The sequence below is a fragment of the Lichenostomus cassidix genome, chromosome 4A, assembly GCF_008360975.1.
Source record: "Lichenostomus cassidix isolate B80296 chromosome 4A, HeHo_3.0, whole genome shotgun sequence".
NCBI lineage: Eukaryota > Metazoa > Chordata > Aves > Passeriformes > Meliphagidae > Lichenostomus > Lichenostomus cassidix.
Window position 1 is genome coordinate 8,769,638 of NC_139485.1, and position 144,179 is coordinate 8,913,816.

Sequence of the window (144,179 nt, forward strand, 5' to 3'; positions counted from 1 at the left end):
GACCCACACAATTGTTTCTAAATGCTGCTCCCTCACAATAAATACAGAAATAGTACAATAAGCACACTGTGAAGTACCCATTTTACTCAGTCTGTCTGGGTTCAGCATTTTGATATAAAACACTATTAATCATTGTGTCAGAGCTGAAGAACCTTGTGCCTCTGCATGTTTCACAGAAGGAAGTTCCCCATGGGTGTCAAGGCTGTCATGTAAATCTTTTGGGACAGAGCATCTCCATCCTCTGCAACGATCCCTGGCTGTGCCAGGGTATTTTCAAACTGCAAGTTGCTCTGTGTTCAAGAGGACCACAACAACACAGGGCTGGTTCCCCTCACACTTGGGTTTGGTATGAGCTAGGAATTGGTCCCAGCCCCAGAAAAGAAGTCAAATCAACAAGCTTTCCAATAATTTCTAGATGCTCTGGTATTCCAGGACTAAGCACATTGAAAGAGAGCCCTGCAGAGATTAGTATAGGCAATGGCTACAGCACCATGCAGGGAGAACTCTGCAAAGCTGTCTTTTCTATCCTAGGACTGCTGAGCACCTGACCCTTTTGTGTCTCATTTTATTAGTATAAACACTGTTTCTTTCCAGTATTTACTTAGGGAGGAAAAGAGAGGCTGAGGAAGATGATTAGCATGTGAAACGTGCACTGCTTAACACTTGTTTCAACGAGCAGAACACAGAAGGGGAAAACCAGGCTCCTGTTTATCTCTTTTGGCTGAAAACCTGGGGTCAGCATTCCTATGAGTGCATCACTTCTGGCCACCTGTGCAGTGAAACTCAGCTCTGCCCCATGTGTGCAGTGAACCCAGATGGCTCTGAACACACATGTAAATCAGTGTTCTTCCAGCAGGGATAACAGATCCAGGACTGTGTCTGTCGCCCTGCCAGAGCCCTTTCCTGGTTTCTGACAGCAGCCCCCATCCCTGCAGCCCATTCATTCAAATTTACTGACAAAATGGTAAGGGAGCTCAGCTCTGCCAGTCTGGTGTTTTGCTTACAGAAATGGTGATACTCTAAATAAAAATAGTTTGAGATCCTGGCAGTGTGGAAATTATTATAAAACAAAGACCCCTGTTTTGCATCAATTATGTTCCTAGAGAAATACACAAAAAAGTGCATCTTGAGCTTTCTTGTGTGAAAATCAGAGAAACCCCCAATGCTGTGCTTCCTGTAGCTCCAATCCCACCTTCTGGGCCAGCTGGCAACCCTGGAATTTGCAGATTGTAGTCGCTTCTTTAATTGTTTTCCAATTATTCATTTTAAGATTTTTAAACAAAATCCCAGGCCATTCAATTAACATCACTTCACAGTGCACACACTCTGCCATCCATCTGCTCAAGTCATCTTTAACTGACACTGCCTTGTATCTGGTATTCATAACTATCAAACAAATCTCCAGCAGAATCCACCTTCTGTTCCCACCTAGAAAACAGATTTTGCCATTTTTTATTCTAACACCTGTGCAGCTATCAACATTTTTCCACTGGAGATTTGTCATCGGTGAATGTACATGTTGGGAACTGAGGTCACTTTAGTACATTCACAGAAAAAGCAAGCAATTGTATATTTTAAGACCAGAAGGGATTATTGTCTGCTCTGGCCTCTTCTGTAACACCACCCATAAAATTTCACTGCTGTATATCCTCATATGGTTCTAATACTAATACGTGACCAAGGTCTGTCTGTTAAAAAAAAAAAAAAAAGTTACTTTCTATTTAACATTTAACTGGAAATAAATACATGTTGTTATCCTGGGTATTAGCTACTCTCACTGATAAAAAATTTGCACCTTATTTCTCACTCCAAAAATATTGAATTTTGACAACAAATGCTTTGTTTTATTTAGAATGAAAAGCTTTCCCATGCTCCTGATGGCTTTTGCGTAAGTTCTTAAAACTTCTGCTTGTTGCATCTAAATCTTCTCTTTGGATAAATAAATATTAACACCTCCATTTTTTTCTTTTTAATTATAACGTCTATGCCTAGCCTTTGATTATTCTTAGAGCTATAAAATCTAAGTAGTCAATCACACTTTTTCCTCAGTTGTGGCTATAGAAAGACAATACACTTGCAAACTATTGGGAATGTAAAATAACATTGCCTCCTTAGTCTGACCCTAATCTCAAGAGAAAAAACAAGTGATCCTTATTGCCTTCTTCACACTGTACTGTGTTTTTATAATCTTGTATTCTGTGCCTGCCAGTAGCTCCCTTCCCAGGAGGAATCTCCTTTGCCCCAGGAACTGCTGCGGTGCTTCCTCTGCAGTAGCTTTCCTGCCCTTCTCTGGCCTTGCTGTAGCTCTTTGAGTTTGCTCCTTGTTTTCAAGACATGGGGCACCTTGGGAACTTTCCAGGTAGGCAGCTCAAAAATAAAATCCAACAAAAAAGAAGCAACTTAGGAGGAAGTAACTTTTCACAAAACTTAAAGGGGTGGAAGTCATTGCTAAGAGATACTGTGGATGCTGAGAGCTTGATGGGTTCAAGAAGTGAACAGACAAAGCTATGGGTAGTGAATTCCAGCAGGCCTAGCAAACACCTGGAAGCTCTGGTTCAGGAGGTCACTCAGCACAGTTCACCTAAAGCAGAGGTGGGAAGGAAAGGATCAGCACTGTGTTTCTGCTCACCTGCCTGGGTCAGTCCTCAGGAGCTGGGAGGTGTCTGTAGGTGCTGCAGTCAATTGCTGGTGTGTGTGGGAACATCCTGCTGCCAAAGGAGGGGTGTAACACCAGCTGCAGAGGTGTGAGGGCTTTGAGTGCTCTTGGCTTCACTTTCATGAGGATTTATTGATCACCCTTCTGTGTTTGAAGTGTTCCTTGCATCAGGCTGCGAAAGGCAGGATAAGATTTCCTATGCTATGGCCTGCAGCACCTTTCCTGGGCCACAGAATGATCCTTTGCTGATCTTTTTCTTTCTCTTTTGTTGTTGCTATACTTAAATATGAGGAGGTGTGAAGGAAAACTATGTTACAATATTTTTTGAGGGACTTTCATTTTTTTTTTATGATACTTGTATTTGTGGAAGCAGCTGGTGCCCCTGATATTTCTGTGTTATCCTGGAAAGGAATTGGGTCTGTTTCTTATGTCTACTAAATGAGTAACTTCTATTTGGGAGACTTGTGTATATAATTATCTGTACACTCTTGTTTTGATAATACTGCTGGTGATTTCCTGTCCCTATGAATTTATGGAATTTCTAAAAGAAAAAACATCATGGTGTTTTTCTGGTTGTGGCATAGATTAAGCTGATGTTTGTAAAGCACTTTGTACAAGGCCTTGGCCTTCTGAAAAATCGTTTTTATTTAATGAATCACTCTTACTCCTCCACAGTTCTACTTTTCTAATGGTGCTAGAAGTGCCAGTATTTAAGATATACCATTGCTGCTTTAGTTAATACTTAAATTTTGCTAAGAAGTGCATTTCATGTATACACAAAGTATTTTCTTACGTTCCTGTCCTTCCCAGTAACGATGTACGGAAAAATTTTATGGAGCATGTGCATGATGAATAGAGATGACTCAAACAGCTTTTGCACATTTTACAGCTGTCATCTATAAAGGAACAGAGAGGCAGAAAAAGGCAAGGCAAAGGAGCAGGTTGGGGGGAAGAGTGGGCTATAAACAGGATATTAGACATGAGTTTCAGATTAGGTGTATTTGTTGAGGTCTCCAGCTGTGTTTGCTGCTGATCCTGGCGCTATGGAAATTCATGGTGAGTTTATGGGGAGCTGATGCTTTCAGGCTCCATCCTCTGCAGTGTGGAACATGCAGTGGTGCCCACTGGAGCCCCACGCTGTGCTTTCAGCCCTGAGCTTGGCACAGAAACACAAGCAGTGTTCCAGACAAAGGGCTGTTATCTTGGCATGTTCATGCTGAGGTATGCTCTGGGTACTAAATGAAATCAAACTACCAAAAGATTTTTCTCTCCCCTGTATTTATAGGTGCAGGTTTTTAACATAACTGCTGTCCATGTGTTCTGTCCTCTGTAATGGAAGTTAGCTCCTAGCACAGCTCCACATTGTTCCTGTGCTTGGGCTGAGCTGTGCTACTCTGCTTGGTCTGTGTGCATCCTTATCCAATAGCATTCCCATTTTTTAATGCTTCAGGACCACAGGGTCTAGTTCTGCAAGCCTTAAGCCACATGAGCAATCCCTTGTCCACTGAAATCAATGGAATCCCTTGTGTGAATAAGGATTATGCTAGTGAATAAAGGGTTTTCGGATCACAGCCCTAACCCTTTTTTAATTAACCTTCTAAGAAAGAATTTATACAGGAAAACTCTGTCTCAGTGGTGAGCAGTCAATAAACCATGTCTTTGTAACTCCTTCCTTCCTTTATGGGTCCTTTGTGTGAGGCTTAAGTGAAATGGATGTCACTCTATATCCCTTTCTTACTTCCCTCCTGCTCAAGCCAATCACTTTATAAATGTCATAATTTCTGTCTATTGTTCCCTTTTTGGGTATATTGCCTCTTGTCTCATTCAGTGACTCCTAGCTTAACTATTTTTTTTTAACATTAGGAAAAAGAAAGGAGACAAAATGGACTGAAATGTCAGGAAGGGAGATTGCATCATATTTTAACCTCTGGGAATCAAAATACTAATTTTTACATTGAGAATCTCATACATCAGTTTTTGCTGTATGGAAGCTTCTACTTGCAATATTTCCCTATCATAGATGATCTGTCCTAAATATAAAGTTCTGGGATTTGGAGGCTTAACTTTCAAGTAATCTCCTGTTATTTTCCATCTTCAGGTTCACCTCAATGCCTTAAAATGTCACAGTTATTGTTTGCCGTTACAGATAACCACAGTGGCCCAAAAGTAAAACCAGCAGATGACAGAAAATAGAATAATACGAAGATGTGCTTGTTTAGCTAAAGTGTTTTCTGATAGCATTGCAGCCTAGAGAATGAAAAGTGTTAGGAAATGGTGGGGATAGAAAAAATGAAGATCTCTGCTGCTCTTCACAGAAAAGTGCAGATTTTACTGCAATCTGCAGGACATAAGGGATTCCTAAGCATTGCAGATAGTATAATGTTGTTTTCTCAGTGCTGAAATGAAGCTGAAAGATATATGAAATGTTCTGCTTTTATGTGAATCAACAGAAGTATTCTGCTCTTTCTGTTATACAATTACCCACAAAGAGTTTTCTAATTTCTGAGAGTATCTGTAGCTCTTTGTAAATTGTAAACACTCTGTCATACGCTTCCTGCTTTGTTTGTGTGTGTCTACCTGGCTGGAACTGCATCCCTTGGTGTGATGGTCTCTCCTGGTTTTTTAATTGGATAATTGTGACTTAACCACAATGTTTCCTAGTGAATGTGTAAATGTTTACCCAAAATTAAGTGGAATTAAGGTTGCAGAAAGATTTATGAGAAGAAAATTTCAATTCATGCAAATATTTGCAGGTGTATGGATTGAACAGAAGGTTTGAGCATCTTGATTCAAGAGAGCACCAGGATAAAATGTTCATTAATTTTCCTGCTGTTGTTCCAAGCCGTAGCAATTTTTTCTCTAGGAAGTTGTTGAATTAGCTGCTAAGGGCATAGCTGATCCATTGAGAAGTAATGTCAGTTGTGTAATGGATGCTCATTTAATCCTGGAGAATAACAGGGATGTCATAATGCTCATACTTGCCTCAGCCCAGTTCTTCCTGAGGGATACCTTGCACTTTATTTGTTTGCCTTTTCTCTGATCTTTCTTTGAACCCATTCCCTCTTTTCTTCTCTCTGCTTAGACATTCATAGTGTGTTCAAAATCATCGATTTGGTTCTGTGAAGATCTATGTCTGTAATGACCAAGTCTTATTTATCTTTTTTGTTTTCTCTTTTTTCTTTCCCCCATTGTGGTTGTTAGCAATAGAGATTTCCTCCTAAATAAATGCAGGCACAAGTATGGAAATGCAGTGGATAGCTTCTGGTGCTTTAGCTTTGAAGGAAGCTGTCTTTGGAGAGGAGCTCAGTGGAGTATTCTTCCTTTCAAAAATTCTCAGGAAATCCAATATTTTTCCTTTTCCTTGGGCATGTTAGGCAAAGACAGTAGATTCATGCCTGCAACTTTTATAGCTTGGGAGTACTCTTTAGAGAACCTTTTAGTTTTGTAATTTTTCTGGATGCACCAATTACTTGCTGGGAAAAAAACTCAATTTCACTATTTCCAACTTTGCAAATGGTCTAAGGGTATTCCCAGCTCTGTCTTTCTGTTAACAATCTGCAAGCAGGGATTTTTTAGGGTAGAAAGGCAGTTTTTCTGGTTTGGCTCCCCCCAAGTCAGACAGCAGCTGTGAGGGCAAAAGTGTTTATTCCAAGTTCATGGCTTTGTGTCCCTGAATGCTGGTATTGCTCTCCCAGCTCTGTGCAGCCTCGAATCCCGGTGTGGGGCATGCTAAACACCACGTTTTTTAAAGTTTATTCTTACTATTCTGGAACAAAAGCTGAGGTGGGGAGGGCTCTTGTTATGAACCTTGATGTAAAGAAATATTTTCTCTGTATTTCTAACTGATCTTGTCATGGTACTTCTCAGTTACTGCCTTCCTCTGTCCTCTAATGCTCCTCTACCAGACCTTCAGTAAGACACTTAATTTCTGCTATCTGAGACAAGCTGCTGCCTAATCTCAAAATTTCCCTCTTCCTTTTAACTTGTGCTTCCTTTCACGAGTTTGTTGCATCATACTGGCAATTCCCTTGCTAATGCTCTCTGTGTCTCCTAGACTTTATCACTTGGTCTCAGAAAGGAATTAATAATCCTTCTGACAACTTTATACATTTAGCCTTTCACCCTAATTTTTTCTCAGATAAATTTTTACAGCCTAAAAATCCTCTGGTATGAAGTTATGAAGCTCTTAATCTCAATTTTGCTTTCAATAACGTATCATCTTGAGTAGAGTCAAATATACAGTTTATTATTTATAGGACTGTTGGTTTACCCAGCTAATACCACAATTTAAACCCAGATTTAACTCTATTCTAAACACCACTCCCCCCCCCCACCAATTTATTTACCAGGAATGACTCCCTTTGGTAATCAAAAAGCCATTAAACCTCATATAAAAAGTTTCTTAAAACTGCAGCTTCTGTTTCCCTCAAAAGAGATGCTTTCAAAGGCTTCCATCAGGATTTTAGATTTTTAAGTATTCCTATGTCTTGGTTTCCAAAACAAGTTGAGCATTAAGATTCTCTGAAGGCAGTAGCCTTGTGGGTTTGTTTGTTTGTTGGTTTAATTCAAATATCTATTAATTTTTGACAAAATCTAAATTCAAAGCTGTTATTATGACTTTATAGAACTTATCATGCTTTGGTTTTTTAAGGGGATGAGTAAAAGTATAATTTTTAAGCAAGCTCATTTGGCAGTAAAGGTTACAGCAAATTTTTTATTAATATTGTTAATCTAAAACAAATCATTATGGGGGACTTGCATGGATGGAAGGAAGACTTTTGTAATTATAAACTTCTTGGTAATTTCTTTCTCAATAAAGGACTTAGTACTTTCTCCAGGCTCATAAGTTCACCTGTCATATTCCCAGTGCAGTTCAGTTCAGAAAGGTCTGATTCTTTGAGGTAGGCACTTCCCATTGCTGATAGTTTGCACCAGTTTGAGACTTTAGTACCCACTTTTCAAGTCATCTTTTGTCCAATATATTATGACTTTTCTGGTACTTGGTGTCTCAAATACAGTACTGTTCAACATAACAGTAAATTTTCCAGAGCAATTACAGACACTGAATGAAACTGAATTAGATTTATAAGGGATCAGTGATTCTTTCAAGCCCAGTTACGCTATTCTTTTTAATACCCCTTTAAATAACTTACAAATTTCTAACAGTTTTAATTTCTTGGTAGAGGGCTCTAGATGATTGCATCTCTCTGTGTCTAGTCATTCTGTTGTTGTTTTTCTTTTTTAATGAAATTCCTAAAAACGAGTTTGGGAATTAGATTGTGTAATTTCTAATTTCCATTTAACACGGACAGATGAGGCTCTGTGGTTGCATGGGATGGCTGCAGGAGTGAGGGGTTACAGGACAGAGAGGAGTTCATGGGGATGAGGGGAAGCAGGGCTGCTTGACAGTGCACCAGACAACTGCTCTGTGTCAGGCTATAGGAACAATGTATTATAACAAATGGTATCAGTAACGAGAAAAAGGTGACACTTTTACAGAGTGTAATGAGGGCTAACGCCTATAACATGCTGTATAGCTTAACAGCTGGTATTAAATCAGCAGACAAAACATTTGCTGAGATTGTGGAAAGTCTGCAAAATTACCTTTCTGGTATCTGCTGAGTGTATCTGCTTTTTATAAAGAGGATCAAAAGAGAAAATGAGACAAATCCTGAATTTGTCAGTTCGGAAGCAGTTTAAATGATGTGTTAAGAGACTGGATGGTGTATTAGATGCAGAAATGAAACAGTCTAAAAATGGTTATTGACTGGAGTAATTGATCCAGAGCAGGACTGGAGAGTGGTGGGGCTGTGGAAGACACTAAAATTCTGTGGGCAACCTGTGTTACCACTAAACAGTGTCCAAAGCAAAGAGCTCAAACACACAAGCAAAGCAGCAGGTCTTTGTCTTTTCATGCAAATGAGTGCTGATCTGAAATAGCTAGGAGAAAATGGGATATGCAGACAAAACGTGCAGGTTGCAAACCTGCTCCCCCTGACAAAGGCAGTGTGAACAGCATTTGGAGCTGTGGTGCTGCAGAGTGCTCTGTTGTGGGCTATTGTAACAGAACTAGTGTCTTTACAGCAGTGTTAGTTAGGGTAACCAAAATGGTAGTGCATTTTGTTAGCACTGGAGGGAATGGAGTGTGAAATGTGCTTTTGACAGGATGCTCAGACACCAGGAAAGAAGCAGCAGTGATCTTGATGTTTTAAATGGACAGAAAAAGGATCTGCATCTTCCAAGTGCTTTAGCAATGAAGGTAACGTGTAATTATAAATTCTGTATTCTTCTGTAGCATGTTGTGAAATTTCCCACAGGTTTTAGGAAGACATTAATATCTTAAAACTGTGTTTTTAGGAGAGACTAAACATACAAGTTTTTAAGCTTCTACAGTAATTAGGAAAGCAAGAGAAAAAGGTCAAATATAAGCCCTTCTCAGAAATCATATGGCAGTGTGAGTGGAGCACTACAACATGTCTCCACCAGCTGTAAGAAAACCAGCTGAGGCTCTGTACATATAAACTGAGCTCAATATTAACTCATAGTGGCAATTTAGTAACTTCTAACTGCAACAGCGAGTAAACTTGTTCCATTAGTTGGTGGTGAGCTCCCAAATCTGCCTAGAGAAATATGACTGCAACTTTGGAGATTGAAGTTGACAGCAAGAAATACCTCTTCAAAGACAGTTGCAATATCACCAGCTAATCCTATCAATGCCGTCAGTACTTGGTTTTTAGCACTGAACAATAAAACTGATGCTTTATGACATTGTTAGCACTCAGTGGTATTGAAAGTTAGTGGTATAGAGCACCTGAAATAGCACTGCTGAGAAATTGTCAAGAATTTGAAGGGAATATGAAAAATCAGATTTTTTTTTTTTACCTTTTTGGCCATTCAACTCTGTTATGGCTGGCAGAGTTTCACCTAAGCCTTATGATTTATCTTGAGGAACCTTAACCTGCAGATGTTCCCCATGTGAGCCCCTCTTTGCAGCCAGTCGGTTATTTCTGCAGGTTTTTGCCTACGGCAGTCAGAGCGTTCGATCTGCAGAATGAACTGTTACAGAATGAATAGAAACACATTGATTCACGTGGCATATTGGGGCTTCTCATGAGTGATGGTGCTCATATTGTGCGAGAAAGTCCTTACACACCTTTGTCTATAAAGCTACCTTATGATGCTTCCCTAACTGGAACAGGAGCAGTAATTTCACATCTGATGGAAGATCAGAGTGAAAGGTTCATTGCCTTTGCCTCTAAATTCCTTACTTTGGCAAAACAGAGCTGCATGGAAATTGAGAAAGGATCTCTGAGCTATCCTTAGCAGTTTAAAAGTTTTCACCACTGTTATATAGGTAATGATTTATGCTGGTTGAAAATCATCCACTCGACTCTCAGCTTTAATCCCAGAAAAAGGAGCTCCAACTATAACTATTGCAAAGCTTTCAGGATGGGAAGATGGCTCAACTGAGGTAGAATTGATTTCAAAACTATCAACAGCTTCATGAATGTTTGTCTGGCAAACTTTCCACTGAAAAATCTCCATTGGGGTGCCTATAGACTCTGCATGGCACCAATTCAAGGTCTCAAAAAATGCATTAAAACACAAAAGTAATCTAAAGATTAAAATTTGTACAGCACAAAATAGGCATGTGTGTATGTACAAATTGTTTCATCAGCAACATAACATCCTTCTTCCTAGAAATGTGTGTCCTGTAACTCTTCCTCTCACCTTTGGAAGAATTTTGTGCTCCTCTGTGACTTTTACAGCTTCATCCTTCCCGTAGTACCTCCAGTCATGTACTGCACCCCTAATAATTTCCATCACCTCTGTTTCTGTTGTGTCCTGTTTCATGGTAAAGGGAAGAAGTGGTTGGAGTGGGTTGTGATTGACAGGTTTTTTTTTATTTTTGTTTTTTGGTTCGGCTCTTTTTTGTGGTGGGGTGGTTACTTGTTTGTTTTGGGGGGTTTTCACTTTTTTATGGTGGGGTAATTGTTGGTTTGGTGTTTTTGTTTTGTTTCTTAAGGAATTAAAATCTTGGCATTTTTTACTGTCAATTTGGTAGAATTTGGTGGGTGGATGTGGAAGTGTTTGGAGGATGGAAACAGTTAAATTAGGGATGTTTAACCTCAGAGATGGCATTCCGCAAAGTACCTGAGAAGTTACACAATAAGCCTTGTAAAATTTGATTGCTCTTGTTATTCTTTCATGACAGAATCATCACCTAGAAACCAGGCTTAAGATAGCTCTTCTTTAGATTTTATTTTATTAAAAAGACTGATGAGTCTCTGTTAAAATCATTAAGGTGTGATTTTTCCAAGTTTTTTCCAATTTCAGGTACAGTAAATACTTGCAGGCCAGGCTGTCTGTCTTGCTGCCCTATCTCAGTGGCGAGGGACCTTTACAGAAATAGAATATACAGCATAATGCTCTAAAGGGTTTTAAAAATGCATCTCATGCCTAAATATTTTCATTTTCACCTGAGGTTTACTAGCAGTGTTTTGTTTAGACTATGCTAGGCCATTTATTAGGTATGTACATCTCTCTATTTGTGGGATCTAATGGTTTTACTTCATTAGATATTCACTAATGCCCAGGATATAGCAGTGCAGGGACTGGAAAGTGTGAGATTCTCATTTCTGAACTTGGATAAATTGCATAAATTTAAAGAGCAGAATGTAATTCTCACCTTGAGGGCCCTAATTGTTTTTTGAAATAAGTAGAATGTCAGAGCAGCTCCTCACCACTCTGACACAGTGCATTGCTGCAATGATTTATTCATACTTTCAGGAAAGGAGTGTCTCACACTCTAGTGTGACCAAAGATAACTTACAGTGAAACATCGGGTTTTTCTGGGGCAGCTGGAATACAGAACAGGCTGTTACAAACCAGATCTTGGCTATGGCACTGAGGATCTGCATTTTGAGCTTTCTCAAGGTTGTTTTTCTTTTTTTTTTTTTAAATCCAAATGGATATAGGGATATTTGGAAGAACCCAAGTAGTTGGGTGGTTCCATGAGTATTTCTTTCTAGTGTAGGAGGAAAATGAAGTAGTGAGATGCATCAGAGATAATTTATGGAGACTTGGGGTGAAAACGTCACAGCTTTATCCTTCATATGGTTAAACAGAAGGGGCACAGAATGTGACACAGACAAGTAGGATGTTTGCTTGGATATTCTGCAGAAGGGATGCTGATTGGAAATAGAGGCAGACAGTGATGTGTGCTGGTGCCAGCGAGCTTTGTGTTTGTTTTCACTGGAAGGTATTCTTGGAGATCTTTTATGCAAAGTAAGAAACAGTATCTGTAACAAATACACCTGAGAGTTCCAGAATATTTGTTTAACACCTGCTGGCCATGCTGAAAGACACATTATGCATCATCACCCACCAGACTGACTGCCTGAGCACTGCTTTACAGGATTTTGATAGTGAAGGCAGGAGCAGTCCTTGGTGCAGAGTTTCTCAGGGTGCTCACCTCACGTGGCAGGAGATGCTGTTAATGAGCACAGAGCAGCTGCTTGGACTCCTGCAGGGTGGCCAGGGTGGCTCCTGCAGCTCCTGGAAGGGCACAGCAGCATCCTGGGGCAGCTTTCCAGCCCTTTGCAGTAGGATGTGCTTGTTTCCATCCAGAGGGAAGGTTATTTCCCCACCCCTCACACTTCCAGAGAAATGTTGATGTAGGGTAATTGTGACATGATCCTGGTATGGAAAATGATTACGGAATATAGTAGAGACTCTCTGTATGTATGTAAAATGCATAATTAGGCTTTTTGTATTACCGAACAGCAAGTCTTGACATGTGGAAGTGGTAATGTGTGGAGGGTGCTAGCAATGCATGGAGTAGTACAAGTGGCCCCAAATTCATTGAGTGGATGTAATCTAAAAGGTGGTCACCAGATAATTCAAATGCTCAGAAATTCTGTACTATTTATGGAGGGGAAAAAAAGTACTTTTTAGATCAGTTTTTCTAGCAATTTGTGCTATTACCATTCTGGCAAAATCTGCTCAGCACTTGCTCAATTGATGTACAAATACTATGCAAAAAGGTCAGCTTGGATCTATGGAAAAAATCCATAACAATAACAATATAACAATTCACCAGTCAGAATTGGATGACATTCTTGAATTGTGATGAAGCCATGAAGACCCTTTGTTTCCTCACTGACAGTCAATACAAGTGTTTATAATCCAACACACTTGATGTAACTTTTTTTTTTGCCACCTTTTTGTTAAATCTTAATTTCATAAGTGGCTGTTGACATTTTGGAGTGAATAATAAGAGGAGAACATCAAGCAAACAGTCTAATCAATCTGAAAATAGACTGAAGTGGGACTGTAACAACACTTTCTCATCCTGCAGCATCATCAGGTTAACCCTGTTCTTATGCTCTGCAGAAAGCTGCCTAAACACTGTACTTTGTTAAAACATATAAGAATACCTTTATTATAGATTTACCATTATTTATTTGCTATCTGGCAAATTAGTTCCTCTTCACTTCTTGAGTAATAATGATATTGAGCTAAATTTCTACTTATTTAACACAACTTTTTAGTATGATGTAGGTCCACAAGATGGCCCTTTTGCCTTGCCAGGCCTTGGGTCATGGGTGAGTGAAGAGCCCAGCACTGTGGCTATTGATCTCTTCTGTCCCCAAATCCTATATTCAGAAACACACACTGATTTCTGTGCTTCATTAACATTTGTTTCTTCTTCACCATAATAAGGAGCTGTTTGTATCTTTCTCAAAAATAGATATAGATTAATGCAGTGTTGACTGCAAAACCACCAAGGAAGAACACTGCTTCACCAGATAATCTACATAGGTCATGTTCCTCCAGCTTCAGTCTGGGATGACTTTCTGTGTAATAAGGCATGGCAAGGATTGTAATTATCATAGAGTAAACCCTGGAGTATTTAAAAGGTACAAAGTATAACTGCCAGTGTTTTGATTTCCTAGAAACAGAACTCTTTGGTAATATTTGGCATCATCCAGTTTCAGAGATGCCTAATTAGTAAGCACATACATGTTTACAGGTGTTTTTGCATATCCAGCCACACAGGAACTCGCAGGCACAAAAAAAAGTTTATTTTTTACTGGAAGATTAAGAAATTAGAACTGGAAAAATGCAAAGCACTTATATGGAGAAGAAGTAAGAATTTCATCTTGCTTGTAGTATCAGTAATAAGAATTTCTGTTCAGTTTCTGAGGGAGGTGTACAGGTATCTTGTGCTTAAGTAAAACATATCAGCACTGATTCTGAGAGGTTTCTGAGCATGCCAGAGGCAAAGGATTAGAGTAACAACCTAACCCAAGTTAGGGAATCTCTCAGCAGCATACCAGTTAAAAATAGACCCTTGAACATCATTGGGACTTTCCACATAGCTGCTGATGGAATGATCTGATCTTTTTTTTTTTCCTTGATATATTCTCTGTACTTATTTCAGAGTCTCAGCAGGGTAGATGTAACTGCATATTGCACAGGTTCATTTTTCTGTGTACAGCAGGTACTAAACTGAACCAGCAGCTTTGCTTTCCAATTCCTGTGGTTTCATCAGGCTGAGACACACGTGCCTTTTGTGTTCTTCCCCATTGCTTCATCAGTTTAATGGGAATTCCCAGAAGAGTAGGATGGTTGGGCATATTCCCTCTCCCTATTCTTTACATCTGTTTCCTTAAAAGTGTGAGTTCAGTGTAAATCTGTAAGATTACTTTCATCAATTGGAGTGGGTAACATGTGTGTGTTCAGCCCTGAGGATCTCTAAAATATAACACCAAAGTACTGTGGCTCTTTTTCGTGTTGTATAGGAAATACTTTTCTTGCAGAAAAAAACTATAAAGATGGGTAATGCAACTGGCAACACTTAATAATGAATTACTTCAATGGTCATCCTATACAACGTTTTTTAATAATTTATTTCTGTCCAGACACAATTTTTCAGTGCCTAGGGGTTTCCACCTCTCTCCTTTGAATTAATTATTTAAAAAAATGTTCCTTAATACCACTGACAAAAATGTTTGTGACACGTCCCTCTGTGAACACAAAAGTTTGTTAGCCACAAAACTTGATTCTGACCTTGACCACTTATAGCCATCAGGGAGGCTTAGAACTGTGCCTGCAATTTAGGTGTAAGCCTTAATGCAACCTCTCCAAGGAAAAACACAAATTGCTGCAGATCTTTACATTGAGATTCCTTGGCACGAACCTGAATTCAGGAGAGACAAAGTGAGGGGAAATGGCACGAGACATAAATCTTGAAACAGAAGTAAGGTGTGTGTATGGCTCTGAGCAACATCTTGGGCTCCCAATTCTCACGGGTTGACCAACTGCCACAGGCTGGAACCTCTCCAGGTCTCACTGTGAAGCCTTGTCCCCTAAAACAGCCGAAGCCCCAACGCCACAAAGGCAAACGGCTGCGTGGGATGCGCTGAGCCAGGCAGGCCGGCGCCGGAGCCTGGTCTGGGAAGCGCATAGCCCAGCGTGGAACTCAGGTGACAGAAACTCTGCAGGAATCACGGTGAGGTGAAGAAACGCATTGGACGCAGTCTCTGGTCTTCTAGGGAGGTTTATTAGGGTCTTCGGGGGGATTTCAGGGGAGGAGAAGGGGGGAGGAAAGTGGGGAAGAGGCGGAGAGGCTGGAAGCCCAGACACCGTGACCCCAAGCTCACACTGGCAGGGGTTTATAAGGGAAGGGAAGAGGGGGGAAGTTAGCTCTAATGAGCCAGCCAAGGAAGATCTGAGGGGAAAAAGGCAGGGGTACACACCAATAGACTTCTGATAAGGCAGGATGCATAATTCAAAAGCACCAATAACATACAGAGAATGAGAACAAAGGAGAAACCTCATGGAGCTCTGCAGAAACACGCTGCAACATCACTGCTCATGTGCCTCTGCAAATGGAGTAGACTCTTATTTAGGGTGTAATATTGACTTCTTTGCATGAGCTTCCTCGTTATTGTGATTAGTCACACAGCCTGCACTGTGTTTTGGAGCACGTTAGTCACGCTGCAGATGTGTCATAACTTGTTATGAAGACAAATGGCTGTTCATGGAAGAAAGGTCACACCTGTGGAGAGGAGATTCCGTGAGACAACTTGTGCATCACCTCAGTCAATGATTCCCAGATTTACACATGTACCAGGGCTCGGAGTGCTGGGGATGTTGGATTTCTGACACTTTGTTTTTTGTTAAGAGGTGTTTTTCTTGAGTGTATGAAGACAAAAGCACACAACATATTTCTTCCTGAAATTACCCTGCTTTCTCTTTAACCCAGGGATCCTTAGGAGTTTTACAATAAAAATAAATTGTCATCCTGCAGTATTTCACTCAGTCATCATGTTTCTGCATGAATCAGATATTTATTTTTCTTAACATTGCAAAACCCATTCTGGTCTATCTACCAGTTGCAGAACGCTTACAATGGCCTTGAAGAATATGAAGTGTTGCTTCAGGCCATCTAGTGAAAATATTGAAGGCCTGAAAGTATAATTTCTCGACATCTTTTTTCTTCAGCTATCATACTTATTGCTCAGTTAACCTCGCAGTATGATCCAGCATGGGACTAATTATCTGCAGTACAATTATTTAGGTACTACTAGTTGCTTTCTGGACAGTTTAAAACAAATGTAGATGTAAAAAAAAGATGCAAATAAATTAGCAAGGCAGCTTAAATTTAGTGCCAGCAAAAGCAACTTGATTCAAATTGCTAGGTTACAAATGTATTGAATCTGTTTTCTACCAAACACAGAATTAATCTATAGAACTCATTGCCACAAAATAGTGAGCTCTTAATGGAATTCATCGACCAGATATTTATATGGCTATTGAGTGTCACAGGCGTGATGGGCACTGTGCAAAAGTAGTTCTGACTATTGCAAATCCTCTCAGAGCCTGCAAATTAGAGAGAAACCTTCCCCAGAAAGTGAGTTATTCCATAATCATCCATTATATGATCTCCTGAGTCTTCAGCTGCCTCTGGTTGCTCTGGGGTTGCACTCTACTGTCTGACACAGCACAGGTGTTGGGGAGCTCAGATCAGTCTTATTGGTGATTTAATGACAACCAAGCTCTTCATCAGTGCTCAGGCAGCTGCTTGTCCTAGAAGGCACTGAAGTCTGAGCAAACCTGTCCTGCTGGCTGAGCTGCTGTCTGAAGCTGAGAGGTGCTGGGCAGCAGTTTATGGAACACCTTAGTGCCATATATAGAAATGCTTTTATTTTACTATGCTCTGTGGGACTCTTTCCCCATCCTGCTCCCTCCATGAGATTCTGCCTTTCCTTGCCAGAGCTGTTGCATATTGCAGCTAACATTGGACAAATCTGATGGTGGTGCAGAAGTCTCCAGCCCACTGTGTTCTGGCAGCAGAAAGACAGGGATCACAGAGGAGCCTTGACAGACCCACAGCCTGCAAGGGCTGAAGCTGGAGATTCCCTGGATGCACTGCTGAGCTTCCTGGGGGCTACTGCCTGTGCAGAGATAGGCTAAATCCAGCAGGCATGTATCCTCGACCTTCAGCTTCTCCATCAAAATTGGAAATATTGGCATCTTATCAATTCAGCCTGGTTTACATGGTGCCCTGTGGCCTGGTTTGCTGAGTTACTTTCAAAAAGGCAAAATTGTTTCAGATTTTAAAGTGCACCTTTTTAAAGCTGATGGAGCTGCATTGGAAGAAATCTGAAATGGAAATGAACTTAAAAGCAATACGAAATACCACTCCTTGCAAGGTGAACTGATGGAAGGTGAACCAATGTTTGTATAAGGATAAATTCAAATATATAAATAAACAGGAGACCTTCCGCTTGTGCCATGTAGCTTCTGAAGATTTAGAATTAAAGGGAGTTTTAGCAAATAGATATAGTTAAATATTCATCTTTAATAAGTAATGCTCTTCAATAATGTGCATTGTTGTACTAATGCATAATAAGCAGTATTAAATGGTAAGGATAGCTGTACTGTCATTTAAAATTCGTCCTGCTGTGGTCAGGGCAACACTCTCAGTAAGAAGCAAGAGACAAAGTTCCATCTTAAACTGACAGTGCTGAATTCCTGGTGAGCCTGCCGTGACATTCCTGTGGCAGTGATTGTGCTAAGCCACTGATGTGAAGAACATTTTAAAGGACCTTGTCCTTTTGCTGTCTGCAGTCCAAGTTAAACTGTTAAAATCAGGAAAAGAGGACTTCTAGCCTTCAGATGCTTATTGTCGTGCTGGTCTTTAAAAGCTGAGGAGTTTATGGTGTAATATTGCAGCTCAGGATATTTGGGGGATTCTCACCCTGACTGTTCTTTCACAGAAGATTTATTCTCTTGTCATTACAATAATTTCTCCAAAGTTAGTTACGTTATGGAGCTGCTGGAAATGAGATTGGTAACTTGAAACAAATGTCCTTAAAGGCTTGTACAAGTACACAGTAAGAGACCTTGGGGAATGGGGGGAAAACTATTTTTAGGTTCTAAATTTGCATTTTTCCCCCCACGATTTGATCTCAGCTGTTGAAGTAAGTTAACCACGTTTCTGGTTTCTTTACACCTTCCTTGTTCTGTAGTGGAACCTCTTATTCACACACGTAGAACTGTTGTTTCTGTACTATTAACGCTCAGATGGAGGTGGATATTGCAACTGCAATTTAATATCCTCTTTTGCTTTGCCATCAGATGGATTGTTGATGTAGAAAGTGAAGCAGTGAAGTGAAATACCCAGGGTGATGTGTAAACGGGTCGACACGTTTTTCAGGCACCTTTGCCAGGAATCATAAAGTGTGTGGAGCATCCATTTAAATTTTTATATTTGGCTGCATCTCATTCAATTAGTCTATCAAATTCCTCATTAAAGTTCTTGAGCATTTAGAACTACATAATTAAAATACCATTACACTTGGTGGACGGGAAAAAAATCTTTAAAGTGCTCTGTATCATTAGGAAAAAAAAATCCCATCAAGGAGTGATATTGCATTAGTATTCATTACTATTAAAACATGTTGGAAGTGGAAAGAATAAAAAGGATTCATTTTATAATGCCAACTCCAGGAATGACCTAAGGCTTCAAGTTTATATTGACTCCTTTAGTTTCTGGTTTCTATGTGATTGCTGTGTTCATACAGAAGAATTGACTGAGGAGAGACATTTCAGCAAGACTCCAACTATTCATTATCTACACATACTTCCCTAAATCACCAGTTTCAGTACTGATTCTTTTTAAGAAGACACTTTTAATGAAGTGAGTATCAATTACAAGACTGATAATGAATGACAGTTTCATGAATAGTGCCTTTTATTACCTCTCAGTGATTGCAGAGTATGGTATGTAAGAAATAAATAAATAGATAAATCAAAAAGCAGACCCCAAACAAAACAAGTGGAAATGCAGGAACCTCTCAATGCAATAGGGAAACTTTCCCAGAACAAGATATGGTGCCTAAGTGGGGATTTAAATAATGCAACTTGATATTTTTTTTCTCAATGTCGTAGACTTTTCACCAGAAATTTGCTTTTATTGGCACAGTGGGCAACTAATGGCCTGTCTTGTTTTTGCACTTTAATACAAAGGGCAAGAACACTAAGCCTGTGGCCCTCATGCAGATGGCAGATGATCAGAGCCTCTGAGCAGGGTGGAGAGGTGTGCATCCCACCTGGCACACCTCGAGCAGAGCCTGGCACAGACTCCGACCAAAGGCAATATGCCACCTTCATGTATAAAACACAGGGCGCACCTGAAAAATACTGATTTTCATATTTTCATGGAGAATAACCTTTGGCAAAATTCAATTTGCTCTTCTCTTCACTTTTTACTGCCTTTTAAAAATAATTGTATCCCTAGGATTTTCAGTAATTGGTTCTATTGCACTTACAGTTAATTATATATTTTTGATTAATGTATTCTATTATGAAATAATTTGCTTAGAATATCTGATAGTGATTTAATTTCCAGGTTATTGTCCTTCTTAGCAACCTGAGGAATTGGCTTCCAGATAGTGATGTGAATGGGTTTTGGTGACAAGCATTATGATCCAAGATAAATCACTGTATTGTAGTTAGTCAGCTTTGTGTTGTCAAACATGTCAAATATTACCTCTTAATGGATTTCATTTCTCATTTTAATTAAATTTGGTATTCATGAAAACCACTGGAAAGAGCTGAGTTTAGAAGTAAAGCTCTTAAAAATCATGAAATTGCATCCAGTAATTCCAAGGACACTTGTTTTATTTCTGTAACAGAGATGCAAAGATGTGGAGCTCAGTATTTGCACTGCCATTTTTCAATTACTTAATTTTAGATGGGCCCTTTGTAAGATAAAAGTTGCTGATTTTTAAGTTTATTTTAATTTTGCATCATTTGAAGCAATCAAGTGGCTTTAACTTTTAGGCAAATGGAGAAAAGTGTACTGTCAAAAGGAAAACGTGAAAAAATAAAAGTTCCCACATTTGTAACTCACAGTAGATGTTTTTCTCAGTAGCTCTGTAATTCTGTGCCTTTATTTTCTAGGGTGATTGAATTAGATGAGCTATTTATACCTAGAGATTAAATGAGATATTTTACCATTTTGTGAGAAACCTGTCTTTGAATTTAAATCTCTCAATACCCAAGCCAAGTGGAAAAGCACTTATATTTGCCTAAAACAAAACAGAAAGGGAAGGGGATTAAATAACTGACTCTAATTTCCCACCTAGAATGTATGGGAATGTGGTACCTAAGAGCTGGTGCATCGTGAGGATTAGACAGTCCTTGGCTTCCTAAACACCAAGTTTCAAAACATGCCAGGAAGGCTCAGGTAATTGAGAAGGTAATTCAAAGAGCACTGCTGTCAGGACAAAACCAGTTTAAATTTAATGACTTTTCCAGAAGTCTGAACTGTTCCCTTGTTTACATGTTTTTACCTCTTTACTTCAAGAGTTCAGTCAACAGTAGTTAAAACCCTGCTGGAAATCCTGTCTTCATGTTGTCCTCACTGAGGGTATTTTCTGAGAAAACCTTTTTCCAGGAGTTTTCCTGTCCATTTTTTCAGGCATTGGCAGCTTGGATACTATTAAAAGTCATTGCCTGTGCCAGCTGATCTCATGACTAAAATTCTCAAAGTTCTGTGAGATGCTGATTGCAGCTCCTCAGTTTCAGCTTCCAACAGTGATAATTTCTGTCTCCTTCTCTCTTCAGATTGCTGTGGTGTTATCTGTGTGGTCATTTGCTGATGATTACTGGTTTGTTTGTGGTTTTACTGTTCAGCTAATTTCCCCCTCTGTGTAGGATTTGCACTTTAGCAAAATATCTTCTTTGGACATTTAGCTGACTTCTAGGAGTGGCATCAAAATTAGCACACACTGAGTTAAAATGTGAGTTTCTAGGTAGAGATTAAAAAAAAAAAAAAACAAACCAAAACAACAAGCCCACACTTTAGAAGAATATGAATTCTTGTCTGTGCTTTCTAAATATCAAAACTTACTTCTGACTGACCCAAGGTGTAATGTATTCTTGAGGTAGTTTGGTATTTTTAATATAATTTTAGTACTCCCAGGCATGATCATTTGATATTTTAAGTTAATTAATGTGGTGCTGCTGTGTGGTTAAAGAATAGACAAGGTCCAAATAATGAAGACCAGTCAAAGAAGATAATTGAAACTGCTGGGGGTTACATTTGCCTTTGCATCAACTTTCCTTTAAAACCCTCCTTCATGTCAATCCAAGTCTTCATCAATAGCTAATCAAACACACTCTGTATTTTTTTAATGGTGAGAAATCACAGCTCCAGCTGTGGTTAATGGAAGCTGTGGTAGCTCACCACTCATTAAAAATGTGTTTTGTGTGATGTTTTTTCAGGAAGAGGCAGAATCTGGCAATCATAGTCCAAAATCCTCTGAGAATAGAGCTGGCCAATACTATTTTTTCAGTCAGAAAATAACCTCCCAAAGCTGTAAACTTTAATTAACAATTTATTAAAAACTCTGATGAAACCTAGTGTTTCCCCCCTCTGGGACAGCAACAAATAAACACTAATAATGACCTTAGTATGAAAAGTTTGACATTAAATGGCTTCTCCTAATCACAATTTAATTTCTTGTATAGATGAGATCAACCACAAAAAATACCAAAACTGCTTTTTCTCTATACACACATAGGTGTTTGTGTTAGCATATAAATATATAAACACATATGGAAGCATGTGCATATATAAACATTTATGCTTATGCACACATTTCATGTGTATATAGAAGTGGGAATAAATGTCCATATACTAAGAATTTGTGGATAATAAATAAAAGTTTCGTATGCTAGCAAGGCTTTCACTTCTCTCTTTAAGTAATGATTGTTTCTCATAGTATCCTGAATGAATATCCCAGCTATCTTCAAGAGGAAAACATTAATTTAATGTGTACAACCAGCAACATTAAATGGATCAGTAAATACAAGGCACTAGTTTTATTTTGTCTGTTTTTTTCTTTGTGTTTTATAATTGAATAAACTCTATAGATAATTAGACTCCTTTATGAATTTTATTAGGTTTTTAAATCGACTGATGGTTTTAGTGTGAGGCATCCAGAAATCTGAAGCTCTTGGACTTTCTTTATTTTTCCTATCCGCAAACACATCTAATTTTAAATTGCAATGCAATGGAAGCACTTTAATTCTTATCACTTCTCCTCCAGCAGCTCCTGGCAGGCAGCTGTTGAAGGGTGTGAGAGGGAGGCAGAGCTGTGAGTGCCCAAAAATGGTCCCCAGCCTGTCCCTCTGTGCTGGGGTGGCTTTGCTGCTCCCCAGAGATTACCAGCAGCTGCCACAATTTGCAGCCTTTGGGTTCTTTTACTTCCATCAAAGAAACACAGTAAAGAGGAGTATTTTGTTATTTCCATGTTTGTTTTATTGCCCCCAAAACCAAACACACAATTTGTATTTTCATGTGCTTTTGGTGTTGGCCAGCTGTTCTGTGGGAAGCAGGGATATTTGCTTATTGATAGGGAAAAGGTGCAGAAAGAACATGCTCTAGGGAGAATGCTCCAGGGGAGAAATTTGGGTCTCAAAGGGGAGATATAGGTTAAAACAAGGTTTAAATATTTAGAAAAATGCAAAGAAGAGTGCTTCTCTGCTTGCTGCGACACAGTGATGGGAGAGACTGACCAAGGTCTCTCAGTAAAGCTCACTAAAAACACAAGTGAATTAGAGCAAGTGAATCGTCTGACCTTTTCTTTAAAGCTAAGAATATTGAGTACTGTAAAGGTGAAAAAAGCACGATAATAGGTCTCTCTGGGACTCAGGATGTGTGGGTTTGCCCTCAGGACCATGAGTGTTTGGGTGGGTGAGGTGATGTGGTGCCCTGGAGGGTCAGGGCTGATGCAGAGCCACCCCACACTCGGGGCAGGGTGGTACCAACCTGTGGTGCCAACCTGGTGCTTCCCCCTCCCAGCACACCTGGCAGCTCCTGCAGCATGGACCATGTGCACCACATCACACTGCATACACGGAGAGCAGAATTTTTCTTGTGTTCTCTGCATCTTGTGGGTTTGTCATGGATGAGAAGGACGACAGAAGGGAAATTCTCAGTCACAGTCAGCTGGGACTTGCCTTTCCTCAGCACAGGCACCACTGACTGATCCCCTCTGTGCTCCTTCTTTGGGCTTGGGAGGTCAAGAGTGCTGAGTTTCTGCTGCTTAGCCCTCTGTCTGACCAGAGCCAGAGCTGACTTTTCCAGTTTGTTGATTGCATAGCTATCTGAACCTTGAAAGTACCAGGATTTTTGGACCACTCCTAATGATTACTGGCTGTGGCCTTCTCTAGTAAAGTCCAAAGTGTTCAAAGTAGCTCTCAAAATATGTTCTTCCTAAAAACAATTTGGTCTAAAGCAAACCTATGAGTAGGAACCCAGCTGTGGTGAAAGGTGTGTTAAAGTTATCTTGGCTTTATGGGTCAGTCTTGTGTATCTCCAGCTAATGGTATTGATGTCTCATATTTTCCATAGCTACTTTTACTTTTCCTGCTGTCTTTATGCACTTGAAAACTTCTTTTTTTTCTCTGAACTGCTTCTCCTACAGTCCCTGATGCTTGCTGAGCAGTAGGGGAGCAGCAGGCTGTGGTCATCAACACCTCTCAGTGCCCTCAGGGCTGTGATGGCTCATTGGATAGAATTTTAGGATTTTGAGATGCTTGCACTAGATATTGAGGTCAGCTTAAAATCTGTATTTTAAAGGCTAGGAGTTAGCTTATTCATGGTTAAAATCCACCAAAAATCAAAAAAACCAAACAATCCTCCAAACAAACAAAAAAACTCCTCTCTGTTCAGCAAATGTTCACAATGAATTTGAGTCCCCCAGTGCTAAAAAAACATTATTGAAAAATGTGCTGTTCTTTATCTGTAATCTGGCAGATGTCATGGCCTTTGGGATTTGTGGGAATCTTCAGCTGGGAATCTTCATTAGCCTCTGCAGGATTTAGAGCCACATTTGTTCTCAAAGAGGAAGATATTTCAACCCACAAAATTTAAACCCCATATATTAAGCCATTACTTATAAATTTCTGAAAGGGTCTTACCCAGACTAGGAGCTACTTATGGTGCCTTTGAATCATAAAAATGTACAAATGCAAAATATTAATGAAATGAGGGGACAGGTATGTGTGTGCACAGATTTCATCACTCAGCACCCCCTCAGGGGCAGATTCCTCATCCAAGATGAGAAGCTCCCCCTGCAGCAGCCACAGTCATAGCTGAAATTAGCAGTTAGCCCTGGGCACATTATCTTGTTCTGGATATGGCAATTTTCTAAGACTTTTTACACCACTGAGCAATCCTCTTGGTTTGTGGATCAGTGCCTCAGTTTGGATGTCAATTTGCTCTCAGTTTAAAATGAGGTTATCAGAGCAAGTGGTTTGATCCAGGATCTTATATAGTGTATAATATAAGTGTCTAATAATTAGTTTTTATAGAGAAAATAAATTGGATTTTATGTTGTGTCAGTAACTTTTACGATGTTAGCACTTTTTACCACAAATTTTTGTTTGGAAACAGATTTTTGCTTGACTTTGGACGATGCAGGAATACAGGCTCTGTAGAGCTAGCATAAAGCTTTCCAAGCTTTCCCATAATTAGCTCAGTGATAACTAAATAGCTAAAAATTGAAAATACAAAATGTTTTAATATATATTCACACGGGATACTGTTCATATTGGTGTGGTCATTAAGAAGCTGTTCCTATCAGTATCTAAAATTGGAGAGCATTTGTTATCATTTATGAAGCTTCAGCAGCACTAAGTGCTTCCTGTGGAGTCCCAGCTCTTCCTGCAGAGTCTCTGTTCTGCTCCCTCACAGCTGCTGCTCCCTGGTAGTTTGTTTGTAATAGAGCTAGAGAAAAACCCCATGTTCATCCTTAAATTTTACAACCAAAGGATATAATTGGTTGCATGGCTGTGGTTGGGAAGGGTGCCTCAGGGATTTCCAGCAGCCGTGTCCATGGAAATTCCATTTGCTCACGTTTGCTGTGGAGTTCTCAGCCTGGCTGCTCCCTTGTGGTGTCTGCTCTGTCCTGTGCTTCAGAGCTCCCCTTCATTGCCTCTCTGTGGTCCCAGTGGGAGTGTTTGAAGCCTTGTTGTGATGTCTTGAAAACTGCTGTGCTTTGGATAGATGTGTTTGCAAAAAAACCCATGAATTTCTGTGCCTTCCGTGTTAGCAGTGCAAACGAACCTTCACCAAATATTTAGTGTCCTCCTGCAAAACTACCTTTGTATACCTCTTTTTATTAGGACCATATTATTCCATTGTAGTATTTTATATTCCTTTCACCTTGTGGTGTTTTTTTTAATAAACAGCACTAGTATCACATTCAGACTTTTTCTGCTCAAACATTCATAGTACAGAAGATGATTTGTAGAACTATAAAGAACCTATAATGTGGCTGGTGAGCAGCCCAAAAGAAGGTAAGTACTCCAGAAATCAGTCCAGTGAACAGATGTCGAAAAACAATGACACTCATTATAAGATGCACTTAAAATCCCACTCTTCATATATTTTCATAACCTGAATATTTTTTGTTTACCCCCTCCATGGAAAATACGCAACTCCGCAGGTACTTTTTCTCACTGTGATGCTGTTATTTAAAAACACTCTTCTTGCATGTCCTCTACGAAACTGCGACAGAGATCCTGGTAACATTTATTGAAGCTTTCAGGGTAATTGAGCTTTGATGGAGCATAGACATAGAAATAAGCTGGACAACTGCCAGGAGCCATATCTTAAGTGCAAAGAGGTATTTGCAGTTTGAGGAAGTAAAACACACAGAACACACATAGTGTAGGAAAAGCTGACAGGATAAATCTTTGCTATAGGTCAACAGCATTATCTTCACATGGGGTTAAAATTGGGATTTTTTATAAAGCAGTTCTAAATTACTATTAAAGAAATTAAAGAATGAAACATTGACTAGTTTCTTTATTATTCCAGAATTTGTGCTTATTATAGAGTTCTCCAGCTATAAATGTAGTGCTACTCTGTTTTTTTCACTTTACTGAGGTCTCCGTTATCTGGTATTTATTTTTTTAGTACTTGCCTATGACCTTCCATTAAAGGGGGACTGATTTGTTATAATACAGGTCTGAAATTGAAGGGAAAATAGTGTTCTCTCCATTTAGCTGCTTCTCAAGCACGTAACAATGAAGTTGGAAGCCCAAGTAATTTCACCAAAACCTGCTGGCCACATTTTTCAGAGCTGACCGTAAATTGTTGCTGCAACACCGCAGAACTGTGGTAGGAAGGCACAAACAGATATGCCTGGAAACAATCCTGCGCCATGTGCTCTGGGACGACCCTGCTGGAGCAGGGAGGGTGGACCAGGCCCTGTGGATCCTTGCAACTTCATCCATTCTGTGACTCTGTGACCATGCAGATGTGGTTCCAGACAGTTTGGAGCAACTGAAAATTAGTTCCAGTGATGCTGGCCCAGCTGTGGCTTAGCCTTGCCCCCATTGGGCTACCTGACTTTCCTGGGTGTACAAAGAATTGAGGGCATTGCAGTCATCTTGTTGTGCCTTCTGGAAAAGTTCAAAGGTGCTTCAAAATGGCTCAAGTAGATGGGAGATAAGGCTGGAGAGAATTCTCACCCTTGTGTGTGTTGGGGGAGGTTTAGGTTGGATATTGTGAAAAGGTTCTTCCCCTGAGGGTGGTTGGGGACTGAGCAGCTCCCCAGGGCAGTGGGCACAGCACCAAGCCTGGCAGAGTGCAAGAAGTGTTTGGACACCACTCTCAGGCACATGGTGTGATTCTTGGGGCTGTGCTGTGCAGGGCCAGGAGGTGGAATTTGATAATCATTGAGGGTCTCTTCTAACTCAGGAAATTTATGGCTTTGTCTTGTGGTGCTTGAAGGACCAGAGTCCAACACAAATGCTGCAGAGGTTTCCATTTGTAGGTCGCTCCTGACTGGCAATTTGTGGCTTCTTAGGGCTCCTTTGAGCCACTTAGGTGGTGCAAAAGGGATGAATCTCAGCAAGAGCACAACTTGTAGTGATATTGATTATTCTCACTAGGCACATTCTCCCCTTTTCCTGGCACACACCCCCAAATCCAGCTCTTATGATGCTTGGTTTGTAGTAGCTGATGGATAATCTTCAGTTTTGCTAATGCATTTTGCCATCTAAATCTGGGTCAGGGGAAATGTGCAGGAACATATGACTTGCACTACCCTGAATTAGTAGAGCTGCTCATCACAAAGTCACTTGGTAAATCCTTCTCCTTTTTCCTTCATGTCTTTTTGCCCCCCTAGAGAAACAGGGCATTTATGATAAAAACCACTGCAATTCTGGTAATTGTCAGCATAATTAAAGATCTCTTAGGTTTCATTCTGACATGTGAGATTTCCAAGAACAGTTATTGCTCTTGATTAAGAATGAACTCCATCTCAGGCATACAAAAAAAGGTTTCTTCTATATTTTTGCCTGTGTGCACTTCAAAACAAGCCTGTCACATTTTTTCCCCTGTTGCTTTGCTCACGTAAGATGAGCTCTTTGTAAACATCTGCAAGCATCCTACTTCACAGCCCCCTTCAAGATCTCCTGTGCAAGAGAGGCTGCAAAAACATGACAAGGAGGCAGTGGGTGATTTAGTATCAGGATTGCCTCCCTGCCGAGAAGAGTGTTCTCAGAGATTTTGGTGCTCCCTTTGTTTTTTCTGTCTCCACGTGCTGTGGTATGACCTCTCCTGAGGAAAGAAGCCTTTTTTGTTCTTGTTGTTGCTGCTGTTATTGGTTTATTCGACACCAGGGACAACCAAATTCTGATCCCATGTCTGTAGCTCCACACATTATTCAAGTACAAATAAATAAGTTCATACAGGGTACGTCCAAGGAGGGAGGATGCAGCTCTCATAAAGCATTCCCAGTCTCTCTTAGATAAACTTGGAGATGTTTTCTGCACAGTTATTGTTAGATGTGAAGGAAACAGATACTTAAATGAATTAATCTAATGAAATTCAATTATTTAAATAGCTTATTTTTTCTTCCCTTTTTTTTGCCTTGATAAGATTTTGAAAGTCTGATGGGAATGTTTTAGTTATTCAGGTCTGAGGTATATAGAGTTCATCAAAGTGAATCTAAATGGAATATATTTCATCATGTGTTTGCTGTGTAACAACACAGAGATTTTGTGTCTGTTGTGTATGTGTTGATATGAAAAAAAGAGAGATTTGTTGGTATCTCAGTAACTGCCACATATCTAGCAAGACAGGAGAAAAAATTCCACGTCTGTTTGCTAAGCACACTTGGCTTCCACACTAATCTCCTTTAATGGTTGATACTTGTTTGCATGAGATGCTATTGCTTAGTCTTTCGTGCAGGCAATTTCAGGCTGCAGACAAAAGGTTTACTTTGGGTCTGCCTCTCAGCTTAGAGATATGCAGCATTTTTCTATGCAACTTGCATAAAAATCAGGCAGATTTCAAAATCGATGTGTGCCTTCTGTAAATCCCCTCCCTATGCATGATTTTCACATATTCCAGAGTCAGGTGAGAAAAGCCCCCAGTATGGTATGATAGAAAAATATCAGGGATGGTATAATCTGTTTGTGCATGAGGCCTGTGGTGTGGCATGCTAGGTTAAGGATGCAGATCAGTTTGTTTTGCAGCAGTTCATAAACCTTCATTTAGTATTAATGTACAATATCTTACAGTATCATGATGGCACAGCTATTTGAGGAAATGGAGACAGCATTTGCATGCTAACAATAAAGAAGGGATAAACACCATTTCACTGAAAGGCAAAATTAGGAACAGAAACAGCAAGTGTAAATTAAATGTTTAGAATCATTACTTCCAAGCCATTTAGGATTTCTCCTCACTGGCAGCCATGGCCAGCCTGCTTTTATGCAGCAGGGAGAAGCATGGGCTTCTCCAGTGCAGCTTGTTATGTTTCCTCCTGCCTCCCGAGGGGTGCCTTCCGGGCATTTTATAAAGCTTGGTTGGGATTCTGAGGTATGAACTAGTGCTTGCTATGTGAGAAAATCACAAAACATCCTGTGGTAGCCAGAGGCAGAGGCGAGGATGAAAAGGTGTCTGAAAGAACACCCAGCACTGTCATTCGTGATACAGAGCAAAGGAGCTGCAGTGCTGTGGTCCTGTGTCTTCTGCTGGGCTGCCTGAGCTCTCTAGTTTTTCTGCTTTTTATCTGTTTTTTTTTTAATATTGATAGAATATATCACTCTCTTAATTTGGGATGGGGTTAACCAGGCCACATAGCTTTATGTAATGACTGAATACAGATTTCCTTTACTTCTACACTGTTGTGAGCTTTATTTTGTGGGGGTTTTTTTAAAATCTTTTAAAGTATCTATGTTTACTGTTTCAGTGCTTTTTGCAAATGTCTTCATTTGCTAAAGGGTTTTAGAAATTATACATAAAAGCCTACCAAAACAGACTAAGTAAAACAGACTTTTTTAAAACATGCATTTACTATCTTAAATTCTCTGGGGATGGTGGTGATTCTGTTAAACTATATGTAGGCATTCAAAATTAATCAAGTACTCTGGAACAGATCACAAAAGTAGTGGCTGCAATAAAAGAAATTTCTTCACAGAAAGAGTTGGAACAGGTTTTACAGGGAAATTTTGGGGTCTCTGGAGGGATTTAAAAGGGGTGCACATGTGGCTTAATGGTGGACTTTGCAGTGCTGGATTATGGTTGGACTTGATGATCTTAAAGATGTTTCTCACCTGAAACAAATCCATGATTCTCAGAAAGAAGGTTACATGTGTCCTCTGGAAAGAGGTGAGAGTCCAGGCAGTTATTCCAGTGCTGTTCTGCCACCTTGACCTCAGAATAACAAATGGGCTCATTAAAGGTGTCATTGGTTAAGAAAGGCCCAGGAATTGTGTGGGCTGGGGTACAATGGGTCAGGGGTGCTTAGACTCAAAAATAAAGTGTGAGAATAAGTCATGTACCCAGAGATGGCATGTTCCTGTTTATTGCTCAGAGGCTCAGATGAGCCCATTACTGTTTGAAACCTTTCCTTGCAGGTCGGAGCTTTAGGTCTGTGCAGGAGATGCTGTGCTTTAAACACAGCTGCCCTTGTATCTGCACAGGAGGCAGGAAGAGCATTTCAAAGAAATCTTGATTCCCCATGCTGTGATGTGCACTTTTCAGTTAGGATAGAGAAGGGTGTGATGAACTATTTATTTTTCTGCACAAAAGAGCACAGTTCTATATCATCTTTGCCCTTTTTCCCAAAGAGGGTGGCCATTGTATAACAGAATGGAAAAGTGGGGCTCAGCTGTAACTAAATTTGGGCAACTTCTGCCACTGTATTTAAGGTCTCTTATTTGTGAACTATTGGAAGTTGCCAATCTAACTTGTGCAGTGCTCACACTGGCAGTGCTGGCCTGAAAAGCACTAATGGATGGCACACGTGACAGATTCCAGACTTATCCACAAATAATACTGATATCTGTGATGATGAAAAGGAGTTGAGTCATCTTGCTAATCAGGATCTTTGCTGTTATTTCCCCAATATTCCTAGTTATGTGATTTCATTGACTTATTCTGCATCTATTGGAGCACTCATAATCTTAATTCTGTTTACAACCAAAAAGCAGTGCTCATCTAAACAAAACCCAAACAAATTAACCTACTTTTAGTTATGCTGAGTTTCTGATAGAGTATTTGGTATATGCTACTGGCAGTCTCCCTCCTGTTGAATCACCTCATTTGATTCTCCTCTACAGATAATAATTCTTTACCCGTGAGAATTTGTTTTCATTTTGTTCTGAAATGAAAACAAGGAGCAGAGGAGCTGATTTGGATTATATTAATTAAAATTTATTTTTCTTCAATAAAGTCAAATAGAGTTTTCTCACAATATTAATTCTATGATGATACTGAGGGTTTCGTGTAGGCGAATCACAAAGGAAAACAGTACAAAAAACAACAATGGTAAATCCTCTGTGCTTAAACAAACTTTTCTGTTCCACTAATTCCTATATATATGGAGGCATATATCTTCTGAGTATCAGTTACTCTATTTCTACAGAAGAAATAACTGGCTAAATCCCTAAATATCTTTTTGGATCTATTTTCAAGAGGGGAAGCTATAAGCACCCCTTGTTTAGAGTAAGGAGCAAATATTTACTTTACAAAATTTAATCAAAGAGAAAGTAAAATTTGCAAAGTTTCTCAGAAAAGTTTTCTATTACTTGGATCTTATATCTGCATTTCCATGTTCAAATTAACAACCAAGGTGAAAAGACAAGAGACATGCAGGTAAATTTTAAATTGACCAGTAGTATAAGAATAAAACACTTGGGACAGAAGAGATATTGAATTAAGTCTTAAGCATAATTTAATTTCACTTTCTTCTATTAATGTTTTATGACCTCCTTTGACATTACTGAATGTAGAAGGTATATTGGTATTTTTGACTGAGTTCTACAAAATCTAAGTTATAAATTCTTATCTTTGCAAAGGTCACTGAACCAGGACTTTCTCACAAGAGCAGCTTAGTACATGGAGAGGAACCTGAAATAAGCACTCTGAATAAAAATAAACTATGTTGTCTCCAAGGCTAAATTAAAATGTGGGTCATCCTACCACCATATGTAGTGTAATATGCCAAAAAGGGGTTGGAAATAGCTCACCATTACTTACACAGCACAGCCCACATGAGTAAAACATCATGTGAGCCTCCTGTACATCCTTTTACAAGTCTTAAATTCTTTAATGGTTTTTGTTTTCCTTCCTAAGACATTGAAATGGCAGATTTTTGTGGCAGCATTAATTAATGTCTGCATGCTGGGACCTGAGGAGCTTCCTGGGCTGTACCACAATCCCATCCCTTGGCTTTACCCAGAGAGTTTAGCACAATTCCACATGAATTTGAGCATTACTATCACACCAGGCAGCTGAGCTGTTACTATTGGCTCCTGGTGGGTGCCTGGATCTGCACTTCACTGTGGTTTTTCAGGATTCAGTTTTGGCATGGGGGCACCAGAATTGACCTTTGCTTTAAGATGAAAATTTGTGTCTTCCTGACTAGTCACTGTCTTCCAACCTTGAATTTTCAGTCTGTTTCCCCTGAAGAAAGAATACCCTTGACAAACTGATGGCGCAGGGAATGGTGTGTGTTAAATATGCCTATTGCCTTTCCAAAAAAGAGTAAAAGAAATAAAATCAAGATTCCAGAGCTAGTCCAGGAGTCTTAGATTTAGAAAGCAATAAATTTCATAAATATTATTTTTGATGATCTTAGCAAAAATGAAATAAAGGTTAATTAATATAAAAAAAGAGAAAGAGCCTGATGCTTTAGGGAAGCACTATAGAGCCACTGGTGGCACCATTGCTGGAAAAGCAATAATGCCTCATGATTAGATACCAGTTTTCTCCAGCTGTGCTGTTTCCACCACACTGCTAGGAGTAGATGCTTTCTTTCCTCTGGGGTGATGCAACTTGATTTAAAAAGGAAGTCATAAACTAGAACACATGACACAGAGAAATAAGGTTATTAAAGAAATTAGCAGACAGTAAGCTGCTGAAGGCTTTCAGGGTCTATAAAATTAGAATGGAAATGGTATTTGTTGACATTTGTTTTATTTTCAATGGCTGATGACAAGAAATTCAAAAAGAATGTAAAATTGTAGGGATGTGCTTCTATCAAGATGTATTTTGGATAAAAATGCAGAAGTGATGATAAGAATGAATAGCATTTCTGGCATGTGTAAACAGTCTGCAGGTAATGAAAACTGAAATTTTAGAAACACTGCCTATTAATCACCTGACAGAAGTTCGCTTTGTGACCATTTTGCAATGCTTCTGGTACTTGGCTGCTGCTGTTTCTGTCTTCAAAGAAGTCTGCTAATATCTTTTGGCTGTGCTTTGGCTGAGCAGATGCACAAGAGGGAAGCTGGCACGCTGTCTGTGAGCCTCCTGGGTTACAGACATTCTCACATCGCCCTGATTTATAGGGAGGGCAATTAAACCCTTGCAGGATTCACAGGTTTTGTGGGTTTTTGGTGGCTTTTTTTCATATGAGGAATATACTTCAATTGGCAGAATGCAAACCGGTATTAAAATAAATAATTCAAAGAAACAACCCAGAAATTTCTTGTGCTTCTGAAATATTTGAAAACGTTATTCTTCTTCTTCACCACACCTGCCTTGGGATTGGTTGTGTCTCATCAGTCCCAGAGCAGCACTGAACAGCTTCAGATCTGCTTCACATTTTGCCCAGCTGTTTGTGGCTCAAAGAGCTCCACTCTCTGCAGCAACACTCCTGCTGTTCTGGCCACATCTGTGCCATCAGGCCAGAGCTCTGCAGAGACAGACACAGAGAGACAAACTGCAAGACCTCTGCAAACCCTGCATGTTGTTTTGTGTGTTATTCTACATGTGTGGGGATATTGGTACTTTTATCTCACTAAAAATGTTGCTATTATCTAAATTGTTAACTTTGGTTTTGGAGTACAAATATGTGTCTGAAAATATATATTTTTTTTAAGAGTGGTTAATTAAGCAGAGTGTTTCCCCTCTGGGGACACATGAAGGGATTAATGTGCTGTATTCTGCATCTCTGTGTAAATCTCTCTGGGAAGTCAAAATTGATTCACTACAATGGTGGTTATGCCCTGAAATTTCACTGAAAAATTGTGTAGCTCCCAATCTTGCTGTCCACATTCATGATTCTAAAAGACTGTAATAGGATCATATCATCTCATTGGGACCAATTTTCTTCTGTCATATTTAAGCACTACAGAGGTTTTAACGATTTAATGGCTATATTTCATGCTTAACAAGAGAAACACCGTAATATTTCTCATCCTGTTATGAGTGCCCCTCTCCTGGTGCTCTGTTATTAAATATAGATTAGCTTTCCGGGAAAGAAAAAAAAGTGTTATCATGTTCTGATATTTTAGATATTTATTATTGTTCTCCTAAATATTTTGCAGAGCTTCCTCTTTTATTCTCACCCACATTATTAAAATTTCTAATCTGAATATTAAAATTTAAACAAAAGTGTTTAAATTACTTTTTGATCAAAGGAGCTACTACTCTTAGCAAAATTCTCTATCCATCTCCCACTGGCTTGTGTCCAAAGGTGATGGGAATTTGGTACTCTGCTCTTTGTCCCTGAGCAAATACATATCCAGAGGAGGAGCCTGGATCATTCTCCTAGAATGGAGTTTGAGGAAACACTAATTCTAACAGTTGGACTGAATTATATTGGTTACACTGAGTAGTAATTTCATTTTAATGATGTACTTTATGTAGAACAGAAAATCAGAGCTGATCATATGGAGCACTATTTTTGGCCCTCAGCCTTTTTACACTTAAGCTCTGTCAGGTAATGAACAGGAACATTCCTTTCAAATATAGACACTATTTAATGAAAATGCATAATAATTTGCCTATTGCAAAAGCAAACTCAGTATATGAGCCAAAAAGCAGGATTTCTTTTCCATCTTTTTTTTTTTCCCCTATTCATGAATACCAATCAGTTTTATCTTTAGACTGGTCAGATGCAATTGCAAAGCAGACTTCTCTGGTGTATCTCTGAAAGTTTTTGTTTGTTTTTTGGGGTTTTTTTTGAGATGAATAGAGAGATCTCTGTGTCAAGAGAAGTTACTGACTAGAAATAGCCTCAAGCTTTTCTTAGTGGGCGCAAATGCTGTGTCCTTGTTAAAAACATCTCTTGGTTCTGAGCAAGTGCGCAGAGAGACCAGCTTTGTGTCCCTCTTCACTTCCAGTTCTTGGTCTATAATGACATCTCGAGCTTTTCTGGTTATGCTGCATTGAAATTATTGTCAGTAAAGCAGCAGGAATTATTGTCAGCACGGAATGGTGATGTTACCATCCTGCAATAAGACTTCCAAAAGTTAAACATCAAGAGGCAGAGAGTCCTTGTTTTTGCCAACAGTAAGGAAGGAAGCACCAGAATATCTGAAACACACATACCATATTTTGGTGAGCAATGACTGAAGCCTATCTAAGATAGTAACACTAACGTCACTATGAATAATATATATTCCTTTTATTTTAGAACTAACCTTTTGTTTCAAACTTTCATGAATTTGGATTTTTTGGGAAGACTTTTATTTTCACTTTGAATATATGTGCTTTTTCTTCCTTTTGTCTGGTAAGGCAGAAAGTGCCTTTTGAAAAACCTTTGTGTTTCTTTTGACCTATACAGGTGTGTAGCTTTGATCTTTAGATAGTCTGGGTGAGCAGCTGACCTTTGTGTTTCAAAGGAATCAGGATTTTTAGAATGGCTCCTTTCCATTTCCTTCCTACCCACCCCCAAAAAAATAACCAACCAAACCCACCTCCATTCTGTTTCAGTGGGAATTGATTATTTCGTGACTCGGTGTCTAACGTTTTCTTGGGAGGTGTGATTAATGCCTAGAAAATGGTACAGTGCCTGGTGCTTGTGTCCACCCTGGCAAGCGTGAGAGTGACAGGTATATTTTATACTCCATTCCAATATCTGCACTTCTCAATAGGCAGTGACTGCCAGCTGTTTCCCAATAGCCTTTTCAGGAACAGGAGGACTTTTACTCTACTGTCCATAAAAATATGCCTCTGCTGTTGCCACTAAACTTTATGTAAGCCATAAAATATCTTTTGGCTCTGACTTGAAACACAAGGAGAATGTTTGCACAATGAACATCAGACATTGTCAATGTTAATGTGTAATGTCTGTTGGCAGAGTTGTCTGTAAAGATTTTTTAGCCAGCCAAATGTTACTTCTATTTCACTCAGAACTCATGTCTGTCATAGGATAGGAAGAATAACAGGTTGTATTAAAATTGGCTACAGGCGGTTTAATTTTTTTCCTGTTGCTAGCCTTTTGAGGAACTCCTGGCAGCAATTATATATATATATAAAACACCTTCTTTTCCAGCCTTCTTTAGCTGACTGTGGGTAGTGGAGTGCTCTATTGAAAATCTTATGGTAATTAAAAAAAAAAAATCTGTATATACATGTACGTGCATCCATGTGAATGTTTGATCTGGATGTCTTAATGGACATCTTCAAAGTAATATACTGAGTCTTTAACAAAAATGCATAAAGAAATGGTTAAGGCTTGCAATTAATTTCAGCAGTTTCTGACTATTATTTATGTCCATAGTGACAATATTTGAATCAATTTAGACTATACTTGGAACAGAGATTTCAAGCTTCATAATTGACAGTGAGCAAAAAACATAATTTTTTAATAGATATCAAAGTTACACACAGCAAAAGAGAAGAAACAATCCAAGAGTCTTTTGTCATCTTGCAAGGTTGTAAAGCTTCAGTACTTGCTCCTGTGAATAGCACAGATGTATCATTGTGCACCTGTGTCTGCACACATCAGCATCACTGCCAATGTTCTGATGAAGAATTTAACTAAATCCCCAGGTTTTTTATACAGAACTCAAAACCAGGCCTGTAGACTGTCCTGAAGTAGTGGCACTAATTCAAGTGTGAGGTTTTCATTTTGTTTTGCGTAACACAATATTTCAAGAACTTTTTTGAGAACTTTCAGTGAAGACATTGAAGTGAAAGGGGAGTTCATTATGTGGATGCCCAGCTATGGATTTATTATACTACATGACACTGTGGTATTGAACAGAGATATTTTGTAATAGGTTTTTCTGCATCTGGTTTCTGTTTCCAAAGGCTTTTTCCAGGCTTGAAGAACATTTGCTTTATACATGGAAGTAATAGACTGGAAGAAATTTACTAGTGAAATTCATCAAGAATCAGTCTGGGGAACAATAAAATATATTTTTTCAATCCTTGTATAAATGCTGTGTGATGAAGTCTGCTGCATGGAAAGATAAGAGGCATTGTCAGTATAAAGGAATATTAGAATATCAGATACAAAATAGAGACCTGTAAGAACTTTGTGAATAAAAGTAAATTACTAATATGGAAACCAGATCCATGCATATGAGAAACCCTAACATTAACTTCTGCAAGGTGAGAACTCATCCAGTGAGAAGGCTTTAGGTGTGCAAGTTGAAATAAGATGGCTTTGGTTCCCTGAGTGATGGAGCCATAAAAAGGCAAACTCAATCTTTCAAAGCACTGCAATATTTTTTCTAATAGAGAGCAAAATATAATTGCACAAAATGTTTTTCAGCTGTCTGCTGGAATATAACCACAGTCTTAGTCACTCATGCTCAATACTAAAACAAAACCAAACAAAACTCTCCAACTGATACTGCTGCCAGGCATGTCAGAAGTGTCCTCATAAGGAAAAGGCAGCTCCCTTAAATTGCCTATCCAAAGCAGAGATCCCTTCATAAATATGTCAGAGACTTAAACAGCATGGAGAGAGGAAGATTAGTTGTAGAAAAGTTGAATATGGGGCAAAGAATATTATGGCTATAAAATTACTCTGAATATACAGAGAATTCAGGCAAAGTTCCTGACCTCTGGGTTGGTCAGGTCTGGAGTAGCCCAAAGGAAGAAAAGTGTCCCTGGTCACTCCTGATGCTCCTAGGGATATCATCCAAAAAGGATGCCAAAACAGTTTAGCGAGTTGTGCAGTAGTCCAGCTGTATGTGGATTTGGAAATATGGTTTGAAACTAAGAACTGAATCCCTGATTTTAAAAACAATGAAAAAGTATAAGCAGCTCACATAGTATCACTTCCTGCTGTACCCTTACACCTGGGAAAGCAATGGGATTTTTCATATAATCACGTGCAGTCTTATTTATTTTGTGTACTTCTGTAAGTGTGTGCATGAGCAGCTAATACAGACAGAGAGGCCAGAGCCAAATCCCCAGATCCAGGCACTCCTGAGCTGTGGAGTGTTCAAAATCCAAATCAGGGCTTTACAGCTTGAGCCCTTCTCTAATATTTATTCAGATTTATGATAAATGTAGTACTTTAGAGCTAATTCTTGCTCATAATGTATCTGTTGTTCAGTCATGACTAAAGTGTATAAATATCATGCATTTATCTTTGAGCCTGTAGACATTTAAGCCTCTCTGTTCTTCGGGGCGTTATTTATTTATTTACGCCTTTGCTTGTTTGATAGATGGCAGCAGATAAATGTTTCCTAACTGGAGATGTCTCATTAGTTTTTGCTTTTAGTATCATCTGTCATACGACAGCAAACAACAGGGAATTTTTGCACATTTGTATGACTGTATTGCGTTTTCACTTATAGCTGCTGCTGTGCTCTCACAGGTGAGGTGATACAGAAATACAACCTTTTCCTTAAAGACTATCTTCAAAGAAAATGCATTTATGCTCTAAGCAGAGCCCTATCGTCCTGTCATGACAGCCCCACTATTTCCAGGCAGGCGAGCTCGTTCTGTGATACAGAAGGTGGAGACTGGGAAGCTGGCTCTGCTAAGCCTTGCCTAATGCAAACTGCTTTAGTATGCACATCACATCATGCCGGCTATACTGCAGGGAGCAGGCAGTTATCGCACAAGCGTGCATCCTCAGAGCCAGGATAAACACTCCGTTACTCTCCCTCTAAACTGCTCTTCTGGGAGGGAGAGAAAATAAATAGGGAGTGAGAGAGGCATTTGAAGTAACCTTTTTAAGAAGGAGGCAGCAGCCAATAGAACCTTTCTTTCTTTTTTTTTTTTTTCCTCCCCACTTCTTGCTAGAGAAATTCGTGTTACCTCAGCAATTAAGGAGAAGAGCCAGCATCTAGGGTTCCAGGCTGTGAGGGGGAGTAGCAACTTGTACCAGGTAGGAAGCCCTTTCAACATCCTTTTAAATCCATGCAGCTCACTTACTACTTGCTATGTTGCTGTACCGTGTCTGACTTGTGGAGACCTTGTGTCTGCCAGTCACCATTCCCCGAGTGAAAGAGACCTTGGGGAGCTTTAATTGCCAATGACCTTCAGGGTATTTCTTGGAAAGACACTGGTACTTAGTGCTGGAAAGTAAAGCAATCTATACTTCCATCTGATGGCTTAAAGTGTGCATTTAGCATCAGGATGCAGCTGGGTGAAACTGCAGCTGTTACCCATCTACAAACCCATGTCACAAATGAGTAAAAATTAGCCATTTTATAATAACTGAAGCAGCTGCTCTGCATTTTTAGCAACACGGCTGCATTACTTTCCAAAACTTATTACCATAAATTCTTTTTGTGCTGGAAAGTCAGCAGATATGCTTTGCTGTATTCAAAGTTATTTTGACAGTTATCTACTATATTTTCATAGTTACTTATGCATATTTTATTAAGACTTTTCTAAACTTTCCTGAGGCAGCCGTGTCTTGTGGCAGGTTAGTATTCCTGCTAACAAATAATTTATGTAATAACTGTAGTGAGTGGTTACGATATTCGCTTTACAGGGCTGCCTGCTGCGAGCCTGTGGGAATGCAGGCATCTCCTGAGATGTCTGAGGGCTGGGGTGGGATGGAGCCTCAGGTCACAAATGCTCATTTTATCTGCCTTAGTTCTATAGGACAGAAGGGCGAGTGAGGAGGAGGCAAAAGCTGTAATTGGGCTTTGTGATCCTGTTGTGCAGTGTTTTCCTCCTTGTGGTTTTATTTGTGTTCGTTCCCAGCAATGCATGGTTAGGTGACATCTGTTCAACCTGTTCTGTGTGTATTGTGACAGGGATGGGACTTAATAAGTTTATTAAAAACAGGAGTAGCATCTCCATAAGTTCCAAGGTTAGGAGTCAATCCTGCAAGGGTCACCATGTTGTCTGTGAGGCTCAGAGTTTCATTGTGTGATCAGTTTAAGTTGTTGTCTTCAGAGTAGCTCAGGGAGTCTGAGGCAAACTTTTGCAAGCTTTAACACTTTCTTCTATACATCAGACCAGAATTCCCCAGACAGGGAATTCCTAAGGGTAAATATCTATATGTATTTTTAAAGTGTAAGCAGTGGTGTGAGCAGGTATACAACATCTAAGGATTTAGTTGCTTGCAAGAATACCTGAAAATAGAGTTAAAAACAATCAGAGCTTAGGTACCACTGCTGTAATAAAAGAATAAATACTGATAATAGCACAGCTCTCTCAGTACCCTCACAACCTTGTTTTGTATGTAATTGCTCTATGCAGAAATAGCTCCATATATTTTGTTTAAAGGTATCTTGTGACTCTTATCTGTAGGAAAAACTATTGAGGATGTCTAAATCTGTAGCCTTTTTTTCCTGATGAGCATAATGAAAAAAACAATTCTTAGAAAATGAGAATTGTATCTGATAGCAATAAAAGCTAAGGAGGTAAAAAAGAAATAGCTTTGAAAATTACAGCTGTGAAATAGAGGTGAGATCGAGGCAGTGACCAGCACTGGTTGGAGGATCTGGCAGTAGGTGAGAAGAGTTTTACCCTCTGTTTAATCTGTTCTAAGAAATTCAATGCTTCAGAAAATTCACACTTGCAAAGTACCAGTTCAATTAGCAACCCAGAAGGGAAGAAAACTAGAATGGGAAAGTGATGTCTTGACTCCTTTAATTTCTCCTGGTATATGAAATTTGAGATGATGAAAATTATACTCACACCCTTCAGGTTGTTTTAACAGGTTGATGTAAAACTGAAGTGAATCATTAGCTTAAAGAGAAAAAGGAGGTAATAAGTTGAGCCCATCAATGCATTTCAGTAGAGGCTCATAAAATTCAAATTTCACAAACATTTAAGGCAAATTACATCTTGGGATATAGGGGTTTTTGTTTGTTTGTTTTTATTTGTTTGTTTTGTTTTTTTCTTTAACCTCCAGTCCAAGTGCTCACCCTAGGGACATGTAGAATTCTAAAACATTATTAAACAAAAAATTAATTGGTTCAGGCCTTAAATTTTGGCTTGAATGAGCTTATTACTTATTAATTCATTGTCACACTTTGTGGGTTTCTCTGAGAGAAAGGGATGACGAGGACTGTGCAGTGGGCTCTATAGGTTTCTTAGCTTGGTATTGCTTGCAGGTCATCACCTTTCTGTGCCTCAGTTTACTCACAAATACAGGTGTTGGCAGCTCCCTATTTGGAAACATATTGCAGATATTAATTTTTCCAGATTATCCTCATTCACACTAGCTGTGCTTTATGTAGATTTGCCTTTTTGTGACTCTGCTTCACCTTGTAGCTTAGGACCTTGGCTTTAATTATTTCTCTGGGTTTATTACCTGTTGTTTACCCTACTAAAAACCTGCTGAACAAACACTGTTTTCTTCATGACTGTATGTCGTATTTTAAACTATAAAACAGATAGCAGAAATCTTTTTGTTTTATCCCTGGAAGAGACTCCCCTCCCTACAGAGAGCTCAGTGGAGACATGGGATGGCCCTGTCTGTGCAGAGAACCTGTTACCTTTAACAAGACCCTTCAGAAGCTCACGAGTCACTGATAGCAAATCTATAATGTCTGTGTCTCTAAAAGTGGATTGTGTTTGCTGTCCCAGAAATGTTATGATTTCTCAGCAGAAACAGTGCAATTGGTTCTGCATAGGCTTTTTTAAACATAAAACCAGACAAATCTGGCTGTCCAGAGCTATCAAACTTAGCTGACAATGCACTGTCACACTGCAATGTGTGGGTATCCCTTCACACTGGTGGCTTTGACCAGATTTCTCTGTCAGTTCCCAGAACTACTCCTTTCAGGTGGAGAACTGGGACTCCTAGTGCCTTTGGAAATCACATGATGAAGCTTCAGATTTGTTGCAAGGGTCTTACCTGTTGATGTGTGAAAGAAAATGTCCCTCTGTAAAACTAATTGATGTTTCTTGGTGCTTTTTGACATTTTACTGTATCAAAAACTTGGCCTGACCAGAGAATCTGATGTTAGTAAAGGGACTATCAAAATGCAATGTATGACACTCTATGTGTTTTTGCAATTCTGTGTTACTGTGGGTCCCCAGAGTGGCCATTATCTTTTGATCTAGGTTTAGTTAATTTTAATAACTTCCTTGTTTTTTTGGAAGCAAAACACTAAACAGACAGTCCCAGTAATGTATGATGACTGCAAATTTATACATGAGGATTTCCAAACAACCTCACAGTTGGCAGTTACACTGAGCAGACATGTCAGAACTCAGGCATGTCTTCTTTCTACTGGGAGCATGAACGAGACTGAGAGACTAAATTTTTCTTTTTCCACTGTCAAGATATTCGGTAACATTTTTCCAAATGAACACTTGAAGACAATCAGGGACTTTTGTACTTTGCTTTGGATGTATGCAAGGGATTAGAATGAACAGTTGGACTCAGGGGATCAGGATTAATGGTGAGGCTGACTGACACTAACCAACCATTGGACTTCATTGCCAACTTTAAGAAAATAGTATGTTACCTAACAGCACACAACTTATAAGATTTATTTAAGCAATAATCCTCAAGAAACCAATCATTACTTGCAATTAACTGTTGGTTTGTGGGTTGCTGGACCATTAATGTTCTAACAAACTGTTAACTACAGTAAAAGCACCAGCACATTCTGAGGTGTGTATTTGCTTTGATTGTGGGTTTTATGTTGTATAACTTCTTTATGCGTCCTACACTTTTTTAGGAGCTAGGGACTCATTAAATAATTTCTTCTCTGTTAGTGCCTTTTGATGCTATGTGGAAAAGGCTGTGATGTTGAAGCTGGATTTATCATACCTATAAAGGCTACACTTCAGACAGAATGTGGGAATTTACGGGTTTTTTGCCTGAAACTCTTTCTGCTTTTTCAAAGACACTTAACACAATACTAATATTTAAATAATAATTTAAAACAAAATATATATCTGACTTTTTTAGCATTTTTTCCCCCCAAAATGAAATTATAACAGCCCTGATCTGATTCAGTCAATCCTAGCAGCAGTGTTTAGCACAAGGAAGTTCTGATAAAGGTCATCTGTAGAATAAGCAGAATTGGAAAAAATAGCCTGAGATGTTTATGCCTTCTCGATATCCTCAACCTCATTCAGAGTTTAAAATGGAAAGCAAAACTGAATGGTGAGGGACATAGAAAATAAACTGGAAGCTGAAAGACTGCTATTTTAGCAAGTTTGTTTAAAGTTCTGGTTTTATTTAATGTTGTATTCTATTTCATTGTTTTACTTTTCAGGGGTCAGAACAATAAAAAGAAAGAAGCAGGCTAGATATGAAATTATATCCTTTATAAAGTAGGACAGCTGTTTTATCTCTGTGGGCTTTGCTTGCTTGATCCAATAGCTTAGGGTGCAAGTGTGCCTGTGTTGACTTTTCCTTAATGGAATTGAGGTGGGCAGCTCTACTAAGGCTGATTAGAACCATCACAAAATCTGCCATGCTACAATGAAATGTAGGGAGATGGATTTAGGTCAGTATTTAATGAGCCCCACATACAATGCTGGCAGGAAAAAAAACCTTAAAAGTTAAATATGTAATCTGAGTAATTTAGAATAAAAAACCCCAACCCAGACACCAGTTTACATGATTCCTTAGCCTGAACCTTACCTAGTACAGAAAATGACACTATTTCTGCAAGTAAACAGGAAATGTCACATGAGGTTCCTGCACATGGATTGAGACAATGCCAAGCACAAACACAGGCTGGGTGGAGAATGGATTGAGAGCAGCCCTGAGGAGAAGGGGCTCTGAGCAACCTGGTCTAGGGGAAGATGTCCCTGTCCATGGCGAGGGGTTGGAACGAGATGATCTTCAAGGTCCCTTCCAACCCAAGCCATTCTGATTCTATGAAAAGTTAGTCACTCTTTGTACAGTTCACAAGCTCTTGTTTTTACATTCATTTTAAGGAACCAGCCAGTGTCAGGGTTGATGGGTGGTAAAATTTGTCAGGATTAAGGTTACTTATTAGAGAGCTGCAAGTGAGGTGGAGAGATGTGAGTGCAATTTTTATTATATTACAGTGGATTGGTTTGGTACAATAAATATATCTTTGAAGTACCTCTTTGGATAAAGCAACTTATTGTGGAAAGTATGGGGAGTGAAGAGAAGGAAGATCATTCTGTTCAGAACCCAGCCTAGCCTGATATGCAGCAATTTGAAGGCACCTGTAAAGATGCAGAAGAAAGCAACACAAACTCTGAGAAAGAAATTACTTTTGTGGAGTGGCCATGCTGTTGGGTGTTGTTTCCTTCTGTGCTTTCTTCTTCCTTCAGTGTCAATCAGTCTGGTACAAATCTCTTGGAGAAGATAGACATCATTAAAGAGAAGGAGTAAAGGAAAAATAGTTGTTCTTACAGACAACTTGTTTATTTTGTGATGTCCTTTCTTAAAATGACAGCTCTTTAATTGAAATAGGTTTTCCTGGTATAAAATGTATCCATCAAGCTGTTGGCATCAGTGCTTTGTTGAACGTGAAGCATACCCCAGTGTTCCCGAAAGGCTGTACCTTTATTTACATTTGCCAACAAAACACCTGCCAGACTTAACATCAAATCACCACACAATATAATGGATCTTTAAGTCTGCAGAAATGAATGACAGGCTTTCTGTGTTTTCTATTGCCAGGAAAAAAGAACACTGGTGTAGGATAATAAAACAGGAAAATGGTTTGCATAGAATAAAATGGACTTTTTCTTATTAATACTTTATCTGTAGACCTAAAAATCAGAGAGAATAGACACTATACAGCATATAGAGGTAAGGAAATTAGAATCCCCCTTTCAAATTAATTGCAGCCTTTCAGTACTCAAATATTTGAAATTAATTGTTTTTTGGTATATTAATATCAATTTACCATCTAGGATCAACATCTTTTAATAACAGAGCATAATTCAGGAAAAATTACCGAGGAATTACATGTTGCGCTGACATGACACCCAAACAGCTCACTGTGATTTACTGCAACAGAAAGCAAAGGTCAACTGCTTGAAGACGAATTATCAGCTGTGTTGGGGTTCTGACCCAGTATTCACCACTGGGAGCCACGGCTGCACTTGAGGCTTTCTCTGTTAACCAGGAAAATTGCCCTCATTTTCAGCTGGATTTCCGAACAAGCTCCTTAAAAGGAAGTCTAAAAATGAGAGATCCCTAACTCTGAGGTCCATGCTCACACCCCATCCCCAGACACAGCACACCAGAGCTGCATTCCATTCCTGCTATGGGCTGCAGTGCCAAACACCCAGGGCTTCCTGGCAGCTACAGCATTTGCCTTGATTCATAAGACTCTGAACTCCAAGATACTTTTAGGGTGTGTAAAAAGTACTTATTTGTACCTTCCCTTCAAGTGGCCCTTGAAATACACTTTGTGTTTTGAGTTTGTAGACTTAAAGGAGGGATTGCCATTTTTCCCAGGTTCTGTACAGAGACCAGTGGGAGGTAATCACAGCAATGGGAAAGTGTCTTCTTTGCATGCTGTGTCCTTGCATAACATGGTCTTTCTTAATATCCATTTGGTATGATGCTGAAGTTTCCTGATTCATGCAAAAGGGATTTGGATATCTCCATCAAAGATAACACCACAGGAGAACTTCCCATGTTGTTTCACAAATAAGCCTGTGTTCTCTCCTATCTTTAGATATTTATACTCAATTCTGCTCCACATGGCAATTTGCTTCCAAGCAATGTTAGTCCTTATGGAATTCTGAAACTTGGATAACCATGGGGCTAGTGACAAAACCTGTCTTCCACAGGGTGCATGTTTATGTGTGAGGAGGTGAAGGACAGTCCCTGTCACTTATGCCTGTGTTTGATTCTTTTTTCCCCTCCATTTTTTCTTCATTTGCTCATGTTTAAAACCAAGGGAATGAGCTGACAGGAATTAGCTTAAGTAGCCCAAGACACTAAACATTTTTTACTGCTGTGACTCTTGGCAATTTTGAAGAAAATTACAATAGGAGACACACTCCAAGAGTTTGTTTCTCTTTCTGGAGTAAGTCTGAATAACCTTTCTCTCTGTGTAACTTTTCCCTCTGAAATTGTATGAGACAATATGACAGGGAGCTGTAACACTTAATTATTAAAAATCTAAATATATAGTATTATGCAGAGAGATAAAAACGAGCTTCTGTAGATCTCATAAAATTGTTTGAAGGAAATTATTCCAATTATGCATATGAAGAATGTAACAAAACCAGAGGAAAACTTTAAAACTTTTAAAATCTCTGTGCTTAATAGTAAGACTATTTAGATTTTCAGAATCTGTGCTCACATTACAGTCTTTGGAATGAACGTGTTTAGAGTTTGATGTGACACTGGAAGGGTTTTGCTTATTAGACTCAGGTGAGTGCTCCAGGAGGCTCTTGGAAAAGCTCCCATTTTCCCACTTCACTATCAATTAATTACACTCTTACTTGAAGTTCATGAAGTTTGCCTAATTATTTTGGAATGCTTTGGAGCTGCATTTACATTTTGAGCAGCAGCACAGTGTATGAGAACAGAGTCCAGCAAATGCCGTGTGTTGAGAGACTGAGATTGTTAAATGTTCTCTAACATTTAGGGAAAGAGCTGTTAAGAATTGGTGTAAAGGTCTGCATGGGCTATACCCTGTATCTTGGCAAGTGTGATCACTGCAGGTTACAGGGGAAGATCAGTGCAGATGAGTCCTCTGGCCTCCCAAAATTACATGTGGTCAGTAGGACAGAAGGTCACATCCAAGTCCATGGTAAAAGGTTGAGTGTCCTCTCTGTGTGTTTCTAAAGGAAGGATGCTGAGAGGCAGATGGGACAAGAAGAAAGGATTCTCACAAGGTGCTGGATTTACTGTGCAGCATATTAGAATACCTGTTCCCACATGCAATATTTCTGTACCACAGAACAGCACAATGACTGTTTCACTAAGATTTTCCTGCAGGATAGAAATGGACTTCTGAATTTCAAAAATTATTTTGCAGCTGCTTAAACAAACCCAAGGGCAAAATTGATATGCTCTTTCCATGTTTCTGATCTGTCAGTTAAGGAGTAAAAACATCCTTCTCCACTCTTCATTCTTTCTTTGACTCTTGCTGGTGGTGTGGCTAATGTTTTTGAAGTCCTGATGTGTATCAATTGCACTGTTTCCTAAGTATTTCTAAACTGTCTGGTAAAATACTATGAAAACAGTTATTCTTAAGATAGGTCATCATTCAAACCTTTGAGGTGGAAAACTCAAAATGCAGGAGGAAAAACTCTAAAAGATAGATTTCTTTGTAGCGCAGGTAGATTGATCATCAGGGATAGGCCAGGAACTTCATTTTCATGGGGTTAGCATTGGTTTGTTCATCAGTCAAGTTTATATTTCAATTTTCCAGTGTCCTGGAGCTAGCACATTCACGTGTTTTTCTCTAAACTTGAGGAAGTTTCCAGTGCAATAAACTGATAATGGTTAGACTTGCCTTTAGAGATACATGGTTTTCCTTGTGGTAACTTTTTCCTGATAAATGAAGTAGGTGCTCTGCATCCAGTAAAAATGTGCAGCCCCTGGTACATCTCCAGGTACATCACCTGTTTAATGTGCTGATGTCACTGCTTTGGTTTAGACAATGTGCTGTATGGAGATGGTCAGAAATGTGAAAGGTGCCTAAAACAACTGAGACCATGGATAAATAACATGCCTGGATATCTCTGAAAACTCTGGTTGTTTTACAGAGAGAAAGACCAAAATGTTCTGGAATTTTGCTTCAAGTACTTCAAAGTCACTGCAGTGACAATATCCATCACTGTAATCTGCCAGGGACACACTGAGGTTATGCCATTTACTGGGGCTACGTAGCAGCCCTCAACAAATGCTCCTGGTATATCTCGTTTCAAAAATTTATTAATTCCCTTGAAAAAAGAAATTAGCAAAAGCAATTTTTCTGAAGCCCAAAATGTTTGTGGGCCCTGTCACAGGCGGAGTTCAGAATTCCATACAGGAAGAATAAAATGACCTTGAGGACTACAGTAATAGTATCTGAATGAAATTCAATAGGACAAAGTGCAAGATCATGCACAAAAACAATACATTTCTGCTATAAGCTAGGAGCTTGTTAATTGGAAATGACAGAAGAGGAGAAAGTCATAGGATGACTGCAAGCCACCAGTGCAAAACATCAATGAATAGGGCAAATACAATCTTAGACTGTGCCAGATGAGATATTTGCATTAGCAAGGGAAATACAAATACCTGAACTAGGGCCTGCAGAAACAATAAGGTAGGATATTTGTAATAGTTTTCTTTTCCTGCTTTTAATTAAGGTGCAAAGAAAGGTTCCTATGATGCTCAGGAGAACTGGAAGTCTTTTATAAGAAGGGTCTGAGAGACTTTGTTGTGCTTAGTCCAACTAGATAAATTTATCAGAAGTTGAGCATTAAATTAAAAAAAATAAATATATATATTTAGGTTGGAAATGAATGTGTCCAGCTCTCAGAAATGTAATATTCTGGAGCTAATTTTAGTGGTGATCAACCCCCCCCCCCCACAAACTACCAGCCTTGGAGATGGAGAGATCCTTTTGTCTTAAAAGGGAAAGTCTAACCTACCTGCTAGTGACTGAAGGGAGTCAATCTCAAGAGTAAGTAATAATTTCCAGTGCTTCTAAGCATTTAAAAGGAAAAGCCAATATTGAAATCAGTTCTATAATTCAGGTACTGCTGGGTTCATATGCGGTTCAATCTCTGTTTACTTGGATTATAATGAAGATGGAAGAAATCAACCTAAGTCATAAACTGCTAGAATGGTGTTTTCAGAATGGGAAGAGCTGTGTCTTATAATGCCATTGATAATGCAGCTTATGCTCGCTGACATATTCTCTTTTTATTCTGTCTCTAAGGACACGTCCTGCAAATACCTTCCTGGATATTCACTCAGCTAAAATATTGCGTGCCAATCTACATTTAATCTGATTTTTCCAAATCCCAACAGCTTAGATCCAAGAGGACCTTATGCTGATCACAAATGGAGCAAAGACAGGCTTGAACTCTTGTCATGTAAACAGATTTTTCCTGAGAATTTGCCTTAATGGTATTAATGAACTCCCATAAAATTGCCATTTCTCCCATCCTGCTGATCTGAAATTCTGGCTTTGCAGGTGTTGGGGGTTTTTCTTCGGTTTTTTTTCCCTCATAATGAGCTGACACTAAGTTCTTGCTGTTCTTGGTGTTAGCCACTTCCCCCTTGCTGAGCTGAATTGGGACTTTGGAAAATAGCATCTCTTCTCTGGTGAGGGAAATCAGGGGGCATGAAACAGGAGGAATTGCTTTCTTTGCAGTCCATTCAGTATGGTCATGGAGAGCTATTTGGGAGAAAAGGGAAAGAGTGAAAAATGTGTGTGGCAAACACAAAGGAGCGTAGGATGAAGAGAGAAAAACCATGAAGACAAAATGGTTGACACTGAAAAACAGGGAAGAGGAAAAGAAATATTAATAAAAGCAAGACCAACACAAACATGGCAAATAACCTCTTTTAAGTATTTATTTAGGCTGAAAAGAATTGCCAAAAGTCAAGCCACATAAATATTAATTTGTACTGAAAAGTTTGTAGTAGAGCTAAAATTTGTATAAGGAAAGGTGTTGGCCAGCCTGCCCCTGAGAAATATCGAGTGCTATTGCTGCACTGAAGGAGGCTCAAAATCACCCACTCCTGTGTTTAAGGCTAGCTTTAAACCCAACTTGAAGATCATTCAGCATGAAGCCTGGTCCACACAGGCTGTTTGGCCACCTCAGACATGGGATCTTTTTGTAGCTCTTTCCAGTTTTGCCACAGTGGCTTCACATCCAAGGGTGCTCTGGGTTGGCAGTTGCCATCTCTCCAGGAGAGTCTCCCAGGTCAGGAGAACCCTTCCACAGGTGACTGACTTTTTTATGGGAGAATTGTGCCACTGGAATGAGAAAAGGTGCCCAGGAGTGCAGACAGGATAGTGAGCACTGAAGGACAAACTTCTGGCTCCACTGAGCTCCTGTGTTAGAGTATAACATTATCCCATTCCTTCCCAAGTTTTCATATTGGGATCCACATCAATGTAAGCTCAGTAACCTTGGAAGAGCCCAATTCTTTTGCTTGTAGAATACTTATTGGCTCTGATCCCTCTGCCTGCATACTTACAGGCTATGGCAGTAGAAATTCTACTGTGAAATCAGTTGAAAAATTCTACAGTGCCTGAGGGTACTGGAGGAGCTCTGAGAGCAGATAATAAGTGAAGTTCCTCAAATACTGTCAAATGGTAATTGTGGGCTTAAATTGCAGCTTTATTGTCACAAAGTAGAATTGCTGGGAGGGAATTCCTAGAACCACCATGCCCGTGTACAGAAACTTTCTTTTCCTCCCCCTAACCTGAGTTTTTGCCAGACTATATCTTCTTCATCTTCAATATTAACACTTGTTATTTTGCTGCTGAACTGGTGGTTGTACCTAGTTAATGGGGAGCATTTAGGCAGGCAGTTATGAGAAGCAAAGATGTTTTCTTTTAGAATGTATACTTGAAGGTACCTTTTAACAAGAAATAGTCTTATTCCAAAATAATGTTCCATTTTGCTCCTTTAAAATTTGTTCTTATGTTGACTGCGTACGTTCTTCTGAAAGTGGAAGTCAGAGAAGTATTCTTCTCTGCATATTTTCTAGGCTAATTAATTCCTGAGATGGTAAGACAATTCCTGCTTCATTGGAAAGTAACCTTATTCATTGTTCTCAAAAGATGAAATAATATATCTCTGCCACGGAATCAAAGGCTGGTACAGAACCAAAACTAACCCCTACACTCCCAAGTATGCTCTCAAAATACAATTATTGCCAGGATAGGCTTAATTTTGTTGGCAGTTTTAATACTTAGGAAGAGGTAGCAAGTAAGAGATACCTTGAGTTTTGGGAGAAATATTCTAAGATACAAATTTAATACTCCAAATTCAAGTATTCTTCCCTGAAGCTTGAAAATTCAACTTTTTTTTTATAGCATAATGTAGAGAATGACTGCATGATGTAGAAAAACGAAGCACTGTGACGGATTGATTAGGAGATATGTACTTCTAGCACATTCACTATCAGAAAAATGCATGATTACATGAAGACTGAAGGAATAGAAATGACTCTTCATATCCATCACCTCTTCTCACACCATTCTAAATCTCTGCCTATGCTTCATAAAGAGTTTCAGTTCTTGAATCACACAGCTGACAAACTTTCACATAAATTTATCTCAAGGAGTATTGCTTGAATTGATTTAGGATAAACTGTCTTACTTCAGAGAGACACGGGTCTTAACCTGTGCTTTTTGAAGTAATTATTTTAGCTGCAGGTGTGAAGAACACAATAGTTGTGTTAAAATGTGACAGTTTTATAAGCCACAGTGACTGTAAACACAGGAAAAAATTTAAGCCCAAAGACAAGGTTTGGCAGTATTGTTGAGAGCAGCGCAAAATATAAAGCTGGGCCAGTCTCACTTTGCATTAGCTTCAGTCTTTCTGGAGCTGGAATAGGCTCCTGTTGGGAGACATTGGCCACAGTCACAAATTAACTACTGGAAAACATCTGTGTTGGGTTCACACCAGACTCCAGGAGCTGCTGCTGCTGAACAGTCATGCTACAGAACTGCAGGCAAAGAGATTAAAGCAAGTGATTACTCCAACTGCAGCCAAGTGCCAATATACCTTATAATTACTTTGAATCTATTCACACACATTAAAAATAAATTCAGCAGTGCCAGCTTCTTACATTTTTTGTGAAGGTGCATGAACGTGCTGGTGAGGACACAATGCAGAATGGAGACAAATGCAGAAAAGGAGAGAACAAACATCCTGACAGCAATCAGGTGTTAAGTGGGCTTTTCAAAGGGAACTTTTCTTGACCCTCTTGAAGCACATGGCTTATTACTGAAAGTGTCAAACACTTTGTTATCTCTGTTCAGCAGCACCGTACATCAGGCCACTTATTCATAGATGGGAGTGCTGCTCTTATTATAGAACCACAGAATATTCTGAGTTGGAAGGAACCCACATGGACCATTGAGTCCAACTCCTGGCCCTGCACAGGACAGCCCCAAAAATCCCACCATGTGATTATTATTGCTGTACTGCAGTTGAGTGCTCACAGGGCTGTGAGAATAGGGAGCTGCAGCCCCAAAGTTTATCTAAGGCAGTTTCTTTCATGCTCTCATGAAAACCAAGGTCTGGCGCTGCCCTGAAGAAGGAAACAGGGCATTTCCTGATGCAGAATCTGCTATTACACCCTGAATCCCTCTGTTTACTCTTCTCCCCTGGCAAAGCTAGAGCTCTTCCTGCAGTAGCAGTTGTGGCATCTGCTCCTGCCACACTGACTCATTTACCTTGGAGAGAAAATGAATCAGAATTGCATGTTGGCAGTGGCAGGGAGGAGAGCAGCAATTCTCAGCTTTATTTCTCTTTGTTTCTCATTGAGCCCTTTTTCTCATTTGTTAACTCTAGTAAGCATTCTCCATATGTGTTTAGTATTTTCACATATGTTTCTGTGTCTATTTAATTGTCTACAGTAGACTCTTCCCATCTTTTCTTCCTGCTTCTCATGTCAACTGTCTGTTTAGATTTTAAACTACTTGAAAAGAGCCATTTCTTTGTGTATTTCCATGCAGCATTCAGTAAGATGCAACCTGGCAGTTAATTGGAGGCTCTGAATAATCTTGCCATATAAAGAGTATAATTACTGATAGTACTCAGATTTTGGTATTTTTTTAAAATGTCACTTTCTATGGAGGGAAAAATGACAGGTTTTTATCAATGCCCGCTTTTCCTAATGTGCCTGTGTAGATTCTTACAACTCACAGAGAAGAAATCTACCAGTAGATAGCAGTGTAACTGTAGCATCTCTGTTGACATTTTAAGGAGCCAATTTTTGTGCTGTAGTAAAGCCTCATGGTTTGTGCTATTGGAAAGATTTTAAGGCTATTCTGTATAGAGAACTCAAGCTTTATGAAAGTAAAAAGCTGGAAAATAAGAATGCTTCCTTCCTGAAGCATACTTGGCAAAGGCATGTAATATGTGAGGGCTTGTCCAGAACACTGTAAATTATTTACTGGTAAATGCTGTGTCTTCATACCAATGCTCTATCCTTTTAGAATACTGAGTTTAGCTTCAGGAACCCTTCATTACTGTTTGATGTTTATCTTAGTGATTTGTAATCTTAGTTTCGGTGTAAAATATTGGTACAATTAGTTACTGTTAGCAATTATGATTTTGTCAGTATGTAGATGACATGAAGCATGTCTTAGTCTTCTAGTTTGATATTACTTTGCTGATATTACTTTGCCACCATTTCCTGTTGGGTTGGTTTTTTAAATTGGAAACAAAAGGGCACTTTGGTTTTTTAGTATTTTGCTGTGGTTTTTAGGTCCTGTTTGTTAATATCTAGGTCTTCAGTGGTTGTACTTCTAGCACTTGTAATTATGCTCAGACTGGAGATAATACAAACCCCATGAGAAATGCCAAGTTTTCTTACTAAGTTTGTACTTAATAAAAGTCGCTCTTTCCACAGTTAGCACCTGCTATCTTGAAAATGTGTTAGTGCTAGACACCTTTCAGAGACGAGATGATGTACTTTCCCTGAGAATTGCTGCTATGAGGTGTTTAAGATAAATGTGAATCTGTCTTCCTGTCTTTTTCGATGACAGCAGCAATAGGAAAGCGCCAATCAGTTGGTTAATGAATCCGTGTGATAACTTCATGACTCTTCATTTTCTTCCACTCTGTGCTTTTGGCAGTTCTAGAGATGTTAATCTTGCCACATTTGCACAGGAGAGGTCTGCATTTGAGAGAGGTCTTTACATGCTCTACCTACAAAAGACGAGTGTGTCAAAAGGCACCACCGTAGATCGGATATGCGTTTCATTAATTCCAGTCCCCTTGTCTTTCCTGGGCAGCTGTCACCCTTGCCTTTCAGAATCTACCTCCCAAATGACACTTTGGGTGTGATAACAGCTCCATCATCCCTGTCTCTGCTGAACTCTCTTTGTACATCCTCTGTGCTGCTCACACTTCAAAGCCAGATTCTCTGATTTGGTCTCCTGCATGGTTTTCAGTGTTGTCTGTGTGAGGTGTTGGAAGGTGAGTCCCTGAGGATAAACCCCTGAGTCTGGGCAGCATAAACACCTTTGCTTCTAATTCTCCAGGGAGGACATAAGTACTGAAGTTGGCAAAGCACCCTTTCATGGTTTCATTTGAGGTTTTTTAAGTATTTTAAATGCCTTCATGATTGTTATACTACTTGATTTTCATAATTGGTCTATTATTGCAATGAATCAAACCCACCCATAGTGCATAGATGCAATCAATGCATGCTCTATAGAGAAAATAAAGTAAAAATTAAAATTTCTAAGGATCTTGCTGATATTTTCATTCTTTTTGCATAAGTAAATTATCACACTTTTTAATTTTTGAACTCATTTGAACGAACAGCATGGGTAATATTTTAAGCCTATTATGCTTTCTACATAAACCCAGAGCAAAACTAATTATTCTTTTCCTGCCTGATATTGCCATCAATCTTATGTGGAGAAACTGTTTCTGCACTATCAGGACTTTTTTTTTTTTTTCCCTAGGCTATTGCTTAAATGCAAAGTGTGTCACTTTATTATATCACAGTGCATATTTCAATGATCCGGGTGGCACCGTTATAGCACTGTTGATCTTATTGTAGTGCTGTGAAATGAGTAAGTAAGGGCTGACAACTGGCAGGGAAATCGATGTGGGCTCCGTGAAGGTGGAGCTCATTATTGCAGGGTACAACAGGCCAGCACTGCTGTCAGTGTCAGGAGACTGCTTAAAGTGCTGCCAAGGTCAAGCCCAGCACAGTAACAAGGGTTTGGGTGAGAGAACCCAGCACAGTGCCATCACAGTGATGAGGGGCAGAGCATTTCACATTCTCACAGCAGCACACAAGGTGTGTAACTATGGGGGGCACTTGTAGAGCCACTTTGTCCCCAGGGCTGTCCTGACGGAGCTCGAGAGGATCCACAGCTGTGGGGATTGCTGTGCTCAGCAGGGCTGAGAGATTGCCCCTCTCCTCCCCTCTTTGTGAGGCTGGGCACGTTGACCTTTTCACAGCTGAGCTCTCTGCTCTAAGCAGTTGATCTCAAATTTGTGTGAGTGGAGGGCCCTTTGCCTGCTCCTCTCCCCAGGAGGAGGCCAGGGAGATCGGACGTGTTCTGACTCCTGTGGGCACAGCGAGGCTGGCCAGGGTTAACAGCTGAAGAGCAAGGGCATGAAAAAGAGAGAAAGAGCTGTGTGGAACCCTTGGAGTATTCAATAAATGCAGTAATCCATTGCAGCTGGGCCTTGGTATGTGATTCTCACAGCACTGCGACTGACACTGTCCTGTTCACTGTGGTCAAGCATGGAAGGTCTTGTTTGAAATGTATAAAAATATATGAAATAGCTTGATGAAGGGTTAAATGATTCACTAATGTTTAAAAGGACTTTGGAAGTACCCTACAGAGGCGCTAGGTTTAAAACAGGATAATACTTAAGTGGCTTGGAGAAATAAATATAATTTTAGTTGAAGATACGTTGTAATTTTCATAGTCTGGAAAATAAACAGCACTGACTATAACAGCAGTAAAAGCCTAGAATAGTTAAAATGATGTCAGGTTCATCTTCTGCCAGTGAATGCTGTAACCCAACGTACAAAACCCAAGTACTATGTCAAATAATAAATAAAATAGAACAAAACAGCTTACAATCACAAGGCGATTATGTTCTTAATGCCTTAAGAATGGATAAATGTACTATTTTCTGCACTTGTGCTCCTTGATACATGAATGGAAATATATTTAAAGCAGCCTGTGCATTAAAATTTCATGATAATTCATATAATAAATACTAAATTCAAATGTAATATCAACTAAATTTAATCCATTCTTCGTAAACACTGTAATGCAAGCACACAACACAGATACTGCAATCCAACTTCTGACAGTTGCCTTTACTACTTTCTATTATCTATGAATTATTTGCAAGATGGTTGAAGCATGTGGGAAGCTGTTTTTATTTTGTATAGGTCAATGTTCCTGAAAACACTGTCTTGGAGCAAAATGTTAAGAACACCATGATATATATTGTGTTCCTCACAGCTGAATGCTTGAGATACGTGGATCACCTAATTGTTTTTCCTTTACAGTACTGCTCAGCTCTGTAGTCAAGGGATTACTTTTTTTAGGCACTAGGGAGCAACAGTTCTTCACTCTTCTGTTATCCATATTTTCTGCTCTTTCTGACTTCTCTAAGCAGCAGTTATGAAAGAACACATGGAACCAGTCCTGGGGTGTTCCACATCTGTTGCTTCATTTATGGCAAATGTCCCAGACATGCTACTCATATTCTTTTTGTTGTTGTTATTATTATTTCAGGATCATCATAGCTGTTGTTTAAAAGGGAAAAAAAAAATCTTTACTCAGAATGGCGAGAGGTGAAGCAACCAAATGGTGCAAATAATGACTCTGTATATTTCAGGCAGGTGTTTAATGTGTTTTATTCCTGACAGCACTGCGAAGCTCTCACAGATGCTGTGAAAGACCAGTGCATTTCCTTTCAGCCCTCTGTACCAACAGCCTCAAGCTGTTGAACTGACGTGTGCCCAGGGGATGTATGTAAAATGAATGTATTATTGCGATTATAGTGATGTGGTGGAAAAATGACAATTGTCAAGCAATAATCTCAAAATTTTTGCAATGGAGATAGGATGAATGTGCCTCAGCTCTTCTAAATTGACTTGAAAGTTGACTGAAGCATAGTAATGCATAAGGAATATTGCCAGTTTTGATTCCTGCAGTGTTTTCTGTGATGAACTGAGTCTGTGATACTCATAAGCTTAGCACATGAAAATTGTTTTTCAGGCTTTTTCTGCTAGTGTCTCTGAACTTTAGAAGCAACCCAGAATGCCTCTCTCAAATAGGTTAGATTTCAGAATTTATCTAACACGTCTGACTCAAGTCTGCTCTGAGTCCCTGCATTTTCCCAGGTGCCCTCCCTGCTTCTGTCCTTTTCTCCTCTGCCCACACTGCTGGCCCATCAGCTCTGAAATGATTTAGGTAACCTCCTCTGAGCATTCCAGCCACTGAATGAAACAATTGCCAATGCTGCCTAGTTTATCTTACGAGCACAAATTTCACTGCACACTTAGTGGTCCTGTGAGCATTAAATAATGTGCAGTCAAGCGGCTTGTCAGGCCATATCATTACTGTATTTGTAACATGCTCTGCAAAGTGAGCACTGTGCCATCACTGAGCTGCTCAAGGAAACAGTTAATAGGGTCATTGCCTCATTTATCTGAAAGGAAGAGTAAAATTGATGGGTAGGGCATTGACCTACTATGGAGGTTAAAAAATAAGTTGAAGTATCTGTCCATTTAAGGTGTGCTAGACCACTAGGTACTCCAGAGCAATGGATAACTGATTTGTAATTACACTGAAATATTTCCCTAGAGGGACTATATTCCTTTAAACTATTTTCCTGTTGTCTGTGCGACACACATCTTGACAAAATATTCAGTCTAGAGTACTGTGTGGACAACTTGACATATTGCCTTCATACTCTAGCTACTTTTGGTACATTTATGCTGGCAGTGTACAATTTGGTTTCTAGATTTTCATGCCAAATAGCAGATCTCTTTGATTCATGGCTGTCAGAAACACACATTAGAAACTGCTTTGAGGAGTTGTATTTGGAAGTGTGAGATGACAGCGTGTTGGTTATTTTTAAGCATTATATCAGTTTATACATGGTGGAAGTGATTAGGAATACTTCTGCTTTTTCTTGTCTCCTTGCTTACGCATCCCTTTCTTCTTCCAAAGTTTTGTCAGTGGTTGTCACTCAATCAGATTTTCCGTGCTTTCACTTTGTCATTCTTGTTATTCAGTGCCATAACCTCCAACTTGCAGATATTATTCTCAGCCACTGTTCCTAGTTTCCATCCAGAATTGCAGATGGAAAGATAGTTGCACAGAATATTGGCTTACACTAGGTATTTGCCAACTATAATTGCACACATGAATTAAGAGTCTTGACTATACATATAACTGTAAAGAAATTGTAGATGAAGTGGTTATACTTCACTTTGACTCTTAATACAGTTCATTTCACACTTTCTATTTTCATTTAACATGGAATAAACTTATTTATATGCCTACACAGTTGTCTACTCAAACTTGCTGGTATTGCTACACTTGAAAGCCTAAATCTCATTTGATTGTTAGCGATACAGATTTTTGAGAACGTCTATTTCAAAATACATCCATGTTTTTAAAAAGTAGTAAGAAATAAGTAGGATTGGTATTTTAAAATGAAAGAACACTTTTATCTATTTATCTTTGTGAGTCAGAAATACAACGAATTAAACTGAACCAACCTGACAGGTACCCACGCCTGTTGAAATCAGATATAGCTCTTCAGAACTCACTCTAACAAAGAGCTAAGACCATCCTTACAGGTTAACTGTGTGTTATAATTTCAGTTAGACTCCAGTTTAAGTCTCCCCGATTCAGAGTCTATTTAAGCATGCAGTCATTTGCTTTACTGAGGTAAAGAAGCAGGGAAGGAAGCCATGTACAAGCCACGTCTCTTCCTGCATTGCCAGTGGACCTAGTAATTATTCTGTTTTAATGTGAGAGTTTAAATTAAAAATCTGTTAGAAAGCATTGTGCTGTATTTATATCAGGGCTTCAAAGCCTGCCTTGTTATCAAGGCTTACTTCTGATGGTTTTTATCCTCTTTTATCTCCTCTTTTTGAAACAAAGGTATTTTGAAGTATAAGACAGGTAAAGTATCTTTTGTAATGATTCCTGAAAAGGAAGCTGAGTGAGAGGAGATCTGTAAGGTAGATGAAATGCAGCAAAGGAGCATTTGAAAGAATCAAATGGAAAATGATAATGGAATTGTGCCAAATAGGCAAAAATAAATTTGTTTTCTTGGTTTACAAATCAGACATCAACATAAGATACCATAGTTAAAACTCTTTTAACTATTTGTACAAATTATGGTTAAACATCAGTCAGTCTTCAAGAATCTTGAATGTACAGACATAAACTTAGGCCTGAGAAAGACCTGCACAGATGCAAAACTTTCTTTTGTGCTTCATACAAGTCAAGAGTTTTGGACTTGGAGAGCATCTTTCACTGAATAAACAGTATAAAGAGATGGAAGCATTCCATTAATTCTCATTAAGGGCTATTATAACTGTCTAAGAGGTCTGTATGGATATCAAGATCTCTGCTGTTGCATCATTCTTGCGCATCACCCTTGATTAAAATCTTAGTGCAGTTATCTTAAAGCACATGGAGATCCTACAGCTCTGCTGTGCACCAAAGGAGGGACAGTTCTGAGCTCAATTCATAGCCAATGACTCTTCAAGCTGGAGACACACACACTTCATCGTCTCATGTATTCCAGCTCTATATTTGCTTTAGTTTGCTATTTAGGAAAAAAGAGATTTTTTTATACTTTATTCTGAAATGTTTACTATTTGCTTTCTACTTATTTAGAGGAAAGGGGAAAACTTCTCTGAATTTACCAAGAACTGTGAGAAGTCTGGCTGGCTCCTTCACAAAGTGGGAACAAGCTACTCATTGTGGAACTGCATAACATTGAGCAGAATATCTGCAAGAAAAAAAAACATTTGTTGCAGTATTCCACAAAACCATTATTTTTTTTCAGAATCCACTTATTCCTCAAGCCTTGTAAATTCAAGCAGATCATGGCTAGAACTAACAGCTATGGGGAGTTTCTGATACAGTGGGGAGGGTATAATAGGAAGTACTGCCTTCGCAAGGGAAAAAAGGGCACTAATTATCACAGGTTTAAAAGCCTGTCACCTCTTCATAATGTCCACAGATGAGTTAGTGATCTGCTTCATGAATGTGCCACCTTGGTTTGAGGGCACCAAGTGTTTGTTGTTGGCTTGTCCAAGGGGACAGACAAGACCAGCTCTTACTGAATGCATGAGAGCATAATGGCATCCCATACATGAGATTAGGTTCAACCACAAATTCTACATGACTGTGAAATGAGCAGTGTCCTTAATTATATTGCTAATACAATAAACAGTAAGCTGTGAGGAAGATTATTGCAACCAGTGTCATCTTTGAAGCAGGGAAATTGTCACTCTGGGTTCATCAGGACGTAAATGAAAGATAAAACCCTCAGTGATATGGTATGTAGGACTGTTCTTCCTTCCTTCATTCCCCTGGTCATTTTAACAGCTCAAATTGAATTTCAGTGCTGGTCCCTGGAAGCTTAACAACCCAGAGCATATGTGAAAAGGAAGTGTAAGGCTGCCACTCTGTTTGGAGCTGTAGTGAGCCTGTGCCTTTCTTCCTTCACAGCTTCAAGAGAAATGTTTACTTGATGGCAGGTGCTTAAGCTTTGACACCTGCGTAGGCAATTGGAAATTGCTGTGCCTGTTGAGCTGGTTGTGCTCCCATTCTGCTAGTGCAGATCGATTTTTACAAAAGAAGCATAGGGAGACTCTACCTTCCTGACTGGAATCAATTTTATACACAGAAATGGAGAGATGGAATGGGAGCAGGCAGAATTGTGTCCTTACCTGGTTTTCATAGGATGTAATTTTTCATATGACTGTAACTCTAAAAGCTTTTAAAACACCTTGTGATCTCCTGAACAATAATTCAGGAATTAAAAATGTCTTTAAAATAACACAATGTGATGTTGGCAAAGAGCTTTCAGGAAAAAATCCTAAGAGCACAAGTAAACTAGCAAACTCTGTATTCAGGGCTGTGCTGACATCTTTAATTACACCATCAATTATGCTAATTTTAATGCATACTTGAGAATGTGATAAAAATAAACCAAAGGAGATTATTCGTTAGCTGCCATTTCATGGCTGAAATTGAGCCGAACACTTAAAATAAGTCTGGATGAAACACTATATACTGTACCATAGGGAACAATTCTACATAGGCAGCAAGTAGAGCAGGGTGGAAACTAATAATTCTTCCATCTTAGTTCTATTTTATGACTCTCTGCAAGAAAAACTAGCTCAGATTCTTTTTTTTTTTTTTTTCCCCCTCCCAGGGGGGCTGTAAGCTCTGAAGCCAGGACAAAACTGAGAATTTTGTAAAGAAAAACCTCTTTAGAGAAAAAAAACCCTCATTTCATTTGGGATTACACAAAAATATAATCTTGGTATTGACAAGAAGTGATTTTGATGATATCAGCAGAACAGAGGCCCACCTCTTGTATTGAGTCTCTCTGCCACCAAAATCTGGTTGTCCACATCTAGTTTAGTAATACTTTAAATTGTGCCTGTATTTTAATAGTTGCCTTTTTTCCTGAATTTATTGTGGAGTACATCATATGTCATTTACTAATGCCCAAAATATTGAAATCAGAAGGTTTTCATAGATGCTGGGTGTGGGTGACTTATAAGTATTGAATCTAGAATTTCTCATACTGCTTTGCAAAGGGAAAAACCGCAAGAACATTAATTTTTACCTTCAGAGAAAGTAAATTTATCACTTGGATCTCGGGGAATAGCTCATGGTCTTGGCCCGGACTCTGTATTTGGGTTGATCCTGATTATATTGTCCACAGTTTACCTCCTGTGAACCCTTAAATCCATTTTTCTACAGTGCACTGATACAATGAAATCTCTTGAAATATGCAATATGTCCTAGAGCTATTTGTAATTTTCACAGTATGCCTCCCCAATTTTTATTAACCCAGCATATATACCTCACAACTGGGACAGTGGTAACACTCTTTTTTAGAAATAAATTATCTAATATTTATTTGTCCTGAGGCATAAATGAACAGGTTTTAAATGGCAAAGGGGCTACACAAACAAACAGGAATTGTTTAATGCTGGGGAATAGCTCTTCATCATATTTAACAAGTTTTGCTTTAATAAAATACTTTCCATTAAGATGGTGTGGAAGTCAGCATAAAACATATACTGCTCATAAGAACACTGTAAGTTTCCAGGAGACTGCAGTCCAGAACAATATTCTTGGTGGTATTGTACTCTGCAAAAGCCTCAGCAGAAAGTATTCCTACCCCTTTTCTGGCATCTTTGTTACACACCACAGAAGGAGTTCCATAGATGAGCAAGACAGGGATGGAGGGTGAGGGAGGATGTTTTGATTTCATTTGGAAAATAAATTTCATCTTTTTTCTTTTCTTTTTACAAGAATAAGAATAACTGAAGAATTTAATGGTGACTTGTTATTAACGCAATGGACTTATAGTTCTCAAAAGTCTTGCATGTGTACACATGCTTCATTTGTGGTTTTCTTCCCTTAATATGAACACTTTCCTCATGTGCATCAATGTGGTAGTGTATGTATGGTAGTGATATCTACAGAACAGGTCTATATGGAAATGTCAGGGGTTGTAAGACAGTTTTTCTGTGTGGTCATGCACAATTTCTCAATAAACTGTATCATGGCAATAGCTATGAATTTGCACAAGGTTAGAAATCTAAACCCTTTGCATTATTTTTCTCCTTTTTAATCTCTAAATTCAGTGTCATGTAGCATCCCAGCAAAAGCCTCCTTAACATTTCCTTGAAAGTAAGTCCTAAGTAATATTTGTGAGTGCATGGGATCTATTCCTTTGTGTAGTGCCCATGGCTGCTCCATTTTTTTCAACAGCTTCATTTTGGGCGTGCATCACCTGCTTGGGGAACTTTAAGTTCTTTAAAAAACAACCCATTGCAAGCTACTTCATGGGTGAAGCTGCACTGAATCTTCACTCCAAGTCTTGCTCTGTTTTTACAGAATTATCCAGAGGGAGCTGCTGTTTTCGAGTCAGTCTTAGAAACTTTGTCACGAGCACTTGTTCTTTGGAACTGAGAAACAGAAATGGATACTGAAGTTTTGTTTAGTATGCAGATTTCCCAACACTTGTCCCACAATTCCACAGGAATCTTTACAAGAGTGTTTTTTGATGCATTTTAAGAAACCAAATGCACTCTGTAAAAGCTCTGCAAAGCCCATCAGCAGAGATGCCTTAGAATATGAACAACTGTAGTGAGAAACAATTCCCCGTGAAGGCACAGGGGATTTGTAGGCAACTCTGCTTGAGAATGGGGCTCATTGCACTTCACTCAGAGAGGAACCAGCATTTGCTTCCAGGCCTGAAATGTGAGGCCCTACTATGCCACTATTAGCAATAATGTTCATGCACTGTGTGGTGATGACCATGATACAGTGTTATATTCATCCTGAAAAAGAGAATGAAATGTTTTGCTATGTGTTGAATGTATTTGAAAGATTAGATCTTTCTCTCTCACTTAATGTACAATAAATCAGTATGTTTTGACAAGAAGTTTAAAAGCCAGTGGAAATAAGCATGACATTAAAAAGGCTGTTTTTCTCTCATACACACACAGAGTGGGGAAAATGATAATGAAAAGGTCAGTTTTGGAAAGGTTACAGAATGGTAGCTCAAAAGACACTTAGCAGCTTGCTGAGCTCCAGAATGCAATACTAATTGGTGACAGTGTGCAAATGGCCTTCAGAAGGGAGAGCTGAAAGCACCCCCAGCAAGCTACAAACAGCTTATCAGGCTACCCAAGATAACAGGATCCACTGAAATAATATTTCTTTTCTGTCTGTGGGTTTTCTTTTCTTATTTTCCCTTTATTCTTTCCTGTTCCTCCTGTATTTGTAAATAAATGAGATCCTACACAAGTTATGTCCAGCAGTAGTGTCTACACTTATTTATCAGGGAGACACAGCAGCATGCTAGTCACTTAATTGTCTTATTACTGAAAAGGACTGATCCGATACTGAGCTTCAACGATGCCTATTTTGCCTTAAAAGTATTGCTTTCTTGAAGGAACACTTTATTTTCCAAACCAGGAATCCTGTAGAAAATTGACAAAAAATAGCTTTTCACTTGAAATAGGTCTGAATTTATATTTTAACATATTTTTTGTACTTATAAATTCTTGTTTTCCCTGATCTGAGAGCCTTTTCACCCTCCACTGTGAAGCCACAGTCCTTGTGCCAGCTTGTCTCCCCTGAGCACCAGCAATTATTGCTCCTTTACTTAATGTGTCTGTGTTTTGGTGTAAATGGAAACCTCATTTGTCATGACAGTGGCAGTCGGCCCACTGCCCCATTTCTTTATTTATGGGCTTTAAAAATATACAGACTACTGAGTTGAAGAGAAATTTCAGTGTTTTATATGTAGCAGCTGATACCTGTATCCTTCATGGCTGAAGGAGTTGTGTTAAGAACACAAAATAAAGCCTGCACCATAAGCATGGCATTGAATTGAATTGAACCCCTCAGTTCTAGCCCTCTGTGTTGCATAGGAAAAAACAGAGAAAGGTCAAATGAGGGTGTTTAAAAGGCATCACTCAAGCTTCATCAAGTTTTAGTGATTTTTTTCCAGAATGCAAATAAAATTGCATTGTTGCATATTTCCATTGAAGCTGTTTTGACTCCTCGTGATCAAGCTGTACAATTTTACCAGACCAAATTAATCTGATTCAGAGTGAGGAAATGGCCTCAGCAAAGGCTCTGCCTCTCGAGCTGTGATGGCTGCAGCCCAGCACAGCCCATACCTGCACAGCCCACCTCTGCTGCTGCTGTCAGCTCATTCAGACCCACTGGATCTCACCGTGGGGAAGGAAGCTCATTGTACAGCTTGTTCCCCTGCCAGTGAACTTCCATGCATTGCTGCAGAAAAGATGCTCTATGAAAAGCTGCCTGTCACACATCATTTTCACCATATGCTCAGCTTCAAAATGAAATGAAATAGGTAAATAGTTGGGGCTATTTCCATGGTCAAAGTAACCTATTTTATTTTTCCCCATGTTAAAAACTGCTAAATTATGAGGCTGTGTCCTCCTGTTGATACAGCTCTAGGATGTGGCAGGAGGAATAGGAGCAGCAGAATAAAGCAAAATATTAAGTGATCATGAAAGTCGATTATCCTGCTACTTCTGTAACTACAGCAGAAGTGTTTAGCCTAGCAGCTGCCAAGGCTCTTCCTTTTTGTCATATGTTTTTGTAGAGTTCACTTGCTTCTTTAAGTGTTTTTATACCTCAAACTAAATCTTCAGGGCTGTTTTTAAGTACCAGAAGAGATAATTCTTTGCCAGCAATTCAACATTTGCAGGCATTCTATCAATACAAGGTGTGTTAAACTGCTTAATAGGGAAAAATGTTAGGAAGGAAATGTTTTCACGTTTTTATGAATACTGTGGTTTACATTTTTAAATGACAGCATTTTAAAGCCAAGTCAGATGCTGCATAAGAGGATCATCTCCAACTGATGGGGAGAATTTTTATTGTTTTCCAAGACTTTGGTTAATTTCTAGTCTTTTTCTTTTTTCTTTTATTTCCTTTCATTTTTTTCTTTTTTTTTTGTTTTTTTAATCATGGGCATTACTAGAACGATGGTTATCATCATTGTAGGTAGCATGTAGAACTTTTAACATGAAAACATGAGCTGATGGGGGTTTTGGGGGGGTGAAGGGTTGATTGGTTGCACCTCTACTGCTTTTCCAAATTATAATTAGTGAACAAGGACAACAGGTCTAAGAGCAAATTGCATATGGAACTTAGTATTGTGCATCTAATGTAGAATATCTTCTTTCCGTTTCAGTCACTGGAAGACCTGCCAATGCTTAGGCTATTAAGTGAGGCATTGGATTTCCACCTTAAATTTTCTATTGAAGTTTTCTCATCCCTGGTCTTGGGAGATTGTTTTTGACCCTCAGTTCTTTTAATTCCTATGCTCAGCTATGATCTCTAAATTATATATCCTGATCATCTGCACTGAGCTAAGGTCATTAACAAAAAACTATTATCTGCTGTAATACATTGTTTCTAGGCTTCTTTGTTGTCCACTGAAAATAATGACTTGCATAGTTTGAGTTCCTACTACCTTTGATTAAAAATTAGATAACACAGCCAACAGTGGTTTCAAATTTCAAATAAAAAAGCTCCTGCCTTCTTCAGCACTGCAATTTTCAGTTTTAAGGTCAAGTTATTGACATTGAGGCACCTCTAATAGACACAGTACTTTTCAATTACAGAAGTTTGTGTGTTCATAAAAAATACTTCATAAATATGTCAAAACTAGCACAAAATAAACTTTAATGATCCAATCTGCTGCAGATCTCTGAAAAAGTAGTCTTTGATATCGTCCTTGGATATTTTTTGTTGTTTCACAAAATTTTTGCCATAAGACCATCCTGTTCTGTAGTTTATTCTTTAAAGACAATCCAAATAGGAAAGAACATCAGGAGCAGAGTGAGTGCTCTGCAAGGGCCTAAATTAGTTTTCTCCTTGATATGAAATATTCGGCTAAAAAGTATCAGCTTTTAGTAAGGTAAGGGATTCTGAAGGCCAGAAATATGGAAGAAATGTTGCAATAATATTTTATAAAGATTAAAGGTAGACAGCCCTAATAACAGTGGGAATGCCAGACTAGCACTGGCATTAAACAAAATAATGGAACAACTCAGAGTTGATTATATAAATAACTCATCATTGGCAACATAAGGAAGCTTACAATTTTGAGCTTATAGAACACTGCTGCTTTACTAATCTTACTGTCTAGATTAACAGCACAGGTATATACATAGAACCAAAAAAGATGTTTGTCTTGATAGTATAAAGAACCTTGCTGGAATTTGAATTATGGAAATTAATGATAGCAAATGTTGAACTGATCAGAAGATGTGGGTATTGCTAGAGGTGTATAATTAAAGAGGTCTCACAAATATGTATTTTCATCCCTTAATTATTTGACATTTTAGTGTTTGTGGCCTGGAAGAAAACATTAAATCCCCTCAGCTTCTGTTTACATCTAATGGTGAAATCAGAGAAATGATACATAAGAAAATAAGGGAGGACATTAATACTGGTTAATCAGTGATAATGGACTCTTTGATTTCATAATTTCTTTTAAATATTTTCTTTCAGGGTATATATAGAGAATCTAGAGGGTTCTACCTTGAATTATATAAGAAAAGCCTTGGGAAAGCTTGTCTGTGTAAGGCACATAAAGGGAAATGCCAACCACTACTGAAGGATGTTGTAATAGTTCAAATAGTGGTTTTGTTGTGTGTTTGTTTTTCTGGCATTTATCTTCCCTGGATGCTTTCATATACTTTTTATCTGATTCCATAAAAACAGTATTTTCCCTGACTTCTGCTGAGACATTATACAGACGTATTTTCTTCTCTGTACAACAGTCTTCATTTCAAAGCTTCATTCTTCAGTGGAGAAAGCTATGATTTAAAGGAACTCATCTGTTGGATCAAATAATACAAGTAAGATAAGCTCTGACAATGGGAAAAGAAGAATACTCTTTTTGGTAAATGTAACAATTTGGTCTGGCTTAATCTACTACAGTGCACTACTGCATGGAGGGTGTTTAATCAGGGCATGACTGAAAAAAATTATCTTCATTAGCTTTGTGTTCCTTGCAGTTGAAATACAATTACCATTTGATTTCTAGAAGGAGATTCAAAAGTAGTGTATTGGTTGGGTTCCTGTTATCTGCTTTGGGGCAAACCAACCAACCACTTTCTTATATTAAACCTTTAGAAGCATCTTCCCAACTCCCCTGTCCTGCTTAGGAAGTGACACTGCACATGCAATTACTTGCACACACAATCTGGAGTGTGTTGTCTGGATATGTTCAATGTTCATCAATCAGTCTGTTACTGCAGCTAAAGAGCATTCAGCACTCCAGTCAGGGCTGCTCCCGAGCCAACAAATATTCCAGTAAAAAAAAATAAGCATAACCAAACACACTGTTTGTGTTCATTCTCACTTTTCTCTCCTCAGGAAAATGACCTCAACTTATGAACACATTTTCTTTGTGGTAACCCTTCTGTTATCTGACTTTTTCAGATTAAAAATTCCTGTTATAATATTGAGGGGGTGGGGAGAGAAAAGCCTTAGGCCAGATGGAATAAAATCCATTTCACGGAATGGAAAAAGAAAGCTTCTTATCTTTACCCTGGTAGCACAGTAAAGAGTAGGTTTTTGTCTTTGATTCTTTTTCCTTTTTTCTTTTTTTTTCCTTTTCTTCCCCCCCCATACAATATGCTTTCAGTTCAGTCAAGAATCTAGACACCTTCCCCTTCCCCATTTTTCTCTTTCTCTGTTGGCTGCATGTTCTTCCTGCTTTTATTGGCAGCACTATAAATGTAAGAAGTGAAAAGATTTTCTGGGTCAAGTCATAGTCTGCTATTATTTCGGACAGCAGCATCATATATCTTTCCTTCTAAAATTAGGTGTCTTTCCCTTGCTCACCTCTCCTTTGGAGGGCTATGTCAAACTCTTGAATGTGGGACTTAGAAATGCCTTTTCTTAGAAAGTATTTTTTTGTATCCATTTGTGCCCATTACTGTCTAGGCAAATGAACAAAATTGTCCACTGCATTTCGTGTAAGTTATCCTAAGTAACCAATTCACTATAACCATTAACAGTCCCTCTGGAAAGCAATGACTATTTTATTATACTAAAGATCTGAGGCTAAGCTCCTATTTAGAGGATATTGTCACACATCTCCTGACATTCTTCCCATCCTATATATACTTCCTCCACACAGCAAATGCCCATCTTCTATCAGCTCTATCATATTTTCCCCTTGACCACTAACTACAGTGTTATCTGTGTCTTATTTTCTATATGGCATGTTTTGTATGCACGTTAAAATATCTTTTCTTTTTCAGATAGAACTAATTTTGCCCACAATTTTTTTTCTTGAGCTTAATCTTTAATTGATCTTCAGTTTGAGTGGATCAAAGGCATTGATTATTACACATTCTCTGTTAGGTGATAATTAGTCATGTCCTCATGAACTACAGTACTTTTCCTCATGATGTGTTGAATTTAGTACAGTAACAGACTGGAAGACTGAGGCATATACTAATCTGTGAGCATAACTTAATGTGGTGGCTGCCTCAGCAAACCCCTTTCCCTTTGGATCTACACACTGTTTGCATAGTTAAAGAAGAGCCAGCTAAAAGAGGTGTGCAGGGAGGGCATTGTCACTCCATCAGTTCCAGAGGTGAATTCAGCTGCTGGTCCTCATGCTCCCAGCAGGAGCTCAGCTCTGAGGTCTGCCTGGCACAACCCATGTCCACCACACTCCCCAGAATGGAAGTGGAAACCCTGTATTGTTTCCTTTTCTGTTTTTCCTTTTATACTGTGTATTTTTGCATACAATATATACAGTAAACTCGTTAAATACCAAGTTCCATTAAGCACTATCTACTTCTCAAATACAGGATAGCAAGGACACACAAGAGCTCAGAAGCTCTGTTGATAGTGTGATGCAGATTTTCTGGGCTGTGTCATACAAACCACTTAGGTTCTCTATCTGTAAGACGAGGCAAAAAGACATCTTATGACATAAGCAAATTAAACCAAAAAGGTAGTTTTGGCAAAATTTGTCCCACAAAACTCATTGTAGTGAGACAATCTGCATGTCTGTAGCCATACATTAACAGGCACAGCAAACAGTGAATGTATCTCTGAGATTTCCCAGGCAATATGACTTGCAAAGCTATATGTCTGACTTTAAGCTTCTTACCATTTTCAAAGGTATGAACTATTTGTTCTAAGGGGTTTTTCCCCTACTTCATCTCTGCTCTTGATGAGGAGATTTTGTCTTTTCTACAGCATTTGGAGGTTTGTTTTGTTCATTTTTTTGTTGCTCATTGATTTGTGGGGTTTTTTTAATGGTGGTGCAGGAGAGCACGGAGAGGGTAAACAAGACCCAAACAGTATGAACTGTGCATGAACTTAATCAAAGATGCAGGTTTAGGGAGTGAGAAATTAGGGAATCAAAGAATACCAGTCATTGGTATATCTGGAATTTGCAGTTTAATATGTGAACTCAGTTGTACCCTTTGCTTTCAAGATCTGTCTGCGTATTTGCCCACAGCAGTAGGATGGAGCTAGCGAGTCAGCCAGAGCCCTGAGGTGGAGCTTTAAGAGCTTTCTTTGAAGTGAACACGTCAAAATACACTAGAAGGCTTCTGATCTTTGAAGCTGTGTTTTACTAGAACATAAAATAAGCTGGTTAGAGGTAGCTTTTTAAATAGAGAAAAACCCCTCTGATCTGGACAGGACAGACCAAGTTAAGAAGAATTTAAAATAAACCTCTCTTGCTCATTGCAGTGTCTGTTAGAGGCAGATTATTTTCAGGAAGTTGGAAGAGCTTTTTACAATTCTTACTACTCAAGATGTGTGCTAGTCAGACATTGGTGAGTCCTCTATGGCTCAGGAGAGCTAAGAATCCTTAAGCTCATCCTAAAATAGCTCATGTGTATCACATCTTTACATTCATACATTTTTAATATCAAGTTTTGCTAGGACTAGGAATGACTGCTAGTGTCAAGTAAGTGAAAATCTCCTTTTGAAAGCATAAAGCATCTATTTATAGCAGCACAGAGCCATAGATACCAACTCTACCGTGTCTGCATAATGTATGTATTATGCAAAAGTGGCTTCAGGCAAGTGTGGATTTTTATTTTTTTTAGGAAGGGATTCCATCTATTGAAAAGAATTGAACATATCTCTGACAAAGCAACTTCTTTTATAAGAGTATGTAAAAGATGCTCTGCAACTTGGAAGATTAGATGAGTCATCAGGGAGACAAATCAGCAGCTGAACAATGGAATTAGAGTAGGTGCTGTATTTGTTTGTGTCATGATACACAGCTCAGTGCAAGGGTTTGTATCTTCACATATGGGGGGTGTGTGTACGTTCTGGTAAATACTGAGGTGTTACTAAATATGATTTTTCTCTCCCTGAAATGGTTGTACTTGCACTGTTGAATCATTTCTGCAGTGGTGAAGGGACCACCATGGTGTAGCTGTACATGTATTTTTAGAGCATGATCCCACAGACTGCTGGAGGTTTTCTTTCAAGACTACTTTCCAATATGAAAGAAACGTCTTTAAAAACTGAGAGAAGCAGTTAGATGTGAAACCATTCTTTTTGTGCATAACCTTCAGTTTTTATTAAAGCCTCTTTTTTTGCTGCGTTTACAAGCTAAACCAGCTGTGAAAGGTGCAAGCATATAGTTTGTATTCAGCAAAGATCTGTCATTTTGTGCTTACTGCAAGGCAAATGGCTCTGCCAGTTGGGGCTACAATTTATCAAGTTGGCAGAGTGACAATTTTCATTGCTCTTGAAAATATATCATGGATAGTCATTTTTGAAGGGTTGACTCTTTTGTTTAAGCAGGCTTTTTATATTTAGACTTATCAAAATGGCAATTATTAATGCCATTAACCCATGAGGCAAAGATCAGTCTTGTCCCTGGAACCTTGAGTATGTCTTCTTGACAAAGAGATTTATCTACTTCTGTGGTTCCCAGGGTTCATGAGTGTAAAGAACAGATGTAATATAACAAAAAGCTGTTTCCCTAAAGACCAATGAAAGCCATTTTCATCCCAGTCATTTTAGCAGTGTAAAGGGGGGAGGAAAAGGTAAAATATTAAATATTGTCCAAATTGTTTTTATGTTCTTTGTTCTGACTTCCTCTCTTTTCCTTAGGGGCTTGGAGACTGACTTGCTTTGAAAGGGTTAGTAACATCCCCCTAGCCACAGCTCAGCAATCAGACCCTTCCACATTGCATTGTAGACAATAATTCATCAGTACCAGCCACGAGTGGATTTACACACAGTTCTGTGAAATACCAAGTGGCTCCTAAAAGTCACTGAGCACCTTCATGGCTCTGAATGGAAGGAGAAAGTACTGTGTCTCTTGCAGGTTCAGGACATGATGAGGAGCACACTGGGATGAATTCTGGTGCCAAGAAGGATTCTGAAGGGCTACAATTTGTTAAAAGCACTGCAGTTGCATTTCTCCATACCGGCTAGAAAAGCTCTGTCTACATGAGCTAAAGGCAGCTTGTTCTGCAGTAAAAATAAGGTATGTGTGTACACACTTCCACCATCATTAGAAAGAAAAAGGGAGTAGAGCTGTCTTAACTCAACAGAAATTATCCTCTCCCCAATTTACTTAAAAATTCTGCTTTCTCTCTGCTTCATGAAAAGAATACACGGTAATTTAATGCAGAGTCAATGCTGACTCCTCCAGCATTTTCTTACTGGAGCAGGTGGGATATTTCCTCACAGGAGAGTTACATGCACCTGCTGGAAGCAGGAGGCCTTCCACAGAACCCAGCTCATCTCAGAACATTCATTTCCCCAAGTAATTCTTTTGACATATGGGGCTTTTTTTTCCTCTGTGTTTTGTAGTTTTGAGGGTTTTTTCCTCCAAACCTCCTGAACTGCTCTAATTAGGGCATAAAAAAAGAGTCTAACACAGAACAGCTGAGAAATGAGTGTGTGGCCATCCTGGGCTGGAGATCACTGAGATGGCAATCCCTGCAAATCAAGTCAAAAACTGTTGGGAAAACCATGGTTTCAGGCTAAGTAAGTAGAGAGGAATTTTGGTGAGTCAAGAGTGTGTGAATGTGGCATAGGGCTGGAGGCAGGATTTATCTCATGCTACTGGCCAGCAATAGCTAATGTTAAAGAAATAAAAGTTGGCATAAAACCCGTCTGTGTCAGGAAAGTAAGCAAAAGAAAAAATTAAAAACCTCCTTTTTTTACTTAAAGGGGGAAGAAAACTTTGCATAACTTATTTCAAATGCTTGTGTAAATCGGCAATTAAAGCACAGTTTAAATGAGCCCATTTCCCTTTCCCTCAGCCAGCACAGCATGTTCCTGTGCCCCAGCTTGGCAGTCACAGCTCTGGCCAAAGCCCAGTTGAAGAAACAAAACTGAACTTTTCCCTGAGAGAACTGTAGGCAGCACTCTCCTTCAGACCAGCTAGCACATCTCTCTGGACAATCTAGTGCTGCAGTGTCTCTCCTCAGCCAAACAGAAATTGCCCTCTTCTAAGACATTTTTTTCCCTTTCTTTTTACTTTAAAACTGCTTTTCTGTGTTTATATTCCCTCCTTCACTTTTGTGTAAATCATAGGCTGCCTCCTGCCATAAAAGTTGCTCAGACACAATAGCATTGCACAACACTCTCTTGAAGGAGCACAGTAGCTGCGAATTACAGTGCTATGTTTCAAACTTTCATCAACATCTTTTTTAATTTATTGGTTTATGAATAGTTTAGACAGCTGTTCTGGTGCTCTGTCTATCTCCTTTTCTGTCCCAGTCATCCTTTTCTCTCACAGGATTATATTTGGAATGTCTGCTGTGTTTTTCCTTCTGTATGCCTGCACACTCAGCGAGCTCCACACCAGCTCATGGATCTCACAATAAAGCTAACACACTTCTATCTTAAATGTCAGATTGTAAAGTAAGACACTGGTAATTAATAGAGCTGAGGCCTGCAAAAAAGGGCGTTTCTAGCATCCAAAGGGAATTAATTTATCAGATATGTCTAACCTTGCATTTCTGAGAATGTCATCTGAGAGTAATGCTCATCTAAACTAGAATTTGAAAAAAGTTAGAAATCAATCTAATTAAGTGGCACAGGTTCAAAGAGAAGATCTTATCCCTTGCAAAAGATATGGCAGCCTTGCCCTTGTCTCTGAAAAGCTTTCAGCATTCATAATGATAAGGACTTTTTAGGAACTCAGAATCCACATCTCTGAACTCCTGCATTACGTTTGGCCCTTTACTCTAAAATATATTGAGTTGAAATACCAAAAGGAGAAGGCTAGAGAATAGTTTTGGATTTCCCACCTGTGTGGCTTAGGCTTGTCTGTACTGAAAGCTGACGTAGACACAACAGTCTGAAGACCTCCTGGACTTAGAAGAGCACAGGGTGCTTTGAGATCTTTCAGAAGTAGCAGTACAGTTAACATAGAGACAAGTCCTGGCACTATGGATGTGAGTTGCCCCTGTTTAACACTTTCAGATTTAGAGCTAAATAATAACTACTTTGTTTCTTTTCTGGAGCTAATGATAGGGGTTGTCTGTTTTGATGAAATGCCATTATCAACCTGTTTAGTGTGGTGTGGTTGTTTTTTTTTACCAAAAAAGGTTTTTCTTCATATTAATTTTGATTGGGATTCTCATATAGCTATGAAATGTAATATTTACAAGGAACACTTTTTCATACACAGGACAGCAAATGTCAGATTGAATAGTTTTTTACTAAATTTCCTTTGGGCTTTTCTTTAAGTGAGATAGATGTGAGTTGTTTCAAATGGTATTAGATCTTCATAAATCATATTCCACCTTTTTTCCTTGTCAAAAGCAATGTGCTCCCACTTGTCAACAGGAAATTCCCACTTCTGAGTTAGATTTTACCCTTGGGAGAGAGAACATGTACTTCTAACCAGAAAAAAATGCAGGTAGGGCTGCAATATGCAATGCAGGCATGAACATTGGGGTGTTTTAGACTACACTTAGGTTTTTGTGCAATGTATATGGCTAATATTTTCATCTTTCAAAATCATGACCGAAAGAGTATTTGCTAATTTATTTGCCATAGAATACTTCCAGGTGTTTTGTCTGGCTAGCTAGTCATCCTTGAATGTGTGTTGGCCATACAGTGTTGCTGGTTTGAAAACCAGTTTGAAAACAGTTTGAATAAATTATCATCACCTCATTCGATTTCAAAATCTTTCTGAATTTGGAAAGTTTGTAGCTCATTTCACCATCTAGAAACACATGATGTGACATGTTGCTTTCCAAGTGAGTGAATGGATTCATTGCAGACAGCAGGGACTGATCAGCAGTGATGGTGTGTTGTCTATTAGAAGCTAGAGGATGAAACATCAGCATGTTTTCCCTTTTATTGATACTATAGGTTAAAGAAGACAGTGTATTCATAACTTCAAGAGTTATTTCCAAGGATCATTTCATGTGCCTTGCTGTAGAAGTGGATGGAACATAATTTCAGTATGTGAAAAGAAGAGGGTGCTTGAGAGACTCTCAGTTGTTACAGGGAGAACTGCAAATTTGGAGCAAACCCTGGGGATGGTTAGATTATATCAGTGGCCTTGGGGCATCTGACTATTAAAGGAGGAAAGGAATTGTTTGCACATTTGCTTCTGCTTGTTAATGTGCAGACAATATTGCTTTTCTGTTGGAGAGGGGTGTGTTAGAGAGGCTGTGACTTGCTTGTGATAGAAATTCTCTGATCACGAAATACATTAACATGTATGAAAATCTTAGGTGAATTTCAGGCGCCAGAATTGCTAGAGGGGAAATTGTTTTTTATTTTTTCAGTGTGGCCATGATCTCCCTCACGCTTTATTAAAAAGATAGTAGTTTCAGAAGAAACATACAGAATATGATGAGAGCTAAGGTATTATACCTTTTACATAAAATAATCCTCTGTTTTCAGAATGAGAAAGATGGAGCTTTGCATCACACAGGTGCTTCAACTGTAGTCTGATCACCCCAGTATATTTTACAGAAAAATGGATAAAAATGTGTAAATCAATTATTTAAAAGTACCTAACTTCATCCTTTAAAATGTGAATCTTGTTTCTGTTTTTCCTGTTAAGACTGCAAAGAATAGAATGTTCAGTCAAGAGGAAAAGATTTGGTTTTGGGGTTTTTTTCCTAGAAAACTCTTTAGTAGTTATTAATCTGCAAAATCATGAGGTCATTAGTGTCTAAGTATTTGAGCTAAATGATGTTATGGAAAGGGCAAAGTTCATGTAGGAACTGACTGAACAGTCTTGTAGTGCTGCAATAAATAACTGGTAATGTTTTTAATGAGTAAAAGTATGGCTTTTTCATTGAAGTTTATGGGCAGAGAGTTTTACGTATGGGCCTACACTTTTAATGAACACATCAATTAACTCTGGATATCCATGATGAATTCTTTTTTTAGAACAAGTCCAAATGGTCAACAAATGAAATAACCAATTTCATAAATTGAAATGAAGATGCTCTGTAGCCTTATCCAGTACTCATTATATTTAGGATAATTCCTCTGTAGTCTTTAGAGAGTGTTCAGGATGATCACTGCTCCTCAAATGACCATTTTGATTAACAAAGAAATAAAATTATGTTCAGTGTTTTGACAGTTATTGCAAAGGGATTTCAGTTATTGTCTGTGGATGGACTGGGGGGGAAAGGGGGGGGGTTTAAAAAGATTTCTTGATGTTTTTTCTCACCCAGTTGATATCCTTAGGGCTAGATATAAAATAGAATTTATGTGAAAATTCTGGCCACAATTATAAACCTTAACAGCACCACTTAATTGCTGCTCAACATGCTACCTATCCTGTTTGCTTAAAATCCCTCCATGGAGAGTTATTGCTGGGTAAATGGCCTAATGATATGAAACATATAAATGCTATTACCTGTCTGTTCTTAATGGTAATAGCAACTTTTCAAAAGGAAAGTGCTGGCCTGTGCAGCCCTTTAGAAGAGATGGTGTGGGTACCATTTTCCAACTGTTGCAGCCATTGCCAAGCAGACAAAAGTTTCCTGATTCAAATTTAATATTTATTCTTGTCTTCAGTAAAGTGAATTCTGGTAAGAGGAAACTCTCATACCTGGACCTTTGTCTCCATTTTGGAGGTCTGTGCTCTCTTGTGTGCTGTATAGAATGTCTGGGCACCTAACAGGGATGTGGGTTCATCCTAAAGGGCAGGAAATCTGCAGCTTTGGTGCTAAAATACTTCTGCTAGATCTGCATTTAGAAGCCAACCATAACTAACATCATTAAACATATTAAACTTGGTGAGCATTTTAAACAAGGATATATAGCTATTTCTGTTCAGCTCTAATCAATTGACCTCTTAGGTTCTATAGTGAAGGGTCTGAAAAACTGAGTCTGCTTTGTAATGTATTATTCCAATTTTGCTTGTTAGCAGAGATATCTTTATTTAACTTTTCTCATTGACTGGTCACATTTACCATGAAAAATCAGGTTTGTTATCTAGCAAGCCAGTCCCAAAGCCAAATAAATGGTGTGGCTCAATGTGGCTTGTAGCTGCATTCACTGAGAATTGAATATACTTGAACACATAAGTGAAAAGTGGCACAGTTCTGTGCATTTGTTTAGAAACCAAAGGGAACACAGAAAAAGTAATAGCTGGTCACCTAATGGTTTTCTCAGCTCTGCTGGAGAAAGAAGGGCTATGATTATATCTCCACTTACAGTAAATTGTAGTAATAAATCCTGCTTGATCGTTGTGCCCCCATGGCTAAGAGTGGGCTGGTTTTGTGTGACCATCACAACAAATGTATTTCCTCCAGTTACTTATAAAATGAAACAATAAAGGTCAGTTCAGGAGGAAGTGCTTTGTATGGAATGATCACAGGCCTGCTTGAGAGAATAATAAGGAAAGGTTTTGAAAAGCTGGAATAATTCACAATGAGGAGGTGATAGAGTAGTTCTTGAATTTTAATTAGTAGGTCTAAACTAAAGAGCAACAAGAGGTAATTTTGTATATTTGAGTTGCCTATTTCTTTCTTTTCCCCAGACCTTTCCAGTGAATACTGTATATAATTTTATATGTTATCTCCCTGATATGACCAGCAGGTGCAAACTCCCTTGGCATATTGCATAGAAAGACTTTAATATTTCTTAAATCAATTGAAATTTTTCTTCTTGAGGTGTTAGTCACGTATTCAAAGGAACAGAGCATTGACATACATTTCAGTTTGACTACAAGTCTTGCCTGGCACTGCCGATTAACTAGACTTCATTTTCAGACAAATATGTAGAGACATGCTTTCCTGTTGGACTAATAATAGCATTTTAAAAATATTTTGGGTTTATGTTGAATTGGCTGCAATTTACTTGATTAACAGGACAACTTACATTTCATAGGATCATAGAATAGTTTGGTTGGAGGGGACCTCTGAAGGTCCCTTTTTAAGGTCATCTAGTGCAATCCCCCTGCAATGAGCAGGGACATCTTCAGCCCCATGGGTAGCTCAGAGCCCCCTCCAGCCTGGCCTGGAATGTTCCCAGGCATGGAGTGTCCACCACCTCTTTGGGCAACGTGTTGCAATGTTTGACCATCCTTTCTTCCTTGTGCCTAATCTAAATCTACTCTCTTTTAGTTTAAAGTCATTTTTCCTTGTCCTATTGCAACAAGCCCTGCTAAAAAGCATCCCCATCTTTCTTAAAAGCCTCTTCAGGATAAGAGTAAAAACTGGTTTGGCAAGACAAACAGTTTTAGTACTGTAAATACACTGTGCTCTTCCTTTCCCTTAGTCTCATGCCTGGATATGTGATTTCCTTGAGGATGTCAGCACTGCTGCAGGAATATGTAAACTGTGATAAAGATGAGCTTTCTGCTCATGTATCAGAGCCATGACAGGAGTCCTCTGCTAAACCTTGCTGGGGTGACTGCCCCAGTTCACCTGGCATCCTATTAACCCTTGGTACTCATCTCTTCTGGGTGGTAACTCCCTCACTAATAAAGATTGAAAACAAATTGGATGTCTGACATGTCACTCATAGGCCTGATATTCTATTGCAAAATCACCTGTGTCAGCACTTTGAACTGGGAATTGCCCTGCCCCGGTTCTGTTTAAAGAAGTGTAACATGCAATCTAAGAACACACACAATCAATTGATGGCCATGGTTTTAATTCTGTAATAATTTCATTTTTAATATAACACCAAGAAAATTTATTTTTATCCTACTTAGAATTAAAAATGAAAAATTCAGTAAAAGTGATATCAGATTGGCAGAAAGTATGTGATTTTTTGGTAATTTCAACGTGCTGAGTTTCAGAAGGGGTCTTTGGATTGATCAGATAATTTCTCCTTTCTCAAAGAGATTTTGAAAAAATAAAACTGCTGCTCCTCAGATCTTTTTTCAAAGTTTCTCCCCATTCTTTCTGTCTTCCTAAAAAATTTTAATCTTTTTCAAGGTACTCATCTCATTTGGTCTCCCTTAGGATGCAGAAACATTCCATCTCAATTTGATGTGAGGAAGCACCTAAATCACTGCTATTGCAAGCCTGCCAAGTCTAATTAAATTTTTGTTCTGTTTAATTTATTAATTCCCAAGATGAAAACCATAATAGAAAGAACCAGCCAGGTCTGCAGTTAAGTAATAGAGAACTAGAACTGAAAGAAAAACATTATGAGCTCTTCTTTTATTGTGATGAGACAAATAATTTCATCTATTTCCTGACATAAAAGGCAAGAAACGAAAAAGAGAGTCTAACAAATAACACAGGCAGGAGAAAGAGCAGAATGGAGTGAAAATTTTCCAAATGTCAGAGGAAATGAAATAATGAACTCTAAAGGATGCAGCACCCATTTTGCTCAGTAGAGTCTTTTCTCTGAAAGCTGTCAGGCTGGGAAAAAATGGAAAAGCTCTGAAATGAATTTAAACCTGTTTGTGTTACAGTTTGGATTTCTTAGGCCTGTTGGCAGCAGGTGTCTTTTCTTAATATTCATTATTCATGTAGCCTCACAATGCATTTCAATTTATAAATGAAGAGGTATACAAGCCTTTCTCCACTGCATTAAATAGATGAAATATATTATTGCCTTGGAGCTCATAATGCCTTAGCTGGAGCTTGAAAGTTATTTGCCTGCTGCAGCTGATAGACGTGTGAGTTGCAAATAAGTTTTATTTTGATGAATATGTGGATGAACAGAGTTCTTCCATATATCTTTATATTTTACTGGATTATAATGTACTTTCTAATATTACTCTGAAATAGTAAGTCTCCTCCTCATATCTCAGAAAAATGAGTCAAATAGAAATAGGTTTCATTTTCTGTCATAATTTCCCACTTAGAGTAATGTGTATGTGCCTGGTCCTGTTAGGTGCTGAGGGATTCAGCTCACACTAGGCTGGATCTCGAGGTCCTTAATTTTTGTTCAAGCCACGTCCTACTGACTTCAGTGCGATGAGTCAGGCCTGAGGTAAAACTGAACTCCCAATCCTGTTTGACTGAAAGCAGTACAAAGTTTTTGTCTATTCATCTCAGCAGGAGCTGAAGCACAACTAAATTGTAACCTTAGAATTTTACCCATTAACACCAATGGGATTGGGAGGTACAACAGCTTGCAATATCTCTTACTTAAAAATAGAGCCAAAACCAGTAAGTTGTTTCTCAGTGTGAAGTGTTGCATTTTAAAGGGGAAAACCTCCTCCTGGACCCAAACTGCTGTAACTCACATGCTGAGAGATCTCTACGTGAAGAAAGATAGCTCTAAAGATGAAAGGTTGAAGGATTAAATTCCTAAACCATTACCAGAGTTTTATTTATGTACTTAGGTCCCATTTTGTAACAGTTTGATCATGAATACTAATAGAGGAAGAAAGTGGATGCAGACTTTAAAATATGTTCAGTTCTTGGCAATTCCTGTTGCCTTTGCCCAAGGAGACACAGAGCATCTTCCAGAGCCCTGAGTTTTGTGTAGTTAGGTTTAGATAACCTTCTGCATGAAGCATATTCTGAAAGCTGCTGAAGTCATTCTGAGTACTGGGCTAGGTCATATTTAGCCTTTTCTCCTACTAACTTGCCCGAGAGTTTGGTTACTAAAGCAACAGATTCCTTGTATTAACCCAAAGTCTTTAGTGAAAATAATAGACTGAAAGATAGCTGGACCAAATTATGAGAGTAGGTGTAAGTTGTTCTTGTGCTGTTTTGAGATGAGTTCATGCCAATCTAAAGTTCTGCTGGATATTTTTTCTACCTATGTGTTCTTGTTGCCTACAAAAGCAATTATAAGTTTAGGTGTTGAGACACATTGGCTCATGAGCCATATATGGACTGTGACCCTACTGAAAATATGATTAATTTACAGACTTCTTCCTCTTATTGAGCAAATACATTGGTAAGAGAAAGGCATCAGAGATATGGTACATTGGTCCACTCTTTTTCTGCTACTTGAAAATGAACACAGACAAGAGTTCCCAATCTGCCAGCTGAATTTTTCAGTTTGTTCCTTTCCTTCAAGAAACTCAGCAGAACATAAAATGATCTTTAACTCTCTTCAAACACAACCTTCTGAGTACACACTTAATTTCCTGCTATCTTTCGTCGGCTGAATTTATACAACACATGAATGTGCTGGAAACACTACGGAGAAGTTCAGACCTACTGTACCTTGCACTCATATTCACTCTGGATCCACTGAGTTCTAGATCAGTGAGTGACACTCCGCATATGGACATAATTATATAGAAGTCCTCAAACAGCTTGGTTTATTCTGAAATTGAGGCTGTCAGATCTGCTAAATGTCCATGAAGAGACCCAGTAGGGACAGTCTCAGGGCTGCTCAGTTTGGCATTGGGAAGCCAGGGCACAATCAGAGACATTCGAGTGCTGAAAAGGTGAAGATCCAGTGAACCACTGAACACACAATAACACTGTGTTCATGTGTACTGTTCTTCCTCCTGTGGGTTTATTCCCATGAGCAAAATTGCCTCTGTTCAAGTGGTTGCAAGATGTGAGTCTTTAAAAAGGGCTATTTCCTGTGAGAGTATTAAGGGCTAGTTAGATGTCTTTTATGGTTCTAAAGATACCTATTTGGCAGGGTTAGACTTACCTACCATTTCAGTGCAAAATACAAATTCTGAAATGCTAAAAGGCTCCTGGAGGTGGCTGGAACAAAACCATACATCTTTTCCAAGAAGTAATAAAATAATAATAATTTAAAAGTCTCTAATGTAAGAAATTTTTATTTTACGCCCAGAAAATAAGGGATTTTGAGACTTTACATTGAGAAAACCAAAAAATGTTAATCTCCTGTAAACAGCCCTAAATCTCTCTGAGCTCAAGAGGCCATGCTGCTTTTGTAGCCTGAGACTGCTAAGCATTGTTGCTACTGGACTGAATATATCTGTGCACTTGGGCTGCTAAGTGAATTTTCCAGACAGAAGCGAGGTTCTGCTAGAATTAATGAAAATAATTATATTCCAATATAAATGTCCATTGCATTAAAATAATGCTGGTTTTCAGTTCTGATTTTGAGACTGCTGAAATGACACTACTGCTAGCTGCAGTCACTGTGGGATACACAAGCCTTGCTCCTGAGCCAGTTGGAGACTGGTTTTAACACATTTCCTTTACATGGTGTGATTGCACCATTTCAACCAGAGTAATGCGTTTTTTCCCACTCAGAACAAGTTATATGGTTTTCCCAAATTAGAACTGGAAGTGATACTGGCATCTCACAAGTTCATTTTGTTCAGTTATAATTAGGGGATCGTGAAGTAGGTGGTGGTATTCTGTGTAAAATTTAGGTTTTAGTGGGAAGAGTTGCAAGGATCTTCAGTAACATACAATAGAGTGCATTTGATAATAAATTTCTGGTTATATTAGCTTTCATAAATATATTACTAAATGTTAATGACTTTTTAATGCATCTTCCAAACAGTTTTACAAAAATATTGTAAATATTTTAGTCTGGTTTTTTTATTACCAAAACTACAGGTATAATTGTGTATCAAATGACAGCTTCTCTACCTTGTTGTGAAATACAGAAGCAATTGTTGTCACATCACATGATTCAGTTAGCAGTGGTTACAGTCAGAGTGTTACATTCCCTGGTGGTGTATGCTTTTCAGCCTCAAGGCAAATATTGAACAGAAATATGTTGGTTCTGATGTTGAATTTTTATGATTCAGAAAACAGTGTCAGAGTTGACTATAAGGACATGACTTAATGCAGCACGAGTGAAATCTGTTGAGCTGGAGCACAAGTGACGTCTTTGATTCTGTAAATCTTTTGCATCTCAAAACTAAGAAGCCAAGGGTGGAACTGGTAAGGGTGCTAATTTATTCACGGTGATGAAGGGGAAGTTAAAGCATAAATAGATATAAATGTGACGTTCCTTTGCAGTGCCATTTTGGATTGATGAGAGGACTTCCAAGTATCTCCGTGTATTTTCTCTTTGTATGGTTTGGTTTTTTTTTTAAATTAATCTTTTATATGTTGGTATGTAACCTTTCTACCAGCCTTTAAAATTGGGGGTTTATTATTTACACACAGTTTCTATAAATGGAAGAGCTGGAGCAACAAAGTAAACTGCTAAACCTCATTCATAACACTGTGAAGAAAAAATAATTAACTGTTGGTTCGAAGGCAGAGGAAGATTAATAAGTTAGTGAAGTCATGATTTTGAGAACAAATTACCATGGAGAGTGAGTTTGAAACCATTCAGTTCAGGAACATAGTTTATATATACATATTGGTCTCTGAAACCTGTAATTGTGCCAGTTTAGGTGTCTCAAATTATGCAGAGAACTCCAAGTCCCACAGTCAGCACAGCAATCTGTGTGCTGTGAGATGATTCTTTTAAAGGCACAGAGCCTGGTTAAGAGCTTATGTTTGCATCAGAGTTGTGCAGGTGCACCTGCAGAGGGTGGAGAGCCTTGTCAGAGTTCATGGCTGGTACAGCACAGGCCTTTGCAATGAATCTCTTGATCAAGGCTAGGAATTTCTAATGCTGTATCAAAGCAAACAAAAGTAGTACTTGTCCTTCACAAGAAAAAATTATAAATTGTCTGATGTAACTTATTTCATACTGAATGAATAGTAAAAATGAAGTTAGAATTTTATAGAAGACCTTTTATGAAATATTGTTTGTCAGAAATAAAATAAACGTTAGCTAAGGGACTCCAAGAGAAAATAAAGAATTTAAGATGTAGAATTTTAGCTAGACTGTTATTAGTATTGTTGTTGCTGCTGTTTTCTTACCCCTTACTGCTGTTTCCAATTAATTGTTCTTATCCCCAACCTGTGATCTTCATATTTTGTGCTTTCAGCTGGTGGTGAAGGGAGAGCAAGCAGTGGCATGGTTTCAGGGAACTACTAAATTGGAGAATATACTTCCTAAGCTGTGATATTTTGGAGGGAGGGAGGGAAGGAGATATTTCCTGTTACCTCCAGATACAGAGATCCTTTGATGGCTACCTCTCAATTTGTTTTCTCAAAAAGATATTGATTTTTGTCTGTGTGCCAGGTTTCTTGCCAGTTATCACTTCAGATACTGATGTCCCTTGGTAGAGAACATGCAGTAATGTCAGGAACAAGAAGAGGTGAAGGCAGTAACAAAGGTATCCTGAAGGAAGGGATTCCTTTGATAGGACAAACTGAATTCCCTAAACAAAAATCTGACATCTCTTCTCCTTATTTTTAACAAGTCCTTTGACAAATAATGAGGAAGATTAAGAGTGAAATCTCCTGTCATATTTTAACCCCAGCCAGCAACTGAGCCCCACACAGTCACTGCCTCAATCCTGCTTGGGAAATGGAGGAGAAAATCAAAGGGTAAAAGTGAGAAAATTCGAGGGTCAAGATAAATATATTTTTGTAAGCAAAGCAAAAGCCATGTGCACAAGGAAATCAAAACAAGGAGTTCATTCCCCACTTCCCCAGGGCAGCAGGTCTCCATTACACGGAATGGTGACTTGGGAAGACAAACACCATCACTCCAAATATCTCACCACCTTCCTTGTCCTCCAGCTTTATATGCTGAGCATGAGGCCATATGGTGTGGGATACCCTTCAGGTCAGTTGGGATCAGCTCTCCTGGCTGTGTTCCCTCCCTGCTCCTGCTGCATCCCCAGCGTCTCACTGCTGGAGGAGGGTGAGGAGCAGAGAAAGCCTTGGCTCTGGGTAAGCTCTGCTCAGTAACAAAAACATCTCCCCTGACAGAGGAGCTCTCTTGTTAGAAAGGATTTGATTTTTGTGAGGCAGAGAAAAAGTTTTAAGTAAGGGAAGTGTCTTGGAATAAACTGAAAGCTGTGGGGATGATTATCATCTCACTGGGGCTTCACAAAGATGACAGTTACGGGAAGACATCTGTTAGAAACATGCACCAGAGACCCTTGTGAGCAAGCAACAGAAGTTTCTGTGCTGGGAAGGTAAGGAGCCACACTGACTAAAATAAATATCAGGACAGATGTGCCTGAGAGAACCTGTGATAAATTATGTTTTCATCTGTCAATTGTTACTTGATGTGTTCTAGAAATTCTGGTAAAAGTTAACTATGTAAAATAGGCAAGTAAGGACACTTCCCAAGTTTAACTCTGATCCTCCAGACAGAAATAATTGATGTGCAGACTCGGAAAAAGCTGTCCAAGGTGCAGGTCAGATCCAAGGGACTTGTAGAAATATGGATATGCAAGCCAGGAAGGAGGGAGAATCATTTCAAGTCTAGCCTGTGAGCAGGGAATGGGACCACAAAGGAGTACTGGTACCAGCTGTAAAGGACATGGGTTATTGTACAAAGAAAACAGTGGGATCTACTTTTCTACTCTGAATTGTGTGTAGGCCCAGCTCCTTGTCCCAAAAGGGCACAGATAACTAACTAATCTGGCTTTGGCTTCTTTTGTTGTGGTTGGTTGGGAGCTTTGCATCTGGTTCCTCTTATCCTGCTGTGTGACCAAGGAGCAGCTGGAACTTATCCCATGTCTTTGTCAGTGCTCATCCGTAGGGTCTGAATCCTTTTTCTTGCACATGTCAGTGTCTGCAGCAAACAGACTGGGAAATCAAATTCCTGCTCTCTCCCATCTTAAGGTGGTTTCCATAATCCTGTATTTATGTTCCAGTTTTGGAATTTTATCCAAGGAATCCTTTTACTGAATAGTATTTACCTCCTTTTGAAACTGCACTTGATCTGTAATATAAAATATTAAATAATTATTCTCAAAGGAAGAAAGAAAATTGGCAAAGAAACTCCAGAGATTAGAATAAAATAAATCACATTTTTGTCATTTGCAGTCTTCATCCAATTATCTTCTTAGTATTTTATATCTTGTCTTTAGTTTTATTATTTTTGTTCTGTTTTTATTTTAATAGAAAGCCTGAAGGGAGAAGGTAGCTATGCTTGTTTGTTTGTTTAGCCTCCAAAGATGTTGAATTTGTCTTATATTATAAATACATGACAAGTAAGGCAATGATATTACATTATTTTTCCTGATCTTCTTACAGAATACCATCATACACTGTATTACTGAAATTCTGAGAGCTTCTTTAGGAAATTTAAAATTAAATTATAAAATTGCTGTTCTATAATATATCAGATTTATTTGCTTTTCCTTTTCCCTTTGGAGGTAGGTGAAAGTGCCCTTCATGGCAAAATTTCTCAGGTGAGCTCAGTGGCCTCTCAACCACTTGCCATGGTGTGTAAATCTTTAAAGCTGATTGTACATACAATTACGTTCTTGAATCGCTCAAAATGTCTCTTAATTTGATTTTTGAGTCTTCTGGCTTTGTCTTTACATGGGAGAGCACATAAATCATTCAATGGGAATTTTTTAAACCTGGGACACTGAAAACATTTTCTTTGATTGCCATTCCTATCTGACTTCTGTAGGGAATTGGCAGTGACCATGGAGGTCTACCCTCTTCAACATTTTGCCAGTCAACTCTATGTTTACTCTCCCTCTGTCTCTTCCAAAGTTACTCTTCTATGTCCTGTTCCATTTCACCAACAACATATTATTTTTTAATTAATTCAGTTTTGATTTGGCTCTTTACAGGTGTCAGTGCTTCTATCTCGTCCTTTCCTTTGTGACACCTGCATACCAGAGAAACTTAGATTTTTTTTTAATCACAAATTTGTTGTTCAGAAACCACTACAGCATGAGAGAGGTGTTCTCTTAGACCTTAACAAGAACACTCCAGTCTTGGAGGGCAGCATTTTGTAGTAATGGTCTTGTTAGAGGGGAAAAGGTGTTTCTGCATTTTCTTAATGAGGAAATAACATTTCAGCATGCTTAGTTTAATTCCCTGTTGGTTTGATAGCAGTGAAGTGATCCACTCTTGCACTTGCCATCAGCAAATCCATGAAGTTGCTAATTAGGAGAAGATTTACAGGTAGGGGTAACATCTTTAATTAGACTAAGTGTAGTTGGGAAATAAAACACAGATAAGCTCTCAGGCACATAAGTAGTTCTTGAGGTCTGAAACAGAAGCAGGAAACTTCAAAGCAAAATTCAAGTTGGAAGAAACTGCTCTGACTTAATTAAAGAATGACCTACAAAATACTTTTGAAAGATAAGCCTGGAAGCTCAAATTCTTACCTTAGTAAATACCAAAAGCAGTGGACTCACTGCAGATACTGTTTTTCTTGTCCATGGCAGCCTGCAAGTCATTGTCCATCTCAGCCCCCCTTAAGTTACAGTGTTCCACAGGTTACAGATTGCACATTAGCTCTTTCTCCTGAGAGAGGGCAACTCCCTCTCAGCCCAGCTCCTTACTGAGTGCCTTTGACTCCCCAAGTAAACCTTCCTCTTCTGAACAGTGTAATACATATCTAATTAAATGCTAAGCAATTGTTCGTAATGTCTAATTAAAGTCCTTTATAATTTTCTCCTTTTGTTTCTGAAAAAACAAAGATCTGAAAAAGGACTTGCCAGAACTTTTATGTGTTTTTTCTGAACCTGCTGGTCTAATTAAAAAGTATCAGCTCATTCTAAAAATCTTGGTTTTTTATATACTTTTAGACCATGTATCTACAATGACCTTCCACCCTTACTCCACCCTGCCACCCCTGCAAAAACAGGTTAAGGAATTATAAGTTTAAATTATTTTAGTATTCTTTTCATAATTTTATGCTCCTTCTTTATTTCTTAGTAAAGTGGTGCTCAATCATAAGCATTACTATATGCAATAAGTATTCTGCACTTTAATGTGTAATATGAACCACTACTGGATTAAACAGTTGCTTCACTTCTCTCTAAAATGTAATATGATGAATCAAAGCACATTTCAAGGGTGGAATAAGGGTTTCAGTTTTATGGTATTACTGCATAAATCTATATACCTGAAAATGACAGACTGAATATATTGAGGTCTTCTCCTTATTTGTGATACTCGGTTTCTTTCTGCCATGAAGTGATGGAAAAAGAGAGGCAGAATCATAATCATATTCATTATGATAAGACACCTGACAGCCCTGTGCATCTACAAGTAGCTTTCAAAATCCAGAGAAATTATTTCCCATTTCTTTGCACAAACTGTTTTGATATGAGATTCAGAGCTCCTGATTTGTGTAACTGAGCAGAGAACAAGCCCAGACTGCAGAAATAGATAGAGCAGAGCAAAACCCATCCCAACATTGTCTTACCAGGCAGAGTGCACTGACTTGCAATCATATGAATCAAATCAAACTCTTGTATCTAATAGGAACGTGATGTGAAGATGTTTGTTATGAGCATGGAATTTCTGTGGGTTAAAAAAACAAGAAGCCATGCCTTTGGAGGGGTTATAAGGCATGTAATACATTTTATTTTAATGGGTTTTTTTTAATACCTGAAAACATGCACTTAACAAAAGTAAAACACTTTCCCTAAACTGTTTGCCAGCAACAGCTGGGAAAAAATACTGCAAATTTAAAGTGTGATTTTTCAACAGTGTTATTAAGTAACTTTGAAAGGAAGGTCCGTTAGCCTATTATAATGAGACTCTTAACACATTCTTTCCAAGTGCAGTTGGTTCCATTTTTCAGTATCAGTCACATACATGATCAAATAGTTGCACTTACTGCGAATAAAATTTACCATCAACTCTTGAGGTATCGTGTATCAGGCTGTAATTCATTTGTGTAAAAGAACCTAATGTTTTCTTGGATTCCTTAGTTCTGGCTCGTGCCTCCTCTGTCAAAGTCATTGTTGCACAGTCAAAGTGTATCAGCTAAATGTAATACCTTTGTGGGAAATAGGTGACTGGACCAGTCCATCTAGCAGTCAGCTCAAGTGATAGGTCTCTCATTGCTTTGTGGTTTGTTGAGTTTTTTTCACCACTAATCTTTGATAAGAATAGCACGGGAAAAGGTGTATTACCACATACTTGAAAAATGCATATATATCCTTCTTATTCTTTTCAAACAGATTCATAAAATAAGATATGAAAATGCATAATTTGACAAATGATCTACAGAATTTCAATTGAATAATTTTTATCCGCATCTTGCTTCAAAATAGAAAGAAAAGTATAATAGTGTGAATATACATATATATTCCACTGTGAAAGTACAAGATGATGTTTCTAAAACAGAGCTGTAATTTCTATAGATTATCTGTACAATAAAAATATGTGAAGTTGATCAGCACTCACTACAAAAGTTTAAAACAGTTGAAATAAATAATGAATTAAAAACCCCCACAAACTGGCTGCTCTTTAAAACCTCTAACACAACATAAATAAAGTCCAGCAGCCTGGCTGTCTGTTATCTCCCAAGTTCCCCAAATGATATTTTCTGACACAACATCCTTACCAAGGTAAAAAATTCTATTAATAATGAACATCTCCTTCCTTTCAAAAACCTAGAGAAATATTTCTATGTAATTCTTTGTCAAAAGTAATAACTGTCTAGGAATCAGAAGCAGAGAAGAAAATAGCTTGTGCTACTTTGAACGTTTTGCTGCTTGCTCAATTCTCTAATCATGATTTAGTGCCTAAGGTCCACCATAAAAATGCATTCTTTGACCAATTTCTAAAGGGGGAAAATCAATTGGTTTATGGGTTTTATCAAATTCATTTGCTTAACCAAAACCTAAACACTATGATAATTTAAACATAGCTATTTAGCTTGCAGGGATTTTTTTAACAGTTCTGTGTCCTAGGATTATTGCCAGGTACAGAAAATACAAAATAGAGAGTGCTCTGCATGCAAGGAATAAGGTGTAGTCTATTCTTTTAAAACTCTGTATAAATAATTTCTAAAACACCACTTAAAAGCTAATGTATTGGTACTGAGACAAGGTGATTGACTAAATATTCAGCATTCTGTACTTATTGGGTTTGGACTTTTTTGAGAAGTTAGGTTTTCAGTTTGGAGCTACCGATGAGATGTCAATTTGGGACTACTGATTAGTTGCTGGATGAACAATATTATTTTTTTCCTTATCCAAAGCTTTTCCTGACCCAGAGTTACTGTCAAGATAAGCAACCAAGCTGAGCTGTTCTTTAATTCATATTTCTTTTCAATAAAATTGCCAGGATAAATGTCTTGCAGCTTGGGGAGACTTAATTTCTGTAAAACATAATGAACAAATGGATATGCTTAGGGAAATCTAGTGTAAAATCCTTTATTTGTGTTCATTTGTATGTGTTTGTGAAATTCAGACTCCCCATTTCTGTAGTTTTGTGTTTCAGCTTGCTTTTATCATCTGAATAGTTGTTAAAATGCCAGAGAGTCTGGAAGTTTCTCAAGTCCTGCAGCAAGTGGCAATGCAGCAGCAGTGGCAGAGTGCTCAGCTGTGGCCAGTGGTGCAGACAGACAGAGTGGTCCTTCCCCCAGCATTGTCCCCATTAGTGACATCTGAGTCCTGCCCCTGCATGGCTGGAGGCACTTATTTCTCCTGTAATGACTTCTCTGCACATTCCCATGTTGCTGGCATCCTTTCTTTCCATACACTCTTGGGACTTCTGTGGGATGAAAAGTCTGAGGAAATACTGGTTCAGTTCTTGTGAAGAAGTATCATGCTATTTTCATGGACTCTGCTCTTGTGTATGTTCTTTTGTTTAGAGAAAATATGTGACAAGGGTTGGGAATGTTTTGCTGGAAAATGTTCAAAGCATGTTTTGTCTTATTTATGAAGTTGATAATTTTTTTCTTGCTATGAAAGGAAATAAAATAAATTTATTTTTATCACTGCTTCCCCCAAAATAAGACTTTTCAATCACACTCTATGTATTTGGTTCTTTGACTGATTGGCCAATATTTTATATCTGACAGGGGCCTGGAGGTATCAGAGTTAAGCTCTGAATCCTGGTTTCTGAGTGGAGGAGAAAGACCCTATTAATATCCAAATTTATTAACCCCAAAGCTAATTAGCTTTCCTTTTATTAAGCATCAGAAGCTTCCCATGGAGATTTGTAAACCAGGCTTCATTTGTTCTGCTCCTCACTTCTACTTGTTTACCTTTGGTAACGAGGAAAGGAACCTTCTTCAGTATTGGAAAACAATAATTTGCAGACAAAACAGGCAGGAAATTATTTGAACTAATGATGAGAGATGAATGAGAGGTTTTGTCTCTGGATCAGAATACTACATTTAATGATGAAATTGGTAGGCTGGTCATGATGTTGGTTTGGGTATCTTCATATTAGTAGGCTAAGTAAATAACTGGAGCACAGAAATAATCTCAAGCCCAAGGAAATCTAAGTCTGGAGTTCAAAGGTAAACTCTTTCATGTCATTTAATATAAATGGGAAATCAATTCCACCAAATTTAATCTAAAGATCCGTCACATCAGAGAATTAAATAGAAATGGAATCTAGATGTATCCCTGCTTATTCTGAATTAGAAGAAGTGTCATTTATTTAGTAAATTATCTAGAATATTTGGAATTCCACTGACAACTCTGTCCTTTTCTAAATAACCACCTGTTTATGGAGAAATTTGAAAAATATCTCACTTGTTAATAATATCCATTGTATCAATTTAATCTGAATCCAGTTTTCTTGCAGCAAATCTCCTCTTGGCTGAAGCCTCTCTTTATAGTCCTAGTTTGTCTTGTCAGTCACTATAACTGTGAGTATCCTTTCTTGAGCCTCAAGATTTTCAGGTTATCCCTATTTTAGATGATTTTGAAGGCTTATAAATATATCTCAGATAATGCAGAACAAGCATTGCTCAATCTTTTCTACTTGGAAGGAAGGATTGCATTTCAAGTTCCTAATTTAATAAACACAAAGTTTTTCAAAAGATTATACTTAAGTGCTTAACAGCACAAAATGTCTGATCCCATTCTAGCTAGCCCTGTTGAGTTGTTTACTGGGCAAAAGGGATGTGAAATGCTTCCAGAAACATGAGAATACATTAAATTTGCCTGGGTCAGATAAAATTATCGCACATTATACAAAAGTATCTTGTGAAGAGCCCAAAGCAGAACGATAAGTTTGAGATGAAGAAGAAATGGAGTTTATTCAAGGATACTTGAAAGCTGATTGAATTCTTTTTCAACCTTAAGTGTAAAAAAATACTGGTGGATTTAGGTTGAAGCATGGTCCAAGTATTAAATCAAAAGATTTGTTGCAATTCCCATTGAAGCCACAGCCATTCTGTCACTTGTCACTTCAGAAACACTGTTACACCAAATAAAACACAGCTTTTACCTTCTGAGTGACGAGGATAAGGATGATTCAGCTAGCAGGGATATTGTCTCCTTGGGCTTTATACAGCACCTGGCACACTGAGAAACCACACAGGCACATTAAGCCTGACGTGCATTTCCTTTCTTTTAATGAGCTTATTACTTCAGTCAGGAGGTTTTATCCATGGCATTTTTGTTTTCATTGTTACAGTGACACCAAGGTAGATACTAAATGGGTGTGTGAGAAGAGTGATCTATGACTGCATTTGGGTTCTAGCTGCTTAGCATTGTGAAATGTTTCTGCTGCAGTTTTTCACTAGCTTGTGAGACTAGCATCTATGAAAAGTTTTTTAGTGTAGTTTTATAGTTCTGTGTTAGGATGGACTTTGACTATTGATAGATTAGAACTGTAGCACAAAAACTGTTGCAGACCCACAGTTCAAAGGGATGATGCAGTCTTTGTGTCTCAAATGTCACTTCAGTCAAAGCACTCCTTTGTCTGAAATACTCTAATACCTATCATTTTCCTTTCTTCCTTCTAGGAAATATTAAGATTTTATTTTATTCTGTAAGAAACATTTGTTGCACTAATTCATTATGGGGAAGAAAGGTAAACAGTTTGAAGAGGTGAAAAATGTATATTTTGCTTCCATAGAGAATAGTACATCAGCAAATGTGAATGTCTGACCATACAGATATTCTGTAAGATATATATTATCTGCATTGCTCCTCTGGCAGAGTGAAAAATGTTTAATATAGGTTTTTCAAGGCATGAAAACAGTTTGGGATTTGCTTTCCTGTGAAGATGTCTTTGAAGACAGCATTTAATAAAACAGCGAAATACTTGATTTCTCCTGAAAGCTTTTCTACTTTTTCTTATGAGTGAAAATGAAACTTTAACGTTGTAACTTGTATTTTACTACTGAACCTGTGTTTGGGGAATGCAGCACTTTTGCAGATTGGAGACAAAGGATATTTTTGTTCTCAGCATTTCTGATTTTACTTAGACTTTCCTAAGTGCACAATACAGTAATCAAAGGCAGCTTGTTGGAATTGGTCTTGGATAATAATTTTAGTGCATGCTTGAATATTTCATTTTCTTCTGATTTATGATAACTTTACTTGCCTGTGCAGTTTAGGGGGTTTTGTCTTTAATGACTCTTCTAGTTACATGGAAGTCCTGACAGAGGATAGAGAGGGAAGCCTTTATTTGTGCTTTGTCATGTATAAAAATCCATTAATGATTTGCAGTGAAATGTTGATCCAACTTTTTGTTAGTGAAAAACAGGCTCTAGCAAGATGTATTTTGTGGATTGAGCTCTTACATTTTGCACTGCTAAAATTTATAGAACTTGTGGTAATTTACTGAATGTTATTTTGTTGCCACTAGCCTATGCTCAGCCAGGAGAGGCTGAAAAACATGGCATTTGTTCTGTGTCTGCTTTCTGGATGAAATTGTTCTCTGGTAGCATTTTAGGATTTACACTGATAAGCTTAATTCTTTGCTATTAATACAGGATTCATTTTTTGTTCTTATTTCCCTTAGTCTTCCTTCATTTTTTGTGTTCAATGTGTACATTGATGGGGTTGTCCACCCCTTACCTTGTAAACACATTTGTATCCACATTACTCAAGGGATTGTTGTTCCCATGTCTCAGTATAGAAGTGAAGTGGAATTAACAGACCTAAACCAACAACTTTCATAAATTGTTTTTGTGATCATCCCTTCTTTAGCAGACATCACCTAATTTTTTTGTTTTTAACTGGTCTGCTGTCTTCTTGATGTTTTCAAAGACCATTGAACAGTATTACAGCTGTGAACTAATACAGCATTGATTGTATCCTTTTAGAATCAGCTGGGGTATTTGCATTTTCTAATCCTATAATCCTACCCCATATTTGCTAATATAAGGCATTATATCATAAATCATTCAGTTGTTCTTCAGCATTTATTCAATTAACATATTTAAACCGTAATTGATTGAATTACTGTACATTTTGTGCTCTAAATAATGTCTAATTGCACTTTTTTTCACTCTGGAAGGTAAATCTTGTGTTCCTCATGCCTCTGAACAGTCCTATGCCTTTTTATAGCTCAGGAAATGCAGGCAAGAGCCATGATGAAGGGAGTAGCCCTGAAATGAAATTGTGATTTTGAAATCAGTAGAAGTTTTTCACTGCATTCATTGAGTCTAGAATTTCATCCAATGTGATGCAAAGATTTGTTCTTGAAGAAAACATGGAATCAAACCACACCTTTCAAGATGCTTTGCATTTGTTACATAAAGCAGGTGTTTTGTGGGTATTTTGCTCATTCCAAACTTATGTTTTTTGTGAAGAGATTGTGACCTTTTAAAGTTTTCTCACATTTCATTGTATTCACAGTTCCTCAGAACTTCTGCATGTTTCTTGCTACAGAAGGCACCTGGCCTGTCATTACCACTCTGCATCTGGCTGTACATTCTGTCATGAAAACTGGGACCTGCTGCTGACACAGGTGCATCACAGGATTGATGGCAGTTATAGTGTGGGCAGGGCTTGAGTGTGAAAATATGTGAAACGAGAGTGCCAGTGGAATCACAAGTCATCACAGCAGATACGGAATTCTGCATCTTGTTTTTAACATTTTAAATGCTCACCGGTTGGATTATCTGTATTGGAAATGTCTCGCTAATGTGGCTATGAAGTGAAGGGGTTTGCAGTTGGCTGCTTCTGATCTTGCATTAACTTCAAACATTTTACATACCAATTAGTTATTTACTTCACAGTACAAAAATTTCTACAATTATTATTTTGCTCAAGAATTGAGAGTTGCCTTAAATATGATTTTTTTGTAATTTCTTAATAATGGAACAGTGGTGACCAAAGGTATAATTGGTCACTGTGGGTGATAGAGCTCTTTTCTGTCCTGTGTTGACAGATGTGGAGCAATAGAGAGATTAAAATATTAAATCACGTAGGAATTTAGAAGGCAAATTAGATTTTTTTCCCAGTACAGTTATTATATGTGTGTTAACAGAGTCAATTAACTCTTGGGATTTCCATCCCAGGGAATAGTGGATACTTTTTGTTTGTTTTCTCCCAGATTAGTCTGGCAGTTCAAAATCATAAAAGCTTAAAAGTAAATGCCAGGTTTCAAACACCTTTTATAAAAAACTGAAACACTTGATCTGCTTGTAAAATAAGGTATTTAAATGCCTTTCTGCCAGTGATTTAACACTTTATTCATCTAAATTTCTCAATAATGACACTTCCAATTACATCTAGTATTTTACAAAGTTCAAACACATAAATCTAGATATTGGCATTCACAAAATCGAGACTGAATAAAACCTGTTGATTTTCTTTGACCTGTCAGATACGTGCATTTAGCAGGATTGCTGCACAGCTGACTGTGCTTGTGAAACCTTGTCAGTGTTCTTGGATTTCTCCCCACTTTCACAGCAACCTCTGCTTCAGACGTGGCTGTAAACCTCATCACTGCTCTCTGCTGGGACCTTCTGAAGAGCAGTGTAATGATTAGACACAATATTAGAGAAATTTCCTACTTGATAACATTTCAGAGCTATGTTCAAAATATAAGAAAAAGATTCCTGTTTTTCAGGGTTCTAACATCAAAAACAAACATGTTGAGAAGTCCACTACTTGAGTCTGCTTTTGGAATTTGTTCCACACCAGCTGCCTGAGCACACACACTTGTCTGTATCTTCCCCTGTGCTGTGACATGGCCTCTCAGCTGCTGAATTCTCTGCCTGCCACTTTCCAAATGGAAAGAAATCCTCCTGAGCCTTTGCTCCATCTCACCTTCCCAAAGTTCCTGCTCCAAGTGAAAGTACCTGTGTGTGTTGGGCACAGTCAGAGGTACCAGGAAGGAAACGACAAAAGGAGTGGAAAAATTCACTCTTCCAAAAAAAAAAAAAAAAAAGAAGAAAGAAAAAAAGAAAAAATATGGGTATAATATGTAGAGTAATCCTCCAGATATAATCTTACTGACATGAAAATTGTTCAGTGCAAGTTTGCAAATTTCCACAGCCCCTTACAGTGATTCAGAAGCAGAAGGTAATATAAGAACTATGGTGATGTTTGGCATCCAGGGAAAAAGACTGAGCTATCTACTGTTCAAACTAGAGAGAGCAGTCATGAAATTGAGGGATGGCAGCAGGGAAACCTCCAACACAACAAATATTTTAAAATATTAGCCTTGGAATTTGGGATGCTTTCATCTGACTAACATATTTTTTGAGCAGCTACTTCTTATGCTGTAGTTAAAGTAGGGATGTATGTTTTTTATTGAAATTAGTGGTAAAGTTCCATGTATGAGACAGGATTTTTCCCATTCTCTTTAAGAAGATTAGCTAGCTCCTTCAGTTATATATTTTGTTGCACAAGTGAAGGTTTCTTATAATGGATCCATGGCTTGTTTTCTAGATCAAGTATTCTGTGAAAAGGCAGTTTATGTGGAGATGGTTGAAGCAGGTCAAATTGCTTCACTTAGTCTTGTTTTCTTCGTGTATTCAGCACCTAGTACATATTGACAGACTTAATTGTGGTTGCTTCAAAAGCTAGAGGCTACTTATTTTACCAAAGATCTTCCATATAAACATGACATTAATAATGTGTGTTTTAATTAAGTTGCAGATAGCTTTTTAGTAGGCTATTTGCTAAAACCGACAAGAAGAAAAGCAATAATGGTTGAGCTGACAGAAACAGAATTTGTGAAAAGAATGAAGTGTTTACCACTGTGTTTTATTTAACACAAATAATAACAGTGAAGAGCATTTCAGACTTTGATAATAGCAATGTGTCAGTGAAGCACAGTCAAGTAAGTCTTCCCAAGGCAATTCTTTTTGGTGGCCAAAGTTAATGAGTGGCAGATTCCAGATCCCTGCTGGGAAAGGTCTGGAGTTTTTTTATGTGTGAAGTGGGGCTTTGGTCATGCTGGTTTATATGTGGCTATTGATTTTCCTATCATGTCATGCAGTGTGCACAGTCATAGTAGTCTTGATGTAACAGAGAATTTCATTTCCTGATTCTGTCTGGCTCATGCTTGCAATAATCAATGCCAGTCCTTGCCAGGGCACTGCTCATCCTGCCCCATCTGCTGCAGAAGGATGGCTGGGCTTATTCTACTGTGGGGGTTATTTTCTCTGTAGAAAAATACACCAGGTTTGTTGTACTGTGGATCTCTCTGCACTCGTGACAGGCTATATTGGTGGGTTTTGGCTTCCCCTGTAAGTTCTAAGTTGATTATATCTGTGTTGGAAATGTTTTAAGGAGACATATGGACCTTTCTAGTCTAAAAATCTATTGCAAGATTGCCAGTGTGCAGATCACCTCTCTGAAGACAGGCAGTAGTTAAAGCACACAATGCGAAGGCTTAATGAATAGTTCCAGGACTAATCACTCTTCACATTGGGAGATGGAGATAAAAAATACCCCTATATGCCTTTGTTACTTTGTGGTATCCTTCAGGCTCTGGCTCAGTGTCCTGCCAGGGTTTGAAGCTCCTTTACTTAAGTGTTTTTCCTACAAATTGTGACCTATTGAGTCCAATCAGGTTTCTTGAGCTTAATTAATGCCAGTTGAAAAATCAACAGGAAGCAGAAGAAAAACAGTCTGCATTTAGAAATCATTATGTTTATATTTTTAAAGCTCTTTTTAATCTGCTTTAGGATTTGGACCTCACAAAATGAATAGTGCTGTGAGAGCCCACCCACAGTCTTTGTTTTCAGAAGCAATTGCAAGGCTTTCCTTTCCTTTTCCCTTTTCTCTTTTCTTTTTTTTTTTTTTTGTTTTTTTACTTGTGAGAGATAAAGCAACATTTAGAGGAGGGTGTGGGGATTATCTCTACACTTCTTGAGGACTTGAAAAGCATTTAGGAAAGAATGGTCAAGGACTTGGATGTCATGTTTTACCATGACATTCTGTTGATTCATTTAGGTAATACAGAATGAACGAGTTTGTAACTAAATATATTCAAAGATTTGAAGAACTTTTGTGTGTTCATTAAGCTTCTTCTGTCTTTCAATAGGGATTATGCATGCAATTCTGTACGTTACTAAAGTTAAATCAAACATAATAGGCCAAAGACATGAATTAAAGAAATCCTCTATTTTGTTTCCCTTTGGTGAGGTAATTAACATAATGAGTTGACACTGGGCATTTTTCCATATTGTATCCTAATGAAATTGACAGTGCTTTATAGAGGGGAAAAAAGTATTCTCAAAGACTCTAGTATGGAAGGTCTAAATAATAAAACAGACAACCTAAACTTACAAGTTTTTTTTAAAAAATTAAACATAAAGGATAATTTATTTCCATTAGAAGATGTTACCTATCCTTCAAGGCTGAGTGGATATAATTGCCATAATATAAATCTCTTGACAAATAGTGCCCTTAGGCAGCATGACACTAATAATTGTTCAATTACAGACTTTTAGCTTTTCAAATGGCCAGAGTCATCATTATACACCTCGTTAATAGAAATAAAGGCATAGTTTAAATGCATAAGAAAAATATTGTTCTTTTGGAAAGGAGTTCCTCTTTACATTTAATGTCTTTTGTAATTACCTCTAATAATTTCCAGTAATCATTATTTAATTCCCTTTAATGTTAATTGCACTCTAATCTGATTGTTTACAGAAAAAAGAAGGAATTTAATATTTGTACGTTAAATTTCAAATAATATGTTAGTGATATATTTACCCTGTTGAAAAATTTTGTTCCTTCTACCTCTGTAGCTGCAGGGTATTTCAAATGTTTCTGACATATCAATTTTTTTCTCTGAGCCAACTCAATCATCAAATAGTTAAGTATTATACTGCTGATCTCAACGTCAATTCTTGATTCTCAGTCATGCAATTTAAAGGTACTGAAAATAGGCTGAAATTGATGATCTGATAACTCCTACAGGTTAGGAAAATTATTGGAAGACACAGACAATTGTTGAAGGTGAAATGGAAAATCACAGCTATTCTTTACAATGTTGTTTCTCTTCTAGTATAAAATAAGGTTGTGAGAGGGAAGATAACTGGGACTCTCATGCTCTAAGAATATTTGCTTGCAGAAGCCAGGAGAATCATTCTTATCAAAACTGCCAAACACAGTCAAATGGTAAATAAACATTTCACTCCTTGCAACTACCAATCAGCATCAGTGTTACTCATCCTATTCCACTCCACTAATTAAAATGTGTTACTGTGCTTAGATCACCATAAATATATATAATATTATGTATTGTAAAATTAATTCAAATGCCCTACCCCCAGAGAGTTTGGAGTCTGATGATTTAATCTGGAAGTGCAAACTCCTTGTCCTGCTGCATGTCCTGCCTTTTGAGTGTTCCCATATTTATTAGCACATAATCACAAGGGAAAACAGCAGAGGCTTTTTGTGAATATACCAGAGTAACAACGTTCTGTTGGACGTTATCACTACTGAAGTAGATTTATTTGAGAGAAGTTTGAGAAATTGTTTCCTTATGTTGTCTGTTGTTAATGCATTTGAAAACAAAGTATGATTGATTTCTGAACAACTTGACATGGACAATTGGGAACAAGGCCAGATAAATTTTATCTTACAACTGTAAGTCGAGATTCACATTTTTCTTTTGAGGATAATTGCATTTTTGTGCATTTATTTGCTTAATGTATCTATGACTTTTGACTTGCTACAGTTCTTCGCTCTTTAGGTACATTTTGGAAGATTTAAATGCTTGCAACTGAACGTCTTTGATTCCAGTGAAAAATTGAGGGTTCAGGGTAGATCTTTTCAGTGTACAGAAAACCTTTCCAGTGTCAGTATGTATTAGTGATATTGAGGCTGTGCTTCTTAATGAAGTGGTCTAGAAGGCTTCCAAAAGAGCATGGCCATAACCCAGGCTGGCATTAGTAACACAGATCCTCCTTCTCATTTTCAGAAGCCAACAATCTCCAGATTGGTTAAGGGTTAGGACTGTGTCTGCTCAGAGCTGGAAACGCAGCACTGGAAGCCATTTATAATATTAGACCTTGCTTTAAAAGATTTGAGATCCACTTTGAAAGAGGGTGATATTTCTGTGTAAAATCAAAATCAATAAGGTCATCTCAAATTCATCTGACTTCCAAATTTTTGCATTTTGGACATATTTTCAAAATTATCTCCTAACTCTTTTGTAATAATTCACATTGATTGCATGCACTTGACCAGAGTCAAAGCAATAAAATGCAGACTTCAGTGCTGCTACAGTCAGCATATACAGTAATTACAGCTTCATCTGGTTTGGTTTTTCTTTCTTTGCTTTTACAACACATGTTACTTTCAAAATTAGAATTTTTCTGAGCTAACTTAAACTTTGAGTACTGTTTAAAATTAGAAAGAGGGATTAAGAGTTCCACATGAGTAAAATTACCTGAGATCCTAAAAAACTGCAGTACATGGATATGTGTTTATTTCATGACTTGCAAAGGCACAAAGTAAACCAGACTTGCTGGTTATACTTTGAAAGCAGGACTTGATTCCAGTTTGCAGATACGTAAGGTGTATTTAGAGAAAAGGTAGTTTTTGCTTTTGTGCCCTGGTCATTCTGCAAATTTTAGTGCCAATTATTTGTTTGTGTTTTTTGATAAGAACAAAGGTTGATTCAGTGTCTTGTCCAAAAATTTTGAATGTGACTGTGACTTTGGAGTGCCTGAGAATTAAGACTACGGCCAGCCCTTCTATGGGAACACAGGAAAATGAGGTGTTCCAAGGCTCTTACCCATCCACCACTGCCCAAATTCTGCCTGGAAATTTGTGTGCATGTGTGCTTTGTTAGCAACAACAAAAACATTCATTTAGTTTGTTTAAATATATGAGTACTGTCAGGTTCTTCTGTTACTTATCTCAAAAGTCTCACTGATACTACATGAGTTTTACATCTGTTTATAAAATTTGAGCCTAAACCTTATCCATTTCTATTCCCTTTCAAGCCCCGTTGATATTTACAATGATTTTCATGTAAATACCTGATTACATTTCAGAAAAGCAGTCACTTACTATTTCCAGCTTAGATTTCTCCCCATGTACATCTACAGGAAGGTCAATAACCATGAGTACACACAGAGCATAACATTCTGTGGTGGAACTCAGCTGCTGGCATCCTTTTTGCCGTGCAGATCCTAGTGGGAGTTGTACTGATGATGGTGTAGCTGACTTTAAGTCCTTTGCTCAGTAAAATCTGCAGTGAACTGCAACTGCCTGATTATTTGAATACTTTGTTTTCAGCATATCTTTTTGTTATGAGAAATTTGTACATCTGTGTGTATCTTCTGTGGCTGAGAATCACTACAGCATGGCACTCACGTTCCTCAGGAGATCTAAGCCTCAATACCCTCGTAGAAATTGTTGCCACTACAAAAGAAATGTCCTTTCATGGCACCTGATCCTCCTTGTCAGTCACTTGTGCCCTGAGGATGTTTTTGTACATTCTGGTGTTGGGACTGACTTCATAGCATCTTCCCTTATAAAGCAAGTTTTACATTAGAGGAACAACTGTCCCACGTGAGATTTTAGGACAGAAGGAAGTATAAGAACAGAATTAAAAAATGTAGCAACGTTCTGGTATTATTGGGGTTTTGGAGTACAGGAGTGAAATGTTAGGCACTTACTCTAATCAGCACAGATTAAAAGGAAGAAAAGAAGGTAAATACAGCTGTTCTCTTGTAAGCTCTCTCATGAAAAAAACAATGGGAAGCACTAGTGTTAATAGCTAGTTGAAGAGTTCTAAGAATACTAAAAGAAACCAAGTTTCCACAGATGAAAAGTATGAATGGCATTGACAAATAGCATCCTATGGCATTTAGCTGTTCCTTTAGCTAAATTTCACAGTCTACCAATTTGCTGGCAAACATCACAGTTCTGTGTTTGGTGGAACTGAAACTTTATTGGTTCGGAAACTTGTCTCTAAATACTGTTATTACTTCCATTTTAAACATCTCATTTAATACATGCTAATAATAGTCAGCATTTGAAATAATGTTTTCTGTGACTATTATGTACAAATCATATATCAAGTATTGGCATCAAAATCACTTTAAAACATGATTATTGTATTCTGCTACAAACTTCATAGTGGTCTTCAGGACTTGCCTGAAGGCAACTTTGCAGAACAAGCTAAAGTGTTATAGTAGAAAGCATTCCTTTTGTGAATAGCTCCAGAGGAACACTGCTGGGTCATCACATCCCAGTTCTATGTAAGTGTATTATTAATGCCATCAGACATTAATGTAGAGACACTCAGCAAAGGATGCCTGATCCTCTTTATGTTGGATGTGATGGAGCCTGAAAACAGTCCAGTCCCAGAATCACAGAATGGTTTGGGTTGGAAAGGATCTTAAAGATCATCTTGTTCCAGCCCCTCCTGCCATGTGCAGGGACAGCTCCCACTAGACCAGGTTATTCAAAGTCCCATCCAACCTGACCTTCACAGACAGAACAAGAGCAGCTGGTGCTTTCTGTAGTTAATGTTGTCTGTGCTTGCATTAGAGTGACATCAGCATCTCTCTCCTATTCATTCAATGTCAATCCTCCAAGATGAGGATGGTGCTGTGCACATGTAAACATGCCACCACCAAGAAAGCTTTGGCATGGCTTTAGGCTCAATATCTCACACTAGCTTGCTCAGGCAAGAAGCAACTTGCAGTCCTTGTACTGGATACTCTTCAAAGCCTACTCTATTAAAGACTGAGTTAATGGCTCTTTGCATTTTTTTAGAAGCAGTGTAGGGGAAAGTCCCTAAATTACCAACTAGAGAGCTTGAGTAAAGATGAATCAGAAATATCCCACAGTAAGCATCACCATATATTGCAGCAGAGATGTGTTTTATTTAATGTGTTACTATTGCTTCTTATGAGGATTTATACTGTTGAGTCTATCCCTTGTGATGTTTGAAGCATATATCTACAGAGACATCACCTGTGTGATGTTTTCCTTCCTGCAACTCATTCTAGAACATCTCTTTAATAGGTCAGAGAATTCTGTTGCAAAAGATGAAAAATGTTATGGTACAATGAAAAACCTCTTGTTTGAGCAGATATTGGTGGCTCATTCTGAAGCACATTTCTCATGGAAAAGTCTCAGTACTGCTTCCTTCTCTCCTGCACAGTGATATTTTGCAGCACTAATTATATCATCCTAGAATGTTTGTTTTCATTCCAATATGCTGTTGAGTTGTTCTGTGTCATGGCACTGTTTGTAGTTTTCCCCACAAAATGCTCTGTTTTACCTGCACTTGCTGCAGTTCTCTTTTGACATTCATTGTGTAACAGAATCCATTCCATTGTTTTTCAGAACTGTAGAGTAACTCAGGTTTGTTTCACACTCCTCCTTGCTGCCTTCTTGAGAACTATGTACAAGTAAGGAAAGCAGAATTTGACCTTAGATTCGAGTAGCCAATGTGATACACACACCATTAGGGTTTATATAAAGCTGTGTTCCACATGGCAGGTTTCCATACATAGTATGGACTTTTGCAAGCCAGAGTGCTGAGGATGAAGACAGATAAAGAATTGGATTTTAAAATAGAAGGAACAGAGTGCTTGTGAATGGACTCATTCAGGATGTTTAAGTGAAGAAAGAATTGTGTTCTCCTAGGAGTAACTTGTTATCCCCATTTCTAACCTATAGAAGTGGCTCAGGTGGCAGAATACAAACAGGAAACAGCAAATCTGCTGATTTTTCCAAGTTTGAGGGAGTAATGAATGCAAAGTTTGCCAAAGGTGAGATGAAAAAGAACTGTTAATCACTTTTTAATTAGGCTTGTGAGGTTTCAGAAAAACTACCATTGGTTAAACGAGAAGTAATATATGCCGTGTGAAAATATTAACCACATGCTCTAAGAATGGCAAAAGAAGTCAGAAAGTGTTTTTCAGAATAAGGAAAACCATTTTGTTTCTGTGCTTCTAATGGCATATTTTGGCATATGCTAGATTTTCAGTGAGTGATTTTGTAATATTTTAATTTCACGTATAATTTTCTCATGTGATTAGTTTAAGAAATGCATTCTATTCTATTCCTTTTATTCTACCTTCACAGTAATTACTATCTGTGAAGGTACTTCTATGAATCTGAATGCAAGTTCTGTACTATTGCATGGATTTGTGATAACTCTGTCTATGAGTAGCAGTTAGTAATAATTGCATATTTGTATTGCTGTGCTAGAATCTGTTCCTGTATGTAATGAGTACCAGTTTCACGTGAGGTAGCATGATCTTGTGTGAATGTGAGGGAGGACACCATGGATAACTGCTGGGAGCTGAGGATGAGGAACACTGAGGTTGTGGTCAAAAGTTCACAGTCTGAGACTTTCTCTGCCTTAGTACTACTAGGATTTTTCATCTGTTGTCTGTGATGCCAAAACAATCCAAGTGACTGTGAGGCCAAGTTCAATATTTGAAATATTTTGTCATCAGGTTGAAACCTTGAAAAGGTGTATGAAAAAATTCCAGTTTTATATACACTTATGTCTGGTATAGAAATGTTGGATTTTTTTAGCCAGATGTATCAAGATTTATGAACACATGTGCAAACATCACTAAAAAAAAGTAATTCTAAACCCCATAAAAATAGCACAATGAGGAAGAGGTTGAAGAGCTTCATCTTTTTTCTGTAACACCATCCAGAATTGAAATATAGTAGGATAATTGGATTGTGCTTAGCTCCAGAATGTGCAAAATTTCTTTGCTATGATGTTAAGGTTAAGGTTAGGGATGAGTTAAAGATTAGTGTTGGAGACTATAGAGAGACAATGGATACATCTGTTTCTGGATCTTGTAGGATTTAATGTGAAGAAGAAGGTTTAGGTGGGGATGAAGGGCTTACAATGAGGGTGAGTAAGAAAAAGAAAATTCATTTTTGGAGTACAACTAGAGTTAATGATAAAATACAGACAGGTATTTGAGAAAGTGGTGCTCAAGCAGCTAAGATTATTCCTGGATTTCAGAAGGCTTACAAGTATAGAAGCCTGCAGTAAATGGAGATCCTCAATCTCTGTTTCCCAAATCACCTCTAATTCTAGATATAACCACAGTCCAGTGGATATATGTTTGCTTGAAGGTAAGTGCAAACTGTCTGGCCCACCCACACCAGCATCCATTCTAGTTCTGACTGCCTTGTGAGGTACAGCAATAAATGTTTGTCCTCCTTAGTGAATTCCAACCTATTTCACACTCTAGCCATGAGCGCTGCTCAGTCTTCTGAGAAATAACAATAACATATTTTTACTGCTGCCACACTCCATGTTAGTCCTGCAGCCTTGCAAGATCAAGGAATATATCAAGATCTTGTGTTTCTTTCCTGAGTCCTAGAGAAATGTGTAGTCCTAAGAACACCTTGTGGAATCCTTGGACAGGAAAGATCAGGTAATCCCTGTTATGGTCTACATTTTAGTACAGAAATAAGATAAAATCCAGTGGTGATAATAAGGGAAACCTCATGGTTCATGGTTGGGTAAAGATCCCCAAGCTTAAATACAACTGAGGATTCTTCAGACTTGTTTTAGGATTAATGCCTGTAGTGTGTGTGTCAGCTGAGCTTACAGCTGGTTGCAGTGGAGATGAATAGACCCTTGTAACCCAGGGACATGCAGGAAAAGCCTTATTTTATATTTACCATGACATTAGGGGGTGGAATAGAAAAGGTGGTGATGACAGACCTTGGGGCTGAGATCAGAACTGCTCTGCGCTCTTTGGAGTTTCTTGACAAGTTCTACTGACCAAAGGGGATCTCTGGGGTTAGGACTTTGAATTGCAGAGCAAAAGTTTTATCAATTCATCCTTCAAGGTCCACAAGTCTGGCAAAATGCCTGTGGCTGGAATCCATTGCCTTGGTGTGAAAATAGAGTTGGGATTGAGAGCAAAGAACCAAATGTCCATGGACTAAATTCAAGTCCAGTGTAAGCCTCGTGTGTGCATTCACTCTGACTGTCCAGGATTGCAGAGCCTGCCCAGAAAGTTTTGGAGGTGGCAGGGGTAACTGATGCTGTCAGCTTCAGATCTATGCTCATTCTTTTGTTGAGTACCCTGAGCTGATTTTGCTGTTGGGCTGCTGTCGGTCTGTAAGACATTGTATGTGCTGAATGTACTTCAGTTTTAAAAATGCAAAAATTTTATTTAAGATTCTAGAAGTCTTGCTGGGGTGAAATGCCAGCAGGAAAGAAGAGTTTATCAGTAGTTTCAGAGTAGGCTAGGATTAGATTTAGAATAAATCTCAGGTAATCTCAGGGCTCAGACAGGCTTACTGGTTTTCAGTGAGGGTGAATGTTATTAACAGTGAAGGTTTATGGTAAATTCAGGCTAAGTATGGTTTTCTGGGCTTGCCTAGGGGTGAAGGATTTTGTATTGTTAGGGCCAAAGATGAAAGCTTATCACTAAGTCCTACAAGTCTTATGCAGTTAAGAAGAAGGGTAAGTGGCTTGGGTTTTGTTCAATTATAAGTTCCTGATTTCATTTAGGATGTGACTGGCTCTTGGGTTAGAATTTGGGACTCCAGGGACAGGAAAACTAAGTACAGTGTTATATGTCTGTAACATCCAGCAGATTGGGGTGAGGACCAGTGCTGAAAGGCAGAGATTGTGTTGTGTAGATAAAATGGCCTGATAAATCACCTGATTTAAAATCACCTGAGCCAACAGGAAAGACACCAAAATCCGGATTTCTATATGTATATGAAATTAAAGGTGTAAACCATCATGTGTTAAAAACAAACTTTTTTTAGGACCTGTAACAGTCATATTATTTGTCAATCAGGTAAAGAAAATGCCAATGTGATAAATTACTGCCTTTATAAAAATCATCAGTGAATTAATATTTACCACTGAAGCAGATGATGATGTAGTTACATTAGCTAGAAAACTTGTAGCATTCATAGAAAACTAGAAATGGACAGCAGAAAGAATAAAGTTTTTGTCTTCTGTGGTAAACTGGCAGACTCAGGTCTTTACAGCTGCAAATGGAAGGTAATGTGAACAGATTTTTCATCTCTGTTTTTTGTCCTTTTTAAAATGACAATGCTCTTGATGTATGCATTCCACACCTCTCACAAATAGATGTGCACTATTTGTCCAGCTGTATTCGTATTGCTGACTGAACTAGTCATAATCTTGCAGTGGTTGAATCAAGTTTTATTGTGTAATTCCAAACATGTGAAAACTAAATTCACATTTTAGTGACCTGTCACTCTTTACTCTACTGCTAACTCATCAAATTAAGCTGTTTTCCACAATAGTTTATCACCTGGGCTTTTTTGATAACAAAGGTAATAAAAGAAGTGAACAAATTATTTTCACTGCTAAAGTTTGTATCCTAACTTTTCTGTGTGATACTTTGACATCCTTCAGCTTTGGGACTTAAAAATCTGATAATTGTTTAATTAACCATTGTGTTTGGTGTTCTTAACTTTATATGCTAATACCTGATTTCACAGTTTTCTGGCAGGTGGTGCTCTGGCAGGAAATACTACCACTCAGTCATTATGCTAAAGAGAAATTTTAGAGTTACACAAAATATTTCATAGAAGAGGATGCTCCCTGTGAAGAAGCATTTCAAAACAAGAGTTACCACATTCAATATTAGTTATTTTAATTAATTTTAATTAGTGTTTAAGGGATTGTGTGAACACACACTTTTTAGTAAATGTCTTCAATTAGATGTTGTACTCCAGTTCACGTTTATTAATTTTGTGCTTGCATATATATTATTAAGATTTCATCAACTAACATACTGCTGTGACACCCTTTTTATTGCCAAAGAAATATATTTTACTACTTTATAGGAATAAATTGAGAAATGTGGCTACTGTAAAATAAACCATAATGATAAAATATTTATAATGCTTTGTATTGATAAAAGAATACTTTGTGATGACTGAAAACAGAGTATGTTAAAGAAAATGTTGATTCTGTTGTCTTAACACAAAGCTCTGTGGAGTAACTATGCAGTTCTTATTTACAGGAGTCTGTAACAATAATAATAATACTGATAATATAAGCCTGGCTGTATTCTTTAGCAAAGTATTTAATCATGTGCTTACATATCATCTGAAGACTGTGGAGAATCTTATACCTGTTTAGCAGCACATATTTAACTGATGTTTTAAATCAAAGCCTTTATGTATGGCTCTGTTTGAGCTGTTGAAAACACCTCTGTATTAACTGCAGGGCCATGTAAGCTGACAGTCTAATATTAAGCAATGGAAGATTTTTCAGGCTGTTTTTAAGCTCATGATTTCTTAAAAATTAGTCTGTGATTCAGGAGATATGTATTAGTGTGGTCTGCAGATCATCTTGGAAGTGCAGCAAAAATAAATAACAATTACAAGAAAATACAAGTAAGCATGAGCTACAAGTAATTGGCTAATAACTGCTGGCATATTCAGCTGTGAATCATACTCAGCTGAGGGAGACTGACTGTAAATGATATCAAACAGATGTAGAGTAATTTTTAAAATGTTGGAGAAGTAGCATTAATCCCCAACCAGTGTGGCAAAGATTCCTGTATGACTACTTTGCATGTAGCTCATCAAGTGAAAGCCAAATCTACTCATAAAATGATAGTTTGCTGAGCCTCATGTGTGATTTTTCTTTCAGCTGTGTCCGAAAAGCTATTACTAAATGCATTTAACTTGTAATGATTTGTCCAAGAGAGTGGGAATGATTTTCCAATCAGTCGAGGAAAGAAGTTTTTGAAAACTAAAGTGTATTGAAAAGAGAAATGATCCTCTATTCAGCCCTTGATGCAGCCATCGTTGTCAGCAGATACACAATGTCTTGTGATTGCACTGCCCAAACTCTTCTATTGAAAGCAACATCCAGAGATTTTCTGTGTAAAACAAAGTAGCTTATTTATGTAAATGGAGAAAGGACATATTTGCCTTTCAAAGTTAAAAATGCTTATTTTCAACGGAGTCTTTTCTTTGAATGACATACTCTGCATTTACTGTGCAATTTATAGATGAGGTAATTGAGACACACAGAGCTGGAGTGTGTCTGGGGTTCAAGCATCACAGGTACAACAGCTACAAATTGAGTCTGGCAGGTTTTTTGAAGCAAATATTGAGTGATAAAGTCTCCTGTGCAACATCAATGTGCTGTCTTAAAAATGATGGTGTTCCTATTTCATAGATCCATTTGTTGTTGTTTGAGCTTGGATGTACACACTTTACAAGTAGCATTTTTAAAAACAGAAGTAAAGGTCCTATTTTTTAATGTCTCACCTTTAACAGCTGAAGGCACTAAATTATTCATTTCTGATGTGGTGTGACTGAGAGGTACTGAGCTGGAGTTCAGGATGCTGGGCTCTCTTTCTTGCTCACCTAAAGGTCTGCAGATTAGCCTTTGGCAAGTGCCTTCCCCACTTTAGGTTTCATATTTTTGATCTCTTTCTCTCTTTTTAAAAAAAGCACATAACTGCCCATCTTTCTGCTGGTCTTGTTTGCTCTTGTTCTCTCACTGCCTGCTGTGGGTGCAGGGATTTTAAACTGCACAACTAATTGTGAATCTTACTGAAACAAAGTGCAGGATTTAATGCTTCCAGGATAAACAAAACCTTAGAAACATTTCTCATGTTTGTTAGATCAACTGCAGTGAATGGTTGCTTTTCATAGCTCTTCATTTTATTTGGATTTTCATTGTTTCTCCCTTCTTTTGCATGTCTAAGTAGTCACAATGCAGCAATATTACCTCTTCCTTTTTCTTTCTCTTTCTGATTTATTGAACCAATCTATCAGATAATTACTAAGCCATAAAGAACTTTGCCATGTATTATTATAGGGTTTGAGGGTTTTCTTAATTGTGACTTCTTCATCTTGCCCGTTTGGTTTATTTTTTCTTCTTATCTTCATCATGTTTAGATGAACCATACTTTTAATTACTGCAGCTTATTATATTTTGGACGGCAGCAGTGTTAGCTGAAAAAGGTAGAATAGTACAAAGATACAACAACTTTTCTTCAAAGCTGCTGTTGTTAAATATCATTCAACTGCTCCATTCAGTATTGTTGTCCAGCACTGAATATAATGAACTCACTGTTTCCATCTACTGTTTAATTTTTTCTCCAGACAAATGCTAGTAAAAAGCAACAGAAACAACAGAAAGAACAAAACAGTTGACCAGCAAGGAACATTCATAGTACCTTTCCTGAGAGGAGGATGTAGCTTGTTTGATCTCTGATGAGATCAAAGTTTCTCATCAGAGAGTTTTACAAATCAGAAAACTGCTTTCTCTCCAGTCAAACCATTTTGTTCAGCTGTTTGTCATTAGCCCTGCCAGGCGTTCAGGTGGCCATGAGCCCATGGAGCCCCACAGCTGATCTCACTTACAGGGATGACCCTCAGCCACTCTTTACCTGTCTATGCAAACTCAGGGATGATTCCTTAGCAGCAGCTGCTCCAGCAGAGCAAACCTGAGATCACAAGTAAGGATGCTACAGGGACTGAAATTTCATCTACTTAATTTCCAAAAAATGGTAATGTTAATTTACTTTAAAATGATGTTATAATAGTAAAATCTGATGTATTGTGATTAACTAAAGTTAGTCTAACCTCTGGTTTAGCTGTTTTATGGTTTACCCATTATTTTATTTAAGATTTTGCTGAATAACTAGGCTTATCTTTATGTTTGTACAAATTAGGACCTGGATAATCCCATTATCTAGGAAAAAATACAACACACATTTTAGGTCACCAAGTTGAAGGTAGGAATAACTATCGTGGAATGACTTCAGTTTTCTTCAGCAGATTTGTCTGTAATGGTAGGTGTGTGTTTGAGAAGGGTTCAGACTTCACCTGGTAGAATAAAGCTAACAATCATAGCTGACTGCTTATCATAAGTGATGATTGTCAACTCAAAAAAAAGAATGAAAATTTAATTAAGTCGCTTGAGTAAAAAGGGTATAAAGCCCACTAACACAATAGTTAGAAGAAAGACCTTTGTAAGTCATACCTTTTTACTCATTAGGTATGGATTTTTCATACAGAGAAGAAAAAAGAGTAAATGGCTTGATAACTATGAAGGAGAATAAGCAAGGAAACAAATTCTATTTTTTTTTCCTGCGGGGTTTTCAGTGGTAATGGATCTTATGCCCTGTGATTTCAGTGAAAACTTGTGGTGTTTAAAAAGAAAACTTTTAATATAAAGTGCCAGTACAATCTTTGCATACTTTTTCTGCACACTTCAGTGGAGTATGAAAAGACATATTTCATCCTTTCCTGTAGGAAGTGAGTCTTCCTTGTGTGGTTTGTATTCATCCTTAACCATCACTGAGTGTCTCACAGGAGGGCTGTGGATGGGTCCAGACAGATGTGCTGCACATCTCAAAGTAGTTTTCAGTTTTCAAGCCATGCTGAATTTGCAGCCATCCTATGCAGCTTATCATACATTCATCCCATCACCATGAAAAGCTATTTTCTAGTGCTAACAGGCTGGATTTAGTACTGTGCTGGACTCATCAGTTAGCTATAAAATTCCTATCTGCATTGCTTTTGCCAAAATACAGGAAAAAAGGTTGCCATGGCTATTCTGTCTCAGCACCTTCCCTAACCATTCCAAGCACTTAGATATGTTATGTTTGGATTATATTTCAGTGTATCTTCCCCCCATGCATTCTCCATTGTACACATTACGTGGTATTTTTCTGCTGTGTTCTGGAGGCTTCCTGGTCATTTCCTAATATCCAGCAATGGTGCCTAATCAGCTTGAGTAGCCCTGCTGAAATCTATGAAGACCACAGACTTCTATTTCTCCTCTGTGGTTTTATGTGCTACTGTAACACAAATTAATACAGCCATGCTGGTCATTAGCATTGTTCTCTGGTAGGCAGAAGAAAATCAAAGAATTGTTGAGTGGTGTAAACCTGGTAAGAGGCTGACAAATAGGGAGATCTCTAAAATCTTCTTGAACAAATCTGAATTTGTGGATCACAAATACCTTTGCACTGAAGTCCTGAGAAACAAAAAGCAGGTGGGAAAAATCGTGGTCTGCTCTGCCTTGAGAGTGGATGAATTATTTGTTTACATAAAACTAGTTTTCAGGTGGCTGAGCATTCGATGGGCTGGCTTTGCTAAGTGTTCAAGTTTTGTCTGCTTTGTGCATTTATGAATCATCAATGTAGTATGTTAGGAATTTTAATATTCCCAGTAATCGGTGGTCATGTTTCAATATATATATATTTAATGGAACATTGTCTTACAGTTTTTTATCAAAAATAGATGAAGGAATTTTTTCAGGTGGAGTGGTTAAGCTGTCCCTGTAGCTGTAGTCAGTGTATATTTGGTATTTCCTTTGTCAATTCTAGCTGGAAAGTTTTTGGCTCTCGTTTAGAAGCTCTCTATATAATATTAAACTGTGCACAGAGTAAGCTGCTGGTTTTGTTCCCATTTCATTTGTTTAGACAGGATAACTGGCTGTGGTCTGCTTGATTCATAATTTATCTATATGGACACTAAAGGTTAACAACAACTATTGTGCTGTCTGCTTCAGCATGGTAGTATAATCTGATAGCATACAGAACTTGGAATATTTTCCACAGTATCAAAATCCTGGAGTCATTTGGAATATAAAAGGCTTCAATAAATTCTATATAATATTTTTAATGATGATTTGTAATTGCTGAAGCACTCCCATTCTAAACTATCTTTGTTTCCCTTGGTGGGAAATACAAACACCTTAAATGATGAACAGATTTTTGGAAAAAGGAGATCAAAAGCATATGGGGTTAGTAGTTATTTCAGCTCTGTATGTTGAAATGAGTATTGGGCCTGTATTCTGTAATAGCAAAACATGAAAACATGCCAAACAAATAATTTATGTTTCAGATTAATACTGAATACTTTATTTCATTGCACCATACCTCCTAATAGTATTTTTCAAATAATACATAAATATATAAATAATATATTCCAACTCACCTCTTATTTAACAATGATGGGCATCTTTTTTTATAAAATTATTCAATTTGTGTTAGTGCTCGGACTGTAGAGCATCTCTACACCAGAATTCCAGTGGATTTTCTATATATTTCAAAAAATCAGTCAGTGCATATTTATAAATCTGGGTTAAAAGATTGCTTGTTTCAGCTGTATATACACACACATGCCCCCTCACCCCTTCAGTAATATTGACTGCCTAGAACCAAATTCTCAGAGCTTTCATGCCACAATGAGATTGAAGGGTTTGGTAGATGATAGATATCTCCCTTCATTGCCAATATATGGTCAACACAGAGTTAACATTGTTTTACACAAGAACATTTTCCTAGGAGCAAAGCTGCTGGAATAATAATGACTGGAATGTGTAGTGTCTGAGAGCTAAACTGTGCTGTAACAAGTTAGAAAATTTAGGATAAATATCTTTATTTTGTTATCCTCTTGTTAGGAAGAGCGTTTCCTTTTGATTTCCCTTTCTGAAGAGGTGGAGAGTGCCTGTGGTCAGGCTTGGGGAGGCAGTCAGGGCTTGGCTGAGGAGCAGCTGAGCTGCAGCCTGGAGCAGGAGAGTGTTTGTAGCTGTGTGGACTAACATTGATTGTTCACTCATCTGAAACTGACTTCCAGTTTTGGCTGCATTGGCCGACAGCCTGTAGAGACAAAGCCTCTATCTCTTCATGTCTCCATTTTAATATGTATTTCTTAAGGCTTAAAAATTCATTCAGCTGTGGGGATATTTTTATTCTGTTGGAAGTGCTTCATTTATTTTATTGGACCTCGGTGTACTGCCCCACTGAGCATGGTAGATTCTGAGTGTTTTACTCTGGCTTGGGCAAAGTGTTCTTAGCAGAATCAAAATGGAAAATCCATGAAAAATACTGTCATGGAAATAAATATACTATGGGATATAACCACTCCAAACAGCAGCCTGGAAGGTGACATTGAAGGACCTCATTACTTTCTCCAGCTCCTAGCAAGCAGCCAACTGAACCAGCTGCTCTGGGAGTTGTCAGCTTGAGCAAAATGGGAGCAGGAGGTGGAGAGGGACAGGGATACAGGTTGTACAAGGGTGTGTCCTAAAGGATTGTGTGGGTCTGTTCCTAGCTTGCAGGGAAAGGTCACCTGCTTTGTAGAAGAGGCAACACTTTGTTTTGGTGGGTTTTGACATGGAGGCTGAAATAAGTGCTGTAGCTCCCTGGAAAAGCACCAAGGGCAGGGGGAGGTAGCAAGGAGCAGAAGGGAATTTGAATGTTCCTGCTGTGAAACCCACGGTCTGCTGCCAGAGTGGGATCCACAATGTATATGGACCAAATCAGAAAAAATTCTATTAAATGACTGATTTGGAATGCCTAGAAATTTCTCATGTCTTCATTTCAGAGTAAGAAATAATTTCTTTTTTACCCTTTTTGTATGTGATGGGAGAACTTTGAATTTATGGATTTGAAAAAAGAAAACACAGCTAACTAGGTCAATGAAAAATACTGCATATACATTTTCTGAGTAATTGCTGTTTTGCTGAACTCCACAAGAGCTCTTTACAGATGATGTAACCTTGTCCCTTCCCTGCTGACTGTTGAAGTTGTGGAAGACATTAAAAAGTCATCTCTCTTCTGCTGCTGTTCCTAAACATTGTATTGTCTTTCACTGTAGCCAGGAGTGGACAGTCACTGAATGTCATCTAGCACTTAATAATATGAATATTGTCATTTTTCATCTCAGTCATCACTGTCACTTTGTCATTTCAGTTTGTGTTATATTGGCTCATGGCATTGCTACCTCTCTGTCCTTCACCTCACATGTAGATTCATGAACTATGAAAGTTGGTGTACCTGAAGATTAGTTCAAAGGGAAAAAGATCCATGTCTAAGACTTAGCTTTACTCTATGTACACCCAATTGCAAGTGGTGTGTGTGTTTTAGAAAAGACCAGTGTATGTTTTATCTTAGACCATGAAGTGTGCTGTATTTCTATTTCCTGTCTGTTCCCTCCATAAGAGAAGTTGCACAGTGTCATTGCACTAGCAAGAAAAAAACTTTGGTCTTCGTGTTTGGTTGGGCTATTTTGGTGTAGTCAGGAGGATATGATCTTCCTGAAACATCACATGTAAATTTTTACTTTAACCTTTAGAAAGCTAAAGGGCAATAGCAACAACCAAAGTAATCTCATGCTCCTGTTATCTAGAAGAAGGTAAATTAGGTTGAGAGAAAACAGGGATTTTTTTTCCCCCATCTGACTACTGGAATATCTGTTGGAATAATAGATGGAGCATAAAATGTTACTGACATAAGAAGAGTGTGTATGTATACACACTCAGACACAGAGACATTATATATATATATATATATATCACCTATCTAGGACAGTGTTGGTTTTCACAGAATGTTTTGTATCAGTTGGCATTGTTTTAGAATGGAGACAGCCAGACATTGGTTGGAATAATCAATTTTTTAATCAAAATGTAGATAATACCTGTCAAAACTTGATTTTTTTTTAGTGTATGCCTGAATACTAGATCTATATTTAGCCAGGAGTAACAGCAGGATTTTCCAGACTGTTCCATCCTGCTTGCAGTGACACCTGGCTCTGTATGAGGGAGCCTTAGATTGTCATGGGCTGCTCTTGCTCTTCTGGGATTTGACTTTTCCTCACAGTGAAGGAGGCTGGTCTGTGTGTTTGGTCTGTTCCCCAGCTCGCTCAGAGATTCCAAAGAGAACCAAACCCACCAACATATGTTGCAGGGAAAGCATCAATTGCTGATGTCTTAATTAAAGAGCAGAAATTAGTTTGTTAATTAGGTAGATTAGAGAAAGAGCTTTCCAGGGAACACCCACTGACTTCTCAGGAGTTTCCCTCGGCTGATGTGTGTCCAGAGAGTGACCCCACTCTCGAGTTGGAAACCTTGGGTTCTAATGCACCAGGACTGTGAGTGGTGAAGGAAAAACAGGACACTGAAGTTGAGACAGAGCCAGTGTGAGTGAGCCAGTACAGAAACTCAGGAACAGCATCATGACTCAGAGCACTGTGGCTGTGTAGTTTTCCCAAGTAATAGGAAATCCAGAAAAGCTGTTTTGCAAAACCCACTGTTAGTACTATAGATATGGAGCATGTTATAAATGGGAATGTGAAGCTGAAAGCTCTGCTCACCTCTTCATGAATGGAAAGCTTCATAAATGTTATGCATGAGTTAATACTTGTAGACCATATGGGGGGTTTGTATTTTGGATATCAGGGTTTTTTCATCATCATCATCATTATCACTTGTGGATTTTGTGAATGTCTGTTTTGGAGAATAAAGGCTTGAAGAAATGCTGATGGCAAGAGAATCTGCTGGAATTTTAATTTTCATTTTCTTCCCAGAACTGCCTTATAATATGCATTAATCCATATTCATTCTGTTGAGGAAAAGTACTATTGGCTTTTTCTTTCCTTTTTCTTTCAACTTTTTTGCTTCAGATGAAGAAATTACTATAACGTTTTCCTAATTTCTGGCATGCAGGAAAAAAAACAATCTTTCCTGTCTTCATTGAGTAAACTGTCTGGCTTTAGTATCTTCAAAACTATCTTCCCATAATGAAAATTCAGCCTTTTTGTTAAGTCACCTTAATTTTATTGCTGTGCTTTTATAGTTTGCCACTTTATTTACTAAATAATGCAATAAGGAGGTGGAATTTCATTATAGTATCCAATAAATCATAAGGTAAAGTGTAAAATGCAGCAATAAAAATTATCAATATAAAAATAATTAAATTATTATGACTAGCATATACATTTAACTAATTAGAGATAACCTTCATTTGAAATTATGCATTTTAATAACTTCAAAAGTTTTTGGGAGCATAAATTCATGTTTTTCACTGTAGGAATGTATATAAATCCGGAGAAAAGGGAAAATAAGAGGTGTCCAAAAATCTGATTTACTTTCCATTTAAAAAATACAAAAAATAAAAATCTGTCTTCTTCCGTGTTGCCTTTAATTTCTTTGACATCTTAGAGTAGTTTGTTGTTGTTTTAAATCTGATTCTGGGCAGTCAGGGAAATATGCAGTGTGAAATAGCTCTTATTAAAAATATTTTTAAAAGTCAATTTCAGTAAATCCCATCAAACATTGTCAAAGTCCTTGCCACACCAGGGCTTTGATCAGTGTTTGCAGCATAACAGCCACCCCATAGCTCTCTTTTGGGCAGGGAAGCAAATTCATTGCTAAAATGCATTAGGTAACTTTCTTTCCTTCCCTATCAAATATATCAGAAACTTAAAAAAATAGAAATTTAGAAACCCCAGCTGTGTTAATCTTGTCTTGGGAAGTAAACTTGCTTGCTTTAGCTTTCAGAGAAGCATAATGAGAGGAAGTACTGGTTATTCTTATTTGTATGTATTTTTTATTCTTTTTCTGAAAATCTTACTGTGGTTTTGGCTTAGATTTTAATTCATGTTAGCCTGAGCAAAATATATATATTATTCAAGAGAGATGATGCTTTAAATAAAAACAAAATTGGCAGTAATGTTGTGTATATACAAGTCAGTTTCATTTAGATGATAATACTATTTTAATATGACAAACCATCAGCAGCTTTGAGTTATTTGAAATTCAATGGCAAACATTTTAAGATAATTAAGTTTGTATGTTTGCTTTGTTTGATCAAGTCCTATTTTCATGCTTCCATCTGCCCAAAAGGGGGTGGTATGGGTGGTCCCAGGGGGTTTATTTCAGATCTGGGCTCGGTGGATGGTGTCAGCAGCAAGGACAGTTTCTTGTCAGCAGTTACAGCACTCTGAGATTTGAGTTTGTGCTACCAAACATGAACAGTGAGACAGTATCATGTGCTTAAAAGAGTTTTAAAAAAACATAATATGCTTGTAAAATTTGGCAAATACTAGATGATATTTGTGGAGTAGGATGATGATAGCCTGTTTTAAACCATACCTAAAAAAGCAGCTGTGTGGCACCATCAGTGTGTTAGAGTCACTTGGTTGCAGAAACTCAAGACAGAATTAAGAAACTCAGTTAACTAGGCTTGAATTTGAATGAACTGGATGTTTTGGATCTTCACCGGGAATTGTAACTCCGCATTGATGATGAAGGATATTTTTCTTAAAGAAAAAGTTGGGTTTTTTTTGTTTTTTCCTCAGAAACTTCTAGGTTTACTGTAAAAATGTTCTTTGAAGGTGAAAGATATTATGAGAGTCTTTTTTCTTCTCATATCATCAAATGCATTGATATGGTTTGGAGTCCTCAGAGCTGCTAACAGGGCTGGTGAGAGAAATCACCATTCTGGGACTTTGTGTCCCAATAATTGAGCAGTTTGATACATGATGGTTGCAGTAACCTTTCAGCACATGAGAGAAGACTGATGTACATTGCACAGGATGGCTCAGTCATGCAGCTGGAAAATATGAGTCCCTTTCCTTAAATCCATTTCTCCCTTCTCACTTAATTGAGCTATTAACATTTTAGAAATCATTAGTGCCTGGCAAGTCTTGTGCTTTTTGCTCAAAATAGTTTTGTGTGTATTTGAACAAAAGGGGTATTTCTTTCAGGAAAACTTTCCTAAAAAAACATATCTGCTCATGGATTTGAGTCTGAGAGCTATTTCCCCATGCAGACAAGAGAATTCTCTCCAAATGATTGCTCTCTGGTGATTTCAGGGAGAAACTCACTTGTACTGCTGCAGAGAAATTCTCTGTTTCTCTGTGTTCATATTTACAGCATTTAGTTCTTTATTCAAGAACTTGTTGAATGCTCATATATAGATGGCATTTTTATTGTTTGAACTTGATCAGGCAAAGGTTTTTTGACTAAACCCCTTTTGATCTTAGCAATAACTATGTTGGACTTCATTAAGTTTGACATCTTGTGCCCCCAGTCCTAAAATATATTCTGTTTTGAAAAAAGGTAGTTTTACTATCTCAGGATTTAAAGGCTTACATGCCTCTGTTATTAAAACCCAATCCTCCTACAGTACATCAAATAGCAAGGAAATTTGAGCAATGCTCTGAATTTCAGCTTATTTGGAAGACATTTCAAGAGCAGCAACTTCATCTCAATGGTTGGGTCTTAGCTGAAGGAAACAAATTAGTGTAAGGGAAAAGATGTTTTAAATGAAATGAACTGTTCCATTTAGCTGTGGGTGTATTCTCCAAATCCCTCAGGTCCTGTCAGGGTATGGGATTATTCAACACCTGCTCTTGCTCCCTAGCTCTTCTTTTGGCTCTTCTAAGCCATCATCTCCTGGTATTCTGAGTGCCTTTTGTTTTTTCATAGTTTGAACATTTTACTTTTTCTTGCAGCTCCTAAAAATAAAACCTTCTTAATGGAGCCTGTATTTATGCTATGCATGGCTAATACAGAGGGAGTGAAATGCTGCTTGAGCATACTTTTCACATCCCACGTGAAACAAAAGTTGTCAAATCACAGATTTATAATCATATAACTTTAGCTTCAGAAATACAAGTAAGGGTCAAGACTTCTCTGTGGCAGTTTATCTTACAACTCTGAATGCCTATTGTGATTCCTTAAAATTGAAAATCAAATTCCTTAAAGGAAGTGTTTGGTCTCTTATGTGTGAATATATTAGCAACTCTAATTTTAAGCGTTATTTCACTTTCTCTGGTATGTAATTTGCTAAAACAAAGAGAAAATAATATTTTTCATTCAATGAATGAAGTTACGAAAATGACCAGAATTTTGAACAAAAACCTAATATTGAAAACTGAGGGCAACCTGAAAGAAATAATCTCATGTTGTAAAAAAAAAATCAGTTTGTGTTCTGTGAACAATTTTTTTTTCCCTAATGTAAGTTGATTAAATCGTGAGGAGTTGTGGGCTATGGATCTGTAAGGGGTAAAGTGAGATGAAAAATCCTGAGAAAGTAAGAAAACTTACTTGCTCCTACAGCTGCCTTCAATGTCATGATTCCCCAGAGTCCACTTAGGAGAAATCAAGATTTGCATTGAGGCAGAAGGGAAATGTTTTCTGCTTTGTCACTCCTCAGGATAAAACTCCAGTGTGTTTCCAGTCCTTACTGAATGTGAACTATTCCTCATTAGCTATCTGTGCTTCCATGAATCAAATGTGAAGGGTGTAGTTGTTGAGAACAAAAAGACAGGGAGTGGTTATGGCTGAAAAATAAAGTGCTGCAAATACTACCTTTAAATCTTGTTTATTAGACTGTGTGTAGTTATTTAATATTGCTGTTCCTTATTCCTTGCTAGGACACTTCCTTGCAATCTAGAAAAGTATTTGGTAAGCATTTTATGCCTTTCAATCGAACATAGAATTTTTAATATTTTTATTGTTATACTTACCTTTGAACAGAAAAGCCATATTTCTGTTGGAATCCAAATTTTAAAAAGTGGAATAGAATTTGACTGATTCTTAAAAAATGCTGCTAAGAAAGGAAAAAAATGGTTTTTATGGGTGAATATACTGTTTCTTACTGGCCTTCTTATCTTAAAAATTACTGTTATTGTAGCTGGTTATTCACATGAGTAATCCATTGAACTCTGTAAAGGTTTCAATATTCTGGGTTTTATGACTTTCACTATTACAGAAATGATCTGTAGTATTTTACTATTACATGAAGCAAATAATACAGCATTGCAGAATCTACTTTATTTCTCTCTTTGGTTTTTTTGTGTTCCATCCAACTTAATGACCCATTTTCTGAGGTACTTACACCTAACACACATATGTATTTGTGTTTATGGACATAAATACTGTTTTGTGATATTTCTGAAAGGAGTTCCTGGAGCCTGGGACTGTTGTTTTGTGCCAGCAATAGAGGAAGGGCAAGCCAGTACTTGTGCCCTTCAGGGGAACTGACACAAGGACTTGGACATAAAAGATGACAGAAGCCAGACAGTTGGGAATATAAAAAGCATGTGGTGCATAAACTTTATAGTACACATTTTGCTCTGAATTTCCTTGCTTCCATATAATTTTGGATCAGGAGAAGGAGGTGGGGTAACTCCTCCATTCTGTTAGTAGTTTCTATATTATTGACCATTTTCAGTGTTAAGTAGGTGTATGGATTTCATTAAATACTTCCTGTTCTGTCTATTCCCAAACCATTTATTAATCAAAGATTGTATGTTCTATCATGCTAATATTATCGATTCTCCAACTCCATGCAATTTGTGCAATAGACCTTGATAACTTCTAGAAAATTATCAGCAATTGCACAGACAATTAGTCACAGTCAAACTCTGAATAGATATTATAAAAATAATATCTGCATGTGACTTCTCTGAAGAATCCAAATCTGAGATTTTAATTAACATCTATTTTCTCTCTTCTTGAAACTTCAAAATTTAAAGCAATGATTTCTCATAGTGTTTTGGATTTCTGGTTTGACAGAGCATCTTTACATCAAATGATGATAGACATTAGTGAACTATAAAATACAGTGAAATAGTGTCTTCTCTCAAAGTCTAGTCCAATTCTTAGCTGCCTTATTCATAAGGGACAACAATCCTGGCTCAAATAGGATGTTTTTGGAAAGTTAAATGTAGTGGAAATATTTTAATTTCCACTGCTGAACCTCTGACAACACTTATCTCTTAAGGGAATAGTTTGAGCATAAAATAAGCAAATCTCTTCTGACAGAGATACTACTGTTTGGCTTTTGAATTTTACTGAGAAACCTAGCACAGAAAAAAACATGGCAGAAAACACAGAAAAAAAATCTGTAGATCTAGAAGGTTTCTGGAAAGCCTTGTGTTTTCTGTCAACACAAACAGTTTTTCAGAAGCAATTCAGGATACAGCTGAATGATCTCATGTATGTTAGGGTCATATGATTGCCTGGATCACTGCTCCATGCTTCTGCAGTACTACAAGTCTGTAATCATCCCATTGATCAATACCTGAAATAGAGCAGGTTCTATTATATATCAATATTAATCATGTGATACAGTGGGATTTTGGATATGGCTTTCTTAATTTACCAGTTTGGATTGATGTTGGTGTGAAGATACATCAGTATTGCAGTGTGACATGAGGATGACAGATTTCATTGTGTGCTCTTGTGGTGGTATTTCAGAGGTAAATCTTGTTTGCATCCCCCCTGAAATATTCCACATAATATTACACCAGCCTCTCTTAGTGTGATGTTACATTTTGGTGCATGTGTCAAGATCTTCTCAATGACAAAGAGAGCTTGAATAAGTTCTGTTTTACATGCATAAGATGGAATTTCAAGTGAGTTTTTGTTGACACCCTCAATGGTTTTCTAGCTTGGCTGCTCATGAAAAGTGTGAGATTAAAACTAGATGTACCCACCAGGACATGAGAAGATTAATATGTTCAAAATATAAGTGTTTTTCTGTATGTGTTAGTCAGCTCTATATACCTTCCAATTATGCTTATAATATTTGTTAAAGAATCTTTCTATATTTACTTATTTTTAATTTTGGGGCTGATGCAATATTTAGAATACAATTATGTTTTGGTTTGCTGTGCTCTTCTTGCCAATTTCTTGTGTTCTGAAGTCTCTCACTGATTGCTTCTCATTTTTCATCACTGATGGCCCCTTCAGACAGGCAGGCTCCAAGCTAATTAGTGAAGCTTTGTTCATGAATGCTTGTCTCCTCCAAAACTCTGCAGGAAGGAAACTCATGAACAATCCTACACAATCTGCAGTTGCAGAGGCTATAGTGTTAACAGCAATGTGCTGCAATGTTTAAACTAAAATCCACCACTTCAGAAATTATTAATTCATGCTTTGTTATGGGGAAATTTCCAGTCCAAAGGCCAGTGGGGTAGGATGATGCACTGCTGCAGGTCTAAGAATCAAAATCTAGCATGCAAGAATGGTGTCTGTCTAAACCACCATTTGAAATTCCTCTGGAATTTTGTGGTTAAACCCACAAACTGGACAATCTTTCAGTCATAATTTGGCAAGCTCCAAGCCTTCTTTGTTTTCTTTTATGCTGCATTGTTCATCTTTTGATTCTGTGGGTGCCTGATTGCTGCTTAAAGAAATTGGGCCTCAGAGTGATGAAAGGCTGCACTCTGACCTTTGTCAAGGTTGAAAGTGGCAGTGAGCAAACTGAGGGATAGATCTAAGTATGGCAGGAGGAGGAGCTGGGTTTTCTCAGATGGTAAAGCAACAAAATCTGGTACCTCTGGGATGTCAGAGACCCTGTGACATGAAGAGCTTCTGGTTGTCACTGGGTGCTTCTGATTAAGGGCACTAATTTGGGAACAGAGGTAGGCATTTGTCTCCTTTTACCTCATATTACACTTGTGGCATCATCTCTTTGCTATTTGAGGCACCACAGTGCTTGTTCAGTGAGATCACCCCTGCTTTGGAGGACCTTGCTTCTTTTGGGATAGTTTTCAAAACCATGCTTGCTTATTGCATGTGACCCAGAATTTGTGCTTCTGCGTTAAAATAGAATCATCTTCTTCTTTCTGGATAATTTTAAAATTTTTCATATTAAATGATCAATACAAATGACTGTTGCTCACCTGCAGAGGGAAGTCCTGCCAGCACCACTGAAGGTGTACAATTGCCTCTGGGCAGACACTGCCTAGTAGATCTTTTCTGAAGCCAGGACAAGTGCTTGGGTCTCCTTATGCTCTTATGGTGTAAAGGTGTGCATGAACTATAACAAGAATCTAGTCAAAGTCATTCAGTAAATAAGCAATATTTAATGAGCACATGGAGATTTGTGTGTGTGTAAATTCAGGCTTCCTTGGAGTTACCCAGGTGAGGGTTCTGGAAGGGAGTGTAGTATATCACCTGCTATACAGTAGATGAAGAATAAGGGTTCTTGCTGCTTCAGAGCAAGACAGCCAGAATATTGATTAAGAGCTAGCTCCTGAAAAGATATATGTTAATCCTTTTGAAGTGAATGTTTATTCAAGGAGGTTTCTGCAGAGATTGCCCATAAATTTGATGTTGCTTTAAGCGATGGGTAGAATACATATTTCCTTGAAAGGAAATGTAGCATATTGGCTCCATTAAAAATGAATGTACATTTTGTTAGCTTGTCGTGTCATAGCTTAAACTTAAACTCATGACTAGGCAATTCAGTGTGCATTGCACTTGGAAGTAGTTCTTAACATAGATTAAAATTTGGGCATGTGATGGCTTTGATTAAAATCAACATATGGAATGACAGTTACTAAAATGCAGATGAAAACTAGTACAAAGAATTAATAAGGGACACTGATAATAGAATGGCCATCACTTAATATTTTATGTAGATTCATAAAACATCTTTCAAATTTTGAATCAACAGCTGGTGAAAAATGCAATAGTAATGAGCTCATTTGTATGTAAATGACTGTCATTCTATTCTGGGCTACCCATGCTTTATGGTATCCTGCTAGATATCACTTAGTATGGTCATGAAATAGGCCTTTTCAGGAAACCCTTCAAAAATCAATTTAAATGCAAAGTCTCTGCCTTGCTTTTAAGTTTTCAAAAGTAATTCATAAGGTTCTATCAGTCTGAAAGTTCTGTATACTTGTATTGAAAACAGTAATCCAGTACATTATTGGGAGCTCAATATCATACAAATTAGGAGCTCTAGGATAATTCTGGCAACACCAGAAGGGAAATTCTTTGCATGTTCCAACTCTCTTGGAAGAATTGGTCAAAGCAGGTGGCAATGTCTGTGTACCCAGAGAAATGAGGTAAATGTGCAAAAGAATCCACATTGTGTGCATTCCTTTCTATTGCTTCAACTCAATATCCACTAAAGCTCCATATTTTCTATAAGTACCAGGACTTAAAGGTAGAGAGAGCCAATTTATAATAAGGAATTTTTACATGGACACATTGCCATAGGGAGTTTTTGTAGTACAGTTGGTGCAGAAGTGCACCACATGCCTTTTAAAACTTCTAAAGGATAGTCATAAAGGTGAACATTTTGACCTTGGCATGAAGAGCTGATGGATATACAGCTTAAGCTTTATGAGTTAAAAAATTATTTTAGGGAAATGAAATAACTGTGGGTTTTTTGATAGTATACTGCAATATAGAGAATAATAGAATTTCAGTAATAGTCCTTTTTCTGGAAAAATAAATTTTCAAATGTTTGGAGCAATTTTGATCTTCATAAAGCTTCATTTCAGTTAATTTCTAAAGGAAAGAATCAACTTTCACTCATCTTTGCTAAAGTGTTTGGCTCTTTCTTGTTTTTAATAATACGTTTTTAAGTGTAAGTGGCTTACACACACTTAGAGTGAAAGTCTTAAATGCAGATTGGAGATTAGAAGTGTGTGTTAACATGAAAACCAGAAAGAAATCTTTTGATTGATAGCTCAGAAGGAAATGCCAAGGATAAATATAAATACAGTTGATTGCAATTGATGTGGGCAAGTGGTAATCAGCTGCTAATCTAAACAAACAAGACTCCAGCAGATATTTCAACTCTTCACCTTTCCACTTGTCTTTGAGTTGCCTTTCCCAATCCCATTTGCAAACAAATTTTCTACTTGCAATATAGCTACTACATTTCCTGTGCTGTGGGCAGTTAATGAAAAATACCTATTTACAAAGGAAGAAGTGTATGGATGAAGCAAATGGTTATGATTTGGGGTACAGTGCCCTCTTTGTAAACTTTAGAGAAAACTAGGATACTGCATTATTTTTTCCCTAAAAGCTAAAGTACACTGCTTCATTTATTATACTGTAGACATATAATATGGGAATATTAAAATAACATCTACATGCACGAATTCTGCGTGAACTGTAATTTTCTTTAGAGTGGCAGCAAATATGAAGAGGGTTGCTTTTTGTTTCTGCTCCATGATTTATCTTGCCAAGGCAAGGTTGTGCTGAGATAGCAGTTTGCATTCTTTCTTGTGATATGAATTATCAGGGTGAAGCCAGTTCTCTGGCACTGGTTTACCGTGGGCAGGGTTCATGTAAACGGTTGTAACCTTCAGGCTCGTGGAGGTGGCATAGACTCACTGAAGTGGATTGCAGAATTCAAGGGTCATGTAATGAATTCTGAAGAAGCCTAAATGCTCTAAATGAGGTGGTGTTCTGACCATTTTTTGTTAGATCGTGCATTAACACAGCACAGTTTTGAGCTGTTTGTTAACGTGGCAGCCTCCTTGTAAAGTGATTAACTATTAAAGGTACTTTGAAATACAGTTGCCTTTTTCAGTCCTGCCTTTTAGTTTCCTGGAGGATTGCCTAGACTACTCAATATAAATAAAGAAACTTGAGACATATAATAATTGGTTTGTGACATCTTTTTAGGAAATCTGTTTGTGAAAGTGCAGATAACAGAAATGAGTTGGTTGCTATTTTTACCACCAGTTTTAATCTGTGTAGATTGTTTAAATTGTAAAACAATAAAAAAAGAATTTTTTTTTCCTCTACATAAGACCACACATATGGGAAGCAAGTATAAAACATGAAGCCAAATAAACTGAAGGAATTTTTAGCAAATATTAAAAAAGTTGAAATTGCCTATGGAAACTTAGGTGTTTACACATTGAATTCAAGAATTACATTTATTTAGGGGAGAAATAATAGGATATGAGCTGAATTTCCAATTAGAATGAGTTATCTTACTGTGGATTTTGAGTAGTGAAACTAAGAGCTCCTTGCACTTAAGTTAGTAGCTGTGAAGTAAGATGAGATATGAATACTCTCAAAAATCAGAAGCAGCTCATTAATTGCTTGCTTGTGAATTTGTTGTTTATGGATTGAAGAAAAAATTGAAAAGTTAATTATGCATAATTATTGAGGTGTATGATTAGAGCATTGTGTTGTTTTCTGGCTTGTTTATTGAATATCCTGGAAGGTGATACAACTGTAACTTGAACTGAAACTCAAGGTGATAGGAACTAATGCAACTCAGAGCTCAGAGAGGGTCACACCCCTGCCCTGTTCACACAGCTTTTTACTAACTCTAAGATTTTTAGCAAGGTTTAGCAAAGAGAAACAATAGTCTGATGTAATTTCAGACTAATGTAAAGAATTACCAACAAACCCTATTAAAGCCTACAATACTGTATTGGGAAGTCTCTCAAGGCTCCTTTGTCAAGGCTAGTTTATTTTCTGCATAGTTTGTTAAAAGGCTTTTAGAGCCATCATGGTCGATTGGATCCATGTGGCTGTTGTAAATGTGCAGTAAGTCAACATTAAAGTTCTTATGAAATTTTAATGCCAAAAAATTAAAAGCACAAGTGCTGCAATCAGTTCATAAACCAAAATATTTGAGTCTCTGACCCCATGGTGCCAGGTGGGGATCAACACATGCCACAGTGTTTTATTTCCTTTCTCTCCAGTAGGTGTATATTTGTGACTTTTCCTCTGGATATGTAGTCTGGTGCTCTGTGTTAGCAAAGTATTTCTGCATTACAGATAAACATAATAGCTCATCCTAATGTTTTGTACTGATGAGCATATGTTTTGTGGGAAAAACAGTGGCAGTAGTCAGCTCTGTAACTGGACAGCTTACTGTTTACTGCACTTTCCAAGAAGCTTTTGAGGTTGTGCTCAGTCACATATATTTTCCACATATTTTTAGATTTTTTTCAGTTTTATGATCAGAAGTGAATGAAGGGTGATGTGTTTATTCTAAAGAAAGTTGGTTACTGAGTTTTCCATAAAAGTAACATAGTAAGTGTGGGCCTGGAGTCAGACTGGTTCTCATGGACTGGACCTTTAGCAGACCAAGTTATGTGAATTTCAGTTTTATTTTGTTGGTTTGTACTCTTTTTTTTTTTTTTTTATTCACCTTCACATTCACCTGTTCTGTTCCTCCCACCCCAAGAGTTATAATCTCTATTTTTCAGTGTAATACATATTCTTTTATTTTTCCCTTATCTATCTCAGTCTCTGCCAATTCTCCATCAAATCAGAGACCATTTTGAACTTAAGTTGATCATTTATTTTCACCAGCATATTTTAGTTTGGCACCAGGTTTTACAAGCTCAAAACCTTTTAAAGTAACAATATAAATCAAAACTGAAAGTGGTGGAATATGTGGCCACTACTTAAAACACAACATCTTTGCACGATGCTGAAATGATGTAAAAGGCTTAAAGATGATCCATGTGTTTTCTCAGAGTACAGATGGATGACAAAGCAAATGTCAAGACTCCTCAGGACTATAACAGAAAAGTTTTTTTCCTTCTTTTAAAACATAGAGGGGAAATAGTTTTAAAATGGAAACAGTTCATAAACTGCATTGCTTGCATGTAGAATACAATCAATTAGCTAAAATGCAAAGTCAATTTAGAAATACAATTACGTAACTTCAAAATAGAATCAGGCATATGGACAGAGGTGCAAAAAACTGATATGGAAAATCTGTTTCCAAGCAGTAACTTTTCCCTGATGGAAGGAATTATTAGGGAACTTGTAAATATTAAATAACTTGAAAAAAAAAAAAAAAGAAGAAGAAAAAAGAGGGTTATTATGATTTATATCATCCTGAAGTAACAGTGGCATGTAATGTTGTTAGCTTCAGAGAGGAAATTATTGTATTCCTGAAAGTCATCTGCAATGGAGGCTCGTCATGGTGTAACTCAGAAATAATGACTAGACCAATTTTAGCAGGAATGAAGTTTGCAGATTATATATAAAGACAGGGAATGTAAACAAAAAAACCTGAATAACCAACCATCTACCTCTTGAATAATATATTTATGGGGGAAAGAAAAACAACCACGAAAGCATAATGTGTCTGATTTTGAACCTTTTCTTACCACCTGTTGCAAGAAAAATCTGATGCTTGTTATTGGTATTACTAAGATTGACTGTGTGAGTGAAAAAAAAATTTTCATTGAAAACAATGACCTAAATTCCCTTTACTTCAGTCACAGCAGGACTGGACATTGCATTTATGGGGAATATGTTGTGGTTTCTAATTCACAGTAAACTGTTGCAAAAGTTGCTATCTCCAGTATGAATCTCATTAGGATTTGCTCATTTTTGGTGAATTTTTATTTTTTATTTTTTTTAAATAAACACAGTGATTGCTTAAATCCTCTAAATGAATTCTTTGCAAATTATGGACTAGTGAGTTTTACCAAAGTATTTCTCTCTGTCCTAAGACATCTTTCTTAATTGTGTTTTAGGATTTACTTCATGTTAAGAAAAAGAGCTGAAGCTTCCTGCCAGTGGTGCATGAACCAATGATACAATTTTGTTAATCTCTACATGAATGCTGCTGTGTCATTGCTGGTTTGCACTTCTCCATCACAGAGAACAAATGTTTTTCACTGGCAGTTTACTTTACTTAGCATTTCGTGCAAAACATTGATTCAGATAATGATAAAGTAGATAGAAACCAATTTTCTACTATCATATATTTTGTCTGCTATCTATTTCATCTAGTCTGCATCTTTATCTAAATTAACTGTCATTTGGAAAAACTTTTCTCAACAATATAGACTACATTTAAAGATCTAACATAGTGCAATTTAAAAAAAAGAAGATTAAAGGCAGGATCCAATGCATTAGTTTTGTGTAATTTGAACCACAGTGGTGCTCTGATCTTCTTCTGTAAAGCAGATGTAAAAGAAGAGCATGAGAAGTTTACCAGAAGAAAGTAGAAGCATTTGCCTATGAATGGTCCTGTAGAAAGCTGAAAGAGTGGGAAGGTTTTTCCAGTGAGAAGCTAATGATTTCTTCTTTCTCTGTGGAAATTTTTTTTTCTTGAAAAAGATGCACAAAAGTTTTGAAGGATAACAGATTGACAAGGCCATATTTTTGTTTTTATAGGGATTAAATTGCTCATTAATTATAACTGGAATATTCTAGATATTCGAGCAACACAATGCTTTTCTTTCAAAGCACGTTTAATTCAGCAATTGCAACAAAAAAGTTAGTTTGTTACCTTTTTCTTGGTAGTTTGTAATCTTTGTTGTCCTAGCTGGAACTAAGTATGTAGTTTTCTTGCAGAGATGGTATGGAACTGCAGAGAGCTTTCTCAGAAGGTGGTGATAAGGTACTGGAGGAAAGTTTTACTTAATCAGAGATCAGCTTCAAAATCCCATTGACGTAATAGTGCTAAAAATTAATTTGCCACGTGCACAATAGACATTTCATTACTCCATGGGTTAATGCCCCACATGAGCCTTTTGTTAGATTTGGATGAAGAGTGGTGCTTTGTGTTTTCTGGCAGGGGAAGTTTGCTGTGAGAGGGAACACAAGTATGTGCATTTAGCAGGAGTGACTGAATGCCAAAAAGGAAAAAAGCTTTCTCAAACAAGGCCCTATTACATTTAGTGTTTAACTTCAATTTATTTACACCCTAGAAATAGCCAAAGGGTAAGGACAGATAATCTTGATGGAAGCAGTAAAATGCCACAAAGAAACCCTGTCTAAATTAACAATCTCACCATTTAAAATACAAAAGACCTAAATAATGTCAAGCCAACATCTGTTCAAATGGATCTGCTTTGTTATTCATCTCTTGCTAAGTGTTTTCTCAGTGTCCTTTTGCTCACTGTGGTTGTTTCAGCTCCCTCCATGACCAAAGCCAGTATAAACCTGAAGTGGCACTGCCCTAGGAGGCAACCTCTGTGTGGAACCCCTGGTTGCAGTCACTCACTATGACATGACAAAAATACTGAAAAATTGTCACTCATGTTCTAAATAAAGACCAACAAATCACCCCTGTGCTCTTCATAAAGTTTAAGCTTAGTGAGATGGCTGGTGTAATACTTCATTTTCAGCTATCCATCACTTTGAAATGACTTCTGAAAGGTTTAATAAGATAGCTGAGAGAGGAATAAGAAGTAACTGTTCAGTAATGTAGCTTCCTTGGATGTTTTGAGAAGCAAATATTTGTATTTGCAAGAAATAATAATCTAACTATGATTCTCAACAGGGTGTCGTAAGATTTCCAGCCAGAACACTTTGGGAGTATATCGTTTCAGGCTATTTATTCCAGAAGTGGGAATAGATGAAATTCTCCAAACAGATTGAAAAAAATTCCATAATGATACCATAAGACATTAAGTTAGCAGTTGGAAATAGCACTTATGAACCACTGGAAGTTAAGTTCTCATGGGTTTAATATTTTCTATAGCCTCATAAATCTGATAGAGACATAATCTCTTTATTAAGTCAGAAATTCTATTTGTTTTTAGAAGATATCGACAATTTTGCCCTGAAATAAATGAGCTCCTCATGGTAAACAAATTTGCACATAGGAGATACTAAGAGAAACCTCTACATGTAAATGATCAAGTATTAAGTCTCTCCTTGAAATTCAGTATGAAAAGACAAATATAACTTCAGGAGGTGGACAAATGTCTATGTTAAGATTAAATGTGTGTGTTAATTTTCTTCGTCCTGGGGATTTATTTTAAGATGTAGCCAAGTTTTCCCCAAGGACGTTCTGGAGAAACACAGTTTATAGAACTACATATTGGAAAGTTCATCTGGTGAAGGGAAAGCTTCTGTAGAGATGATAGCTGGCAAGAAATAAGAAATTGAGTAAGGATGGAGAAGTAATATAGGACTGACACTTGGGAGTAAAGGCAGAGGATGGGAGAGTGAAGGAGGCAAAGTACTGGAGAGGGAAAGAAGTGTGGAGCTCAGGAAGGATCATAAGGGAAAAGTGCAAGTGTAATGCTTCTGGTTTGGGCCAGGAAAAGCTTTCAGAACTTTCTCATGACTAGAAGGTCTTTCCTGTTCTTTTAACTAGTTTACCTATGCAGCTTTATAACTGGGTCTCAGCTCAAAAGTCACTGCATTTCCACTGCATTTTCCACTTCATGTAAAGTGATTTTGACATCCGTGAAGTTAGTACTTGTTTAAAAGTGCTTGCACTTTGTGTGTCAGTGTACTCAGTGATTTACAGGTTTGTTAACATGTGGTGGATTTGAGAGACTGGTTAACATGGAGAATGTTCTATAGTTTTGAAAAATCAGATACAAAACTAAATCTTTTTTTGCCTTTGATTTGCTTCCAAATCATTCTGTAGCCCAAGTCATGACCTTAATGGCTGCAAGGTCTGGAACAGGTAGCAAATACCTGTAGGTCTCCTGGTAATTTCCCATGGCTAAGGTGAATGCACACAACCTGTGGCTTATGAACTCTTTCAAGGTTGCCCTTCAGAGAAGCCAAGGGGTTGCTTAGAAACATTGTATATAATAAATAAAATGGCTGTAATATTGTTGAATGTTTAGCAGGCCTTTAGAGAGGAGAAATGATCAGAAATAAAATAGTTCTATGTTATTATGTATGATAGTTTCCTTTATCCAGATGATTATATTCAAAGCTGTCCTTATAATTTATATTTGTTCAAGTGGAACATTGCATATCAAATGTAAGTATTTTTCCCCCCTCTCTCTTATCAGGAGAAACTGAAACCTTACAGACTGAGGGTGTTCCAAATGAAATATTGTGTTTCTTATAGTTGATGGCAAACAAGGAAAGAGCAATGAGCAATCATGAATGTAGCTGTAGTTAACTGAAATTTTGTAATGAAACCTATGGACGTTGAGAGTTAGCACATGAGACCAGCCCTGATCCAATTGGATTTCACCCAGGGAAAAGTTCTTGATTTGCAGACTGGAAACTGATGTTTTCCAATAATCTGTAATCTAGCAAAACCTTATAGTAGCCTTTGGTCTTTATTTTGAGGACTTCAGTGCTCTCAGTTTCTGACAATAACATGAAACAGCATTTGCCATCTCACTGTCCTGTGTCACACTGATGTCTCCCTGCACCCCTGTAAGTCCTTAAGGAGAGGGAGTGCCAGAATGCTCTCCCAGACACTGTATGGTAGCTAACACGTGCTTTTGTCTAGTCATGATCTTTTTTTTTGTCTCCAGACTATATGCATTGCCACCTGGATTTACACAGTTTAGAAGTCTTTTAGTTGATGAATTTTACTTACACCAGAATACAGATGAAAATGTAGTGTTGTACCATGAAATTAGTTTGTCTCTCAAGTGAAACTGGGTTGTATGATGCAAATTGATAATAGTGATTCATTATGAATGTTTTTAGGCACTGTTAGCTGCAAATTGGTGACAGGTTAGATAACAAAATGCCTAAATGAGCTCAAGGTGTAAATTCCATTGTATTTAAATGCTGTTTGTAAACCTCTTGCATGCTATAGACATCTGTATCTTCTGAAGTACTGAGCTAGAGCTATGGAATCATAAATACCAGCAGCACCTTGAAGATATTTTTAATCCCTAATTGCTACAGACTTTTTTAATGCCTAGTGAGATTCACAGCCATGGGCTCATGTGTGGCGCCCTGTGTTCTCAGCAGCTGTTGGAATGGCGACCCTGTGCACACCAACCATCCCACCAGGTAAAGCACCCTGGTAAATCTCATCAAATGAGTTGTTAGATAATAACTGCATGCAAAAAATCAGCATCAGCTTTTCAGTTTGAGTAAATCATCTGGGTACTCATGGCCACAGACTAAGTTGCAAAATGTGATTGCTAAATGGAGAAGCTTTGGAAAAAATGGACATGGAAACCAGTAGTAATGCAAAAGCTGCAAAAGGAATTATTCTCTTCCATGTAGCTGTAGAAAATTCTGTGTGAGAGTAATCCATGTCTTACTTTTGCATTTGTAAAGGTTCATGTAGATCTGCTGCCATGCAAAAGTTAAAAACCAAGCAGACACCATGCCCTGATTCTTAGATCTAATGCACTCTCTGATCTAGTCGTTGTGCTTACACAGCAACTGATTTCTTGCATTTTTGAGAGACTACATGAAAGAATTTACATCCAGCTGTTTTGTCTGGGGCAAATGTGTCCTTTCTTTTTTTGTTTGTTTGGTTTTAGCTGGATAGGAAATAACAGGAAGGGATTTAGCTAATTCTTCAGAATTTGTGTGGATTAAGGAATCAAGTCTGTTAGTATTGTGTATATACTTGATTATTGCCAAAGTGTCTAGAAATAAAGGGAACAAATAGTAAATGAGGAAAGTGGCTGTCAAAACATCTGGATTTGCTATTCCTTTTAATAGTCCATATTTACCATTCTTTAGGTAAATCAAAGGACTTTTTAAAATTGAAATCCCATGTGCTAGATGTAATACTTCCTATTAGGGTACTTTCATGACGAATACTGTCTTTTATTGCTCTCATGTTCTATTTTTAAAAGAGGGGAATTAAAATATGTGTAGAGATGAGATAATGGTGGATTCCATTCCTGGAGTGAGTAAGCAGCTTATAGGAGAGTAGCTGAGACCTTCATCTTCCTTTGGCTGCAATAGCAAGTCTGTCTGATTTCCTTCTCTGTGTTGCAGAGCTGCATCATTGTAATGACTTTTCCATTCTGCTGCTGAAATTTTCTAGCTTATGCATAGGTGCATTTTGGAGGGACGAAAGGAAAAGGGAGGTAATTACTTTACTTTGGTTCTTTGAGAGTGACATTTCTTCTGTTATGAATGCTGCAAACGATCCATTATCCGAATTTCACAACTACAGAAAGTTGACATGAGTTCCTTGGCCATTTCACAGAGTCACCTCTAATAGCACTGCTTTTCATGGAGCTATTTATGTAGCACTGTGGAGGACATGAGCACAGTTGTAAGGGTGACACTCAGAAGCAGCACCTTGCATGGATGACTCATATAATGAGAAATGACAGCTGACCACAGGGGTGAAAGGAGAAGGCCTAAACAGAGCAGGAGGAAAAATGAACAGAAATGGGTCCATCTCCACATCACTGAGCAATCATTGAAGAAAGAAGCAAACTGCTGTGTGTTCTCCCCTCAGTCATTTAACGCTCTGACTATATGTATATATTTACTTACAATTTTTACACCTCCATCCCTCTTATTTTTGAGACTCTCTGGCAGCTGCTGACTTGCCTACATCAAAAACAAATGCTCAACACATTGAGATTACCAATCTGGTTGCTGTTTCTATGTCACCATGTAAATAGAGTCAGAAGGCATCTGTACCACTGTGTTGGCAGTTGAAGGGGATTTTATGTCTGCCCTTTACTCCCTGTTTTGCTGGTAGCATTTGTACTCTCATTTGCCTTCTCCCTCCCCAGTGGATTTCATGGCTGGGAGTAGCACCTGTGGCCACTCTGTGCTCTGACAGCTGCAAGACTCAGATGCCAAGCTCTTGAATGTATTTTTTCTATTGCTGTCATCTGGGTTGAAAAAGAGCTTCCAGGCAGACATCTCAGCTGTGTCAGTGTTCATTGCTTGTGGTTGGACGACAAGGTGCCATTAACTTCCCACCAGTTCATTTATAGTATACTCCTAGGTGCAAAGAATTAGCTTTTTAGCATGTGCTGTTCCAGGGAGTAAGTTCTGGTCTACTGCCTAATATGTTTAAAACTCTTTTGATGTTATCATGTGCTCTGGACAGAGTTGATAGCTTGTTTTGTGCTCTGCATGTGGTCAAGAACACTCTGGGTCTGTAGCAAGTTAAGGATGCTCACAGAAACATCTCATCAGCATGTCTTACTTGACTGCTGCTGGAAGTATTTGAAATCTAATTTAGTGTTTGGAAACTGGCAGTACCTGGAACCAACCAAGGCTGGCTCAGCTAGGACATCACTAGAAAGGAGACTCTGAATCAACGGTACAAGCACTGCTGTAGGTTTATGTGTGTTGGGATATATGTGTGCTGTCTGATATAGCAGCCTCTGCATAAACCCAGGTGAGGTGCCTTTGGATTAGGATTAGGGTTAGCAAAGGATACTAAAGTTGACTCTAAATTTGCTCTGGGTCATGGAAGAGAAGAAGATTCTATTGCATTTATCTGAAGGACATGATTTTTTTTCCCCTTAATTTCTTTGTAGCTTTGTTGTTTCTTTTAAAATTCTGGAGAGGTATTTGGAAGTTTAACATGGCTAACATAGGCTGATTCCTGAATGACACTGGCTCTGCAGTCACCAATAAATGCTTGACTTTGTGACCTTATTTCTGTCTAATGTGTGCATTGGTATGTGGCAATGTATTGGGCAGCCTTGGGACTACTCTGGACAGGAAAAATCTCTTGAAATCAGAGCAAGGATTCCTTGTCCTAGAAGTGGTCTTTGAGTGTCACTGGAACTAGATATTCAAATAGAGCTAAAAATTCTGTGTCTCCAAGGCTGGTTGTGAATTTAAAAAGCAGAATTAGAATTAGAAATTGCAATTCAAGTTTGATCAGATAAAGTTAGAAATATTACTAATTTCTTCCCTGCCACAACTCCAATGAGCAATATCTTGTAACTCCATTTCTATTCAACAGAGTGTAAGTTGGAGAAGTGGTAAATGCAACTTTTCTGAATGAGATATAAAGACATTTGTGGGAAATCATATTTCCACCAGTGGGCTTATGCTCTGTATTCTATTCAACTCTTTAATGCTGAAGTTTGCATACAGAGCCCCCAGTTTCAATATTTGCATGATTTCTTTCTGAAGATGATTAATTTATACTTACTCTCTTCTACAGAGCTCTAGGCTTCAGAAAACATTTTGTGGAGAATGGACACACAAGTTAATTTGACTCATGCAATTTAGTCAGGCAACATCATGGAAAATATAGTCTCTTTTCTGTTGTAAGCAAAATGTGTTGGGGGGAGAGAGATGACCTTCAGAGATAAGGCTGAAATCAAGCAAAAACGCATTCTCTTCCTATTTCACATTGAGGCTGATTTTTATCAGAACACTTGGATGCATTTAGAAATGGAGTTTAATAGCAGGGATGGACCTTCAAATGTACCTGTGTGACTCTAAACATTACCTGGCCAATTATTTTTCCCCTGCTTGTCATATACTAGTCTTTGAGGTAAAAGCTTGGACTGATCAAGGTAGTTAAATGCCCTGTGTGCAGTCTGGAAGAGATATTTCTGTGTGTGTAAATGTGAAGAGTTTTTTTTAAAGAGGCTGCTTTAATATAAATGAATCTATTTTTTTAGGAATTTATTTTTTGTGCACATATGAAAACATATTTCAGTCTATTTCTGCAGCAATTGAACTCAAAAGAATTTTTTTATCCATTGCTTATATATGGTCAAGTTCCCACTGAACCACAAAGCTGCTTAAGGACCTGCACACTGTCATTTGTATACAGGGCAAAAGTCTTGGCTGTTCTGCTGTAAACAGAGCAAAGATCTCTTTAACTCAAACCATCCTCTCCCCCTTCCTGCAAATCACAGGCCATACGAGCTTATGGGTTTGCAGGCAAATCCAGCCTGCAGCTGAGGATCCAGGGCTGAGCAGAGAGTGCTGTCGGGCTGGGGCCTGGCAGTCACTGTCTGTGTGTGCTTTGAACCTGTCCTGCCCTTCTCTCTGTCACTGTGTTTGCTGCACATGTGACTTTATCTTCCTCCAGCCCTTGCAAGGCATATTTTCTCTACCCCACTTCATGGCTGCTGCTATATTGTTCTCTTAGGTCACACTGTTCAGAACTGTTGAGACAACAGGAAAAGAGAGGAAAAAAGAAAAAGAAGAAAAACAAGACTGTATTACTCCAGATTACATGGGATGTGATACCTGCTGATTGTAGTGGATTTAATTAGTGGAGGTTAATTTACCTGGCAGTGCTGTACTCTGTTTGCCATGTACTGAGTAGCATCAAAACCAGAAGTGCCTTGCTGGGGCTCATTACTTTAAAAATAAAAAAAAAATCAATATATAATAATAAGCAGCATTACATATTATTACATGCATAAGCATGCCATCTGATGCCTGATTATGTTTGATTATGTGTGATTAATTTTTGTACAGCAGTATGACACTATGTAGTTCTTATGATCAGTCAGCCCACACAAAATATTTGGTAACTCCACTTTCTAATATTGGTGGTACAAAGGACTTGAACACACCCCATATAATTTCAGCAGAGAGGCAAAGAGGGAAGATGAAGAGCCACTGATTCATCTCGTTGCTCAAGATGTGTCTCTGCCAATTCACGTTGAGTGTTCTGTATTGGAAAGAGCAGTGTGGCAGCTCCTACAGCTTTCCTGAGAATTTGGCTGTGAGAATTCTCTAACTGGCTGGGGGAAAAAATATAGTAGGAAGTTAAAAGGATAAATGGCCCTGAAGTGCTTGTTACTACTCATAATTTTTGTGCCTTACTGTCACATGGGATTTTAGAAAGTGATCTGCTTTGAAAGAGGCTGATTTTTTCTGCCACGCACCATATGAAAGTCTTACTGTTCTAGCTGCTTTCCAGGCTTTGATTTGTTTTGGATTCTCATGACTGCTTAGTTTTTGAGGGTTAGGGAGGATGTATCCATGGCAAATAATGTGCTGGCTTCTGTAATATTGGCATTGCTGAAGATAGCTGAAATTTTGTTTGTGAGCTTGCATTAGTACTGAAAGGCTGAGGCTTTTAAAAGGTCTGGTACCCAAGGCTTTCCTGGCCCCAGCTCTGCAGCCTGGGCACACTCAGCTCCTAATCCCCTGTCAATCGCCTTTCATGGGCCTGAGCCAGTGCCAAAAGAGTCAGATGGCCACAACAAGAGTTCTTAGAACTTTGTTAGTGACTGGCATGTTAATAGTGGTAAAATACTTAGTCATAAAGCAGCAGCCAGAAGCCTTCAGGGTCTACCAAATTTTTAGTTTTCCAGAAGTGTTAGACTGCTTTGTTTTAACTGCTGTGTTCATATATATGAAATTAATAAGAGAGCATTCTTCTAATAGTGTCAAAGGGGTGACCTTGAAGGTTTTCAAATAAGCAATATTTCCTTACATGCAAGCCTCTTTAAGTTCCATCCTGCAGTTTTCATGAATTTCCTTTAAAAAGATGTGCTCAGTACAACACAGACATCTGCACAGCTTACTGCAGAGATATCTTAAGCCTCACTTTTAGTCCCTAAAATAATAAATATTTTCAATGAATTTTGGTTTTGAAAGAAAGCACAGGAACAGGTTTCTCTAACTTCTTTTTTCTATTGCTATGAAATTTTTGTGATTTTTCTTTTTTTCTCTTGCTCCCAAATCCATCTCATATTTCACAGACGAGGAAACAGAGTGATGGTGTGTCACATCCAGTTATATCAGTCACTTTGGCAGTCATTACTGACACAGCTTAATGCAGTCTGACTGATGTAATCAGACATGATGTCTCTCACAGTATACTGTGTCACCCTGAGAAATTTAAAGAGACTCAGGTTTCAGAAAAACACAGTTAGGGGTTGTTATACAAAACAAATAATAACCCATGGCATTGTGTCTGGAGACATTCACCCAAAACAAGTAGGTCCTTTGGGACAGAACAAGAGCAGTGTGCTAAATTCATTTCCTTAGGGAATATATGGGGTTTTTCAGCCCACTTGAATATATCTCATTTATAAAGGAGTTAATGCAACTTTCTGCAAGAGTAATTTCTCTTTCTGTTCCTCACCTAAAGCACAATGATGTCCATTTCAAAAAGGTATTTTGAGTGCTTCCCATTTGGGGATACCCAGCTTGTGACCTCCTCAGTGCTTCTGGTTTCAGTGAGCTGATCTATCTCACATTTGGCTCTCAAAGTTGAGAATTTCCAAGCAGCTAGCCCCAAAGGAGGACATTTTAACTGGAAGGCACCATGTATCATCAATATCATGATTTGTGTCCATGTTGGGTGTATTCTTTGATGGCATTTTGAATGTATTTTACTATTCTCCCAGTTCAGCTGCTGCAGCTGAAGTGGCCCAGATGCAAACCGAGTTTATATTCATCCTTCTTGATGAGTAGTTAGAGCAGGGATCATTAGAGGTAGGTGCTCAACTGGACCTGATGATTTCACAACTTTCTTTGAATTCATTGATCCAAATCTCAGCTTCACCTTTCCTGACCTCTCAAACAGGATGTGAAATCTGAGGTCCACTGAAGTCAGTCCCAAGCTTCCCATTCATTCCAGCCAGGCAAGCTCAGGTGTGTGGAGCTCATTTCAGGGACTCACTAAACTTGTTTGGAAAAAGTTGTCCAGCTGCCCAAAGTGACAATTGGATAAGATATACCACTTGAAGGGTCCCTGAAGGATGTTGAGCCTGTGAAAAACCACCTATTATTATCACCTAAGCAAGTGAGAACTGAAAATTCCATTGAAATGGAAAGGATATTGATCAGTAACAATGAGAGAAATGCTCGTCTATACTAAAAAAATAAAAAGAATGGCAGCAAATCTTGATTTGGGATCCATCCATATGACTAAAATCAAAGTAATAAACATTAATGTGATTCTGGACTCATAAATTCTACTGGAGACATCATCAAGCTGTAGTTATAACAGACATTTAAATTAATAGGTTGGACATAAATGTAGCTATGAAAACTGTTTTAAAAATATAGAACTTAATCTGTACTTCTGTCTCTATCTCCAGAAGTATTTTTTAATGTCTGTTCTTAAAACAGCACTTTTAACTTGATTGGGTTTTTTTTCCCCTAAAAGTGAAAATGAATGCAAATAATTAGTGCTTTAAAATAGGAAAAAAGGAAAAAAAAAGAAAAAGAAAAGGAACTATGCAGGAAAACAAATGTGCCTCTGTCTGCCTCTCTCTGTCACCAGCATTTTAATGATCACTTTACAGCTTTGCTATCTTTGAACTTAGATCCATTTCAGCTTCCTCTGCTTAATTTGCATTCAGCACTATTTTGCTGTTTTGGGAAGTATTGATTGAGAAAGCAATAGAACAGTTTTTATGCAGTGTCTATGGAAAATGTAGGAATGTGAGTGTGGAGTTGCTCAGTACAGAGACCTGTTGATACCTCCACAAAAATATTAAGTCCTTAAAACGGTGTCATTGCCTGGGGTGTCAAATATATGCTGCTGTTTCATCTTTCTGGAGGGGGTAGCAGTTGAGATGTTTAACATGCTACATAATTTTAGGTGAAAATTAATTAGCATGAATAGGCAAGGCACCCTATGGTGTCACTGTTTAGTCAGTTTTCTATGGAGAATCACACTTGACTAGGAAAATTTTTTTTTTTTTTGGCATTGTCAAGACATAGTAAAACCAAACAAATTAAAATTAGTAACTGATGTGTCACCTTATCATATGGTTTTTTTCTGTCTGTGCCATCCGTTCCACTGCCATTAGTGAAGGAAATCATGTGGGGGAAAAGATTAACAAAAGCTAAGCAAAAAAACTCAGACAAATGCTGTTTTTCTTTCCCAGTGCCAACTGCCAACTTCTGCTTGGAAAAATTGCTTCTGAACCTTTCATCCATGCTTTTGGATGGTAGTACTGGAGAAATTTGTCTCAGTAACATAATTGGAATCACCTGGATGGGAGTGAGAGCTGTCATGGATTGGTTTAAATGCTCCCACTTTGGTGCTGTGTGACAACATGATGGCCATATACAGCAGTTTGAGTCTCTAAATTACTGTGAAAACTGACCTAAAGGAAAGAGAGAAACAAGGGGCTGCTTAAAAAAATTAAGAGCAGCTCTGTGATAAATACAGTGACTGGAACAAATAGAGCCATGAAGTCTGTTCCTGTGTTAAATCTATGAAGATGTGGTTGATCAGAAGGTTTCAAACAATGTTCCAAAATGTGATTAGAGCTAAAATATCTTGGTGATTTGTGTAAATAGGTATTTGACAAGGGTGTTGATTGGAATGACCTTATGATTGTAATCAGGTCGGTTGGTTGGTTTTTTAATAAAGAAATTAGTTTACATAACTGTGAGCTTTTGTGACCATCATTTTACCTGTAGGGTCTCTGCCTTCTCTCTTCTCTCAAGTCAATTCTGAACCATTTTTCATTTTGGAGGTTTTATGAAGTGTGGCAGGGAAGAGCTGAATCTATTGTATCACATCTGTTAAGGGTCAGAGGCAAACACCACCATGCAGGAACATTGCTGCTAATGGGGAGGTGATATATAATACAATAAAAGACTTAACTTTTCTTTCTCTATTCTTGGATAAATCTTGGATAAATTTCTAATGCTAATATTGCTTTAAGAGGTTGTAGAGTTTTTCTTCAATCATATTCACTGCAACTATGATTATGGGCTGTCCCATCTGCAAGCATCTTTTCAGGTATATTTAGCTTTAAGCATGTGTGTGGATTTTGCTGAATAACCAGATTGCTTGCACATAAATATGAATGAACAGACTTAAAGTTGTGAAGCCTATCCTTTTCAATGCCAAAAAATGGTGTTTCGGGCTGGTTACTCCATAAATTAATGTTGAGATTGTGTGCAAATACCTTGCTCAATGATTTAATTAATAAATAATTGGATTATTCATAGAACAGTAAGAGGTTTTTTGGGGTTTGGTGGTGTTTGTTGGGTTTTTTGTTTGTTTTGGTTTTTTTTTTTTATTTTTAAATTACAATTTTGTATTTTAATTAAATACTGAATTTGCTCTTTTTTTCCTTGGAAAAGGATTTGGCTCTTCTCTTTCCAAAAACATACTTCTTAGCACATGGGCTAAGGAACTACTCAAGGCCTGCATTTGCAGTCTTAAAAATGTGTTTTCTTTCCGTGTAGGAAACTCTATGTTAGACATTTAGTGTCAGAAATCTGTGACAGAATTACATATTCTAAAAAGAGAATATAAGGTTATTTTGCAGCATAAATAATAATAATCATCTTTTGTAGGAATATGCTTTGGATTTCTCTTTGTTGTATTCAGGGACAAGTATTTGATAAACACTTCCTGAGAATATCCAGCTTCCCATTACTAAAAGTGCTCCATAGAATTATTGCAAAGGAGGCAGGTGAGAGGTGCCAACTTTGCTTTGTTTACTTTCCCCACTGACAAGTGTTTCTGTGTTCAGATAATGTAGAACATTGAGATTGCATTTCCCTTAAGGGCACCACTTCTCAAACACAAACAGGGTAAAGAAAACATTCTTAGAAACAGAAAATGGCTTGGGTTTGCCTCCCTAAATCGGTAGGGAGACTCCAGGCAGTTCATGGTACCTGAAATAGCTTTTATTCTTTTTGCTTCTGCTTGACAATGTTTGAAGTTGATGATGTCTCTTTAAATCTGCTGTTGCTTGTGCTGCCTGGGAACAGACATGCTTCTCCTTATTTCTTGTGCTTGCCCTGCTGTAAACTGGGATGAAGGAGATAGGCAGGCAAAAGTAATTAATTCGTAATATTTCACGTTCCTCTTACAGATGGAGGAGGGACAATTTCAAATTAAAACAGCTTTTCTTCTGCAAGAAAAACAGATATTTGCTTGTATCACTTCAAATTTGTATTAGACCACATTTTATTGTTGAGAAGTGTCATGTTGCTACACTGAATAATGCAACACAGGCTAACCTACTTGAATGGTGAAACACTGATTCACCTGTCAACGTTTTTGAAAAAATGGAAATATTTATTCTTGTCTTCAAATGGAAGTACAAGACAGAGCAGATGCTTGCAGGCATGAGTATCTTAGCGGACCAAGGTTATGATGTATATTGTAAACTCCTGATTTCATCAAGATTATTCTTTAAATAAAGATGGTAGACCATCTTTATCACAGAAAACTGTGATCAATAACATAAAAATTCATGACCATGTTGGAATATGTCACATTGCTAGTTAATATCTACTGCCTGTATTTCATGAGAATATTTGAAACATTCTTTTTAAAGGTTAATATTTAGTATATACATATTCTGAAACTTCTGCATATAATTGTTAATAAAGGAAAAAGTTCAGCTCCTGAGCTAGAGGGCACATCTTTAAGTAGCCTATAAAAGGAGACAACATGTCCAAGCATTTGTTATGTAGGTGTCTTTTCAGAGTACTCAGTTTCTGTACTGAAAGAGCTCCCCAAATTTTTATTAGCCATCTGTTTATAGTAGGTGTGTACTTGGGATTTTTTTTTTCCATTTCACTGTAATTACTGCTCTGGCAACAAGAACAAGTTGAAATTGTGGCTTGTCTCCTGGAAGTTCTGCTTTCATTACATATGGTTCTCTCCATTAAAATACAGACCAGTTGCTCAAGCCACCTTAAGGGGAAAGCACTCGGCATGCTGCTCCCGAAATTAGGCATGCAGGCACATTAACAGGAGCAGTAATTGCATGCATTATTTGCTGGCTTGAGCACTGACTCTGTATATAAATTTTCAAATTATTGTGCTGGCTGCAACTCGTTTCTAGTGAGCATTCACTGCCATCTCCTTTCCTAGGAAATGAAATATCCTTTGTAGGTAACTGTTTATGTTTATACTTAGGGTTTATAATGACTGACGAATGTTTTCATGTTTGCTGTTCTGAATTGCATGCCATATGTGCTGGCCTGACCTTTGGATGAACAATGTGATGGGTGCTGCTTAGAAAATATGGAACAGAGAGGATTTTGGATAGATTTTATACAGCAAAGTGGAGGAGAGGAATCCACTTGGTTCCTGGGGAGCAGTTCTAGACAAAATGCCATTCTAAGAAATGCTTTGATTGTATCTAATCACAGCAGTTCTTTTCCTGTTGCTGCTGTCCTTTTTCAGGACCCATTTGGCCATGCATGGAGGGATGGGGACTGCTTTCCTCTTCAGAGGCAGTTCTGCCAAAGCTGCTCTTGCAGCTGGCTGGTACTCAAAGGGCCATTCTGATATGTTGGTATTCAAAGGGTGCTCCTGTGCAGGAAATGAAGCTGTGCTCTGTGCT